Source organism: Microtus pennsylvanicus, chromosome 3 (assembly GCF_037038515.1).
Source record: "Microtus pennsylvanicus isolate mMicPen1 chromosome 3, mMicPen1.hap1, whole genome shotgun sequence".
In the NCBI taxonomy this organism is placed as follows: domain Eukaryota; kingdom Metazoa; phylum Chordata; class Mammalia; order Rodentia; family Cricetidae; genus Microtus; species Microtus pennsylvanicus.
In genome coordinates this window covers 35,998,403-36,142,581 of record NC_134581.1, presented here as the reverse complement: position 1 = coordinate 36,142,581, position 144,179 = coordinate 35,998,403, and the positions used below count along the sequence as shown (strand labels likewise).

Sequence of the window (144,179 nt, the reverse complement as noted above, 5' to 3'; positions counted from 1 at the left end):
CACACAGATGTACAGAAATGGGTTAATTTAACAGTTAGAGCTAGCCAATAAGAACCCTAAGATATTGGCCAAACAATTGTAACTAATAATAAGCCTCAAAGTGGTTATTTCATAAGTGGCTTCAGGAATAGGTGGGCAGAGAAAAACCGGTCCAGGGGGACCAGCAGAACAGAGAAAGCCTCTAGCTACAATCACCAACAGCAGCTAGGTGGAGGGGTTGAGAAAGATATTGGAAAAATGTATCAGCATTATAACTAAACAGCAATAAGCTTAGGGTCTATCTTATAACACCGCGACTATAGTTGGTAGCAATGTGTCATATTACAGAGTTTTATGTTCTCACCATAAAATAAGTAGATGTAATAAAACACATGATAGTTAGCTTGATTTAGCTCTTGAACAATGTACAGACTTTACCAAATATCACCTTGTATCCCAAAGAATATATAAATTTGTCAATTATAAAGTTAATCGTTTGCTCAATACACCCTACTGGCTCTGCCAGCACATATATTACATGTCTTTTCGCCCACAAGTCTCTGATCACAAGGCCAAGGTCAGAACCCAGGTTTCAGAAGCAACAGTTCAATACTAAGATGACACATTGGCTCCGTGCCCTTGTTTAGAAATCTTCCTGGAAGCTGTTTGGTAAACTCTATGGCGTGTCCTTTCTAAGGTGAACCCATTTCCTCAAACTGAGAGCTAGGGTCACTTGTCTCAGCCTCTTTCAGAGACACAGTATGGAGTCAGAAGCTCCTGCACAAAGTACAGTGAGAGCTTTCAGAGTGACTTTTCTAAATAAAAACAAGGCAAGCTCCTTGGGAGGAGCTGTGTCAGTCGAACCCAAATATTTGCCTGAGTAAACTTGAAAAGGAACCTGAGACTATTTTGGAGGAACAGCTACCCTAGGATAAAGAACATTCTCTGTGAAGTCCTTTTAGAAGGAGAAACAAAGACAGAGAGGTGTTCTGACCTGAGACAGCATTGTGGCAGTACATAAGTGGGTAATAGAAAACAGAGAAGGTAAATAATAATATTAATATGATAATAATAAAAGAAAACAGAGAAAGTAGGTATAAAACTATCCTATCAAAGAGTTTGCTGCATTCTGCCCATTATTGTAGAATGTTGGCAATTCTCTGGGAATTAGGCTTTTCCAACTACTTTTGCAAATGTGTATGTTCACCCTTGCAGTTAAATGGGGAGCACTAAGAGACTAAGAGACTGTACTTATTCTACAGGGTGCAGTTGACATTATCACTGGGCTGGGACCCGGGAGGGGAGAGAACAGAGAGGGGAACTGGCCACAGAACTGAAATGGACAGCTGCTGCTTCACAGGGCTTGGACAGACCCAGCCCTGCCAGCCTCCAGAGGTTCTGAATTTGATCAGTACTGAAAACAGGAACATGGACAACCTAATGACATACTTGACAAGGCATAAAGTCAACAAACCTGGAGTACATTAGAGTTGGTGACATCGCTTTCAGGACCCCATCACAAAACTGAGAATTGTATTTAAGGGAACAATTTTCCCTCTGAGCTTTTCCCTCTCAAACTGTCAAGTAGTTTGTTTCATCGTACTTTGTTATATAACATCATAGTTCCTTGGACCCTAGAATGCTAACTGAGCAAGTGTAAAGGCTTTCCTAGGTTTGGATCATCCAAACCACACTCAGCCTCAATGCATCTTTCCTACGGTGCCCAGGCTGTGTCCAGGTGGGGACTACAATTCTCTAGCCATAGAGACCAGAGAGTAGGTAACTGAACTTGTGAAGGGAGGCAGCCATAGGGCAAGAGTGACCGCTTTTCAAGAAGCACCTTCCAAGCCCTGGGTGTATATGACATGGGCTGAGGGACTTCATTGACAAAATTCAAATCCAATAATAAAATGATTGAGAGGAAGGGTTCACAGCAACAGCATTGCCTAATCCAAGCCTAGTGCCCTTGAGGCACAGAACCCACTACAACAGCACTGGTCAGACCCATGCAGCAAGTACCTGGCTGGACCTGGAACGTAAGTTTAAACAGCACCATATAGAGTCCTGCGTTTTCTCAAACAGATTCCCATGTCATCCTTGTTGCGTTAGAAATCTCAATGATACCAAACAACCAAACAGCAAAGCTCTAAACCTAGGCATCGGGGTAAGTGTTTCCAATTAGGTACATACCTGATTGTCAAAAACCCTTCTTTGTCCTCATGGTGCAGGCAGGAAAGTACTTAGACTGGGTCACTTGTTCTGAGTTCCACATGTGCTCCGCACTTCCTCCTATGTATAGCAGACCTGCTCTGTCACCACAAGGACAGAAACAGGGTGTGTTGAGTCGTCTGTCCTGATTTTTGATTTGGAAATTTTAACCACTGCACTGAAGAGACCCAAGCAATGCAGCCAATGAGAAGCAGTAAAACATACAAAGGATCTTTATGCCCTCTTCCCTTTTCTTGCTCCCTTCTGGTGGTACCCATCCCTCCTTTCCTTTCTAAGACACTGTGCCCTACAGCAAGAATGAAGCTTCCTCCTCCAGCTGCTGTGAGAGTTAAAATGATAGATAGACAATTATCAGGAACTTCAATGACATTTGCTATTATCAATATCCTATTGGCCCTGAATTCTATTTTTGCACAGGAAAGAACATTGCATGTATTCAGACAAGTATTGTTGGTTTCTTCGTCCACGCGTGAAAACCAAAGCCAAACATAAAGAAGAGTCAGGAAAAATTAGCAATTAAAGGCTTAATGATAATTAAAAGACTGTGTTGTGTTGTAAATACCAAAAAACATATTCTCTTTCTCCTAATTCATGTTTTCTGGGCTCCTCCTGTCTGATTGATTAGTCACATGGGAAGAAATCTAACCAAAGAACTAAATCTCAACACATGAACATCAATAGCTGCCAACTTTTTACTGCTGAATTTTATTCACAAAAATTTTCACATTAATTCATATCACTTAATTGAATTATTCCTTTTCTATTTTATTGCTTCACTATATATGTTTAGAGATTGGATTTGTAGATATATTTTGCTTGTCATCTTATATAGAGTAAAAGTCCCATATTTTCTAATTCCAAACAGTGATACAAAAAGCAGATGCATGACAAAAACTTAATTAATTTAAGGCTCACTAAGACTTCCTAGAGTTCCATTAGATAAATTATTCTTTCATCACACACATACACACACACACATTTCCAAAAATGTCATCCAAAATTTTGGATCCTAAAGGGGGACAGGGTCTACCCAGAGGACCTAGAAAGAATCTCTCCAAATGCCATGATGTACCTGCCTCTAACTCTGGGTAAGTGAGTGTAGCCAGTTGACGTTCCTGGGCTTCCCTTATCCCTCCATCACCAACTTAGGACTCTGGTGAAAAGTCCACTCATCTCTAGAAAGCAGAACTAAAAAACTCAGGAATGAGCATCCAGGTCCCTCACTAAGGAAGCCTCGAGATACCAACCAAGGAAGGGGGGGTTGGTGGTTTGGTAGAGCAGAACAGAAATGAGTATCATTTATCACCCAGGGACTAACTGTAGGAGTGATTGGTCTCTTTTAATACTGTACCTGGAGAGTAGAAGAGGACCAGAATCCTGAAGGACCTGGCTCCAGAAGCAAGTATGTCTAAGCAGCAAGAGGGACAGACCATCATTAACTCAGTGATGCAGACCTCTCTGGGCTGGCTCTGTGTGCAATGGTGACACATAGGTCTTCTAACATGGTAGCTTCGTGCTTCCAAAACCATAAAATAAGAAGTATATGAGTGTTCTGTGAGTTAGGCTGGGAGCTCTGTAGCATTTTCTCCACTGCTTTCTTAATGAACGTCATGCTGGCCCAACTAATTTTACTACCCACAAAGATCAATCTCCAAAGATTATAGAAATTAGATAGAACATGAGAAAGATATAAAATTGGTTATATTTGAAAATGAAGGTTTACACTTGGACTAGATCGAATTTTAAGCAACTCCCAATGACAGAAAATTATGAATTCTAGACAAAATACTATTCTGGAGTGGGGAAATATTGAACATAATTGTATAGAAAAGATCTAACAGCACACACAATGATTTTCTTTATATAGGCTTTATTGGTATATTTTTTATATTATTCTGACAAGATATCTGAAATAATCTATGTTATAAAGAAAAGAGGTTTCTTCGCCTTATAGTTTTGGGGCTTCAAGGGCATGGTGCTAGCTCTGCTAAGGACCTCATTGAAGATGAATCATAAAAGGTGACTCATTTAGGAGAAGGAGGTGTCCTGTGTGCAGGCAGGAACCAATGAGCCATTCTGCATCTGGGCTCAGTGTTATGACAAACGGCTCTTGTGGGAAATACTTTAAAAACTCCCAAGTACTTCCATACTCCCTTTGTAGAGAGCTCCATTGGTGTCCAGGGAGCTCCACTAAGCCTCTGAAATGTGGTCACACCTCCCAATGTGGTCACACTAAGGCCTGGAGCTCCAAGTCCTATATCCTTGGGAGAAAGAGTAAAAACATATCTAAGCCTCCACTTTCTCTTCCTTGGAGAAACTATTGTGTAAACTATATAAAACTGTGTTCTATGAAGACTGGGAATTATTAGAAAAAAAATAATGGTTTTCAGTTAACATGCCAAAACCAAAGTTTTGCAATTATTTCATTCTTATAATAAATCTTAGTTAAAGCTTGGTATGTGACCCCTCCATTTTCCATAAAATTTTATAACCTTCCTAGATATGAAAATCATGGAAAAATAAAGTGTCCTGTGGTATGTACATCCTGTTCAATTTTGAACAGATTAAGGGATAGCAGTTTGGAATTCACAGTATCTGTTAATTATTTCCATAAAGATAAATGGTATATTGGAGTAGGCTTTTCAAAGTATGAAGAATAATATACTATTTTTTAAAAAATCATCTATAGTAATAACCTACCTCCTTAATGGCTTTAGCTTTACTTACCTTAGCTATACTATTTCATTCTATCTTCAAGCTACCTAAAGCATATAGAATTATTCATATAAAAATTAACATATGACTAGGTATTGATAGAGAAAGTTTGGAAATAAGATCACTTGTCCATTAATAGCAGCATTGACGGAAGTCTACAGAGCACCTATTGAGGGTTACAGGCTCTTATGCCCCCAAAACAAAAGAATTCAACCAGAGACTATGAATAATGGTAGAAATTAAAGCAATTTATTAAGAAAGAGAACACTCTTAAATGTCGAAGCAGAACAGAGAGCTGGGAAAGGTTCTGTATTCAAATGTTGTGAGCCAAGGATTTTATGACCCTTATGGGTTATTTATGTCACACCCACTTTCTCCCATATGTGCGTGTTATGCACTATTCTGGCACAAGAGTCATCCCTTACATGTAAGCCTGCTGGGAGGGGTTTCCAGTTGTTATGTGTGTTATAATGGTAAATTTTTATGTGCTGTTAGAGCTCTCTGAGAAGCTGGCTCTGGAAGCACGGTTGTTCCCCTATTCCTATTTGAGACCAATGTTTGTTTCAAAGAGTCTTCCCAGGCCCTTTTGCCTGGAGATGGGCTGGCAACCCTAAGTCTTTGATAGGACAGATAAAACAGCCCAAAAGTCAAAACACCATGTCCCTGAAAACAGCTGGAAGGTGAAAAATTTCCAGCAGATGTTACCATTGTTTACCCCATGTTATAAAAGTGTCTGCAGTGGGGAAGAGGTGTGGGAGTTCAGCCATGAGAGGCTCAGCCATGGAGAAAGCTCGATGAGGAGCTTCAGGCTGCCTCAGCTTCCCCAGTCAGGTTCTGCTGGATGTAAACTCCTGAATTTACAGCATGATCTTTGCTTGCTGCTATCTACTCTTTTACCTGGAAGCTCTACCTGTGGGTACCCTGCTTTGCCCGCGACTCTCCGTGAGGAGCTACACCTGGCTGCCTTAATAGGGTTGCTTCGGATGATTTGTGCTGAATGTTTGTTGCTCCCAATTTGAAGATGTTATTTTTCTGCAGTTCGTTTGTTTGCTTGCTTTGGCTTGGAACCCTCACCTGGAAGGAGGCTCTGTCTTGTCTTAGACTCTCTCCAGCTACTGTCATGAAGACGCTTCTCCAGTCAATTTTTGCTAGATGTTTTGAGAACACAATTTGATGGTATTTTCCTACCTGTCTGTCTACCATTCATCCATCTGTTGCTTGGTATTTATTTTTTTTATTTTTACTCTGTATACTTAATAAACTCATTCATTCAAAACAAAAAAAAAATGCCTATTGTAGGTTATTGTAGCACACCAGTTTTTCTACCAACAGGCTTCTTTTGTGTACTAATCTTTTGTGACAATTACACGCATTTAAAGTGTATTGTGTCCATCCTCATGCCCCATTGCCCTCTTGCATTGTTCCCTACTCTTGCTGAATCCTTTCTTCTTCCAAACAAGGCCAGTTCTACCCTATGTCCAGTGTTTGTGTGTGCGTGTGTGTGTGTGTGTGTGTGTGTGTGTGTGTGTGTGTGTGTGGTCTAACGAAGGCAATCACTGTTTCTGTATCCTCTAGCCTTTACATTCCTTTGGCCACCTCTTTGATGATATTCTTTGAATTTGGGAGAGGGTGGTCTAGATATCTTGTTTAGAGCTGAGATCTCAATGGTCACTACTTACTCTCAGCACTCTGACTGGTTGGAGTCTCTGCATTTTCCATCACTCTCTACAAAAGAAGCTTCTCTGGCCCAGGCTGAGATAAGCACTAGCCTAGGGGGGTAGACATAAATGTGTAGATGAACTTTGGCTATGTGTCTGTTCTGCAACATGAGCAGTGTATACAGTCTCCTAGGACTCATGACTGCTCCAGTCAAAAGCTTCTGAGCAAGTTCACAGTACCAAACAAATATTCTTTCCCAATGAGCAGGCATCAAATGCAAGTGGAGAGCAGTTGATTAACCCCAAAATGTTCTAGACAGTATTGTAACAGTGGGAACATCTTGCCTGGCATGTCAGTAGTATAGTCTTCAGGGTACATAGGTGAGAAAGACCATTGGTAACTTTTCTCCCCCATGACCTAGTATAGCCTCTTCCAGTACTATGAGAACCAGCCATCAGGGCAGAAGCTTCCTGACCAGGCCCATTAGTTTCTCTGTGTCCTGTATCCTAAGTGAATGATACCCTCAGCAAGATTCTTACCATCTAGTTCTGGTGGATGACTAAGGGCAGTGGCAATAGCCTGTTTTTTAACTGATGTCACCCCCTCCCTGCTCTATTCCCTTGTCATATCTCTCTTCCTATAGTTTGAGGCGAATCATCCAGTTATCCAGCACAAATTTCTTATGTCAGTACAATATTCACTGGTTGCTTTGGAAACACCAAGCCACCTTGAGTTTCTTTTCTCTTTGTCTTTGTAAATGTATGCCCACAAGCTCTAAGTGTCTACAAAGCAAAGGAAATCAGTCAGGCTTAACACAAAAACAGTTTTGGTTAGAGGTGGGACTTGTGCCTACTTCCCCAGGTCTAACCAAAGAGCTATTTGCAATTGGCACCTACTAGGAAAGGAAAAATTAGTTTTCTCCAATAGAGTGAGACTGGGCATATAAACGTTCTCCAGTAGACTGTCAACAAAGAAACATACTCATTTGTGTGTGTGTGTGTGTGTGCTTTTTGTTAACTTTTTAATCCTGTTTTGTTTGTTTGTGAAAAAGAGAAATAACATGAAGTTGGGTGAGTCAGGAGAAGGGGAAAGCCACGGCTACATAGATAGACCCTCTGCTAACGGCGCTTGCTGAGACCAATCTTCAATCTTGGCTTCTCCAAATACGATGTAAGTGTCTCAAGCTGGGCTCTTGTAAATATCTGGCTTGGTGATAAAGAGGACATTTTTAGATTTCTGGATAGTGACTCCAGTAACCCCTGTAACCTGTTGAAGACCCAGTTGGGACATAGCCTTTTTTGCCTTCTTTTCAGCCTAACTCTGTTTTGCTTTACTGACTGGTTCCTCCTCAATTTCAGCTGCTGTTGCCCACTGGGCTTATTGTGTGGTTGTCTTTGAGGAGTCTTGTTCCTTGAGCTCTGGGACTGATTCATCACTGTCAGATTCTGTTCCTGACCCTGCCTCAGCTTGCGGCAGTGGCAACTTCTGCTCTGTAGCAGGGATGGTTTCTGCGGCTTCACCAGTCATTTTGCATGGAGAACACAGTAACCAAGAGGGTGGCAGAAGGAACAAGCGAGAGCATGACCACACTGCGGCAGAAGGAAGCCGAGAGAGAGATAGCCTTTTTTCAAAAACAAACAAAGGTATTTTTTTTCTTAGAATAGAATACCTGAACAATCACTTTCTAAATGAGATCTAAAGTTTCCCAGAAGAGAGGGTTTAGGGCCAGAATATAATCCATGCTTTCCTTTCTCCTCTTCTCTCATGGAAATGTGACCAGGTGGAGGAGTTTACAGTTAGTCCTGCTGTGGCACCTGTAGGGAAGGCAGTGATGATTTGTTAGGACCATAAACACTGTCAGAAACCCTCACCACCAAGATTGCAGTCAAACAAGAAGGAAACTGGTGCACTTTGAAAGGGGTGGATGGTTGTGATAAAGACAGGCTTGTTTTTCATGGTTTATTATTTGTACTGTCTTTACCGTAGGTCACTAAAGAGTCAACACCACATTTCTGCTGTCCTCTCCAACTTCTCCAAGTTTGCAAGGTTGTCAAAAAAAAAAACTGAAAAGTAATCAATCAATCATGTAATCTGTAGACCCAGAAAACTGTCCTATTCCTTAGATCCCATTTCCTGAAACACACTTGTCTCTGGGGTGTTTGATTTGAGACTAAGGCTTCCTTGAGCTAAGAGGTAAGTATAGGGAAGGGAAGAACATTCTTAGGAGGCCTGGGTGGAAATAGAGTTGAGTATCATCGTATTGCCTGGTTATTCTTTTTATGGACAACATATAAAAGAAGAAGCAATGAAGAAGAAGCAGAAACTGAGTTACAGAATGTGGTGATTTGAATAGGAATGACCCCCACAGGCTCATATATTTGAATGCTTGGTCATTAGGGTACTACTTAAGAGGGATTAGCAGGTGTGGCCTTGTTGGAGTAAGAAGTGTGTCACTAGGGGTAAGATTTCGGGTTTCAAAAGCTCAAACCAGATCTGTCTCTTTTTTCCTGCTGCCTATAGACTGGATATAGAACTCTCAGCTACTTCTCCAACACCATGTCTGATGGTGTGCCGCCATGATTGTTGCCATGATGTTAATGGACTACACCTCAAAGTGCAACTCACCCCTAGTGACACGCTTTATAAATGTGTGCTTTCCTTTATAAGAGTTGCATGGTCATGTATCTCTTCACAGCAATAGAACACTGACTAACACAGAAAACAATTCAGAAAGTTGAGAAAAGACTCTAACTCTAGAAGTCCAGATGACACAGTTGTAATCAGTAAGTGACTGTGGACAAGTGGATTGCTAAGAAACTGTATAAGGGAAATGAATTCAGTGGGCTTCTCCTGAAAACTTAGAGGAGTCTCTTCAGGTATTGAATATGGAATATTCCTTTACACTGTGTGAATATATACATGTCACTGTGATTGATTTAATTAAAAAAAAACTGACTGGCCAATAGATGGACATGATAAGGTTAGATGGGAGAACCAGACTAAAAACACTGGAGAAGAGGATGTAGTCAGAGGAGTCACCAGCCAGACAGGTAGAGGAAGCAGGAGTTGCAAGATGAAAGAGGGGTAATGCCACAAGGCGGGATGAATATTAATATAGAGGGGTTAATTTAAGTTGTAAGAGTTAGTTAGTAACAAGACTAAGCTATTGGCTGAGCATTTATAATTAATAATAAATCTCTGTTTTTATTTTGGAGCCAGCAGTACTGAGAAAAACTTCACCTACACTTAGATGTCTGCTAGAAGAACTGACCTCTAAGAAGGTGTGATAGAATGTGGGTACTGAGGCAGAGACGATTAGGGGGATGACAACAGTGTGGTTCAAAGGAAGACATGACATTGGACTAAGGTCACAAAGTAGAAGCAATGGTGAGGAAAAGGGAAAAATAGATCTATTGTGGGACTAGGCAGAAGACAGGATCCCAGAGCTAAGGAGTTCTTCAGAATTTACAGAACTCCTCATAACTGTTCCGATTATGATAAATTTTTAAAATTATCTATTAATTTAAAATTGGCTATTTGAGAAAATATAGCTGTACTACACTATCTTTAAGCAGAAGTTATAGATAAGCTAAATGACAATGTCAAGGAAATGGGTAAGTAGCCTATGCTGAAACTTAAGAGTAATGTTTAGTCAAATTTTTAAACCCACCTGGTGTTAAAACTGTGTGACAAAGCCCAAGGGCCACTCCCTTCCTGCTCTGCCTGGCTGTCTGTGTCTCTCTGTTGTAGTGAAGCCATGGTTGCTAGCCTGGGCACCCAGGAATCAGGAAGCATGTGAGGTAAGGTCTGCAAAAGGCTGGAATTTCAGGAGTTGAGCCAAAGACTAGTTCAGGGTATTCAACCCAAAGTGTGTCTCCAGTGGAGACAGACAAGGCCTAACCACCAGATCAGCAGAGCTCAGAGATGGTGGATGAAAAATACGCCAGTGATACCCTGGGAGGTTTTCGCATTATCTAAGGTTTTATCCACAGGTGTAGTGGAGGTGATTAAGTGTTAGTAACAGTAAGCAATCTTAGCTTCTTACATCAGCATCACCATCATCGTCATTGTGTGTGTGTGTGTGTGTGTGTGTGTGTGTGTGTGTGTGTGTGTGTAGGAACATGGTGAGTATCATAACCACATGGGAAATCAAAAGTCAACTTCCTGTAATTGGCTATTTCCCTTCTCTGTGTGGGTTTTAGAGATTAAACCTAGGTCTCCAGGCTCGCCAGCAAGTGCCTTTATCCCCTGAGCCCATTACCAGCCCAATCACAGCTTCTTGACCTAAGAAAAGGAATAGGGCAGTCTTCCCATGTCTCACAGCCCATTTCCAGGGCCTCCAGTCATTGTTGAGGAGCCGAAGGAGGGACAGCGTTCTGTGTTTGCCATGGCACTAAGAGAAAGTCGGGGCCCAGAGAACTGCAATCCTTTATGGAAGCATGCACTTTTTGCAGCATATTCCAAATAATAAGCATGCATGAAGAGTGCACTTTGTAACAAAATGAGGACTTGCTCTTCCACACACGGCAAGCTCACTGCACTGTCGTCTTCATGCGGGTTCTGTTACCTTCAAGCTTGAAAACTCTTAAGGGGTCCATATTTGCCAGCTCCAGGAAGAAGGATGTGGTTAGTTATGCAATGGAATACTGTAATGTAAGAGGTCCCATCGTGACAGGAGCCCCAGAAGGCCAGAATAACTTTAGTAGCTAGTAACTTCAGAGAAGCCATTGAGCTGACATCATCTGCTCTCAAAGAGATTAGTGCTAGTTTTACCATTTTCTTGAATTGTAGCCATAATGAAATATTAAAAATAAAAATATGGACATGTAAAAATCTATGTCTTTAAAACACCATATAAGATAATGTTAAAAATAATATACTGGGGGTTGGTGAGAATGTTCAGAGGATAAAGACATCTGCTACCAACATGACAACCTAAGTGTAATCCCCAGGATCCACATGATAAAAGAAAGAATCTCCCACCATGCCATTGCAGGTGTGTGTGTATATATATATATATATATATATATATATATATATATATATATATATGTTGTTCCTGAACACTAGACTCCTAAACACCCAGGTAGTCCCCAGACTTAGTGTTTCAATAATGTAACATCTCTTATTGAAACGACTATGATTTTCAAACCCATTGACTCGGCTAGCCTTAATTCTAAGTTCGAAGACTCATTTCAATACTTCACATGTGTTAAGCTCAGCTGCTAAAGTTGTAACTCAAGTCAATTCATCTTTGTGTTCTTTGTGAACAAAATCATCATCCATCAGTGTCACAAATGAGGAACTTGGGAATGAGTTGGGTTGCCTCGCCTGTTTACTCCCGAATCCTGTTGCTATAAACAGATTGTGTATCTGCCCCAGGCATTTCTGCCTTTGTTTCTCAATTCTTCTAACTAGTCTTCCAGTCTTTGTTTATCCCTCTCTGGTGTTTTATTGTTGCTACTGTAAATACTATTTTTCTGAAATTTTAATACAATTAGGATGTTCTTAAGTTCTTCACAGAGTTCAGTACAAAACCAATGTTCCACAAGCACAGCTCACAAGCCCTTCAAGATCTTTCCCACTCTCCTCCCCAAAGCCCTGGCCACTTATTTATCCTCTTGTTCCAAAATCCAGATGCACTGATTTGCATTTTCCCAAATGTGCAACCACCTCCCTGATTCCACGTGTTGCCAGTGCTGTTCTCCGTAGTATTGCTGTTTAGCTAACTACTACAGATCTTTTCATCTCCAGTGGTTTGATTTGGTTTTGTGGTCCTGAGGCTGGAACCCAGGGCCTTGCAAATGCTTGGCCAAGTGTTCTACCACTACATTACATACCTAGCCTTAGACGTCTTCCAGCAAATGGCCTCAAACCACTCCCAACACAATTCCATCTGCACGGCGGGGCTTTGCTAAGACTCAACCTGAAACCATTTTTCCACAGTCTGTTTTCTTAACCAGATGTGATCCCTGAGGGCAAGTACTGGGACTTTCATTTTTTTTTCTCTCTCTCCAACAGCCGCTTCTTCCCCTGGAACAGAAAAGGATTATTTCTGACCCTGATCAGGTAGTAAAAACTGGGAGACCCATCCATGGAAGGAATTTTCTTTTGAATCCCTGCCCAGACAGGAAAAGGATCTCTTTAATTAGGCATGACCTTGAGGTTGGCCAGCAGATGGATAAAAGCAGGTCAATGGTTTAATAATAGGTCTTCTCTAGACCATTGACATTTTAAAAGAATGTATACAACTAACTGGCTATCTTTTGGTTTAAAGACTAAAGAGGAACCACAGCAAGCAGGAGAGTCCCTCTCCTTCAACTAAATGCCACAAATCAACGAGCGTTTGTTCCCAAGGTCTCAAGTATATCTGGCCCTTTGAATATAAGTCAGAAGAGAGAGAGAGAGAGACTAAATCCTTTTGCAATTCTATTTTTGACTCTTCTACTGTATGGACAGTTCTCATGGGCCTGAAAACAACCAAAAAGCCTTTGCTCCCATGGTAACAGCATCTCCTTGCACTGACTCTGGACAAGAAAGAACCAGGAAAAAAGAAGTCTTGAGCATTTTATTTGAAAACTCTTCCTTACTTAATGAATTTTAGAAAGCTACTTGACTATCATCTTCCCCCAAAATAGTATTATAATTGTTAAAGTAGCATTGGTACCCTGATATCTTCAAGTATTACCTAGAAACCCCAGGCTGTGTTCCTTCCTTCCTATCTGACTAGTCATCCCAATCGCAATAACTAACTCTCTGTCTCTCTGTCTCTGTCTCTCTCTCCCATGACATAGCCAAAGCCCTCTGCCAACACAGAATTCTCCATTCATACAAGTATCCTGGTATCAAGAAGAACACAGGAAGTCCTTTGGAAAATGAATGGCAGTGCTCCCATTTGGTCTTAGCAGAGATAACTCACTCAGATTATTAGAAGCATGCACAGGTAAGAATATCAGCTCCACAATTTGGGTGTAGTATGTGTCCCCCAAACCCCTGTCAATGAATTGCCATCAGACAGAATAGACACGCCCACCTATGCATGGCCTCACAGCAAATACAGCCCCAGCATCGTGCCAGCTGCCAAGATGGAAGGTAATAAGTTGTCTGTAGCCTGGATCGCCTCATCAATATTTTAGCAAATTCTACAACCTGAAAATTTGTGGCTCAGGTAATGCTTCTGGCTTACCCTGCTCAGGCTTAGCCTGTCCTGGCCTTAGACCTGTTCATTCCTCTTAACAAAATGCTTCCAGAAAGGCAGGAAGACCCAAAGGAGCCAAAGATGCTACTACTTTTGAAATATTTTCATTCATGTTTGTTAGAAAAACACCCAAGTTAGTTTCAATTATTCATCCACAGGCTTAGCGAATGAACCAAGACAGTGGGCACAAGCTCCTATTTCTTTTTGTTTTGTTTTGTATTTTTAAAAATATTGCTATGATAAGCATCTATTTAGACTTGCCCAGGTCTAACAAAGGAAAATAGGGGACTCCAATTCAGTTCAATTTAGATTTCAGATAAACAATGAAAACTTTTCTGTTATAAATGTAACATAATCTTTGGGATGTATAAACACTAAAAGGGCATTTGCTGTTTATCTGAAGTTCACATTTATCTGGGCACCTTTATTTTTCATAATAATTTATGTATTTCTCATGGTCATAACTGGTTGAGGCAGGAAAAGGAGAGAAAAGCACACAGAATGTGCAATGTGACTGCAGGAGTTTTCTCCAGGATGGGATTTCCTCTGACCTTTATGGTCATTACATTTGTATGAAATTTCCAATTTTTTATCTTAGCTTTTATATTCAGAAATCTAAGGCGAGTCATGTTTTAAGTGATCTGTATAGCTGGCTTATAATTATGCAAATTTTATCCGAACAAAACGCCATTATTTTGAAATGGAATCCACTCCTCCATAACAGACTGAAGCCGTAACTGGCTGTGACGATCACCTGCCATTGTCCTAAATTGCATGCACAGGAACTTCTACCCTATAAGAAGAAAATCAGCATTTTACTTGTGGAACGTGCTGCCAAGTGAAAGTGCGGGTGTGAGCTACAGAGAGAACCAAGGATGCTGGCTGCAGGAAGCGGAGAGGGTGGGCTGCAGGCAGGGGAGAGGTGGGCTGCAGGCAGGGGAGAGGTGGGCTGCAGGCAGGGGAGAGGTGGGCTGCAGTCAGGGAGAGGGTGGGCTGCAGGCAGGGGAGAGGTGGGCTGCAGGAAGTGGAGAGGGTGGGCTGCAGGCAGGGGAGAGGTGGGCTGCAGGAAGCGGAGAGGTGGGCTGCAGGCAGGGGAGAGGTGGGCTGCAGTCAGGGAGAGGGTGGGCTGCAGAAAGGGAACAGAAGCTGCCTTTCAAAGTGATTGTTTTCCAAGCCCCAAACACGCAAATTAGAAAAAGTATGAATTAAAATTCTTTGACACATGATGCATTGATTCTTGTGGCAAATATCTTTACTATAAATTTGGTCACTGGTGAGTAAGTACCGAGACAAAGCAGAACAAATTTCACAGCCCTGGGCATTGCTCTTCTCCCTTGAGTCTTACAGACCATAAACACTCCCTCTGTGATTTGGTAAGCCTTTCAGAATCGTGAATATTTGAGTGAATTTTCTGTATTATTAATAATAAAAACATAAGCTATTTTTCCATGACATAACAAGCAGCCTCTGAGAATTCGTTATTAGCGGTTCACTAGGGTCACACTAAGACACTGCTTTTGTTTATACACATTCATTTGAAGTTATTTTCTCTTCATGGAATAATTTGCTAAAATTTTTGTAAAGGTCTCTGTGGTTTTATAAATCACCATAAGAAATGGTTCCTCATGGATATGTTGGCATTCTTGGCGAATTTACATGATAAATGATGATTAGAGGTTATTAAAAACTTAACTGATAAATATTAACTATCCATTGTGCTAATTGTTGGCTCTTATTCCGAGTCATCTTTGTAATGGCAGATGCTGTGATGGGTCTGAAATAAAACACCAGTGTTCACAAAAGACCTTGAAGGAAGCCTTCCTGACCTCTCCTCTATGTTCCCAGCTGTAGAAGAGAGGTTAACAGACAGACAGCGGTCAGCATTAGGGGACAGGGCACTATTTTGTCTCGGCTTTGTTGGTGTGGTTCATTTTCCTTTTTATTTTTCCTGTGCTTTAGGGTCACTATTCCGAAACTAAACCTAAGTGGGAACATTGGTATAAAATCAAAGGGAAGGAACCTGCTGCTGAGAATTTTCTCAGAGAATCTAAAGCTACCTCAGTAGCAACACCATGCTATGGCATTAGAGTGATGTCTTTGTTCTTTTGGGAAAAAAGGTGCCTCCTAGAGTTCACAGTGCAACCAGGGGCTGGGGCTATTTTCTTTCAGCATGCTGAAGGCTTCCTACTCCTGCCAGGTTGCAGTCAGATAGCTAAGGCAGGCCAGAGTCAGGAAAACCAGGATGGGAAAGGGGGGTGACAAAGGGAGAGAGATGCAGGGGGAAAGGGAGAACAAAGGGAAGGAGAAAGAAAGATCGAAGGAAAGGAAAAGAGAAGCGGAGCAGAGACGGAAGGGAAGGGAGAATGTGGTAGTTTGAATGTAATTGGCCCCTATAAGCTCCTAGGGAGTGGCGCTATTAGGAGGTGTGGCTGTGTTGGAGTGGGTGTGGCCTTGTTGGAGGAAGTGCGTCACTGTGGGGTGGACTTTGAGGGTTCCTATGCTCAGAATACCACCTAGTGTCTCAGTTCATTTCCTGTTGCCTGTAAAATGTAGGACTCTGAGCACCATATACACCTACACGTAGCCATGCTCCTCACCATGATGATAATGGACTGAACCTCTGAAACTGTAAGGGAGTCACCTCAATTAAATGTTTTCCCTAAAAGAGTTGCCATGGTCACGGTGGCTCTTCACAGAAATGAAAATTCTAACTAATACAGAAAGGAGAGAAAAGAGCACCACCTGGCACTCGGATAGGGATAACGTGATGCAGAAGGATGGGAGTCAGGTAGCGAAAGAGAGGTTTCCAGTGCAGTCGCTTCCTGGGGAATGGTTTCAATGGGCGGGAGGTGGGGCACTTTTGGAAACCAAAGGAGATGGGGACAATCAAACTGTTCTGTGGAGGCTGGGAAGATGACTAGGTGAGAAAAGTGCTGTGCAAGCTGAGCACCTGTGCTCAGGGCCTGGGCATCTCAAAGGCTGACCGACAAACTCCAAACTCCACAAGAAACTTCATCCCAAAAAATTAGGCGGAGGAGCCAAAAAGATGGCTCAGCAGTTAAGAGATCTAGTTACTCTTGAAGAGGGCCTGGGTTTAGACCCCAGCACTTACGTGGCAGCTGATAATCATCCACGACTCTAGTTCCAAGGGATCCAATGCCCTCTTGTAGCCTGAGTGGACGCTATACACACCACGTGGTGCACAGACATACATGAGGGGGAAAAATATGAAGGGAAGAGCAATAAAAAATGACAACGGAAGTCCACCTCTGGCATCCAGGGGTTCATTTATAATACACATGTACACCATACACACACACACACACACTACTTCTACTAACTGAGACTTGTTGGAATATGTTTTACTCATATGCAGTTCAGACCTACAACTCACCCACACTTGGGTTAACTTACTCCTCAGACCTGTTCTGATGACCACACCCTCAATCTTTATCTTGACTAAGACTGGACCTGAGACAGGGCATCAACATTTGGTAAGAATGAGAACGACAGATCTGAGCTGCTTCTAATTTGGAAGTTGAATAAGTACTGGCCCTTTGTAAGTATATTCTCTGTGCTTCCTTACAGCTTAGCAACCTTTTCATTGTCTGTAACTTAATTAAATTATAATTAGATCACTCACACCCAGCGTTGCCTGCATGCATATGCTTCTGAACAACAGGGTTCATCCCTGGAGGAGACTAATTCTCCCTCTCTCCACCGTCATTAACTGCCCACAGCTCCTCATCTAGGAGTGGGGCCAGTGAGAATCCCCCCCCATTTAGGTTGGGATGTTCTTCTGGTTAATTTCAGGTCAACTTGACACAAGCTAGAGTTATCTGAAAGAAGGGAACCTCTATTGAGAAAATGATTGCATGAAATCCACAAAGCATTTTATAAATTAGTGATTGACGGGGCAATGTAACTATGTCTATAACAATTCCGTGCGTGTGTTTCAAGCATCTTTGGTGTTACTTATCCCTCCCTCCTTCCTTCCTCTTTTTCTGTATTTCCTCCCCTCCTCCCCAGTTAAGACTCCCATAGATGTTCTAAGAAAGAGAAAATGCCAGTAACTTTTTTTTTTTTTAAGAAAACATCTGTTTTAACTCTAGAGCCAAGACCAGCCATACTGGTTATAATCTGGTCAATTTCTGGTGCCTCAGTTTTACCACTGGGTGAGGTCATGGTTTCCTGAAAACTCTTTGTGTGCAAAATTCTCTCAGAATTGAAAATTAGATGTTTATTCCCTCATCGTGTTCGGGCTTTGGTGGTGTCGCTCTTTGCAGGAAGTCTGCTCTAGTTGCCTACTTTCTCTAGAAGTCAGAGCTCATATTTCAGGCCTAGATGACACCCTAAGTCCAGGTTCGCAGCAAATGCATTAGTAATGAGTATTGTCGCCATTTCAGCACTAGAAAACAAGGCCTAATCTGCAACTTGTTCAGCATGAACTAGAATACCTCAACAGGGTAGTGCACCCTTGGGCTGAACAGTTTTTGTCAATCTAGGACAAACTAGAGTCACCTGGGAGGAAGAAACCTCAATTAAGGTACTGTATCCATCAGATTGCCTTGTGGTCATGTCTGGAGAGTGTTTCCTTAAGTGAAGTTTTATATGGGAGTATAAGTAGATAGTCTCACCACTGGGAAGGCAGTCCTGTGCAGGCTGAGCAAGTCATGGCAAAGCAATCCAGGAAGCAATGTTCTTCCATGGCCTCTGCTTCAGTTCCTGCTTCCAGATTCCTGCCTTAGCTCCCCTCAGTAATGGACTATTACCTGTAAGTATAAAATAAAAAAAAAAAATTCTTGTCCTAAGTTGCTGTTGACCATGGCATTTACCGCAACAATATGAAGTAAATTAAAATGTCCCCAAGGCTCTGCCTACAGATGTGATACCCCTGAATCCTCATCCTCAGCCACTGACCTGCATGGTCTAGGCTCTAGAAGTAGTCACTCCCACAAGGCCAGTCCCAGGTTCTATGCTATAACTACGGGCACCTGCACTCCAAAACCCACCAACAGCAGCACAGAATAAAACCAGCTAGACAGAACCAACACTATGGGCTGCCTTCTGCGGAGACAGAGGCACAGCTCAACACTGCTATGAGCAGCCACAAGTCATCTGGACACAAATAAAATTCAGATGGAGGAGACCCACATGTGTCTACCAAGCAGCAGGGCTGTGCCAGTGGCTCTTTCCACAGCAGGCCTGAAGATAGGGTCCTAAGGTTATATCCCATGTGAGGTTTCACCAGCCCATCACTAAGTCTGAAAACAGTCCTTGGCTGTCCTGTCCTCTTCAACCCACAACGAAAAGTCATTCTCCATACCGTGCTACTTCAAGTTGGAAGAATGCTAGCCAAGTAGTGTGTTGGCCACTGAGGTCAATCCTAAACTGGGCCATAGCTGAGTCTCTTCGCCACAAGGACCTGCATACTCTCAAGGGAGCACCCAGCCCCTTGCACCAACTGATAGTAACACAGGCCAAACTATGAGTCAGTCCCACTAGGTGGGGGTCTCCATCTTATGCTGGAAGCCTGTCTAGAAGCTCCACCCATAAGTATTGTTTTGTAGATTGCTGTTCTGCATACGGATAGGGAATGCGTGGTGGAGTATACATTTGGCCATGAAGGCTGGTGCTAAGCTGACTCACACCTGAGGCTGCTGATGTTCTAGGCTCACTTCAAGGATGGCAATGATTCAGGCTAAAACCTAAGTGTCTCCCACCAGTGTGCAGGTCATCATCCTCTGCCAGGCAGGTCTGGAAGTCCCATGCGTGAACTTTGTCCGAGGTGTAGAGACTTTCCATTTCTCTCTGGCCCACCTTCTCACCATCAAGGACCTATCTGAGCCCCTCATCACAGTCCTAGGCTCTCTTCCATTTCCTGCTCCTCGTCAGTTAGTTTTGTCCCTCGATAGTTTTGTCTCTGCTGTAGAATCAGAATGAGCTGGAGTAGGAGTAGAGGAATCAGTCCCACACTGGTTGGTAAATTCTGGTGACTTCTGTGGCTACTTACCTGGTGTTAGGAACTGTTGGGCTCTTTGCTGGCACAGAGACTCACTCTGGAGACCTGGTATCTGGATTCAAGAAAAGGCCTGAACTGAATTCCTTTTCTTTCCCCAGCCAGTAGTGTCTTTATCATCTCTTCAGAGTTGAGGAAGGGCTGACAGGAAGTCTCCCTTCCTGTGCTCTTTAATGCATCTTTGCCTGTTATTGTGCTAAGATCAGACACGGGCTCTCCCTTGGTTTCTTCAGCTTTTGTGAAAGCAATTTGAAGAGCTGCTCAAGCTGGTGGCTTTGCGAGAAGAATATTATTAAAGGATATTACTCATCGGCTATTTTTCTCTTCTTTGGTTGGATGACTCAGGAGAGACGTGTATACCCTGGGAAGAAAGGTTGGAGACCATCATAGGATTCTGATTCTGCCTACTACAGCCCTAAAGCAAGAAACCAAGCTTGGCTTCTTGGAAACATTGTCAGGGTCACCGAGGAAATGTCCAGGTGACGTGCCCCAAAATACGAAACTGCAGAAATCAGCACCATTTATCAATCCATTCCCGTTGCTATAGTGAACTGCCTCTGTCCGGAGATTTTACAAAAAAATAATTTACAGATCGTGCTGTTCTGTAGAGTGGTAGTCTAATCTTGGGTGGTTTCATCTTGTTCAGCTTCTGATAAACACCACCCGAGCTGAGCCACGCATGACACACGGAGAGCATCATGGTAGGGGTTTGCGTGTGAGGAAGACATTAATGTGGTGAAGCATGAAGCTCAGCTCCTCAGGGGTCAGGATTGCTGCTGGAAGTAGGGCCTAGTGTTTCCTATGCCATTTGGCTGGCTAAAACAAGTCGCATGGCCAAGCTGACGTGAATGGTGTACATGTCTGCAACCCTCTCCCAGGACAGAGCCAGCCAAGCTGATTCTCAGACCACACTTTTAAAGAGTCTTTATTACAGGTACAGACAATGAAAATCTCCCTGGGGTAGGCACCCCTTGTATTCCTGTGGAAGGCCTACTCAATAGGAGGGGGCTCATGTCTGCTACTGTAAACCTAGCCAGCCCATGGCTGCAGAGGTCAGAGACCCCTGAAGACAACCTACCATTGCCATGTTCCTAAATCAATATGGTTTCCAACTGTGTTTTAAATACTTACCCTTATCCCCACAGATGAGTGTAGCAGTCAGTCTTCACCAAAGAAACTTCTTTGAACAGCAAAGACCATTACAAAGATCCACAACCAGTTAAGAGGCTGATAGGAAGTGACAATGTGGGGGCCAGCCACAGTCTTTACAGTACAACCCAAACAGCTAAGGCTCATGGGACATGCGTGGGAGAGGGGGCAGAACGACTGAAGAGATAGAACCAAGATGTCTGCCGCCAAGACATTGTCTCCATACATGACAAGGTGCTGTACCCACGAAGTCTCAACAGCATGTTTGCCTAAACAAGACCTGCATAACGGCCACGTGTGGATGGTGGAAACTGCACCAAGACCCCACCTCTAGATGAAGAGCTAGAGGTAAACCATTGACTGATGGGAAAGGGAGGATGGGTTTTCTCAGGGACATGTGCTCAAGGGGGCAGTCCTAAACACATGTGCATACAAACAACACTAAATGGACTCAATTGACTCTGTGTGCGTGTGTCTGTGCATTCATGTTTATGTGTGTGTGCATTCACGTTCATGAGGGGGGGTTAATAATAATTATAGAAGAGTTCATGAATTCAAGTGGGGAAGAAACACAGTAGGAACTGAAAGGGAAGAGAAGGGAGGTGGAAATTATGTAAATCTAGTACTCGTAGATGAGATTTGCAAAAAAATAAAAATTTAAGTAAAAATTAATAATTTTTTTTAAGCTTCCACCTAAAACTTCTTATTACCAGATAAGGGGACACACACACACCACACTTTTCTCTCAGAAGGAAACAGTATACATCTGGATGTCTTCTCTATGCTATCCTGGCTGAGTTTCATACATTCTGAATCCCCAGCGGCCACAGGCCTTGCTTGCTCAAGTGTCAGCTATCTGGCAGGGTGTGCGCTTCTCCTTGTGTCCCTGCCAATGTGTCACAGCAGATAGGGTGAGATGATTTGATGGGAATAACAACTTGACTCTCAGCTATCTCTGATCTAACTACAAAGCTGTGAGAGGCTTTGGAATCTCAGTAATGGAGTATGGCCTTCTCTTATTGAGAAAGAAGAGGCTGGTGATGTGGTTCAGTGGGTGAAGAGCTAGCTAGTATAAACCTGAGTCTGATCCCCAGACCTCAAAGGGTGAAAATAAAGTTCAAACTTTCCAGTATGGTGTCTTCTGACCACTGCATGGGAGTCATGGAATGTACACACACACACACACACACACACACACACACACACACACACAAAATAAACAAATGTCAAAGGGAGGATGAAAAGAAAAGGCACAAATGAACGGCTGGGGATTTTTTTTTCTCTCCTCATCTCTTGCACTTACTTCCTTTATTTTGGAACAGAGATCATTTGCTCTAACTAAAAAAATTAAAATTAAAGTAATAGACTTAGTTTACTATAATTACCAGCTAGTTACTTATAAACATCAGTCTCCTAGCTAAAACCCAGAAGCATGACAAATATTTTTAAGAGTATTCCCTAGAACAACTTCACATTTAAAAATCCATACTAAATATTTTGAGAGTGAAGCTCGCTACTCAAGTGAGTTCCATGTCTTCAAGAAATGCCTTTTACACCTATGATGTGAAGTTGTCATAAGAGATCTACCTTCAAAGTCAGAAATCCAGACCACAGCTGCCTGGACTCTACCTACCACTGTCCCTATCATTATATGCATATAATTTATTATAACTAATAAAATTTTAGATATCTCCAAAAGGAAGTAAAGATAAAGACACACTCACAGACACATGCAAGCATGCATGCACACATAAAAAGTATGCGTAAGCACGTAAACATTTATATTACAATATGATATACATACTATTTCATACTCACAATAAAATACACACAATTGTGTACATAAGTTAAAGCTGTATTTGGATTTAAAATTATAATTTTAAATAATATGCAACATAAACTATTATTTAAATTATAAATATATATTTCTTACTCAATTTATTGCAAATTATACATGGAAATCACATTCATTTCTGCAACTCCAAAAAACTCTGCATTAGTAGGCAGTTACCAAAACCTTCTGCTTGAATTAAGCATCCTCAAAGTAATTTGGTATCACAAATGTCTAGTTTCATTCCTTTTTGAAGCAAAATCTTGACAATTTAACTTAGAAATTATATACTCTCAGTTCTGTCAAAGCTTCCTTGGCTCATGGACAATGCAAACGACCTAGGTTTAATAGTCACCCAAATAAAATGGATCTTTTGTTCTCACCAGAATTGGATGGCAGTTCTGCAGGTAGGCCTGTGTACCAGCTGGCGCATCAATGAAGCCGGCTACACACCAAAAAAGCTGCGCTTTGAGTCCCCACGTGGCTTCATACAAAGCAAGTTATTTTTACATTACCTAAAATGAGCACAAACACAATAGTGCGTTCACAAAACAGCAACCCACGCTTTCCTCCTCCACATGGTTTCATAATACTTTAATTAACTTGAATTATTTTATGAGATAAAGTGTGTAATTGAACTAATAAGAGCCTCCCACTACGTTATAACTAGAAGTCACAACTCATCATCTTGAAATATAATCTAGTTTCTTAACTTGATGCTCATTATAAACCCAGGCAAAGAATTAGAACAGGCATTTTGTTTTATTGTCTATTCTTAGAGGATGTGTATTTTAGTTAGAGCATTGGATAAGTGTTATAATTATTTTTCCAACTTTTGACAAAGGTTTTCTAATCAAAGAACTGGAGGAAATATCAGAAAAGAAGAAAAGGAGAGGATGGAGTCAATGAAGAGTCCAGATGTGGACCCGGCCACAGTGAATAGGGGCTCTGAGTCAGAGGAAAACTAATGCATGCCTCCTTGGCTTTTCTGTGTTTAGGTAGAAATTTTCAAATTTTCTTTTGGCTAAAACTATCTTTAAGGGAATCTGAATCCAGCTTTGTAATCCTTAAACTTATAGCTCATAAATACAGCTACCATCCTTTGCTTCTCAAACCCCATCCACACATAGCAAAGTGTTCAAACTACCTCACAGTAAATCTTTAAAATTTGGTAACAATTTTACTTTAAAGAGTTTTGTAAAATCATGAAGATAAAAAGATAGTAAAGACAATTTCGGTTCTATAGAAAGGCAGTGATTTGAAGGTTTACTTTAATTTGTATATTCATTAAATAAACAATGGCTTGACTGTGACATTTTCACACATGTAGGTAATGTACTTTGACAATATTCACCTCCCGTTCTCTCCTGACTCCTCCTACCTTTTTCTGGCCTCCCTCTTCTCAAATAATCTCTCTCTACTTTAATGTCTTATTTTCTTATCATCTAGATTACACATCTGAGAAAACAACAGGTGGCATTGGACTGAGTCTGGCTTATTTCATTTAACATGATGACCTTTAGCTTCATTATTGCTTCTAAAAATGACATAATTTTATTATCATGTTTGTACACACTCCACTGTGATCATTTAATACACTTTCTCTATCTAGTCCTCTGCTGATGGTCGACATCAAGGGCAGTTTCATAACTTTTTCTGCATCTTAGCAAAGCTGGCTCTTTAGCTCATAACTCAGAAAATAAAACAGCCATTTCCACCTCCTTTTTAACTATGGGGAAAATGTCTCTGTCGCCATGAAAATTATTCTTGGAGAACTCATTACAAGGATGGCACTTGTGCAATTAGTTCTTATTTCCTCTAGTTATTTTTCCTCTGAATTATTCCAACATTTTCAAAGACATGCTCATGTTGCTCATGTTCCCCGTTCCCCTCCAATGAAGTTCCATGGTATCATCAGGAGGTTAATTTTCTTGCATCTCTGTATCCATTCACACTGTTAGATTCATCCTCAAGGCACTACCCCTTACGCTGACAAAGTCACTGTAACAGGTCTAACTCCATATCTATAAACCATGGAATATGAAATTATTCGGAAGAGTGATTTTGGCAGCTTTCTTGGTGCTCTCAGAAGGACATGAAATGTTTCTTTCCTTAGAAGCTTACAGAAAATGAGACTATGAATATTATATTTGCCAAATATTTTACAGGTCTACTTTTACTCTAATTCTCTTGAACAAATCGTCATATGAAGAGTGATTTAAGTCTATACCATATGAGTCAATGACTATGATATGGGAGAGGAAAGATTACCCAATTGAGACACAACCATAAAATTTATATTAGTCTCCAAGTAAAAAGCCAGAGCCTTCCAAATACGACAGGTGCCAGAGATGGAAATGAGAAAACAAACGATGGTGGGAGAAGGGGCCACTACTCCACCCCACACATCATTTCCAGAAATAGATGTTTCATTCTCCAATGTGAGATGTCCAGGCTAGACCTCTTTCATTGGTCCTCTGCCATCACTGGATCCAGCATCTTCTCCTATATTCCAATAAATGCTAACACTTGTCATTTTATTGATGACCATAATTCAGAGATTATTTTAACTTGACTTGGTTTCCATCATCCCACCATCTAGTCCATCAGTAGGGTCTATGTGTCCCATATCCCACATCTATGCTAAAACTATTGCGTGTCTGATTCCAAGACCACTGTCTAGGTGTTCCTACCCTGTCAATTTTACTCTGTTTTCTTGGGTTCTAAAAAAATTTTAGAAAAGGTATTCTAAACTATAATCAGAATCATTCATGCATACAAACATTAACAGTGCCAAAAAGATAATTGCTAATACAGAGCTTTTAATACATTTTTTCAAAATGTCAGAATAATTGAACAAATAAAAAGCATGTTCAGGTTATTTTGTATTCAGGAAAAGTGGAAGCATGCATACTGAATAAGGAACAAGTTCAGCTCTAGAAATGGCTGTGGAAGCTAGGCTAATGCTATAAAATCCTGTCGGTCTATTTCTTTTACTTGTCACATTTTTAACATTTTTTAAGACATATCTTGGAATTATTTAAATACATTAAGTTCTTCAGGTATGGAACAATTTTACTGTCCTGCTACTTAAAATTTCTTAATGCTCTTTTACTTTATGAAAATTAGTTGACATTGGCTTACTTTGCCTGGAGTTGGGTCCTCTTAAGAAGAAGTCTTCATGCTGGGTTGGGTGGTCATTGTGAGGCAGAAGCAGGTGAATCCCTGTAACCCTGAGGGCAGTGTGGCTTACACAATGAGTGACAGGACAGCCAAGGCTCTATAATAAGACCCTGTGTCAAACAAACAAAAAACAAAATACCCCAATTCTATTAGAGTTGAAATTAAATAAATGAGATGTGCCCTGAATTCTTTATAGAGGGTTTTTAACTGTAGGCAGTTTAAATAAATGAAATCCTTTTAGATAGGTCTTCAAATTAGTTCATATTCACTGTACATATTCGTGAGTTCCATAAACATTTTCAGTCAAGTATACTATATACTTTAACCATATTTAATTCAATAGGTTTTTTCCCACTTCTCTCCCCACTAGTCTCTGTCCTTTTCACACACACACACACACACACACACACACACACACACACACACACACACAGGAGAGAAAGATAAAGAGACAGACAGTGACAGAGAAACAGAAAACTAGACAGAGACAAAGAATATATTGACATATATCTAAAATCAACATATGAGAAAAGAAATTTGATATTTGTCTTTCTGAATTTTGCATAAAATTATAATCTATAGTTCCATCTACTTTCCTTCTAATAAAATGACCGAGTTTTGATCATAGCTGATTAAAATACCACGTGTGTCTATGATACATCTTCCTTAACAGCTGGATGAACATCTAGGCTGATTCATAACTTGAAGAGTGCCATGGAAACCACAGACAAGCTGGTACCTCTGTAGTATGTCTAGACTCCTCAGGGTATGTCCCCAAAAGTGGTATAGCAGAATCATATGGTAGTTTTAGTTTAGTTTTAAATTTTTGGAGGGAGCCTTCATATTGATCACCACAATGGCTAGACTAATTTACATCTCCAACAATAGTGTAACACTTTTCCTTTTTCCCCAAAACCTTGACCAGAATTTGACTTTTGTTTTCTTAATAATAGCCATTCTATCATTAAGTGCGGTAATAGCAAAAATAAATTTAAATAAATAAATTTAAATATAAAAAATTAATAAATAGAATTGCATAAAATTAAAAAGTTTCTATGCAGCAAAAGAAACAATGAACTGAGTGAAGAGATGCTTTACAGTATGGAAGAGAAATCTTTGTCAGCTCCATATCTGGAAAGTGACTAAAATTTATACTGTATGAAGAATAAGAGAAAAAAACTCCCCCACCAGAGAATCCAATCAATAAGTGCACTAATAAAATTGTGCTGTGCTGGCTATTGTTACTGCATCTTGACACAGCTAGAGTCATCTAAAAAGAGAGAATATCAGCTAAGAAAATGTCTCCGTAAGATCAGCCCAAAGGCAAGTCTGTAGTGTATTTTCTGATTAATAATTGATATGGATGGTATCAGCTCATCTGGGGTTGTGGTCTGGGATCTATAAGAAAACAGACTTAGCAAGCTATGAGAAGCAAGCTAGTAAGTAACATTGCTTCATGTCAGCCGCTTCAGTTCCTGCCTCCAAGTTCCTGCCTTGAGTCCTCAGTGGTGGAGTGAGACCTGAGAGCTGTAGGCTGAAATACACCCTTTTCTCCTCAAGTGACTCGTGGTCATGGTGTTACATTACAGTAGTAGAAATTCTAAGACAGAGATGACGGATGATTCTCAAAGGATGAAATACAAAAGGAAAAAGATGAAAACTGTTTATCGTCCTCAGCCATCAAGTAACTGAAAGTCAGAACTGCATATGGATGTACAAAAGACCCAAATAGCCAAAGTAATACTAAGCAAGAACAGCAATGCAGGTGATATCATAATACCCTGATTTTAAATTACCCTACAAAGTCATAGGGGGAAAAACAGTATGGTGCTGGCTTAAGCTCAGACACGTAGACTGATGGAGTAGAATCAAAAACCCAGAAATCAATCCATGCAGCTACACCCATTTGACCCTCAACAATGGAGCCAAAAACTCACATGGAGAAAAAAGCCTCTTCAATAGTAAATGAACTCTCATCAAAAATTTATTATAGTCCAATCTACAAAAAGGAGTAAAAAAAAAAAAATAGCTCCGATCTTTCACCATGTCTAAACGGATTTCCCCCGAGACTGAGAAGTGTTATCTTGGTATTCTTCCCTCCACAAGTGTTCTCAACTGGAAGTCCCAGTCTGGGAAATGACAGAATCATAGGAATTGTGTCCTGAGGTTTCCTGGATGAAGATGGTGTCATGTGGAGTGGGGAATTCGGGCAGGGAAAAAATGGAAAAGGAGAAAGGAACACACTTCCAGAGACTCATAAACATGCAATCTAACTCATAAGCCTTGCCATCACCACAGAAGGGGGAAAGCCCACCATGCCCAAAGCCACCAAGCATCTTATTTTCCTCTCTCTTCCCTGGCAAGAAGATATCTCTCATTTTTTGATGCCTTTCAAAGGTCTAGGGAGGGAAAACAAGAGGCAATAAGACATTGTTAGGTGCACAGAGCCTCGAAGCCGCACAGCCTTACATTATGATGGCCATTTCCTATTTTTGTTTTCAAACGAGAGGAGAGAATTAGGATTATGTCATTAAAACAGTCATTGACTTAACCTTCCATTTGAGGTAGGATAGTGGTAGCAATGGAGACAAAAAGAGACGTCTCTGGGATATATTTTGGAAGTAGATTGACATATATTGTGGTTGGAGGAATAGCAAATAAAAAAAGAACTAAGAATTACTCTGAGGTTTTTTTTTTTCTTTGAGTGCATGTGTCCTTTTATTTCCACCCTCTCAAACTTTATATCGCTCTAAGCCAGAACGCAGTTTGGAGCAGTCTGGTGTTCATAGAGCATCGATCTGGATCTCCTGTGAACAACACAGGTGGACCATACACATACCCCATGTGCTTACAAGGTGAAAAGAGCTGGGGTGTGGATGAATAATTACGTACGTCTTAAACCTCTTCAGAAAAGGTTCCTGGGAGCAGAGCATTTCCACTGATATTATAAGGAAAATGGAGACACCAAACATGAGAGCAGGAAGACAGGAATGATGCTAGTTTAAAAAAAAAAAACTTGGATTGATACAAAGCCAGTCAGATTGGCAGCTCACAAGGACGCTCCCATGAGGTCCTTGTGTGTGCTCCACAGAAGTCATTAGAATCAACCTGCAGGAATTTGAGTTTCACACCAGAGGAATCCCCAGAACAAGTGTTGCGGTTACTGTTCTGCTGCTGTGAGGAGCAGCACCACCGAAAGCTCCCTGGAGACAAAAGGCTTTCTTACATCTCACGGCTTAAAGTCTGTTGTGAATGCAGTCAGGGCAGAAACCCAAGCAGAAGCCATGGAGAGAAGCTGCTTACTGGCTTGCTCCCTGCAGATTGCTCAGTCTGCATTTTTATACAACTTAGGACCACTTTTCCAAGAGTGGCAATGCCCACAGTGAGCTGGGCCCTCCCACACCCATCATTAAATAGACGTCCTAGACTTCCCTATAAGCCAGTCCAATGGAAGAATTTTCTCAATTGAGGTTCCGTCTTCCCAGATGACTGTAGATTGTGTCAAGTTGACAAAAAACTAAGCTGCACACCGCTAACGGCTGTTATGAGCAACCCGAATCTGGTTAGCCAGAGTCGGAAACCCCTCCATGACGCTCCCCAGTGCTCACCTCCATAAGAAATTAATTTGGGTTGCACAACTCAGTCTTCTGCTGTAGACAAAAGTATTTCATTTTTTAGAAATTACTAAAAATATTTATAGCTTGACGAAGCTAATTTAAAACACACAGCAAAAGCATGCCATTTTCTTAGGTTCTCTGGACTGCAGCTGCGGGAATGGCAGCTTATCCCTCAGCAGTGATGGCTCGGGCAGGAGCTCTCTGTGAAAGTAATTCTCTCTTCAAGAGAACCCTCTAGCAGACAACAAGGCCTTTCTACTCACTGGGCAACTGTCAAGCAAGGAGATGAAATTGTCTCCTGTCCCATTTTCCCTAAACTTTCCAAGCATTTGGGCCTCAACACCATCCTGACTTCATCCTAGGGAGAAGTGATATTTTTTTCTCTGACCCAGGAAAATATTTTATAATCTATTTCCTAATCTAGGAAAAGCTGAATCTTACCCCTGTTTTAAAACAAAACAAAATAATAAAAAAAATCTAACTAAAATTTGTCCTGAAAAACAAGTGTGATTAAATAAGGCAACCGGAAAAATATTTTCTTTGTTCTGCTGAGAAAATTCGACAGAGCCTGAGGACCCCAGCCAGCCTGGCCATTAGGAATTCAGGCCAAGGCAGGAAAGCAGCCATGCTTACCCTGTCTAGCAGAAACAGCCATAAGACATTTCTGGCCTTTTTCTGCTCCTTGGATAGAAACAACTGCTATTAGCTTCTTTAATAGTTCTGGAGAAGATGAACTCCATCATCTTTGCACATACTAGAGGAATCAATTTTTCTCTGATGGAGCTAGCAATGCTTCTTGTGGAAAAACTATTTTGTCATAAATTTCAAAGAGCACACAAGGAGAAACAATTTGCTAGCTCCAGAATGTACAAAGAAAAAAGAGGGGAAAAATCGGAAGGGAGCATAAGGGAGGCCATCAGGAAATGGGAAGAGCCACTAACCACATTCATTCTGAGGACAGTGCTAAGCGGGTGCCGACTTCACGCTCAGCATTTGAAGCACACATGTCTCTTGATAAAAGCAAAGGGAATGAAATTATAAAGCCTGACAATGTCATCACATAAAGAGCTCTGAAAGTTACTGTCTTAAAATAAGCGCCTCAGAGGCCTGGATAGTCTCACCCACACAAAAGCATTTTTTTTTCTTTTTGTCATCTTCTTATTTAACTACGCTAATCCCCAGCGAAGCAAGCATGGGGTTCCGATGAAGTGCAATGTTGTGAACCATGACATTTAACAGACGAGCAAGCTGTTCCCCCAAATGATCCATGGTTCTAAGACTGGGCAAAAAATAGCCTGAAATGAATCACACAGCGTACAATGGCACAAGAGATGATTCACCAGGTCCCCAGGAAAGTACGTAGGAGTGAATGGCTAGTGTACTCAGGGTAACACAGTCCCAACGGGCAGAGATGATTGGTCTGTACCACACTGAGCTTGGAGCTGAGGGGATAGCACAGGAAGTGCTGTGATGGACAGGGCCTGAGGGAACGACTCCTCCTGGGATGATAAGCACTGCAAGGGCCGCTTGTCTTCTGAGGCAGACAGGGCCCACTGCACTACACCCTCTGAGGTGTATGCAGAGGGCTGCACAGCTGGAATCAGATCAAGCATTCGGGATCATTTTACTTGTATGTTACCTAGAGGCAGCACTCCCTCCCCAATGTTAAATCTAAACCATCCCTGTCATTTCAGGCTCTTGAATGAAATCTGTTTCTCACAGGATGTCTCTCTCAGTCTTGGAAATAGTATGCTATTCCCCTACCAAATGGAATCGCCTATTTGCATAACTCCTTCTCTTTCTACACACACACACACCGAGAGAGAGACAGAGACTTCTTTAAAGAAAAAATATCTCAAGATGCAAGTGATAAAGATATGTTTCCCAGGATTGTAGGGGGCGGGCACACCAGCACCTGCAAAGAGCTCACGCTAGCGGTGACTGCTCACTGACTCATGAAAAAGCCCCAAAGAGACTGGTTCCCACAGTCGTCCCTCAGGGAAAGAGGGACAGAAAATGTGGTATGAAACATTCCCAGGGAATTACAGCTTCAGTGGATTTAGAGGAAGTTGGAACTGCCTTTCTAGACGGTCACCGTGCAAGAGCATAAACAAGGCGATAGCCCTGCCTTACTAACTCTAACAGAAGACATTCAAAATGTACCTCACACATACACAGGCCAAATCCAGTGAAAATGTGTTGATAGGCTGTGAGTCTACCCTTCTTAGCTTGAACGTCAGTCAACTTTACTTCTTGATGCAACTTAAAAGCAAAATCAATATTGTGATTATTACTATCCACATCTCAACTATAGGTTCCAAAACTATTTTAAGAAAGTCGAAAGCAAGTATAAGCAAGTCCCAGGAAGAGTTCCAGTTTGAAGCCCAAACATTAGCACTCTTTGTAACTGGTAAATGAGCATCTTGCTCACATCCATTATAACCCACAGGCGCACCACATCTTTAACTCTTCCCATATGTCCTGGGCTTGCATGGTGACAGTACTGCTGCTCAGCACACTTTTTCACTTCATCTCGAAATAGTCAGAGAATCAGATGCTATTTCTGGCATTCCAGGAAGGACGCCTAGAGTCTGTGCAATTAGCTAACCGTGCTCGCAAGCGTCTACAAGTGCAAGGAGAGCTTAGCAAGCCTCGTTTGCTCTGAGGGATCTCCTCTTGCTTCACAATGAGGCTCAGAAAAAGAAGATGACCAAGCACAAGTTCTCACAACCCTCTTGTAAGGCCAGCAGTGGGCAGGCCACCAGGAGCCCTTATTAGTGCCCCCTCAGAGCTGGCAAGTCTTTGAGACTTCTGGTCCAAAGCATTGAGACTCTAAATGACCAGGCCACTTGGGCTCTTCAGTTTGAGTGGACTTTGAAGTCATGGCATGAGCAGGTGCTATTGGTAAAAGCTTCCACTAGATAGTTTACAGACAAAGTAGCATAAAGTCACAGAGGAGAAAGCTGGTTCTTGGAAGTCCTGAAGTCCTACATCAGAGATTACTTTAGTTGTCAAAATGTAATCTTCTTTTAAAGCACATAGTCAGTGCTGTGGCATAACTAATACAGAAAAAAATAAAACTTTGGTCTTCCTGGGATTCTGCTGTGCTTTCATCCATGGTGAGTATTGCTGAAACACCTCAGCCCCTCACACCCTTTTTGATTTAGGCCTTTCCATCTAATGGATGCTTTCTAGGAAGGCAAGCGTTTGTTGAAACCTAGTTTGTCAGCAAGTTCTGGGGTAGGTACATACTATATGGTTATATTATCCCTGCAATGAAAGGCATTTACGGCAGGAGATCGATTGCACAAATTCATCTAGAGAATGCAATCATGTCCATGACAATAAAGATGTTGTGATATTATCCAACCAAACCATCCCACAGTTGCACGGCAGTGCAGATTATAAACATCTGTTGGTGGGTTTAGTCAAGTAAAGGTTATCTCAGTGAAGACAGGTTAACGAAGCAGTTCATCACCTGCCTGATTGTTGGTCTGTTTTGTTTTTAAGATTTACTTTATTATTACTCATATGTATGTGGTGTGCCTGTGTGTAGCCACGTGTGTGTGGATGTCTTTGGAAGCAAGAAGGGGGCATCCGATCTCCTGCGGCTGAAGTAAGCAGGCAGTTAGCTGTGAGTTACTTCATGTGGGTGCTGGGAATCAAACCCACAGCTCAAAAAAAAAAAAAACAGCAAGCACTCTTAACTAATGAGATTTTTAACTAATTTCCACGGACCCTTAAAGTCTTCATTCAATGTTCAGAACAGATTGGTTGGGATTCCTGGTGAATTGCGAGAGTGCAAGCAGAATTCATATTTTCTGCTTAGTTAAAACATACACCGGTTAGCAAAGCCTGACAATGCATTCCCAGTTACTGAGAGAGTATAGATGATTTGTAGGCAGGTCATAGAATGTGCCTATCTGTGCCAGGTAGAAAAGGAGGCACCATTCTTAAATATATTCTCTTCCTAATTAAAAAAAAATTCTGATCTCTTCAATCAATGTCGAAATTTCAGTTCTTCTGACAGCAACTTCTAATACCGGCTCACAAATTACAAACTAAACTTGTTTCCTTGTGCAGTGACCATGAAGGACACTGACATTCAGTAACGTATCACACACACATCAAAACACAGTGACTGTACTCAACAGATGTGGTTTGATTCCACCTAAATATAAACTTACATTAGTAGCTTTGCTATATAAAGAAGTATGAGAACTCTGCAGTCACTTCTTAACTGAGAGCATGTGGAAGGGACGCCAGCGTAGAGTTCCTGGGGAAGGCCAAAGGGTTGGTTTGCTTTGTGCTCTGACCTCTGCGTGACTTGCCTCATCTTCCATCACCACCAAGTCAGAGACCATCTAAGAATCTACTCACTTTATCTTCTTCTGAAAGCCACCTGTAGGATTTGAGTCTCACTGACCTGCACAGGCCCCATTGGCTCAGATTCTCCCTGGAGACCTTGCTGGGGTCTGCTTGTGCACCTCCCAGCACCCCGTCATCTTGATACAAGCTAGAGGCTTCTGGGAAGAGGGAACCACAACTGAGACTAGCTAGTCTCTAGACTAGCCTGTAGGCAGGTCTGGGGCATCTACATGATTAACGGTATGAGAAAGCCCAGCCACGGTGGGTGGTGCCATCTCTGGACAAGCAGTCCTGGAGGTATGAGAAAGGCATCTGTCCATAAGCATGGGGAGCAAGCCGGTAAGCTGCACTCTGACATGGCTCCTCCTAAATTCCTACCTCTAGGTTTCTATCTTGAATTCCTGCCTTAACTTCCCTCAGTGAAACTGTAAGATGAAATAAACCCTTTCCTCCCCAAATTGCTTTTTATCACATCAATAGATACCTAAGACGCTGCCTAACCCAAAGTTCATTCATGTGTTCCTTCAAAGTGGCCTTGTTTTCAATACCGGGTCTCTGCTAAGGTTGCCCTTTGGTATTTTCTTTGATAGTTTCATGTGCATTAAATCTTCTGTTCTCAAAGACTGGCATTAATGGAGTTAATGGAGATGGGGTCCGTCTTGCCAACCAATATCAAGAACTGAGCCCTGTCCCCAATGCTCTCAACAAAATATAGGTACATCATTTGGGACCAAGGCACGACAGAGAAACCATTCCACCTTTCTTTGGCAGTTACTTTGGATCTTGGTTCCTGCCATAACTGGCACCTGCTCCCTGGCCATCACTCAGGTTATCCCTATCATTTTATTTTGATGTTATTGTTTAAATACAATATGAAATCTGCCGATCTCTTCAGCAGCCATACAGTCCTTGAGGTCCATCCAGGTTGAGTCGTGTACCAACAGCTCATTTCTTTCCATTGCTTATGCATCAAAGTTTGCAGAGTGTAGGAATGCAGGGACCATTTCCATCTCAGAAGTCACAGTCTCCTGCCAGCAAGGGCTGAAAACAATCCACCCACGATGTAAGGGACGTAGGTTGAGATCTGGTTAGCTTCCAGTATTTTCCTATCACAACTAATCTAAGAACATCCATGAACAAGTTTTGTGTTAGTATAAACTTTTATAGTTAAGTGCAATCATTGGTTACAAACTCCGTTTTCCCGAAGAGCTGTACCATTTTTTTCATTCCCACCAGAAAATAAGAAACCCAGTCCTTCCAGGTCCGCATCAACCCTCGGTGTTTTTCACTATTTCTCCTTTTAGCCATGGAGGTAGGTGTACAATGATATGGCACTGTGGTTTTAATTGCTATTTTTCTGCCTGCTAATGAACATGTTTTCATAAGCTTACCTGTCGACTCTACCCCCTCATATGGTGAAATAGCAGTTGTTTTCCCCTATTTTGCAATCAAATTGTTTTCATAGTGGAGGGTGTGTGTGTGTGTGTTTAGGCCTGGAGCTTGTTGTTCATATTTAGAATGGAGCCTTTCACTGCCAAACATTTTCTACTGGTTGAGGTAAGTCTTTGGTGGCCAGTCTCCCTTAGAAGAAACTATGGATGCATTTCCATGTGCTTGAATAAGAAAACTGGGAGAACATTACCGAGGGACAGGTGGACATGAGGGACATACGAACTCAGCAGTTTTTAAGAAAATTAATGATAAATGCATATGAAAACACCCAACTTAACAGTGAATTATAAATCATGAGTATTTTATAGATCTTTTGTATTTTAATACAAAAAATCTTTTGCATTTTAATACAAAAGAGATGGAATTATTTTCTCGTACAAAGCAGTTGCCCTCCAATATACCACAGTTCAAGTCTTTCTCCGCTGAGGAACCGGACTGGCTGCAACTGTGATCTCTGGTTCACCAACTGCCATGTTCTTTATCTGAATCAGCAGTATTTCATACTCCGGTCAAGTAGGAATTGCGCATCCAAGTTCGCCAAGTGTAGGAATGCAAGGACTATTTCCCCACCTCAAAGGTCACACTCTCCTCCTCTGGCTGCAAAAATAAACAGAAGACTGAGAATGCCCCCCCATCACACTAAGGATTGCGGTTGAGTTGCTGGCTGGTGAGATGAAGACGAAAGACTGCAGAGGATTGTGCCTTGTTCAGGTAGAGGCTCTGGGGAACCGTTTAGTGTGCAGAAGAGTTTCTAGTTCAGGACATCAGAGAAAAAACATCTTCAGACTTCAGTAGACAATCACCTCAGAACAAGGAAAAGAGGATGGGGGTGGGTTTAGCTTTGATACCCAGCATTGGCATAGCTACTCCGAACTATCCAGGGCTCTGATGCCCTCTTCTGGCCTTTGTGGGCAATATAAACATAGTGTACAGACAGAGATGCAGGCAAAATGCTCACATATACAAATCAATAAATCCTTTTAAAATGAGAGTAGAAGGATTTTGAGATCAAAAGTTTGAGTTTATTTTAAAGACTGTAAAATACAATAAAGACAGTATAAAGACAGCATAGGACAAATTAGAGCGGAGATAAGGAAACAGAGTGATAGAAGCTGAGACCAGCAAGTGTACAGAATGGAGAAACAGAGAAGCAAGGAATGTCCACAGGCTCCGCCTCAGTGATTTGGGTAGATGACTCAGGTACAAGGAAAGAATAGGAATAGTAGAAATCTCACTTCAACACAAATCAAAGGCTGGTGAGGAAACGAGAAACAGCTAGAAAAATGAACCACCGATGCCTAGGAGCTGGGTGGGTAATGCATAGAAGACCAATATAGCTTTGATATCTGTCACAGCTTGGCATTATCTTCAGAAAGGACACCTAAACTTGAGCACACCTCAGATCATATAGCTATACTTTTTTCTGAAAACATCTCTGCATTGACAAATCTGGAAGTCTCTGAACTATATAATTGCTTTATTAAGTGGTGTTTTATAATTCTTTTTCTTGGGTATAGATAAATGACAGTTTCAAAGAGACAGCCTGTTGTAGTTAGAGAATCATATTACAAAGATAGAAGACATATTTCAAATTGACCATTTTTTGTGGTGTGGGATGGGATGTCCTTCTGTATATGTGTTGCTTTTATTGGCTAATGAATAAAGCTGTTTCAGCCAGTAGCTTAGCAGAATAGAGCTAGGCAGGAAAACTAAACAATGCTGGAAAAAGGAGGCGGAGTCAATGAGAAGCCTTATAGCCACCACAGAAGACAGACGTCTCCACCAGAGCCCACCGTAACTTTGCTGCTTGCCACCACCTCATAGTGATGCACAGATTAATGGAAATAGGTTAGTTTAGGATATAAGAGCTAGCTAGAAATACGCTTAAGCTATTGGCCAAACAGCATTGGAAATAATAGTTTCTGAGTGATTCTTTCTGCTCTGAGTGGCTGGGAAACAAATGAGCATGCCTTCATCAACATTTCTGGACTTCGCTTTCTTCGTTACATAAACAAACTGCCTGTGGTATATGAGCAGAGCTTCTTTAGACCTAATATTGTAAGAAATGGACCTCAATCCATCTTTGAAAAAAAAAAAAACATGCACCATGCCAAGACAGTCACAGATAAACTGCCCACCCAGGGCTGGGCTTCAGACTGCAGTTGTCTCCAGGGAAAAAGCATGTCTAAAAGACATGTCTAGAATCTAAGAGATACAAGTCCTAGCATTCTGTCAACAAACTGACTTGATTTGACTTGTAGTGTCTTGATTTCACAAACTTTAAGCACATCTATTGCTGGTAATCATTCCCTCACCCCAATACTTCGTACACCATCATCTTTCTAGACTCAAACACAGGGCTTGTGAGTCTTAAAAGGCCTCTCCATCCCAGTGATCACTTCAATCGATGCCTCAGACTTTCTTCAGTTCTACTGGATTTTCTTGAATCTATACAACTAGAGATGGATGGGTTACTACAGGAAGAAAGTACTGTTGGGAAAAACTACCATCATCCTCCTGGGCTTTCAAGGCAATATAATAACTGCCATCTTCATGGACTCATGAAAACTACAGCTCACAGCAGGGTTTATCTTTCACTTGTCTTGCAGGACTATTTCTTCCCATATGGAATTTTATACAGTAGCTCACTATATAAAACAGACCATAAACTACAAGCAATCTGGTCATGGCTTAGAAAGAAAGGACAAGAGTCCAAGCTCTGTCAGCCCCAGCTCCAACTTCACACTTTCCGACTACAACAACTCCTGAGGATGCATCCCAGGCCGAGAGGAAGACACGAAGAAAAACACCATTTACATTTGTTCAGTGTATCAAAGCTTCCCATAAGCCAATGACGTCATAAAGCTTCTTTACTGATATCAAAAAGACATCGTAAAATTCATTTTTTCTCAAGTTACTCAAACATACAGAATAGAAAACAGGATTTTTAGCAGAGTAAAAGTATGTGCTGCCTATCAGTGTGGCGCATAAGGGAAATAACTAGAAATAGCCAGAAATTCTTCCCTTGAGCTGTCAATCCAGGGCTACACAGGACAACAAACACACATTCGCAGTGAAGTAGATCAGGATTACTTTTTATTGCATGTTTGCTTGCACATCTGCTGCTGTGTGGTTGAACTGAACTGAAACACTGAGTTAGTTTCAGCCAACTTCCCATCAACTGAAATCAAGCCGTGAACTGCCTACATATTCCCAGGGATTCTTTCCCAGAACTCAGGCACTAACATTCTCATTTTATCTATAGACTAAAGCACACATTTTAACATTGTTTTCCTTTTAATTTTAAACACTCAAGAACAAACCAAACAGCATACTATAAAGAAGATAATCAAAATTTACATGTACACATATAATCCAGGCTCACAGAACTTTTGATTACACAGTACTAAAAAGCAATTATAAACAAGCACTCTGGCAAACTATTCGGTAATCCTATGTCTGTTTTAGAGAATCTTAACACTTTAAGAAGTTGATTCTTTCACAATCAGGCATTTATATGGCCTCTGTGCTACCTTCCCACCCCAACAAAACTTCATGAATCCAAGTCTCCCAGAGAAGCTTTGATTGTTGACTAAACTGTCCAGAATAATTAGGAAGAACAGCACTTCACCAGGCCCAATTTTAAAGAGGCCTAAAAAATTAACGGCCCAATGAAAAAGCAACAATAGACACACCTACTGTGCAAACGGAACAGTCTGGCTATCAATGGATCAGAAGTAATGACTGAGGCTCCTGCCTTAATCCCATCAATGTCTTATTTAAAAAACATAAGTGGTAAACTCTTCTAAATTACTTCATACTCTCAAATGAAAAAAATATTTTAATGAATCATACCTACACTTTATACTTCACCCATATTTTCCTTTGTAAGATAATGTAGAAGAAACAATCCAAGCAACCTTAGCTTAACGTTTTTCCTGACACATCTTCACATAAAAGTTACTAAAATCACAATTTCAAAAAGTTTCTCATTAGTCATACAAACATTATAAACTACAGGAAGAAATCATATCCACTTTTGCTTTGACGAAAACAATGTGCTACCAAATATGCAAGAATGCTTGTGCATGGGTTTTCTTCATGTCAGTGTAGTGACCACGACCCCGGGGGCAGCGTCCTCTCTCGAGTAAGCTAGCACCCATGCTTGTTCCACATAGGCACGGCCAGAGGCCCCTGTGGTGTCCTTTCAACGACGACAAACTCTTCAGGGTTGCCAAACGCCTCATAGAAAACCAGCAAGTCTTGTATCGCATGCTCCTCAACCTGGGAGAAAGAAGGAAAGAAGATTGGCTTCTTTCTTTTGGAATAGAACAGATTAGTGGGGTTAGTAGTAGTCCGACTTCCTGGAGAGCTGAGGCTTCACAAAGATACCGCACGGCAGAACAGAATCAGAAACTTTCCTAGTCCCTCAGCCTTGCTAGAATAATCAGCAATTATTATTCGACCTCTTAAAAATGTTATGTGTGAGTGTCCGAGTGCATGTTTGTGCACCACCTGTGTGCATGTGCACTGGCACTGTCCTTGAGGCCAGAAGAGAACTTCTGAACTCCTCGAACTGGAGTGAAATGGTTGTGAGCTTACCGATACTAGCGTTAAGAACCAAATCGAGGTCCTGTAGGAAAGGACTACATGCTGCTGAGCCATCTGCCAGTCCCTCAATTTGAATCTTAAAGTTAAGAGAAAAAAACTGGATTTCTTTCTGGGATCCATTCAAGCTGGCAGCTCTGCCCTGTGAGGTATTTTTCTGCTCCTGCACAATGCTCTACAACTTGCTGTTGCGCTCTCCAGTGTCGTGAGGCTTATCTTTTCCCAGTCTGCCTCTCTCATCTTTCACATATGTCTGTAAAATCTTTCATCTCTCAAATAAATTCTCTTTTCCATAAATTAAGCCAAAGATAATCTATTGTCTATATAATCTTCAAGCTGAGGTAGAAACTGAGAAGAGCAGCAAACACCATCTAAACAGCCCAAAGCACTGTCAATACTAAAAACAGAAACCTGATCACAATGTGCTAGTTCAAATCAGCCTGCATAACTACAGACCTAGGACTGGAATGTGGGACAGTCCTCAGCAAAGCTGAAGCTGAGAGGGTGTGCACTCACCTGAATGAGAGCCAAGGGTTTCTCCCGACTTCTGATGAGCGCAGCTTCTTGTTGCCGCTCTTCTTCTACAATCGATGCGAATGTGACAGGAGCAATGGCGGCAGGAGCAGCCGGCGAGGAGGACAGCCAGGGGCTGGGAGAATGACAACAATGACTTTGAGTCATGTCCTCAGAGTTTTCACACAAAATTTCCTATGAAATATTATTTAGCTGTCCCCCCCCCCCCCCAGGGATTTATTACACATAATGCAACCTGGAAGCTTTTGCAGAAATTACAGAATGGTAAGGTGAAAATACAGAAAAGGAAAATTATTATTTTCCTTAATAAGAGCTACAGGTTAAATTTTAGAAAATTCTAAAAAGAAAAGGTGTTACAGAAACGATAAAATTAACTCTTATTTTAGAAAAGAGAATATTCAAACAATACATTCTAGTAACTTCAACTACCCAATTATTCATTTCTTAAATATATATTTGTGTCAACGTGAAACACTGGCCTAGCTTTTGAGGCACACAGGTAATCAATTCAGCTTACTTGGGACTCTCTAGAACTGGAAAATCAGAAACATGATTGCTTTCTAGTCCTGGAGTTCCATGAGTTGGACATCTGTAAAATAAATTCCAAAAACTGGGATTAAGGATTTCAGTAATATCTTAGCAAAACTCCTTACTAATAAATACAGCAGAGCAGTAAGCTCCTGGTGCAGAGACAAATCACCATCTGCAGTCAGGCCTAGCTTAAGGACAAGTAAGGAAACAATCTACAAAGAACTGGACCACAGGAAAAGCATCGTAAGAAGCAGTCTTTTTCTAATGATGGACATATATCATTAAGTATGGTAACCAGGCATACATGAGAAATACAAAGGCCTGTGTGAATACTTATCACCGAGTACTAAGACTCTGTGACATGCTCTAGATGACAGACGGAATGGGAAACAGTACACGATCTGGAGCAGTGAGCACAAATAAACCTCACCCTCTGTAAACTGCCTTGGTTGTGGAGCTTTATCACAATGGAAAAGTAACTGATACTTGAAGGTATTGCTTGCATTTGCCCTTTCATTGTGTTTTAGCACCCCAGCAAGCCAGTTCTCTAGCCCTGGTCTGACTTGTGAGACCTTCCCTGGGACTTAGCCAAGGAAAGTTGCATTTGATCTCCATCCAAGTTACTTCCATCAGAATACAGACTATTTCCCATTTATGTTACCCTCTTGTCTAGATTTGAAGATTTAAGAGTCTGTGATGAGCTGGATGGTGGTGGCACACACCTTTAATCCCAGCACTCAGGAGGCAGAGGCAGGAGGATCTCTGTGAGTTCAAGGCCAGCCTGGTCTACAAGAGCTATTTCCAGAACAGGCTCCAAAGCTACAGAGAAACCCTGTCTCAAAAAACAAAAACAAAAACAAAAACAAACAAACAAACAAACAAACAAAAGAGTCTGTGATGGCAGAGCAGAGATGGTGACCACTATTTTCTACAATTAATATTTGCAAATAAAGGATTAAAAAAATCCTTTGTTAGCTTTGCTGGCTAACAAAATCAATCAATCAATCAATCAATCAATCAATCAATCTAAGAAGGTTTCAAACCCAGGACCTACTAAATCAATGTAAACTAAAGCTTTAAGAGTAATAACTGCACATAACATTTCATATTTTACGACACGCTTCAGTGGTTTACGACAGGGCTGTATGGCCCTTACTTCATTCGTGATTATATTCAAAAAGGGCCATAATGCTATGCTGAAGCATCAATCTGGGAACTGTAGATATAGTGCAATGGAGAGCACTTAGCTAGAAAGTCCCCAGAAAAATTTAAAAAGGCAAACATCTGTTTCATAAGATTATAATCCCATAACTCTTCCTATTAATAATCTTTAATGGCTAATTAAATTAAACATTTCTTCAGTCAAGCAACTTGGGAGTCCATCAAAATTCATTATAAAATATAAAAAAGCTATCAAATAAAACAGCTAGAATTTTTAGAAGTTCTAAACTTTCAAATAATATAAAATTATTAAGCTTCAGATATTAAAAACAAACCAGACACTCCAATATATAATCTGTACATAATTAGCCTTCTTAAAAAGAAAAAAAAACACTAGAAGGTTACCTAAAATATTCTTTAAAGATTTTTGTTCAGGCAGCCTACAGAATGGGAAAAGATCTTTACCAATCCCACATCAGACAGAGGGTTGATCTCTAAAATATACAAAGAACTCAAGAAATTGGTCATCAAAAGAACAAATAATCCAATTAAAAAATGGGGTACAGACCTAAACAGAGCACTCTCAACAGAGGAATCTAAAATGGCTGAAAGACACTTAAGGAAATGTTCAACATCCTTAACCATCAGAGAAATGCAAGTCAAAACAAGTCTGCGATTTCATTTTACACCTGTAAGAATGGCCAAGATCAAAAACACTGATGACAACTTATGCTGGAGAGGTTGTGGGGTAAACGGAACACTTCTGCATAGCTGGTGGGAGTGCAAACTGGTACAGCCCCTTTGGATATCAGTATGGCGATTTCTCAGAAAATTAGGAAACAACCTTCCTCAAGACCAAGCAATACCCCTTTTGGGTGTATACCCAAAGGATGCTCAATCATACCACAAGGACATGTCCTCAACTATGTTCATAGCAGCATTGTCTGTCATAGCCAGAACCTGAAAACAACCTACATGCCCGTCGACCTAAGAATGGATAAGGAAAATGTGGTACATTTACATTATGGAGTACTGCACAGCAGAAAGAAATAACATCTTGAAATTTGTGGGCAAATGCATGGATCAAGAAAGCATCATATTGAGTGAGGTAACACAGACCCAGAAAAACAAATATTATATGTACTCACTCATAAATGGCTTTTAGACATAAAGCAAAGAAAAACCAGTGTACAATTCAAATTCCCAGAGAACCTAGACAACCAAGAAGACCCTAAGAGAGACATATATGGATCTAATCTACATGGAAAGTAGAAAAAGACAAGATCTCCTGAGTAAATTGGGAGCATGGGGACCGTGGGAGAGGATAGAAGGGGAGGAGATTGGAAGGGAGGAGAGCAGAGAAAAATATATAGCTCAATAAAAAAATAAAACACTAAAAAAGGTTTTTGTTTAAACTAAAAAGTACTGTCAATTTTAGATGTTAAAATAACTAAGCTATTTTTGCTTAGATAAAATCTTTTTATTTATAAGATTTTATATTTCTTTTGTTTTAAAAATTTACCTAATATTAGAACTAATATAATTACAATTGTAATTTTGTTCTATAGACAGTTTCTATAATGATGAGAAACACAGCACACATTCCCTGTACTGAGATAGAGGGCTAATTAGGTGAAAGGAAAATGAAAAACAAACGAACACAGCAAACAAAAATAAAAAATAATACAAAATCCTTCCCTTCTGCATTTTAATATCCCCAGATGATGCTGCCTTTTTTTGTTTGCCATTGCCTTGGGGACAAATAATTTTTTCAGTCACATTTTTGTACAGTTAAGACTTAATGTGTTGTGTGCAGACCTTCCTCAGCTGAGTCCCAGTCCTGACATTCTAACCCCTGGGACCACCAGCATTCCTGTCTTCCTGTTTTTCTGCCACTATTTCCTGTTTGTGCTGTCTTTTCTCCTACTTTTCAATTTCTTCTTTAAAAATCTCAGCCCACATTCCAAAGCCTGTGACAGTAAAAAGGATACATAATAACATGGCCTGTTTCTCGGCTGCTCCCCTGGTCACACATGAGAAGAGGACAGTTAAGGCAGCAGCAGCTGGAGCGTTTGCTCTTCCTAGACTTCCGGTGTGGGTGAGCTCCCTTCTCCGTGTCCTCTTCCATTCTGCTGCACCACATCGCCACTGCACTCTGCCTTGGCACCTAACTCCATTCCTATTTGTTAACCAGACTTCAAATCCAGTAAGGGCCAGGCCTGCATATTATATTTTTATATATGCCCAACAGAAGCCAGTACAATGTATGCCCCTACAAGGTATCTCATAATTTGGTGAGTATTTTGTTTGCCTGCAGTGTTTTATATGTCCTTTTTGAAAAAAACTTACTTGTGAATTTCATGTTTTCTATGACTAAATAAAACACAAAACACAACCTATGTTTCTTTTTCCATAGCCTTATCAATGAGAGTCATCTATATAAATATTAGTTCCCACATCAACCATCAGGCTATTGACATATGATCTTTCAAGTCAAACTTCCAAAATCATAGGACAGCACATACTTCTCACAGTTAAGTCCCAATGTGACAGCACACTCTAGTGACCAACTAGCAAACCACAGATCCTTAAAGATTTCTGAGTTCCATGACTAATGGCAACTTAGTCAATGAAGAATTACAATCTAATGTACTGTTAGTATTCAAAATGTAAAATACTATAAAAAATAAACTTAATTTTTATACTTTCAAATTTGTGCATCAGAGATACCCAATAAAATTCACTATATTCAAAAGAAATATTACCTGAAAAGAAGTTACAGTTTTCTTTCATTTATTTATTTATTCAATCCAAAATACCCATTAAATACCCACTCTAAACATGTGTGAGCAATGACTAGCAAAAACAGACACCCTTGCTTTAATAATACTGACACGCAAACAAATACAGCACACGTACATTAAAAATAAACTGGCTCACACCTTTAATCCTAGCCCCTGGGGAGGCAGAGGAAGGGGCAGGTAGTTCTCTGTGAATCTGAGATTGGTCTGAGCTATATATCAAATTCCAGGCCTCTATAGCAAGATCTTGTTTCCAAACAAACAAAAGAATCACTAGCAACAACCGTAATTCATGTAACAGAAGTATGGCAGAAATATGTAACAGAAATTGACTCACCAAAGCAAGGAAGACCCTCTACAATACCCAACTGAATAGACTATGAGGTGGTGTAGAAGTTTCTTCTATCATGTGTTGCTTTCATTGGTTGAATAAAGAAACTGTCTTGGCCTTTTGATAGGGCAGCACTTAGATAGGTAGAGTAGACCAAACTGGATGCTCGGAAGAAGGGCAGAGTGGCAGACGCCATGAATCTCCTGCCTGAGACTGACACTGGTTAGAATCTGTCCCCGATAAGCCACGACCTCGTGGCGTTACACAGATTGGTAGAAATGTATTAGATCAGGATATGAGAGTTGGCCAATAAGAGGCTAGAGATAATGGGCCAGGCAGTAATTTAATTACTACAGTTTCTATGTGATTATTTCAGGTGTAAGCTAGCCAGGCGGCGGGACACAGCCTGCCGCTCCTTCCACAGCAATGAGGAGTTGAAATCACAAGTTAAGGTGATATAAAGGATAGCTGTGAACAAGAAAAAGTCAACGATACTATAATACAGAGATTATTTCCTAAGACAAAGTAAAAGAAGTTGACAGAAGCCAGGCTCTGTAGATCCATATTAAGAATTTTAGCTTTTGCTGGGTGGTGGTGGCACACACCTATAGTCCCTGCACTCAGGAGGAAAGGCAGGTGAGTGTCTGTGAGTTTGAGGTCAGCCTGGTCTACAGAGCAAGTTAGTTCCAGGACAGCCAAAGCAACACAGAGAAACCCTGTCTCAAAATAAAAAGAATTTTAGTTTTTATCCTAAAAGCAGTAAGTTTTGTCTGCTTCGAAGAGAACACATTGGCTCAATGTAGCGATGGGAAGAAGAAAGAAGACACAGCATGGAGCCATACTCACAACTAGGGTTGAAGTTATGAAGTTTAGTGTGTGTATTAAACATTCAAGAGCTAAAATGAACCATATCCTGATGACAGGCCATTCCTGAGAAAAACTAACAAGAGACCAGCAAGCATAACTTACTAAGGAATAAAGATCAGGAAGAAAGGGCTGTTTACCATATATCTACAGTTTGTCTGACTTTGGGTTTCTGAGAGCATTACTAAAAAAAGCAAGAAGTTTGGCTTCAGGCATAAGGAAGGTCTGATGCGCTTCTGAAGACCTAAATAGGATGGAAAGGCCAGGAGAACACGTAAGACTGATGCTCAGATCATATATGAAGGTGGCCTGCAATACGTTAACTAATAACAGGACATATGCTCATGATAGGCATAGTGCAGAAAGTAAAGAGACACGACCTGCACTTCCAGTTCTGGTGTGAGCAGTTCCACAGCAGGGCACTATTAAGGTTAGCTGGACTGCTTTAGTTGAGGAGTGGAACAGAACCCAAATTAATTAAAATGGGAACTGACAGACGCACAGGTGTGAGGCTCACAATGGTGAGGCAATCACTAGAATAAATTTATGGGTGGATGGAAGATTAGCTATTCCTCTCTGTATATTAAAATGCTGCAGCAAATGAACACAGATGGCAAGAATACAGGGCAAAGGAGAAAACCGAATCTTTACAAGAACAGAAAGGGTTAATTAATAACTGAAGACTTCAGAAGCAGAAAGAGGCAATTTATGAACATTAAAACTTTAACTTGTCATTTATACGTGAAAAGGCTTGATTTTTTATTTCATAAATTCAATTTAAAAAAACATTACCTTTCTAAAATTATTTGAAGAGCTAGGGAAATAGGAACCTGATTCTTTCTACCTAATTTTCCTTACTATAACAAAATTACTCAAAAACAGTGCTTCTATATGTACACACCTACAGTAAGAAAATCAATAATATCAACAAAAATATATTTAAAAATTTTGCATACACAAGAAGTGTAGTAAAAGGAGCAGTGGGCTGCGTTCCTGCCGCCTGGCTCCCCAGCTAGTTTTATATCCGAAATAATTACATGGAAACTGTATTCATTTAAACACTGCCTGGCCCATTATATCTAGCCTCTTCTTCACTAACTCTCACATCTTAAATAGCCTATTTCTATTAAATCTGTGTATCACCACGTGACTGTGGCTTACCGGGATGAGTCTAACCTACGTCCGCCTAGGAGAGGAGAGCTATGGAGACTGCCTGACTCTGCTTTCTTTTTCCCAGCATTCTGTTCTGTCTACTTCACCCACCTAAGAGCTGGCCTATCAAAAGGCCAAGGCAGTTTCTTTATTTGACCAATGAAAGTAACATATACACAGAAGACCCTCCCACATCAAAGAAGTTCTCAGAAACAAGTGTTGTTCAAAGTCTCTGGTAAGACCCTAGGTGCTATCTTCATGGCAGAGTAAGTAAGCTGAGGTCAAACACTTCTAAGACTCTACTTGTTTTAACCAGAGTTTATATAATGTTTGATATATTGAAATTGAACAGAAAATTGCTGCCGCTGCTGCTGTCATATTTGTTTGAGACCTTATCTGTAGTCCAAGCCACCTTACTTAGAATCATGATGAAGCCCAGGCTTCATGGATTTCATGGCAATCCTACCTCAGTCCATTTAATAATAGGATGCCAGGCCTGCTGCAACTTCTTAAAAATGATTTATGGGAGGAAAAGAAATGGTTTGACAACCCAAACCACAAGTGTTCATCATTGTATAACACATTAATCTGACCACAAATGACACTACTTTTTTTTCTATTAACAATCTAGACTTAACAGTCTAAGGAGATGTGCATGCGATTCCTACCAGCCTGACACTTTTTCTATTTCTACAAGAATTTCATTTCTAAGTACAACTAGAAGTGTGCAGGGTGGTGTTGGCGCACACCTTATGTCCCATTACTTGGGAGGCAGAGGTAGGCAGATCTCAGTGAGTTCGAGGCCAGCCTGGTCTGCAAAGCGAGTCCCAGGACAGCCAGACCATCCCACAGTGAGACCCTGTCTCGAGAAACCAAACAAACAAAAAGAAGCCAGGTGTGATGCCTTGGGCCTGTAAGCCCTGTATTTGGGAGGCAAAGGCAGGAACATAAGGAATTCAAGGTCACCTTCAGCTACATAGTAAGTTCAAGACCAGCAAGCCTAGACTATAGAAGACTATGTCTCAAAAACAAATATATATATATACACATCATATTAAGAGAAGGAATTTTAATTAAAATACTGCTATTAAATTATGGATAGATTTTCATGTATCAGGTAGGCATTTAAAATATGAAGCATCTTCAAAACTCAATATAAAAAAAATACCGAGACTAGCTGAATTAGGTAGTACATACCTGTAATCCAGCACACAGGAAGCTAAGGCTAGAGTATCCCAAGTTTAAGACAACAAAAAAAGTTTCAGGCTAGACTGGGCTATGAGATCTTAACTCAAAAAAAGTAAGAATTAAATAAATAATAACTTGAAGTAAAACCAGAAACACCCAAAGTTTGATATTTGATACATGGAGGTGGGCTGTGGTAGATACACAAAGAGACAAGCTTCAGCCACAGTGGTGAGATCTAAAATAATTATAACAAGCAAAGGTCGGATTTTATGAAGGACGCATCCTCCATGGTCTCCACTGCTGTGATGGTTCAGAGAGTATACAAGCTCTGAGTTGTCAGTGGGTAACTGTTAGGGCAAAGGGGCATGCGGCAGATTCTGGAATCAGTGACTGTATTCACTCTTGTGTGTGTATGTGACCATGTCTTGTGTGTGGACATACATCAAAGCTCCAAACTGTAACTTCAACATGATATTTACTATAAGCAAATATTTCCAAAACCACTACCAAAAGTAAAAATGAAAACAGAGAAAGAGGAAATGAACTTGTTAACTTTAATCCTGAATGTACAAGAAGCTATAGTGCCTGCCTTATACACATTTAACATCATTTCAGAACATGAAGCCATCACAGACTATTTTAAGGTAGAAAATATATTAGTTTTAAAAGTATTACCTCACAACATTTAGGGCCTGAGAGTTTTCAATTCCTTTAAAAACAACTTTTTTGACATGATCTCCTAAACCATGGCCAGTAACAAGTTTTTTTTCTCCTGGTAAGAAATCCCAGAATGACTTGGATGAAGGTGAGGGTAGAGGAGCCCTGCAGAGAAAGCAAAGATCATGTTAAAAAACACTTTGCAGAGGGGCATTACAACCAGACAGTATATACTACAAAAAAAAAAACAGTCAAAGAATGTAAAAACTGATTTCATACTTTTCAGCAAAAACATGTAAAAACAGATCAGTTTCCCAGATTTTTTTCTCCTACAGCTATTTATTCAAACAGAGCTTCAATGTACATGGTTGAAAAGGACATGATATACTTAATCTTTTTGTTTGTTGTTTTGTTTGTCAATTCAATATAAGTTAAGATCATTTTGAAAGAGGGAACTTCAACTGACAAAATGTCTCTACCAGGTTAGCCTGTAGGAAAATCTATGAGGGTTTTCTTAACTATTAATGCAGACTGGCCCAGCATACTGTTGGACTACCCTAGGCAAGTGCTCCTAAACCAGGGGGCCAAGTCAGTAAGCAGCTTTCCTCCATGACCTCTGCTCCAGTTCCTGCCTCTAAGTTCCTGTCCTGACTTCCTTCAGTAATGGACTATGATCTGGCACACATAAGTCAAACAAATCCTTCCCTCCCCAAGTTGGTTCTGATCACTGCTTCAACACAGCAAAAGAAAAGCAAACTAAGATACAGAAAAACACTTTCATTAAATGACTATTCGAAGAGTATGCCATAAAATAAGAGGGGAGGATATACTCAAAATTTTTACAATTATTTAATTACAAGTTTCAATGTGGCATTGGAATTTTGTTGATTTTGCACCAATGAAAATTATGCCATAAGAGAAAGGAATTACTAGGTACCAAAGCTGGAGATAAACTCTAGATGTTAAAAATTAGTCATGATACTAAAATAGCTACTATAGTTATGCAATAAATTTATGTTTGGGGTATGTACTGGCTAGCTTTTTGTCACACTGACACAAGCTAGAGTCATTTGAAAGAGAGACTTTTAACTGACCTATAAGAGACTCTATAAGACTGACCTATAGGCAAGTCAGACACTTTATTGATTCATGGCTGATGTGGGAGGGCACAGCCCACTGTGGGTGGTGCCAACCATGAGCAGGTGGTCCTGGTTTGCATTTAAAAAAAAATCAGGATGAGCAAGCCAGTGAACAGCATTCCTCCCTGGCTTCAGCTTCTGCCTTGTGGTCTTGCGCAGACATCCCTCAATGACAGACTGCAATGTGGAACTGAAAGGAGAAATAAACCCTTTCTTTCCCAAAGAGCTTTCGGTCATGGTGTTTATCATAACAACAGAAACCCTAACTCTGACAAATGAATTAAATGACATAAAAATAACTCAGCAGAGAAAAAGAAATGAAAAAATAACAATGGCATTTCAAAAGTGAAACACAATGTCCAAAACTGGTTTATTTGAATGGACACGCACTAAAAGTCAATAAAGGATAGAAATCCCTGGAATTGATGACTGTGAAGAACAGACAGATGACTGACATTAATTTAAGTCAGTTTTGGTGAGGTATGAGACATTAAGTGGCTAACCTACATAATTAGAGAACCAGACCAGCAAAGAGATACAAAAGGCAAAAATGTAAATCAGACAATAGCCAAACATTTCCACAACTGGTAGGAAACATAAATTTAAAGATTAAAAAATGTTAGCAAACCCCAACGACAAATGCAAAAAAACAAAAAAAATCACCCTTAGGCAAACTAAAAATTGCTTTAAATTAAAGATAAAAGGAAAAGTTGGGGCCCAGCACACTTAACCTAGCAGGCAAGAGCTCCTGAGTTTGACACCTAAACTGGGAAAGGGGTGTGTGGATGTGTTTGGTGGTGGTGGCCATGGGAGTGCCCTGAATGCAGACACAGAAATACATCACAATATGAACATGGCTAGCTTGTGTCAAAAACAATGGGAGTCCAAAGTAGAAAGAAATCGTTAACACACCAAGAATAACAAAAATGTCAATCTAGCCTATATCTCCAAAAAAATTTTGAAGCCATGAACAGGCCTTAACTGTGTTAGATAGAGGAGCAATAGATGATACGATGCACCACAGGAATTACAAAGGTAACAAGAAACTACTGCAAACAACCCGAAGGAGAAAAGTATGATTTTTTACAGGATATGGTCAAATATAGTAAAAAAAAAAAAAAAAACATTACCAAAGATTAAAGGCTCATATGTTCAACAGAGATAAATCTGAAGAACAGGCTAAGTGGAAGAAACCATAAAATGCACCTGTTTCAATTCTACTGAAATTACAGATTATATACCAAATACACATATTCTAATTACATTATGTTATAGATTAATAAAACTAAACTACCAGCAACAAAGAAAATTACCAGTCATTGACTCTGAGAGGAGAAGGGAACAACGATTATAAAGAGGAGTCTAGTGAGAATATTCTAAGATAACAGTAATGTCCAGTAACTTACAAAAACAATAATATATAATTAAGAAGAGGGCTTTATTTCAGAAACAATAAAAACACCCACCAAAAGTCAACCAATGTATATAATTCATCATACTAAGATGACAGGATGAGGAAATCCCACGAAAAAATCCTATGATCCAGTCAAGAGAAGCTTCACAAACAAAATCCTTAGGTGTGTGTATATATGTATGTGTGTACATGTATGTATGTATATACATGTATATATATATATATATGTATATGATTTGTACATTATAAAAACTGCTGGGAAAAAAACTAAGATTGCTATGCTCACAATTCGGAGCATACTAAATTGTCAATCCTCAAATTGATCTACAGATTTAAGATAATGAGTAAAAAAAAGGTCATAAGTCTTTTCTTTATCTGTTTATATTTATTTTTGACAAAATTCATATAAACATGTAAAAGACAAAGTAAATAATTTTGGAAAAAGTTTGAGAACTTAATGGTCCCCCATTTCAATGCTGACAGACACTTCTCATGTTGGTGGAGTAGAAGAGGAAGAAACAGACCTAAGAGAACTCAGTAACGAGTCTAGATTAGATGTAGTGGTATTTCATTTGTATTTTAATAAAACCTGACAAAAGAGCAGAAAATAAAACAGCCCCACTGATTACTTGTACAAACAGGCGGTGGTGACACACACCTTTAATCCCAATAGTCACACTAGTTTGACACAGAAACCAGGTGGTAGTGGTGCACGCCTTTAACTCCAGCCCTAGAGAGGAATATAAAACGGGAAAAACAGCTCTCACGCACAGTCTCATTCTGAGATTCCTGGAGGCAGGATCGCCATTTCAGACTAAGGCAGAGGTAAGAGCCAGTGGCTGGCTGTTTTGCTTTTCTGGCCTTCAGGTTGAACCCCAACATCTGTTCTTTGGGTTCTTATTAATCATGCTACAGTTAGACCCACACTCACTTCCAGCAACATACCCTTTCACCAGCAAATGCTGTGTCCATAGTTAAAGTCACTTACTTTAAGTAAAATCTCAAGCAGTAGGAGACAAAAAAAAACTTCTTTACAAATCTGTATTGGAACCATGAACTAATAAAGTATTTGGGTTAAAAAAAAAACTTTTTCAAAAAAAATTAATCTGGATTTGGCTTTATCATAAATAATTTGTCCACAACACACACACACATACATACACAATACAAAAATCCAAAGTCCATTTAGAAAAACCACCTTCATTTCCTTTGCAGCCTTGGCCCTAATCCATACACATCTGAAGGTAGGGATGGCACAAAGGTCAGAGACATGAGGGACTGGGAACACTATTGAAGATCCTGACAACCAGCTCGCTTGTAAATATAGGAGCTGGTAACTCCTGCTAGCACAGCACAAGCTGTCAGATTCACTCACGAGTCTAGGAATTCCCACATGTAGTAAACAGCACACACCCTGCCAAGTTCTTTCCAGACAAAAACAGTTCCCTGCTTAGGGTAATAAAACTACTAAATAAGAGCAGTTACAGAATATCTCAAACTCGCGCTCTCATTAGCCATGCACAGTAACCACCTATAAAGCAGCTAAGCGGCGGTCTAAGCAAGCCCGGCCCTTTCCACTGGTTATGCCCAGATTTAAAACAGTGTCTTGTTTCCCACAATTTTACTTTCCGAACTCGGGCGTTGGTTATTATCCATTCTAAAAGCCACAGAAAATTTATGGAGAAATATTTGCAGAAATTTATATCCATAAAAAAAAATTAGTCAGGATTTTGTTCCTTAGGCCCAGCAACATTAATGAATAATAATTTTCAGGTCAGAAAGGCTAAATAACTGCAATTATTTTATATAAGCTAGCTCAAAAGAATTTACATTTAGACATCACGCCAGGCCACACAGACTATATATTTTCCACAAGATGATAGTGAAAAACATATTCCTCCAAGTAAAACATTTGAAAACGAGAAGTGCCCAGATCCCACACGCACTCAAAGTTTCACAGCAGTTTTACAATTCAACTGGCTAGAACCTCGTTCAAAGGCAAAACCCCATTCTAGCTAGCGTTCTCCATGGCCACACCTAACTGTAGGTAGCAAGGGCACAACTATATCCTGGGAACATGGAGAATGACTTCATGCATTGTGAACACTGCCCCAACCACAGTGTTAAGATTTAGCAGGCTCATTTGTGCTTTAGTTAACTGAACATTTTACATTAATCTAAAAGACAAATATAAAAATACCTACAAAAGTCAAACCTTATTAGGTGAATCTACGGAAATGCAAGTAGCTAAAAAATATACTACCATCCTACATTCATTCTATAAAGCTCACCTACAAGGCAGATTAAAATGCTAAGTTTAGATTTATTTTCTACTTTTCTAAACAAGAATAAAATTTAAACTCTGTCAATTATTTTTCAGCTAGCATGTACAAGGGATGCTGTCTCAGCAGTAGTCACCAGACATCACATATGTGTTCTCACAGCTCACGTGTCTCACTCAAAAATGAAATTATGTATTATATTGGATAATGTGATTAACTGTACTTTATGTATTTTGTACATAATTAACAATTAAAATATATATCAAAAGCAAAAAGTTTATTTTTGTCTTAAGCTCAATTTAAGCTTTACAGACATATACTAATTCAAGAAAGAAAAATCACAATATTTATTTCAATTTATACTAAACATGCCTCAATGTTCCTAAACACTAATCATTAACTAATTATTTTATATAAATGTATTCTTTAAATTTCTAACAAATACTTTCTGATCTATGCCAATAACTTAAGATAAAATGCATATAATGTCAAGGCTGTTAATAATATATTATGTATATTATTCTAAATAGATATCTACACATACATACTTGCATATACATTTTAAAAGTTGTTTCAGTTTAGTGTTTAATGAGTAGAAATAAAAGCAGTGTATAATATATCCTAAGAACTTCCCATAAACACAGCCTTTGAAAGTTCCTAGGCAGTGCTGCAGTACAGCTCAGCGGCAGAGCACTTGCCTTGCACACCTAAGGCCTAGGTTCAATCTCTAGCACCACGGAGGGAAAAAAGTCTTAAGAAGAAATATAGTCGAGTCTAAAGTTATAAAAGAATATTAAACATAAATCATTTATTTTCAATCATGAATAAATTTAGATACTACTTCTGCTTAGAAGTCAAAATAATCTGTATGTTGTCAGTTATATAAATTGTCTTGATATCTTAAGATATATAAAATTAATCACTCATTTGTTTGTACTTAAGTTTTTCAGTTGTGTTCTCATAAAGACTTTGTAATAAGTATCAGTTATATTTAATCATGACACAGTTATTTTTCAATAAAATATCCATATATTTCTGCCAAATTTAATGGCATTTTTTCCTCATATTCCTTGAACTCTCCTTAATAAGCAATATTCCATTTCCTTTGCATTAAAAAGATAGTGCCATGCGCATGGCATTCAGCTCATGCTGCCAATGATCACGGGGGAAGAGTTGACTAAATTTAAACATCAAAATCTGAGGTTTCAAATACCTCATCGCTTTCCCTAAGCATAATTATCAGAACAAGACATAAATACACAGCAGCCTGAGGTCGGCATGACTGCAGCAGTCGACAGCTACAGGGACAACTGGTCTGTGTGGAGGAAAACAGAAACTGAGTTGGTCGGACAGAAAGAGCCTCACAAACTCCTATCTTCCGGAGACACCCATCGGACGAGACCTTCTGGTGTGGCTGGGGTGCCAGATGTCACCTACCGTAGTACAAGGAAAAGTTGACTTGAAATCACAAGGAAAATGGAAAACAGGAGTAATAAGCTGTGTGCTGTGCGTAAAGTTTAAACTTAAAATGGTAAAGCATGTGAAAACCTATACCAAATGTTGAGAACTGAGCACCAGTGGTCACCGCCTTCAGCTTCGAGAATTCTAGCACCTAAATATGCAGAACCTTGTCAGTAGAAGCAGAAGTTGGCCATTACAAAACTAAGACTTTGGAAATAAGGGAAAGACACCAAAGATCATCAACATATGTGGGATCCCAAAGGGGAGACTGTAAGGAATCATACAACTATACACGTAGGCACAAAGTATATCCAACTGGAGCAGAAAAGCAAAAGAATCAACATACTAATACAAGACATAAAATTGAACCATAACAGAGACCTCTGAAGCAAACAGCAGTGCTAATCAAACACTATTTTTAACTTTTTATGAATGAATCATACAGTATGGCTTTTTGCCTTCCCCTATCAATATATTGCTACATGTCTATATTTAGTCACACTCCCTCCCTTTCATTACTCTGCAGCACTGTACTTTTTAAAAATGTCTAGCCAAGCATCAATGAGAGATGACAAAGCTGTATCAGGTTTTAGTTACTGCACTACTGACAATTTGGACATTCTTGCAGTGTATATACAGTGTATACGTGGATATCTGCTTCACACACAGCAAACGGGAAAATCATTTACACACTGAAAGGACTGATCGCAGGATCTGAATCGGGAGTACTATATAAAGGCCAAAAACTACCACAGCAAATGAGACAGACCACAGAACATTAGGTGCCAAGAAAGCTGTTGCCAGGAAAGATTCTAAAACTCCCTGTCCTTGTTTGCTGCTGGCTTTTAAAATAAGCTAACTGATGTCACTGCGAAATCCATATTATGAGGCTCAAAGTATCCTCAAGTATTTATCAACCTCTCTCAGATACAGTAACATCTAGAATCCTGACAGCAGTTTTAAAACCCGGTTTTGTCTGTGTTTGGAGAAACCCCAAGTGCTGCAACAGGACCACATCAAATCTCCAACAGCTCTTAGCTGGTTTTCATAGTTCCTGTGCCTTTGCTTCCCTCCTCACTGGCCCTGATTCACACCTACTGCTCCTCTGGAAGGCAGACTCAGAGCAAAATCAATTTTTTGCTATTCTCTTCAAAATAATTTCTATTTTCAGTGGTAGAAAACAACAACAAAACTTCAGGAATAGAGTGACAGTCATGAACACTGACAGAATTCTCCTGTCCCTATCCTACCCTGCCCTCTACCCATGTACCTTTCTCTCTTAAACTGGGTCCCAAGCATTATGATACGAGCTTCCAAAAAGGGAAACTAGAAAAGAGGCAAAGATAACATTTTATACAACTCATCTTTGGAAATGGTTGCTAGCAATGTGACCACCATGGGAAGATTGTGATAGTGCAAACTCCCAAGATGCAACACAAAGTCAACAGCACTGCTCGAACAACTGATGTACCATGGGAAACAACCAGGAATGTACACAGAAGGACCAAAGGACCATATTATTAAAACTCAAGTTTGCTGTTGTGAAGTTTTAGTGTATTTGTTCCTTAAATTGAAACACTAAATCTCTCTTCAACAGAAACTACAGAATGGCAAGAATGACATCCAAAAGTAAAACATAAATCCACAGTTTTGAAACCATGATGTCTGTCAATACATCTAAAATTATAGTAAAACATCTTTTAGAAGTCTGTACTGTACAAGTTCCAACACTTAAGTTAAAAAACAACAAGGGAAGCCGGGCGGTGGTGGCGCACGCCTTTAATCCCAGCACTCGGGAGGCAGAGGCAGGCGGATCTCTGTGAGTTCGAGACCAGCCTGGTCTACAAGAGCTAGTTCCAGGACAGGCTCCAAAACCACAGAGAAACCCTATCTCGAAAAACCAAAAAAAAAAAAAAAAAAAAAAAACCAACAAGGGAAATGAAATATTTAGGACTTTAGAAACACATGCAGGGGAACTCAAAAGCCAAGGGAAGATGTCTGAACTTTAACAATAAGAGCATACCATGCATTGGCAGGCTTGGGGGACTTTGAAGGAGCTGTCAGAACTGGTTCCATGCTGTTTGTTCCTGAACTATTTTCTTTGGTGGTCAATGCAATCATTTTCCGTTGCCTCTGAGAAAGTTTGACTCCATGAGAAATAATTTTTCTAAAAATTAAATTAGAGTAAACCAATTATTTCTACTGGCTTCACTGCTCCTAAGAAATCTCAGTTTCCTAAGAAATCATTGTACTTGAAACAAAAATCAAACCCCTTAGCATTAACGTCTGCTTAATGGAGATCATCGTAACATGTTTTCTATTAATTTTCAATTGCTTCAGTTTATACTGCTGATGATCACATAATGGTTAAACATGAGCCCCCAGAACACCATATTTTTCACAAGACCCCGCACCGGACTTGTGCATTTCTGCAGAAATGAGACTTTGTGATCACTTCAGCAACAACTGCCTACGAGCCTTCTAGCACACAACTCCCCACTCCACTGTATTAGTGCATCAGGCCAACTCAGCTGGCAAATAGCACTGAGATAGGTACCTTTATAATCATTATATCAATTGTATAAAAATAAGAGTAAAGACCCAGTGTCATCCCAATTCTGTAGGACAGAATACAACACAGACTTTTGTCTTAATATTTTTTTTGTGTGTGTCTTAATATTTTTTAACCAACCCTAAGTTTGACTTTGGTGCTGCGCCATATTTTTGTCTACTTTCTTCTGTTTCCATGATGGTTCTGAAATCCACAACAGGAGGACTCACAGGGCTAAAAAACAAAAATAAATAAACAGACAGACAAACAGATAGATAAAAAAGCATTCATTACTTATAATGCCCAACACCAAATTTAACCGTACCTGTAAATTATATGTAAGACTGATGATAATTAATTTGTAGTCTAAGTAATAATTTTGTTAGCTTCAACCAACCTCAAAAAAGGTATTCTGAATGGCAGCTACTCTCATAGATGTGTATATGATTACTCTAAAGTCTTCAAGTTGAGCAATAACCTAAAATTATTCTAATAAAACAAAAGCCAAACAAAAGGAGTCCTACGTCATCTAAATTAGGCAAAAGAACTCACTAAATTCTAATTAAAATCTTATCCTTAAAGATAAATGAAGCTGAAAAATCATTTCATTTTCAAAAACAAATGAAATACTACCATCTATTATTAACAAAAACAGGCACTTTTCAGAAAATATGGCAGTGATCAACAATACTAAAGAACTCCCTCCCACTGGAGGGCGGGCAGCTGCACTGTAAGGAAAAAAAAGAGGTCCTGGGGCTAGAGGAGTTGCACTGTTAGGGGAAAAAAATTCTACAATCTCCAAAAGTAGTTTTTGATACAAGTGAAATCTATGATATAGCTAAGAATAATCCATATTATATATTCAAGACTCATGTATCATTTATTTATTTTCACTAAGAAATTCTGCTGCTAGATGTTTTAAGTCATGGCAGGAAAGCTGTACCCATAGCATCTTAGCAATAAGGTTGTCTATGCAAGGCCTACATAATGACACTACCAGGACACAAGCCAACACGGGCAGAGGAACTTTCAGAAGGCTCCTCCTACATATGAAAAGCTACAGGCAATCGATGGCTGCTGAGAGCAAGGGAATCAGTTTCCTCTAGGGACAAGCTCCCTGATAGGCTATCCAATCCCAAGCTCTAATTACATGTACATATGAGGAAAACTAAATGAACTCAGTAGTTAGTGTGTAAATGTACGTACATAAATACATACATACATATGAAGCAATAATAATTACAAAGCTAGAGATCATGAGCTTGAACATGAAAGGCAGGAGGAGTTGTTGAAGAGCAGTGAAAATACGCTAATCCAGTACTGGTGTCTGAAATTCTCAAAATAATAACAATATAAATTAAATTATAAAATATCAGTAGTAAAAATGTTTTAAAACAAAGTCTACTATAATTCTCACTAGGCAATACTTCACACTGATGTAAAATGCTGGTGTACACAAATATTGAGAATACTACAACTGCTAAGGACTTTGTGAATGTGCATGGTGCTGAAACAGAGTCAGTCTCACTGTTGACTTTATACCAGCTAGTTTTTAAATGTTTATCAAAATAATTAAAAGATGGTTCTAGGTATCACTGAAGATATTATAATAAATTATACCTGGAAGAGGGAAGGCTGGTAAGCAACTTTTAAGTTGTAGATGATTTTCTCTGTATAAATGAATACTCTTCATTGAATACATTCCCTTGGCTGAAAATATACAGCAATCTTTTAGAGGAGCAGGATGAAAACACCAGGCTGCGACTCGGGTAGGCGATCTTCCCCTCTCCTGTCCTCCACAACTATCTGACTGCACTCCAGACCCTCTCCATGAGATGGAACATACGTGACACTGCTTAGGTAGCTAAAAACATAAGACTTGATAGGCCACAGGCCTAGGGAAGAGCCAAGCTACTGTCCTGCTAAATGAACGATAAAATGACTCCTTACGGCATTCTGCTATACTTACACATGAGTGTCAGCCATCAACAGAGAAGCTTCCTCCTGCAGCAGATGGAAACAGACAGAGACCTACGACTGGACCGTGTGCAGAGAGGAGACTTGGAAACACCTACTCTTAAATGGCATGCCCTAAACAAGCTTCCCCCTGCCCTGCAGGTCTACAGGAACCATGTGAAAGAGGAGGTAGAGATCTTTTATGAGTCAGGGGGGATGGAGAAGACCAAGGAAACAGCATCTTCCAGACATAACAGAATTGCTGCACAGATGAACTCACAGGGACTATGGCATTACGCACAGGACCTCCACAGGTCTAAGCCCGAGAGCGTCCCAGCAGTGAGAGAGGAACATAGGCATGATCTCCTGTGCTTAACTCAGAAAGTATCTCCAACTGACAACTGCTTGCTAAGCAAAAACTAGTTTTCTCCAATGGAGTCTCACTAGGGAAACAAATCACTCTTAAGCACAGACCCCAAAACCAGCAGTACATGACCAACACAAATGAACCCAATAGCACTTTGTAGATGTTTTGTCTCATATTGCTTTGTTTGGGCATCTTTTTTTAATATTTCTGAACTTTTACTTGTATTATTATAGTTTATGATTTTGTGTTTTTATGGCTTTTGGATTTTGTATGTATCTGTTATGTGCATTTCCTGTGGTTTTTCTTTTTTGTTTAATTTTGTTGAATTTTTGTTTGTTGCCTATTTGTTTTCTAAAGAAAGAAAGAACATACGCATGGAGTTGGATGGGTAGTGATGTGGGTGAGAATCTGGGAGGAGAAACAATGAGCAGAATATATCATATGAAAAAAAAATTAAAATAAATAAATAAGAAAAAAGAAAATCCTACCTGCAAGAGCCAGCAACCCAACTGGAAGAGCCTGCAGTGTCGACTTTGTTACTGGGAATGAACTGGGGAGCAGATTTAGATGTTGGTGATTTTTCCCATGGTTTGAAATCTTCCCTAGCACATGTAGGAGGTGTACCATTCATGTACGGTTTAGCTTTCCCCTATGAAAAAAAGGAGAGCCTAAGTTGTAATGGCAAGCGTCTAACTTAGTAGCTTAGCGTGTCTAGTCAGTGACACCCAATCAGCTAACATTTGCCAGTTGTGTTTCCAGGCCCAGCACTTAGCCAGTTCACCCTCATCACTTACTACAAACTGCACGGCACACAGGAAAGTAAGTCCACACCTTAAACGTCTACTCAAATAGCAAACAAACAAAAATACAAGCAGTATATATATATGATATGAAGCAGTAATATTAAAATTTCTATTTTAGAAATAAAATCCACTTTAGACATGAAAATTTGGTACAAATGTTTTATAATCCACTCTAGGATGTAGTATTTTAAGTAATAAATACTACAATAAAATAATATTGACACTTCAAAGGAGTCTTGAAGTCACAGCTAGTGCAGAAGGTTCAACTTCCTTACACTCACTGTCCTGCGGATTAACCTTATGAGAACAATTTCCTTCAAAGTTCTACGTTAAACCTGAACACTTTGTAAGAAGAACAAATTCATAGTCTCAGAAACTCCTAGATGTTCCAATATGTTTTATGGATATGGCAAAGGTTGCACAAAAATGATTCTATTTCTAAAAATGTAACTGTTTTCCTTCCTGGAAAGAAAACTGTGGCACATAAAGGTGTCCTGAGAAAGCCTCCTCAGAGCTAAGAAGGACTGCTGCAGTTGAGAAATCATTCAGCCAGCAGCCCAGAGGAACAGGAGAAAATGACAAAATTTGAAACCAAGCTTACTATCAAAATTATTTTTCTCTTATAAATTTTATTTTAACAGCCACTTCCTAAAATGTTTCTGGGATTTAGCTACAAATATACCTTTCAGAATTATATTCAACATTCAACGTTATATCAATATGTACAGCATCATTATATTTTATATGCAAAAAGATTAGAATCATAAAGGATTCAAAACTGTACTAAAATTTCTACAATTAGAATAATCATATAACTTATAAAAAAACATACATTATACATATTAGTTTTAGTTTTTTGTTAACACCAGGGAAGTATGAGAAAATTTGAGAGAATATAATGAAAACGAAGGTAAAATGTAGGCACATCCAACATGGTGTTAAGGAAACAATGCTTTATCATACCAACCTCGACCTTATCCGAATGGAACCCTGCTGTAAAATCAGGTGACTGTAAATCTCTGGGACTACCCACTCCTGCATAGCTTCCTTCAGAGTCTGAGGTCAACAGTTCTGGAAGAGACTCCACAGAATTGGTCTTCCCAGACTTTAATAATCCTAAAATATAAAATAAAATAAAGTAAATAAATGTTAAGCAGACATATTAAGCATATATGCATTTCACTCGGTGAGCCAAACTGAAAGCAAGAAGCTTATAGCCCCAGACCACAGTAACACTGAAATGACAGTCACTACACCAGCAGCACCTGCTCATGTTAAGGAGATACAGACATTAAGTGGAAGATCAACATGGAGGAGACAGCGACACAACTGTGGCTCATCCTGTCTCTAAGAACTCATCAATAAATCTCAACAACATAGAACTCCACAGGATCTGCTTTGAAGAGACTTAACCTCCTTCCTCAAGAAAGGTAAGAAGGGAGAAGAGATGACTGACTCCACGGCAACCTGACCCCTGCTGTCCCTTTTCAGCTATCAAAGCCACTGTGCCAACAGTCAGCCCAGGAACACAGGCTCCTACTGATCCCACTGGCAGCCTGACGAAAGGTTCCTCAGTTTGTTTTCTATACAAAACAAAAATCTGTCGTTTGAAATTTTTAATTAGCTTACCCCCTGAAAGAACTTAAATTGCCTCTGTTATCCCTATGTTCAGGTTCACCACGGACATAATACAAAGTAAACTTCTGCTTGATTTCAGGTGATAATTCACACATTTCAAACTAATTAGAATCTATATAGCATGCTAAAAGAAACTTGAAGATGCAGGCATTATCTGAGCTGTAAAAGCTATAACAACTGATTAAAAATAAAGTGTGCTGTCTCTTACACATTCAGAAAAGTGCTGTCCCATTAAGGAGCTCACCAGACACATGGTAGTTCTCTTCTGTTGTTCATTACTACAAAGTTTGGCAATGACATTCAACCTTGCTCCTACTATCATAGGTATTTTAACTAAATTTTTATTTCAGACACTACACTTAAAATTGTATGCTTTACAAACCCATAAAATCAAGAAAATCAAATAACTGATAGACATGGCAAGCAAATATTTTTGGTCAAAGCAAAAAGCTTTAACAGGACCACTTGTCTAATTTTAAGGATCCGCACCCATGTTAGGTCTCCACAGTCATTTCTGATGACATGTGCCTTGTGCTCAAATCTTCCTTTTGGTCCCCAATTCACTTTCACCCTTTCACCATTATCTGCTTGGGCCGCAGAAATCATGCAACATCAGAATGTATATGGAACTTGGCTCAAGCGAGCAAATACTATCTGTTCCTTCTGTCATCATCGCAGATCTTCACAGGCTTTCCAGATTATTTCCTGAACACATCATAGCAGATGTGTTAAGATCAGAGTATGATGATACTGTTGGTGTCTGTCCTTACCTTGTATATTATTTGAAGAAGGATTTCTTTGCTGTTTTCCTGCCATGTCTACCAGGCTGAGCTAGCTAGCCTGTGTGATTCAATGATTTCTGTCTGTCTCCCATCTCCTAGAAGGGATTACTTATGTTCCTGCTCTGCATCCAGCTTTGACTTGGGTTCTGAGGATTATAACTCAGGTCCTCACGTTCACAGCTAATGCTTTTACCCACAGAACAACTCCCTAGCCCATGAGAATAAGACTCTAACACACACGTAAACACACACACACACACACACACATACTCAATCGAATCATACTATTTAAATCCAATCAAGTATCTACTTCTTCCTTAAGTCATGAGGTAACTGAAAGATTCCCAGTTTCCTAACTGTCCAACCACCTATCCAGAGGTAAAGCCTGCAACAAAGAATACAAAAATCACAGAACAGTATGCCTGGAAAGACCCTTAAATGTATCTTTCTCATTTCTAGATCTCCTGATTCTGACCTTTAATGCTTCATAAATCAGTCTAGGCAGATAATCTCTCCTATTAAGTAATGGGGGAGTCTACTCTGTGTGTTGCTTGTATTGGTTAACGAGTAAAGAAACTGCCTTGGCCTGATAGGAAAGAATTTAGGTAGGCAGAGAAGACAGAACTGAATTCTGGGAGGAAGAAAGCAGAGTCAGAGAGACGCCTTAGATCCACGGCTGGAGGTAGACGTGCTGAAACTTTTCTGGTAGGCCACGACCTCGTGGTGATATACAGATTGATAGAAATGGGTTAAATAAAGATGTAGGAGTTAGCCAATAAGAAAGCTAGAGCTAACGGGCCAAGCAGTATTGTAATTAATACAGTTTTTATGTAGTCATTTCAGGGCTAAACTAGCTGGGCGGCTGGGACAAAGAAGCAGCCAGGCTCCTTGCAACAATTAACTATCTTCTGTGTTACTTAAACACATCATTCTTAACATTATTTCCTTCAATTGTAACAAACATATCAAATACTTCATTTGTAAAATTTAAGCCAAAAGGAACACAAGTCAATACACAGGGCAGAGTGCCTGTGAATGCTGTGACAGAAAACACGCCAGGTCATGTCTGGCTGCCATATGTGGGCACACTACCTCCTGAAAGGCCATACTGGAGTCTTCTTACTTGTGGTCATACTAACATTTTGCATAGTTTAAATATAGATAAGATAAATCTAGAATATGGGACAACATATAAAACAACTAGCCTCAATGTCTGAGAAAACAATACAAAACAAATAGCATGGAAGATACTGTTCTAGCTAAGAGAGACTAACAAGCAAAGGCAGTGTTAACCTTGATAGAACAAGAAACAGTGGCTGAAACAACACTCTAAAAACAGTTTGTTGAGTAACTATGGAACTCTGGATGCAGAAGCTAGCACTGGCTAAAGCTATAGTACTATGTTAACCATCTGATGCTGGTATTGGGGTTTTAGAGGAGAGTGTTTTTAAGAGTTTTACTGTAATATTTATGAGAAACAGTATATCTACAGAGTATTCCAGGCGGATAGGCTAAAAACAGCTCTGTCAGCATATGCATTGTGTGTGGAATGTTTAGAGGACAACGGTGGGCAACAGGCAACTGTGCTTCTTACAGAAGATGCAATCTACACAGAGCTGCAATGCAGGAACACTGCCTAGCATGTATGAGGCCCAAGGTCAGTCCTCAGAACCACAGAAAGGAAAGGGTGAGGGGAGAGAAGGAAGAAAATGTGGCAATAAATTAACAGCGAGTCTAACTAGAGTGTAAAGGTGTTCATATGTTGCATGTGTGTGCCTGCATATATCTTTTATATTTTCAGCAACTAATAAAAAATTTTAAATTAAGGCTGCAGATGGACCAGCAAGTAAAGGTTCTTGTGATTGGTGAATCATGACGACCTGCATTTGATCCCTGGAGCCCACATAATGGTGAAGGACAGAAATCATTCCTAACAGTTGTCTCTGACCTCCACACACTGACCAGAAATATACTCAAACATACTAACCTGCTGATGGTGGACTCTGAATAATGTCTGAAAGGTTATAGCCTCCAGAACTGTCAGAACGCTTCCGCGGCTTCTTTTTAGCTCTTGTTTTTGCCTTCTTGAACATTGTTTCCCTAAGAAAATGCAAACATAGAATCAAAGGCAAAAAGAGTTTGGTCAAACACAAACTCAAAAGGCAAAGGAACCCTCAGCTTCACCAAGGCAAGACTGAGGACATACATCTGTACCAAGACGAAGTGAGAACTGAACAGCATCCTGGCTACAAGAAGGAAATCTCAGGTAGAGGAGATTTCTATTCATAATAAATAAATAAATAAATAAATAAATAAATAAATAAATAAATAAATAAATAAATAAATAAATAAATAAATAAATAAATAAATAAATAAATGGAACAGCACTGTACACAGTTACATGAACTGATGGAGGAAGGTCATTGGCTAATAAAGAAACTGCCTTGGCCCATTTGATAGGCCAGCCTTTAGGTGGGTGGAGTAAACAGAACAGAATGCTGGGAGGAAGAGGAAGTGAGGCAGACGCCTCAGACAGATGCCAGGCCGCTGCTCTCTAGGGCAGATGCGATGAAGCAAGCCACCAGGTCAGACATGCTGAATCTTTCCCAGTAAGACTGGTGTTACACAGATTATTAGAGATGGGTTAAAGAAAGATATGAGAGTTAGCCAGAAGAGGCTAGATATAATGGGCCAGGCAGTGTTTAAAGGAATACAATTTGTGTGTTGTTATTTCAGGGCATAAGTTAGCTGGCGGCCAGGAGCTGGGCGGCAGGAACGCAGTCCACAGCTCCTTCAACAATGAACTATAATTTTCAAATTAAAAACATTCTGTGCTGGTGTGTGTGTGTGTGTGTGTGTGTATGTGTTTGTGAGATGCATGCTTGTTTGTACAATGTGAAGGCATCAGGGGTCCTACTCCATCACCGTCTACCATATTCCCTGAAGACAAGATCTCTCACTAAATCTGGAGCTCTCGATGTTTGCTTGTATTTATTACTTCACACTAACACCTAGGCCCCCTGCCTTGAGTCTACATCCTGTCTGGCCAGCAAGCCCCAGAGAACCTCCTGTGTCTCACCTCTCAGGGCTGTTGGACTATGAGGACTATGGCCAGCCCTGGGTTTTAAGGGTGGGCTGAGGTCCCAGCTCAGATCCTCAGGCTTGTGCAGCAGTGTTCCTTCCCATGGAAACACCTCCGCAGCCTTTGTGGTAGTTTCTCTACAGTATTGAGTGAATGTTTAATTGTTTGAATTAAATACTATAAATCAGGAAAGGGAAAGTAGGTATGTATGAGTGCAACAACTGTCTTATTTTAATGAAATATTTGATATCTCATTATATACTACGGTTCTGCAAGTCAGCTGTGAATATATCATTTTGTGGCAGTTAATGAGTTATTTAACTCAATGTTAATGAACTTTATAATTTAATATTGTGTTATACATTTTAGGACAATATGTGTAACTTCTACTGTACAAAATAATACCACATCAGGAAAAAAGTTTAGAAAGTAGAAGAATACTTCTAGAACTCAAGAATTTTTCCATGAAGTACAGAGCTGTTTGTCTAGCGTAGATGACTTCAACACCCAAAGACTTCGCCTACCAAGTTATTTGTCCCACAGAAATAAGTAATTCTATGATGTGAGCCGAAAATACTAATAAGGTATTAGCCTAAAATACTAATTAGGCATTTATTCTATGCAGAGGTTGTCAAAATTGTTAGAACCACATCTTGTTGATGGACTTCCAAATCTCAATCTCTGTGGATCACTGTTGGGGTCTGATTATGAAATATCCTCCTATAGACACAGTGGCCCCAGATGGAGTAAGGCTCAAAAGTAGGATCACAGGAAAGACTTTCATAATAAGGAGTCCAATTTCATCAAAGGATTAATAAATTTATGAGTTTACATCTATTCAGAAGTAAGGTTCTAACTGGATAAATAAGATCACTTGAGCATTTCTTGGAAGAGTGTATTATGTCCTGTCCCTTCTCTCTCTCCTTGGCCTTACGAGGTAAGCAGCCTTGCTCTGCCATCCCAGCTGGCACTGTTGTGATACTCTCAAAGGTGCCAGCTGGACATGAACAAATCCTCAGAAGCTGGAGGACAGAGCAAACCCTTTAACCTTTCACTGATTTTTCTCGGGGATTTTTTCACAATGCCAAAAAGCTAGAGTAGTGACCATCTACTGAAGCAGTCAGGGTCTACAGAGGACTCCTGAGAAAATGTCACCCATCTCTGGCTGCTGCATTCCTCTCAGGATGCCCTCTAGTTCAGTCTGAGTACAAACATGTAGTCTCCTACCAAGATGGAGGAGAGACAATAACTTGGCTGAACGGGGTTCAGAAAGGGATGGGACCCATTTGTCCTCATCTTCATGAGCCCAGCTGCCATGAACATCAAGCGTTTCTACAACAATTTCAAGCATTGTGCCGCCATTACTCACCTGCTGACCACTGCTGGCACCTCTGCTGCTCTTCCACTCTAGTGCAGCAGCATGCCTTTTCCATAACTCCAGGAGGTTTGGAAGAGAGCATTAAGACAAAATCACTTCACCAACCTGTATGCCTATCTGAAGGCTACAGTATTTTTATACTTACATACTAAACAGTTTAGATTTAAAATAACAACCATGTATAATGTATTATCTCAAAATAAAACTGCATATTCTTACTTCCTATATCAGAAGTTCTCAATTTATAATTCCAATATTAATATAAAATGTCAAATTCAAACAGGGTAAGGAAGAAGAGAAAGAGGGAAAGAAAAAAGAGAACAATGCTTACGAGTGATTTGGTTCCATATTTATTTCTTCTTTGAAAAAGACATCTCCATCCTCTACTTGCATGTAGCTAATATCTGGTCCATCTTGGTATGGTGTAATGACTCTTCTCTCCATTGCTGGAATCTACAGAATGAAACATAACACTTTTTAAATACAAAATTTGTTAAGATTTATAAAAATTGATAAAATGTACCACTTATAATGTCAGGTGGTAACATTAACTAGAAAAAGTCTAGGATGCCTAACAACTCAAATACAATGGGGAAAATTTTTTAATAGATTCAATAAAAAGCATATGACATAAAATTGTTGGTGGTGGGGGCTGAAAGGCAGCTCTGCTTTCTTTCAGTGTAGGCTGATCCATCTCTCAGGAGTCATGTGACTCCATGCTCTGTCCTGTTCTGGCCTTTCGAACTAAAACTTTGAAACAGCGATGTTTATTATAAAGAAATTATAAGAGATGGATTAATTTTATTATGCCTCAATTTTGATTTTCACACTTATCTGAGACTTGAAAGAAATGCTAGGTTCTAGTTTCTAAAAGTTAATGTATTTGCATTTACTATGAAACTATTCCATTGTCATGTCTGGTCTAATACCCTGTTTTTAAAGGTAATTCCATAGCTTACAAAATCTGTACTGAGAAAACAAAAATATTACCATTTTTCGGTAAAATATGGAAAGATCCTTCAAAACATCCTCACTTAACACATCAAGAGACCTGAAAAACAGAAAGTAAAATTCTAGCTTAAGAATTTCCAAGTATGTTTATTTCAAATTGTCAAATAAATAACAAAGTTCTTTTTCAAGTTTACATACACTAGCTATAAGAATTCCTTTTGAAATAGGTATAGTTATACGCTATAAATTTTAGGTAACTAGCAAACATATTATATAAATATCTTGATAAAACTAAAGCAAGTCTTTGGAATGGGAACAAATATAATCTTTTCAACTGCAGTATGATACCAGATACTCATTTCTCAACCTTCTTCCCTAACTGTAAAGACCAACTGTGTAAAGAGTGCCTTAAGCACCAGGGCATCCAGGTATCCGGGGTATCCTCGCATTATCACTTTGCTTCTGAGTCTTAACATCTTCCAGAATAAAATGAAGTTTGGATTACTTCAATTATATTCAACATGAATTCAAGTCTCACAGGTTCCAGAAGGTATTTTAGGCATCAGTGAAAATTTAAAACAAGGTTTACATCCATTTGTGTGTGTGTGTGTGTGTGCGTAGTTGTTTTATATATACAAAGTAATAAGCATACATACACATGCATTATGTTGTTTTTAAAGCTATTTCTACAACTAGTACAAAGCAACTTTCATATGCAAATTTGTACCATAAGTTTCAGCACCTGTAGGATAATTACTTACATTAGGTTGCAATGCTAAGTAAATTTTGTTACAGTCCTCCTTTTCTTAGTATTTCTGTACGTTTTGTTTTTACTTTTAGCAAACACATACCTGATTAAGAACAGTTAACTTGACCTACACAGTTATGCTTGTGTACTCATGCACAATCACTCAGAGACATCACCACAGCAGGTGCTATCCCAAAGTGACTCAGAGGAAACTTCTGTCTCAGGATAACAGAAAACCATGTGATATAGCATTTTCCATGATATTAGTTTTGAAAATATTGGTATTTGTTTTGTTTTTTGGTAGCCTCTTATCTGACAAACTGAATGAGATTAATTTGACAATATAGAAAAATAAACCTACTCAAGAGAATCACTAATGTCAGAAATGAAACTAAATCCAGAAACCTAATCAGCTTCTGATATATTTTTTAATTTAATTTGAATTTTAAAAATTTAATCACAAAAAAATGCTTAAATGGCAACAGAATTGTCTTTAAATCAGTCCTAGCTGGCGATTATTAAGACCATTCATGATTCATCTCAAGAGAAAAACAGCACTTTATTTCAGTGTTTAAAAAAAAAAAAAAAAGTTAATTAAAAATCATGTTGAATTTGCAAAGTGGGTGGGTAAGTTGTTATCATTAGCTTTGCTTTGTTTATTCATTTCACCATTGTTGCTTTGATACACATCTCACTATACAGCCCTGTCTGGCCTACAGTTTGCTATGTAGACCAAGCTGACCTTGAACTCACAGAGATCCACTTGCCTCTGCCTTCAGAGTGCTAAGATTAAGGGCATGCACCATATCATTTGCTACCATTTGTAATGACCAAGATTTTCTCAGCTCTTGCCACCCAAATTAAAAAAGATAAAAGTTCTCCAAGTCTTCTCATTTGAAAACAAGATATTAAGAAAAACTATTTCACAAGTATGTGAAAATTAATCAGTCTATGTGCCATTTTTAGAAAAATGTCCAGTATATATAAAACACTAAATATTAATTATTGTAACTTATCATACAAAATAAAAAACTACATATATATGTGATATATATAAAATTATTATAATAAGTAGTATTAGCTACTACTATTATTATTATTATTGAGAGAAAACAAAGAGAAGATAAATTATCTTAAATATCTTAAAATGCAAACTGACACCAAAGATTCCAATTCCAAAAATCTTCACTCACAAATGTAGCCTCATTTTTCTGACCACTGGCTTAGCAGTGAGAAGTAATATTTTATCTTCCTTAGGTGCAAAATTTTTCATTAAAAAAAAAAAACAAAAAAATTCAAGTGTAAATAGGCCTGATACACATACAGAATCCTAATGAGTAGAGAGCATAAAACTGTCCCGGGCCACATAGCCAAAACCTGCCTCAATAAAAAAATAATTTTTAAATTATTGTTAGAAACACTGGAAGTTTCCATGGTACCTCTAATCCTGAAAGTGATGGTTCCTTAGCATTTGTCAAATTTTTCCCACCTTGGTAAATATATATTCAATTTTAAAGTCCAGGTACATCTTTTATTTATATACAAACATCTGTGGGTGCAAAAATCATACAGCATAGAAACCCAACCAACCTTGCTTCAAGTAAGGCTGCCATATTCAGCCCTATGAACTGTAAACAAGACAGTTTCAACTGCTCAGCATTGTACATTGCTGCGAACTCCAGCAGCATAGCAGCATTCTTAAGGGTAACTACAGAGAAAAGAGATTTGCAAAATTAGATGAAAAGGATTTATTTTAACAAGTGAAATACTTGCATTTTAAAGTTACACAATTCAAACATTTAAAACAAGAAAACGATCTCTAAACAAAGAAATGAATGCTGAGATGAATACAGAAATGAGTTTTATTACGGTATGCTAAAGTTTAACCGACTGGTTTCAAAGGGAAAAAAGCTTGGACACACAAAAATTTTAGAGAAAACAAAATACGGAAGGGGGATTAGTGTTAGCTGAAAGCAAATACATAAGAACTACTATTCTTCCCCACAAAAGCCTTGAATATTTTTCACTTTCACCAGCGAACACTCCTTTCCATTCATGTAGCACAAACATCTATAACACTAAAAAGACAGGTGGGCAGGGCAGTGCACACCCTGTAATCCAGCACTCAGGCCGAGGAGGGCTTCTATGCATTCACCAGTCTGGGCTACATACATAGATCTTGTCTCAGAACTGACAACTAGAAACTAAACAGGCATTATGACTAGAAGAAACTGGCAGACATTCTAAAACTTAACTGATCTATACTATTGTCCATGCCAGTGCATAAGACTACACAAGAGCCCAGGATTCCTAACGCTTCGTGATGTTCTATGGCACACAATACTCTGCTAGAAAGCCTCTAAGAATATTCTATCTGCTTGTAACTACAGCTACCTAAAACTCTCATCTTCTTCTTATACTAAGGTCCAGTCAAGAGAAGAATAAGCTGCTTTCTACAGTCGGTCTTCAGTCTTCTCCCATTTCGTTTTAGTTCCTCCCCCAAACTGTCAAAAGTTAAAATCATAGTCAATAATAGTCGCAGTCTCCCTCTGCCTAAGCTAAAACTGCAACCAATGATGAAATCATCTCAGAAAATGAAAGCAGATCACACAAAAGCTCCCTGTGAACTGCTCATGTGGAAATGATGTGCGCAATGACTGAACACACTTCCATGGAGCCCTTCTGCTAGGAATTCATCCACCAGTTAAAGCAACTGTGCAGCAAAGACTAGGAAAAAATATCCGAGGAGGTCAGCAGGGACCACTGAGCTAACGGAAACATCTAGATATATACTGCACAACTATGCCACAGTAAGTCCTTTACAGTAGCGTCTTTTCTTGATTATGGATAGAAAATCAGGGCTATTTTCCTATTGCTAATCAAGGGAAAGACAGTCCACAACACTTAAAAAGACAAGAAAGTCAGGCAAGCTCCTATCAAAAAAAAAAAAAAATAACAGAACTTCTTCCATATTTCCCAAAGCAGCCATGAACAGAAACACAAAACTTGCACGTAAGGTTATGAAAACTACGCCTTTCATATCAGAATAAACAAAATTATCTAAATAAAGACAGGAGAGGAGAAAGGGCATTTAAAGACCACTGTGGCACTGAAAGGATCAGTAACACCGAGCTCAACACAGTGAGAACCAAACGGTGGAAAAATGAAAAACACATGGCCTGCATAGCTAAGTCACTTCTACAGTTTGAAGAAGTGGAGCACAAATGGCAAACCACACATAAAAATTAATATTTACTTTCTAAGTTGAGTATTTGTTTTTTGTTTGTTTTTGAGGCGGAATCTCACTATATAGCTCTGGAACTCTCTATGTAGACCAAGAGCTCTGGCCTGGATCTCTCTATATAGACCAGGATGACTTCAAACTCACAAAGACACACCTGCCTCTGCCTCCCAAGTGCTGGAAATTAAGGGGTGTGCCACCATGCCCAACAATCTTGAGTTTTTTGAAAAGCAGACACACATAACAATGATGTTTCACCATAATGGAAAACAAAGCTAACACAATAAAGCAGACTGCATTATTCTGAAGACACGGCAGTTCTAATTCTGATACTCACGTTTTTCAGTCAATGCTCCTTCACAGGCTTCCTTTAATCTAGTTATGAGAAGCTGATCAGCCACTACAAGAACACTACAAATAAAATCCACATTTTGAGACTCTAACAAGAAGAAAAAAAGAAAAAAAAATACTCTGTTATTCTGTAACCATTTTAACTAGTAAAAAGCAAAAAGTTATGATTCTCTTCTACATGTCAGACAACTACAACAAATTGTGAACTCATCAAATAATCTACACCATTCAAGTGGACAACAAGAAAAAAAATTCCCTAAAATGCCTTGAAATTTAAAGTTCTCTTCCTATTACTATGACTAAAACTCCAACTAAAGCAGCTCAGAACAAAAGGTTCACTCTGGCTTGTAGTTCAACACACAGTCTATCACAGCAGGGGGAGTCAGGGCAACATGATGGAGGAAAGTCATTGGTTAATTAATAAAGAAACTGCTTGGCCCTGATAGGTTAGAACATAGGTGGGTGGAGTAAACAGAACAGAATGCTGGGAGGAAGAGGAAGTGAGCTCAGATGCCATGCTCCCCTCTCCTGGACAGATGCGATGAAGCTCCGACCCAGGATGGATGTAGGCTAGAATCTTCCCGGTAAGCGCACCTCGGTGCTACACACATTAATAGAAATGGGCCAGGCAGTGTTTAAATGAATACAGTTTGTGTGTTGTTATTTCAGGGCATAAGCTAGCCAGGCAGCTGGGAGAAGAGCGGCAGGAATGCAACCCACAGCTCCTTCAACAGCAACAGGAGACTGAAGAAGTTGGCAACATTGCTGCCAGTGAGAAGAAAGTAATGGATGCATACTTCTGCTCAGCCCCCCTTTTCTATTCAGACAATCCAGGACCCCAATCCAGGGAATACAGCCCCGCAGTGGATGGTTCTTCCTATCTTCATTAGCATAATTAGGATAATCCCTAGCAGGCACACATGTCCAGAGGTGGGTCCATCTCCCTCCAGTTAACTCTACATTTTGTTACGTTGACAGTAACATTAACCACAGCCATACTGGGCTTATACATTCCCACAATGGGACCATAAAATCATCAACCTGAAGAGATTATTTCAGTGCAAAAGACTACTAGAATGTCTGACTTGTTTATGATTTCCCACTCCAGTAAGAAATATTCCTAAAACTAGCAAATAGAGAGTCAAGTCTCCCGTGCTTCTGTGGAGCACAACAGAGTCATGTACAGAGTCAAGCACTAACTATACTTAGTAGTCTGGCATAAATAAATAAATAAATAAATAAATAAATAAATAAATAAATAAGAAAAGGAAGTTGGGAGGGAAAAATGTTGGGAGATACACAGAAGGAGTTGGAGGGGAAAAGTAGGGTTGAAGATGATCATATTTCATTATACATATACATGAAATTCTCAAGAATAAAAACTTCAATTAAATTAAAAAAGCAAAATACCATAAACATAGCCACACACCAAACAACAATCGTAGAAATGTATTTTTTCCCTGATGACACATTTTACATCAGCAACAGACCTATAATGATGGTATGCAATACTATAAAAAGATATGATGACAACAGAACAAAATAGGCTATAAAAAAGGCTATAAAAATCTATTTTTGAGTAATAATGACACTGAGTTAAAATGAAACAGGATTGTCCTGACAGTAAAATTTGTCCCTAAAACTAGAAAATTAGAAAATCACTTTTTCTGAACATAGCAAGGGCTGGCTGGACGGCTGAGTTAGTTAAACTGCTTATCACCAAGTGTGACAACCTCAGTTCAGTTCCCAAGATCCACAGGGTGGAGAGAGAAAACCAACTCCAAAAATTGATTCTGACCTCCAGCACCATCTAGTCTCTAGGGGAGCCTACATACACACACACACACACACACACACGAAGTAAAGAAAGAGAATATTTCCATTTAAAACAGTGGCAAAAAGAATTCTGAGAATAATTACTATGATAAAAGTAGTAACTGCAAATCCTAGACATAAAAAACTATGGCCGCACCCCCATGCCCTACACTCAGAACACTGCTAAAATGGCAGCTTTCTCATATTAATCTACAGGTAAAAATACTGTACAATATGAAAATGGTGGCAAGGGCACAATTTTAAATTTTAACAAACAACAGATATGTACTTTAGAAATGAGTAATTTATTGGATGTGAATACCTCAATTTTCAAAAAGAAATATATATATATATATCTTTTTAAAATATATTATTCATTTCAAATATATAAATAATAAGTATATATTTTAAAGTCTTAGTTACACATCAAGTACACAAATCCAGAATCTCCCTCTCAGTCAAACACATCTGAACAGACCACCCAGATTTCCTCATGCAGACTGGGGTACTTCCTATAAGATGCGTCTATTGTCAGAAAACTACCCTGCTATGGACACTTGCCTTCGAACCAATTTGGTTCTCCCCAGCTAGACTGTGATTTCTTGCAAAGAGGGACTTTTCACTTTAAAATATCCTTAGTGTATATCTGTGCCTAAAAACTAATGGCATAATGAACCCCATGAATGTTCGCTCAGAACCACAGCGAATTAGACTCACAAAGCATGAGTTCTTCTCAACAATGGGAACAAATTAGTTTCTTCACGAACTTCCTTCTAGTCCACCTGTTTCACTGCTGACATGTTATTAGAAGAAGGAAAGTTCATAGAAAATTTGTCAAAAATTACACTCCTTGTATTCACAATCCTAACATAGAGGAAGTTAGAGAGACGAAACTTCTAACACTAATTTTAACTATAACACATGATTCTAAAAAGAATGATTTAGGACAATGAAAATGTAATTTTTCTGCTTGATTATTATTTGTAATAATCTGTTACTTATTTTAAATTAAGCTTCTAAAGACAATATAAGAGGGGGCTATGGTTCATTCTCCTATTATAGCAGAACCAGCTAAATTTCCTTGTGCTCGTACCTTTTATGACCACAGCTTCATCAGTATAGAGGTAGTCCACAATAACTCTCAGAATCTCAGACTGTATTGGCATTTCTAGAGCTGCACATCTGGAGGCCTATGAGCGCATAAGACAAAATCAACTCATTAATCTGAAACAACAAACTACTACCATATTGTTAGATGATTTACTAGCATGAAAACTTTGGATAGGAAGTCACATCAAAGACCCTTGGAAGAATTTATAAAATACAAATCTAAAATAAGACACTTAATTTTAAAACATAACATTAAAAAAGAAACACAGAAAATTCAGAAAACAAGACACACAAGGACAGTCCTAATGTGTGTCTCAAAAATGGTAGTGAGATTGTGATTTTTTTTAACAGCTTTATGACAATAATTTTATCTTTCAAATGCTGGTATTTTCTAGAAAACTTGAACACACATAATGTAACATAAACGAAATATAGAACTAATCCAAAGTACCAAGTTCCAATTCTGGATGTTTTATATAGAACACTCCCAACCTAACCCCCAGGATATGCAGGAATGCCTACACTCTACACCTCACCTCAATCCAGGAGCTGCTCAGCATGCTGCGGAAATATTCTGGAAGAGAAACAGCACAGTGAGAAGAGGGGGGCAGAACAAACACAGGATGCAGTCGCTAACAAGACTCCACCTACCAAGTCTGGCACAGAGCACACATTTATGACAGGGGAATTCCTTTCCATCCACAGACTTCATGGTAACATCATGGAGAAATGAACTGAAAAAAAAAAGTTTAATCAAACAAAGATCAATTTTCTGCATATTTACAGAGGGATGAAAAAAGTCTATGGATTTGGCTTAACTTTAATCTTAGAGAAATGTTGGCAAGAGTATACACACTACAAATAAGCATGTACCTCACCTCTCAATATCTCAAAAAAGACAATAATAGCCAAATCATTTTTAATTTTTTTAAAAGAGAACTGAATACTAAAACTTCCCCGTTGATTATCTTTTTAATTGTAGGCAAGGAATTAGTGGCAATCAGTGGCACGCTCAAAGCCCTTTATTCTCTTATTAAACAGCCTACTGCATGCCAAGTATCATTAGAAATTTTCATTTTCTCTTTCTTCGAGACATCACCTATAAAGTACCTAACACAAAACTTTATAACATGTAGTATATATATTCTGGGAAAAAACATACTAAACAAAACAACCATAACGAAAATACCTAAACAGCTGAATAAAACCCTACTTATAAGATCCACAATTAAAGAAAAAGCAACAAGTAAAATCTTTCTTAATCCGAATAAAGAAGAAAGAATGATCTCCTCCAGCAGGCAGTGTCTGTCTAGAATGATGGCTTCCTAAGCCTCCCGAAGGGGCAGAGACAACCGGCATCTCCCTTCTCCTTATGGCTGCAAGGAGCTCTACTTCTGTCTTATAAACCAAAACTCTAAATACGCAGGGCTGACCCTCATCTACTAACTTACCATTTTTTCTGACTTAGCTTCAGTTTATCACCTGTTTTCTTCTCAATAACATTAATTTTTTCATTTTCAAATCTGACTCCATCTAACCTATCAAGGAAAAATATAAATTAACAACAGGTGGAGATTGTCTTCTACTAAAAGCAACACCCAACAAAAATCTAACCGTCAGGCTTGCAGTTAAACAGTTACAACATGCTCCTAGAAAGTCTCAAAACCTCATTTCAAGCTCTAACAAATCAGTCTTCATTAGAATTTAAAATATGCTTAATATCATGGCTGACAAGTCACAAACCAAAGCCATCACATGGTCTTTCTGTATTTCCCAATAGAATCACAGTACACAGTCCTCCCTGTCCCAAATACATGACAATGGTTATTCCAGCACAAGCAGCTTCATATGAAAGCCTTGTTAGAGGAACAGCATATCAGTGCAGGTTCATAATGTGACAGGTGCCATGAGATACTTTAGTAACTCAACGGCAAGTCTTTATCAACAACACAAGGACTTTACATACTGATGAACTGAAGTCGGTAAAACTTGCCCTGTCTAGGGTGAGCAGAAAGGCTGTAGGTCTTTCTGACACCCAAGATCTTTCCAGCACACAACAGGTTCTAAGGAACTAAGTCGCTTTCCCTGTTACACACTCACAGCACAGCACCTGAAACCCACCAGCAAACTTTCTGTTCTTCAATTTCAAATGAGGAAATAAGTCCCTAAGTAGTAACTGTCCAGAAAACAGCAGTGAGAGAAAGGTACACATCCATGTACGTCTCCCACAAAGACAAAAGTGAAAGGAAAGAGAGAAAAGGCAGCAACCACTTCAAAGCAGGACTGGACAAGGCAAGCAGACCAAGAACTGTACCTGCTACTCAAATCACTGAGGCCAAATTTCTTTGCAACATTTTGCAACATCCTTACAGGATCATCTTCCCCAACACCTTTTCCCTTTTTGGAAGATTTGTGTTTGTTTTTCTGCCTTTCATTAATTGTGTGAGTTTGGTTGTTTTTGTAAACCTCAAATGCTGCCTTCTGGTTATCATCCGCATGGCAATTCATTTTATTCATATGAGAATCTGAGGAGCCCTTACAGTCTTCTGCCTTTTTGTTCATGAGTATTCTTGGTTTGAAGCCATGAGTTAAGAAGTCACAGGTATCTGTATACATGAACTGTAAGAGGTATTCGAACAAGTCGGGATGAACTTTCTCCACCACAAAGAGATGGCAGCCTGCAGCATCTTCATCTTTCTGGTACACATCTGTCAGTTCTGAAGAAGTACCATCTGAAAGAAACAACTTCTGGAAGAAGTCAGAGCGCACTGCTAACACGTATTTATGAGCAGGGAAGAGTCTGTTGCCAACTTGAAATGTCACATCATGGATGTTATCCATTTCATCTGTTTCCCTCAGGAGCTTGCCAAATTCTTCAAAAAAGGATGATGAAGACACGACTGGAATTTCATAAAGGCTAGAAATGAAAAAGAAATAATTACTACTTTGAAGAAAACAGATCCCAAGCTGATTCCCTTGAGAAGAAATGGCTTACTTAAACTTAGAAATGTCTAATTCTGGCATTTTCTAAATACAAGAATATCACCCCAAAAATGTTAAATATTTAATAGAATATTAAACAACATAACTGAAAACAATAAAAATAAGAAAAGTTTCCAAGTTTTTCCTTTTTTACATAACTTATTTTACAAGTGAAAAAAAAAGGAACTAAGCAAATAAAGTCACAGATCAAGAAGTTACTCAAGCAAGTGAAAATATATACAATCATTCTACCACCCTGAGTGCTATATGTCTATAATCATACCCTGTTCTCTACACTTCATCTACCAAGGAAAGTGACTGATGTTCTTGCTTTGCCTTGAACTGGGGGATTTCCCAGCTTATGACACTTTCAGTGCTAAACTGGAAACCTAAGTAAACCAGAATGGATGGTCACCTGACTCCCGGCCTTCCTCCCTCCCAACAATGCCACTGATGTTCATTTCTCCCTGTACTAATGCAGTCAGAACATGTTTACCCAACATGTGACCACAACACCTCTTTTTTGTCAATTATCACATTTAAGAAGCAGAAACTTTCATACTGAAAAAATATTTATAATCCATTCTTCAGAATCTGAGAGCCCCAAGTCTAATATGTACTAAAGACAGACCCTTTGTAGGCATGTGCATTTTTGTTTTCAAAATCAGGTTATAATCTAGGGGAACACACACTCTCCCCAGTGTAGCCAACATTCCCTCCTGATCACCCTTGGAACACACTCATCTGTTGAAGGTCTCTAGAGCTTGGTAACAGCTCCTCAATTTAATTTGCATCAGGAGCTACTGAAAACAGAAAAAGGCCTAATGATTATTCCTTCTAAAAATAAAATGGATTAAAGACAATTATACCTTGTTTTAGGGTCTGACTGTAGGATTGCAAAGTTGCACCCACTTGCATCTGTGCTGACACTAACAGCTCTATGGGCAAAAGGAAGTTTCTCAAGTCGAATTCTTTCATACACACTATTTGTATCAGAGACACAAGACACATCTGGTGAGGAATGATGTAGGTTTGGTAAAATGTCTGCTAAAAAGAAAATAAATGAACTATCATTAGTCAAGGCTGCAATGAAATTATTAAAAAGATTTAGGAGTAACTGGAATAAAAATGATTTGAAAACTGTAAAAGTACACATGAAGTCCTTCTGAAGAACTTAGAACCTCTCCATCTTCAACACAGATTTGGTGCTGCGTACTCACTACACATACAGACAATTTTCAGTATTGGTCACAATTTCTTCTCCCAGAAAACACCTTCCACACTGCAGCCAAAGTCAACTTTCACACTGGTAACTCTATCTATACTAGCTTTGCTGGACCTAAGTGTCACCATGAGCTCCCTCCTTTCTCCTGCAGGCACTAGGCAAATACAGGAATGATCACTGTGCAACTGTGATTTAGTGATCACCAATCAAGAGTCAGCAGGACAGAAACGCCCCTACCCTCAATAAGCCAATCTATCAAGTATGATCATACTTTAGAGAAATGACTAACTAGTCAAATTCAGTCTATAAAAACAAAATATCAAAATGTTTCCAGGTAGACATGGCACTTACAAAGAAATTACTCTGGCTACAGCAGAAAAAATGCTTAGAGAATATACAAAAAGACTTTCTTACTTTAATTCCACACACGGATATAATAAAAGATGATAGGGACTGTAACAATCAATCAGAAGAGGGGAAATAACAATTAAAAAAAAACATTTAAGATAGGAGTAGCACAACTTGGTAACTGCTATATGTTCAGGAAGGGGCAGGGGGGCAGGGGTGAGGGCAAGGGGATGACACTGAAGAGCAGCTGAGGGAGCAAGTGGCCATGAATTCTATCTGACTGACCAGTAAGAGTGATATAAAAGTAAAGACTCACAAATCTTACAAGACAGACCTGTGCTCTGCCCACATTTTCAAATGTAGTCTATTTCAGTCTCCTAGACTTTACTATGTTTCCTCTAACACTGTTATTCACATCCCTATGCTCTTAAGAAACTCACATTACATTAGTTATCTGTCTCAAGAAAATTGGAATAGAAGATGTCTCTAAGCTCTATCAGCTATCAGTGCCTGGGACCAGGGGGCTCATCGCCCACATTTTCATATCATTAAAACCCTTCCCTGTACCTAGTACATAGCCTATGAACCTTGCATATTCAGACCTCAGTCTCTTTCTATAAAGATATAAAGAAATAAAGCACAACAAATCAATATTGTGTAAAATTCCTTTTATGTTCTATAATTTTGAGGAGTATGTAACTCTCAGAGTAATCATAAATGTCTGTAAGATATACTGTAAGCATGAAACAACTAATTCATTGGTTCAAGACAATATAATGAAGGACCACGATGTGCCAGAGAATGCATCAAATACTAACAACAGAGCGGGGTAGCCATGCCCTGGGTCACGAGTGATCTGATAACTATGGGAAACAGACACACCTAACCACAAAGGCAAATCCACAAACATTGCAGGGTAAGCCTAGCGGTTCCATCACATCATAAACTGACTAGAGTATGTAAGTAGTCATATAAACTGACCTTTCTTTTCAGAATTCTTTCTTTTATCTTCAACCCACTTCCCTTTAAATCCTTCCCCGTCCTGTGTGACAAGCAGAATTTCATTTCTATTTAAAGCAATATCAGAGACTGACACCTGGCGTGGATAGGCCCATCGGCACTGCTTCAGAGAACTGCTAAGTGATCTCCAGCAAAACACCTAAAATGAAACCAAACCACAGCACAATATAAAGCAATACGGCATCAGAACAAGCAAAATTTGAATTGAAAACCAGTGCAGTGCAGTCAAAATAAAAGCTTTCACACATATTTTTCAAGAATTATTCTTCCACAGAAAAGAGAGATACTTGCAAGCAAAACACCAATGCACATAAAATAAATTTTAAAAAAAGAGAGAGATACTACAAAAATCAAGATGATGTTGGAGAACTACACCTTTCAAGAAAGTAGATTAAGCAATATGAAATACTAAACGTGTCCATGGCACTCCCCGAAACGAGAAGCTGTTTTCCACATGACTTGCTTGGGGCAAACAGTCCTGCTGGAATATTATAGCACACTAAGATCAACACTTTAATGTCAGGTAATTACCAAAATCAATCCAACTCACTCTCAAGGATAAAAAGATATACTTAACCGTAAACTAAAACAAGGCCTTAGGTAAAGAAGTCTCCCAGTTTAGGGACTCCTAGCAGCCCTGGGAATATCACAAGGAGTAGCGCTAAGGTACAGAAGGATGTAAGAGAGGGTGCTGTGCTGTCCTGAAAACTTCATCTCCAGAGGCCGTGCCTCTGTCTGCTCACAGGCCATGTTCTAAGCTGGAAACTGCTGGCAGAGAAGGGAAGGGCTGTTGACTCCTCATAACCAATTTTTGAAAATAATGGCTACACCTTGTGTTATAAACACACCAGCAGGTGGAGCTTTGCAATTGCATCTTGTGGTGTCTGTTTATCTTTGAGGGGCGCAGTTGAAACAGGGTTTTCTGAGCAGCCACGCTGCACTCCATCTTCCCATGCAGCCAGCAGGGGCTCAGCCTCCAGTGCACTACGATAGCAGGAAAGCACCACTATGCCTGCTGTGGTGTTTCCTGAGGGGAGGGGCACTCTGCGTACTGACAAACATGTCCAGATGTGACTGTTCAACTTTTAAAATGTGAAGCTTCATATCACTATTTACACAATTTAGACCTCACAAAATATCTTATCATGTCATTATTTTATGACAAGAAAACTGGTTTCTTACCCTGTGTATAATTTTATCAGTATTACTAATACATAAAAGTTAAGTATGTAAAATTTAAATATTTAAACTTTATAATACTACTTAAAGCTTAAAATACGTACAGTTTATAATTATGAGCCTGTATTAAGTATGTCTTCAAATATATAATTAAAAAATATATTTTAGGTAGGGCTGGTGACATGGGTTACCAGTTAAAAGTGCTTGCTGCCACGCCTGATGACCTGAGTTCAATACCCGGAGCTTACATGGTATAAAGAAAGAAAGAGTTCCCCCAACTTTTTCTTAGGCCTCCAGAGAAGTGCACCACAGCATGGGCGCACATAAATAATTAAAAAATTAAAAACTAGTGATTCCATTATGAGATATGTATTGAAACATTTCTACTAGGAAAGAAAACTACAGCTAAGAAATAAGACCTAGAAGCATATTATTTATATATTTAATATAATAAAGAGCATCAAAATCTGTATGTACATTTACAAAAGTTTTAATCAGGAACAATATTTTTTTGATTATGGCCCAAATGTATAATATATTGCCTGTTTACTGTTATAAAATAATTAAATAGTATTATTTCTATCTACACCTTTCAATTTTGTTTATAGACAGTTTACACACCAAATAATTCAAACTATTTGTTTTTATTTTAATAGCAGTAAATGAAGCTTTAGCATGCCTTTAGCAACAGTCCTATGTCACAGAAGGGAAAGGGCATCGGCAGTCTCCACCAAAGCCAGGCAGTTCACACTATCACTTCTCCACAAATCACAGGACTGGCTTTAACATAAATACACACTCACCCTTCCAGCTCCATCCAGAGCAAGGACACATATTTTCTGATCCCCATTTTCTATTAAATGTTCAGGATCAACCTTGTATTCCATATAACCTCCAGATACAAGAACCTTTTTCAAGTTTAGTTGTCTGAGTGAAAAAAATCGTAAATTAGGATTTTCTGAAGCACACATGCTTAATTTTATAGAAATAATTATTCAAACAATAACTGATAAGGAAAGTAGAAAGATTCTACCTCTGCTCACTGCAGTTCCTCCCAGCAGCTCTTTCTTCCTACGGCACATCTCTCCTCTCAAAGCCACTACCTACACCGTGAACCCCCCCTTGATAAGGAACACATTCACTGGAAGGCTCATTCACTGGAAGGCTATTAGCTCCTAAGTATACCCATATCTTAACATTAAAAAAATTAAAAATAAAATAGAAATGCTTAAATATGCCAATCCTAACCAGTCACACATATCATAAAGGTCATCATCACTACTCCCCTCATCCACGGCCACACGTATTTTTCTGTCTGTCTGATGTGCAGAGCACGGTGCAGAGCCTGCCCAGTGCTACTCTACAGATATCTGACCTCTCAGAAGGATACTTGCTTTGAAAAACTAGTATTTTCAAAGTTACCATGTAGTAATTTAATTTCTTAGTGAAAATTTGGAACACAATTTAATGTATTCAGCGGAAACTTTAAAATGCTTTATAAAGGTTAATTAAAACTACAACTTAACATTCCACAAGCCAACTCATACCTATTCAATTGGTTCTATGGAACACATGTGATACATTTTCATCAATGTCAGATAGGGAAGACAGGCTTCAGTAACCTGATGTCTGACTTCAGCTCAGAGCTGGCTTCACGTAAACAACCTGAAGAAGTCACCATCTTATCTTCACTTCATGCATAAGCAATAGCATGTTCACCGTGCTCAAATTTAAATCTGTTTCCAAGAGCTGTTATACTTTTCCAGGAAACAGTTATAGTTGTGCAAAGAATTATTTCCACACTTGCTAGCCCCTACTCTAATGAAATATAATAGAATAAAATATTGCTCAAATATTGCTCTTAAATATCAGTCTGAAAAAAAAGGTTTTCTACAAAAGGGGAATACTTTGGAAGGACCTACAATAACACACTACTGTCAAATCAGCAGATATGGATTAATCAACTACTACAGACTGAAATGTATCAGAAACACAAGATTACTTCAATTATTTTTAAACACTGCTCTCTGTATCAGTCTAAACAAACTCACAGGTGACACACTGAGTATGTGTATGAGTGAAAGGCAGAGAGCTACAGCTGGCATGTGGACCCTTGTCTAAATTTGATTCTATATTCTTTGATATCGCAAGTAACAGCTAGTTTACTGCATGTTACTGTGGCATGCTAAACACAACAGGCTACACTGTACAAGGAGATGCAGCACACCAGTAAGATGTGAAGAGTGAGCCTGGGCAGAGTATTTAAGGTAAACAATTGTTTTTTTTAATTAACAGTTTATAAAATATTAAAGTCTGTAGATGACACTGTATTATAAACCAAGAATGAGGATTCGTCTAGTTCTGTGCACCAGATACATTAAAAGGGAAACTAACTGGTGTAGGAGTTCCTTCTGTTTGTGTGTTGCTTTCATTGGTTAATGAATAAAAAAACTGCCTTGACCTAATTGATAGGGTGGAACTTAGGTAGGCGGAGAAAAGAGAACTGAATGCTGGGAGCAAGAAGGGCAGAGGCAGAGAAGCCATGGACCCTCCGCCTCAGAAGGACTATAGTTAGAATCTTGAAGGTAAGCCACAGCCACGTGGTGATACATAGTTTAATAGAAATGGGTTAAATCAATATGTAAGAGTTAGCCAATAAGTTAGAGCTAATGGGCAAGGCAGTGTTTAAATTAATACAGTTTCTGTGTGGTTATTTCGGGGCTAAGCAAGCCAGGTGGCTGGGACAAACAAGCGGCCCCTCCTTTCAACAACTAACCTGGTAGGACATATCTTATATTAAATATGACTCAAAAATATTATTTTATAATTTGCAAACAAAACTTTTCTATGTCCACTGATCCTTGTCAAAAAACAAGAAATCAAAGAAAACGACACTTAGTTATCCCTCCCTTCTGTCATCTCACGAGGCACATTGTGCACCTAGCAGCTGGAAAGCCCTGGAGAGTCTTAGAGCTTAGAACCACAGGCTTCTTTTCCAGAATATACATACTTCGTCGCCACCTTCTTGCACTGATAGTCTGAAAGTAAGTAAATATCTCCTCTTGTGGTAACACAGACGGTGGCGCCATCACTTGCAGCTACCAAAGACATGGCAATATCCTTTTGGTGAAGGGCAGAGACTTGACGAGGGGTAGTGACACACTTTTCTCCATTGGGATCCAGTAAGTGACCTAAAAATTTACACAAATAAGTAAACCATAAAATACGTATCCTAAGATCACACTGCAGTTTTCAGATATGGCCATGAAAGACTTCTTACCCAGTTGTCCACCATTCAGTCCCAACGTGTAAACAGCTTCTCGAGTCCACAGCACCGTATGAAACCTGCCTGCTGCTACTCCAATGACAGTCTTTCCTTTCAGGTGTTTTGCCTGTATCTGTTCAGAATGACAAGTAAGACTACAGCACACTAGATATCTAAGGTCTCGTGCAATCTTGTCTAAGACACAGTACACCAGGTAGTAAACAGCGCTGTCTTCTCAACTGCTGGCCACCTCCCGACTCACACTGAGACCAGCTCTTCAGAACACACTGATACAGCCACTTTCAGCCACCAGCTTTCAAACTAGTATTGTATAAAACCAAAATCATTACAATTTTAGCAATGTTTTAAAAAGTGGTGATTTCTTTTTTCTTTTTTTTTTTTTTTTTGGATTTTCGAGACAGGGTTTCTCCATTGCTTTTTTGGTTCCTGTCCTGGAACTAGCTCTTGTAGACCAGGCTGGCCTCGAACTCACAGAGATCCGCCTGCCTCTGCCTCCCGAGTGCTGGGATTAAAGGCATGCGCCACCACCGCCCGGCTAAAAAATGATGATTTCTAAATCTGCTATAAGCAGGCTTTCACAATAGCAGCGCGCTTGACATTTTGGCAGGGATGATTTCTTCCCATGAAAGACCGCCTTATGCATACCTGGACTCTACCCACTAGCTAGCTATCATTAGCACCACTATCCCACTCCTTCTGAAACTGTCTTCAAATACTGCCATGTGACCCCTGGGAAACTGAAGCTTCCCTATCAACCTAGGATTCCAAGATGGCCATACTATGACAATAAAATGGAACGCAATCTATTTGTTGTTCCTAAAGAACAACACAAAACTAAATACCCACAAATTGACAGTAAGTTGGAAAATACAGAAAGTATCCAACTAGAGACTATACCCAACTATCCTGGAATAATACTGCTGATCCAGAAGAGAAAAGAGGAAGATTGAAGTGCTTAACTAAAACTGTCAATTTATTAATAATTTTAGATACAGAGTATCAAACTAAAAAGGAATTTAATATATAAGACATATAAGTTATAAACTGTGATGCAATAAAAATACCTGTTGTGGGTGATGAGTCTAATAAAGCAGTAATTTAGAGTACTCCTCCTAGTACATGTAAGGTTTCTAAATTTGGGGAACGGGCACCTTTTGATGGTGGCCATGTGCTGACTGGAGTGGAAAAATAGCGAACTTTGACCCACAGACCCTCTTGTCAGCAGGTGCGACATGAGTGGGGACAAAAGAGCAAAGGCTTTTTTCTTAGTGTCTCATTTGTGCAGGTATGGTATGTTGATAAACCAAGCTTCAAACTAAAAAATCTGGGACTGGGAGTAAATTAAGTAGTAAAAATCTTATCTAGCTTGCAAGAATCTTGGCTTCAATCCCTAGCATCAAAAAAGGAAAAAACAAAAAGGAAAAAAAACTCAAGTCACATTCATCTCTGCTTCTAAACACTTTAACGTCCAATCTGTGGGCTGCTGAGATGCTCAGGGGTTAAGAACTCACATTGCTCTCGCAGAGAACCTGAGTTCAGTTCCTAGGACCACATTAGACAGTTCACAACCACCTGTAACTCCAGCTCCAGCGGACTTTTCTGACACCCAAAAGGCACCTGCCCTCAGGTGCACAGACTCTCTCTCTCTCTCTCTCTAAGATAATTTAGTAAATAATCTCCCAAGTGCATAACCTCCCCTGTGCTTTTATTTTTAACTTCAAATGAATGCCAGTTTGTACTGTCATTTTTTTACGGAAAATAAAAACACAGGTAGCATAGGAAGCCCTGAGTTCACGAGGTCCTGCGCTAATGTGCATTGCTGACACGGGCAGTCCTGTAGCAGCTCTAATTCCTCAACTGCAAGGAAGCAGCAAGCCTCACCTGGGGGAAGTTCAAGAGCAACAGCAAAGCCTCCCTCAGGAGCTTGAATAGAAGTGTTTCTGAACAACTGGACAGTGTGTGCAAAGGCCAGCAAATGCAGCTCCCTCCTCCTCTGGATGTTTACAACCTGAGACTGTATACAGAGACCTCTTCAAGGACCAGCAATCCTTGTTTCTGTGCTGCACCTAATATACATGCTGCAGTTGCAGGGTGCTGGTGGTAGTGGGTAAGCGCACCACCACTTGATCCCCGCTTTCTTATACATACGTCTATCTGTCCTTTCTTCATTCTCACTACTGCTAGTCAGGATCCCAGGACTCAAGCCGCATAGGTCACATCAGAAACGTATGTATCATAGCACTGAAGATGAAGTTAACTAAGAAAATATAGTTTCTCCATTAATAAGTTACATCTTTTATCCATATAAATTTTATAGCAAATAAATACCTTACTGGTTAAAAAGATAAGTTTACCTGTCTGGGTACATTACAGCTGGATGGTGGAGGAATAATTCCTAGTTGGTGAAAAATGTTGAGACCAAATGTATAGACACATCCATCTTCAGTTAGTACAACAGTGTGATCCTCGGCAGCTGCCACTTGGGAACAAGTGTGACCAATCAGTCCTTCCACAAGCCGGGGAACCTAGGAAACAGAGTGGACTTTATTTTAATACTCTAATCAACAGAGACTATTTATATAAAAATGCACACAGACTCTGTGACACTGCGTCCAAAATGGTATGACGAGAAGACTGCCCCTTCCAAAGGCAAAGTCTACATCTCATCAAAGGGCAGGTAATGACATTAAGCAGAATAGATATAAGACCAGTAGGGCACTTCAGTGAAATAATTCAAGTGAGTTTTAAAACATTTTTTAAAAACTGTTTATTTTTTCTGTTTGTGTGTGAGTGTGTGTGTGTATGCACAGGCACGTGTGTGCAAGCATGGCACATGTGTGGAGGTCAGAGGAAAACTCGTGGGATCACCTTCTGTGAATTCAAGAATCGCTCTCATAATGTCAGGTATAGCAGTACCTGTTCAGCCAAACTTTTGGTTCTCAAGTGACTTTTAAGCCCTACTGTATCCAAATGCAAAGTTAGTAACATGAACAAAAGAAAAAGGAACCTGTGGTGGTTTGAAAGAAAATGGTCCCCAAAGGGAGTGGCATTATTAGGAGGAGTGGCTTTGTTGGAGGAAGTGTGTCACTGTAGAGGCAGGCTTTGAGGTCTCATATATGCTCAAGCCAGACCCAGTGAGACAGTCTACTTCCTGTGGCCTGCATATCAACATGTAGCAGCTCCTTCTTCAGCAGCATGTCTGCTTGCACACTGTCATGCTCCCCACCATAATGGACCGTAAGCAGCTACCTCAATTAAATGTGTTTCATTTTAAGAGTTGGCTTGCATGGTGTCTCTTCACAGCAGTGGAAACCCTAACTAAGAGCCCTTTGCTCTTCAGTATTTTAGGAAGAAAGGGAAAGAATACAACTTCCCTTCAAGAACTAACCAAACATAAACTATTCAATTTTTTGCAGTTACGCATCCTGAACTCAAAGCTCACATCAGCCATTTCCTATCTACTTGATCTCAATCAAATGTTTAACTTTTCCTCATTTTCCTTATCTGAGAACTAGCAATCTATAAACGACTGCTTTCTTAGTGTTAGTGTAATGCACACAGCGTAGACAGAAGCGCTTGCAGCTGACAAGACCGCTGGGAGGCTCACTGGGAGTACTAACCCTAACCCTAATTTCAAGTACACCAAATCCTCAAGAAGTGAAAGCTATTAATGTTGTTGCTTTCTTTCCTTTAATAGATGATTTTTAAAAAATCAGCCTTTTCCTGGCATATAATAAACCAGGTTTCTTTCAATTACCTTAAGTTTCAGTAACATAAATACTAACATTTGAATAATATTGTTCACTTTTTTAGAACATGCATATTTTAAGGAAATAAGAACCTGTAAAAGAAAGGGTTTTATAATTAATCTGACCTTTAAACTTTTTATATACACATATACATATATTATAAATCCATATATTTCCTGACCCAGTATTTGTTATATGTCAAATATTTTTGGATACTTTCACTTTTAAGTCTTTAATTTTTATGCGACATACTAAGAAGCAAATTTCTTAAAACTATTACTAATTTTGAAAGTTATTTTGCTTTACAGCTAGGATATAAAAATTAACTGATATTTCCAATTTATCATGGCTTTACTGATGTCTACTATATAGTGACTCCATTACCAAGCATGTCTGTTCATCTCCATGGCCTAAGCGTCCACCACGACCATGCCCACAGGTGTAAACCTGCCCTTTCTGGGACAGGAAGACTGAATGAAATTTGCAAAGCACCACCTAAGGAGAAAACAAAACTACGTTATTAAAAGTCTCTTTAAAAAAAAAAATACTCTCTGAAAAGGGGCTGGAGAGATGGCTCAGGAGCTCAGAGTACTGGCTGCTCTTACAAAGAACCCAGATTCAATTTGCAGCACCCACATGGCCGCTTACTACTGGCTGTAACTCCGTTTCCTGAGAATCTAATACCCTCATGCCAATGCATATAAAATAAAATTAAAAAATTAAAAAAAAATTCTCTGAAAAAAATCCTCTTTATTTCAATTCTTTAAGCGGAATATTTGTTAATTAATTGTATAGCTAGACAATATGTTTGGGGTGTTCACTATACTATTATCTTTATAAGTGTTCTAAAATAAAAATTAAATTATAATCATTTTAAATTATACCCAAAAACACTCCCAGGGGAGGGGAACAAAGAGAGCAGTGAAGTGGGAGATTAACACTGGAATGTAAGCTTTCGGTCTTCAATGGCAAAAATAACTGTTCTTTGTTTTCTAGTGTAATGAGGTGTCGAACAGCAAGAACTGAGCAGAGTGTAAAATGGAGAAAAAGATTATCAAACAGAATCTGTGTTATTAATAAAAATAGTAGAAACATCAAAAAAGTATTTTTAGAAAGATTTGATAACACACATTGGAGAAGCATTGTGTCCTTTCTTGAATTGTTTTTATCAAATATAGCTTTAATAGCATTTTAAACCTTAAAGAATTTTGTATTTGTTTTCAAGTCTTTCTCTTTCCCATTTCCAACCCTCCACCCACTACTGACACACAGTTGGCACTCACATATTCCATAGTAAGCAAACTGAAGCAGGCAGACTGCATCAGCAGGGGGTAGAAACAGCAAATTCACAGCAGCTCTAAACACGCCCATGCTTCCAGCTAGCACAGAGGCCACGTTTGCTGCTTTCACTGCAGCATTACGTCACTCTCTACACCTTACTACGCTACCACTCCTTCCTTCTTAAGATACACAAAGATGAGAGAGAAAGAAAGAAATCACAGAATCATTCTCCAGAAAAGCATGGTCCCTTGGAAAATAAGAAAATTATAGGCTGAGCTACAGAAATCTATGGACTACTGAGAGTTCTATAAACACGTGCCGGTCCAAAGTAAAAAAGCAAAATAAAATACTCACTTATTTGTACCACAAATACAATAAAAGAAAGTCTAAAAACCAATCCCAAGTTTATAAAGTTAGAATTTTTGAAAGAAAAAAAAATATTATTTGAGTCAAAACAAATATATTTGTTTCAATTAGATATTCATTTTTATCCCACCACTAAAGAACCCATGATAGCAGAACTTAACGCTTGGAATTTTTGAACAATTGGAAAGGTTCTTCACTTCAGCTCTCTAGGATCTGCAATGGGTGAGCGTCAGTTCATCTGGTGCTGCACTACAGAGCCAGCACCTTTCAGTGAGTAAACGTCGGCTCTGCATCTAACTGTGCTCAGTAAACATTCTCAGCCAGCTTCCGCTTCCTGAACTGAATTTACAATCCTCTTCTCTCACACCTCTCCACAGAGCTTCCCTTATTCATGTTCTAGAGTAAATAAAATCTCCTTGATCCTCAACTTCTACTTCCTTTCATTAGCGAATTTTTTTTGTTTTTTTAATGTATTGTTCTAAACTTTATACCACCAAGTAGAACAGAATTTTTTATACTGCATATATAATAGGACCAGATAACACAGTCATACTCTACGTGCCTCAAGAGCACCATTATCCTGTCACCGGTGGCAAAAGTTCCCCACTCAAGACCACACAATCTAGTACTAACTAAAAACTCAGAAAAGGAAAACATCTTTCGAATACCATAAATGTGTTCAGTCATTAATACCTGTGAATAGATTACTGTTTTATGCGCCTAGACAAACAAACAAAGGAATGCCATACCATCGTAAAAACCCCTGGAGGACCTGCTCAGACTGACACATGCTGAGTAGCACTGCCCAAGGGACTACATGGCCGTCATATACTCCACTCCTGCTGACAGCTCATCCCTCATGTTCACTACCGACTGACAGCAGGCAGCAGGTTCATCAGTCTCGGTCACGCTAAGTCCTCTCTCTATGGACTAGGTCTAGAGACAGCTTTAATGACACCATCATGCATTCTCTACATCCTCTAGTCTCTTCCCCTTCCTAAACAAGCTCCTATGCCTAAGCTTTCAAAATTGAGCCTTCTCTATAATTAACTTTTTTATTAAAAAACAAATCAGAGCATGGCTTTCAATATAAAGAATGTAGCCTTTGCGGTGTTATACCGAGGCCTAATATGGTGTCATATCATTCAGCATCCATATAGTTTTTAGTTAATGACACTAACAATTCTACCAGAAAATCATCAAAACCAGAACTGTCAGAGGAAAGCCACGCATGCACAGTAATTTTATAAACTGAGTATTCCATTTCAAATATGAGCTAAGGGTGTATCTCCAGGCTACTACTCTGGGTCAGGCAGAAACAGACACGCAGATACAAGTACACGGTGGGGGGGGATGATGAAAATTGCAGACTAGAAAAGGCCTGACATTCTAAGTCATGCACTCTGGATTTACTCAAAGGTGAATCGGCTAAACTAATTACTTCAAAACAAAATAGCACCAACAAGGAATAAACGTGAATAACAGAAAGGAAAAGAGCAGAGCTTAGGAATCAAGTTAGGACACGACCATCACTAACCAAGAAACTGCTGGGAAGAAGCTTGGAAGACAGCTTCACACTTAGTTTAAATCTGGAGTGTCCTCCAAAGACTCTGTGTAAACGGTTTGGTCCGCAGGCTGGTGTTACTGAAAGGCGGTAGAAACTCAACAAGTGTGGCTAGCAGGAGGCTAAAGATCATTAGGGGAATCCCTCAAAGGGGACTATGAAATAGCAGTCTCCTTTACACTCGGTGTTTCTGGCTGCTCTTAGGAGAGCAGTGCCTTCCACCATTCTCTCCGGCAGGCTGTGCTATCTCACCAGACCCAAAGACAGTCAAAGAAATGTGGACTCCACAACTTGATCCAAAACAAATCTTCCCTCCTTTCAGTAAGTCCCAGGCACTTCTTTACAGTAACAGAAAAAATAACACAGCTCATAAGACAAAGGTGAACTCAAAGAATGGGATCTGAGGTATAAAATGTAGAAGTCTCAGCATTAAAGTGAGTACAGTGTGAGCGGCAAAAATAAGACCTCAGGCTTGTTAAATTAAATGCTTTACAAGACTGCCCAGAGCAAAACAAAAAAGAAGCCTAAAAGGAGAGTGACATTAAAGACAGTCTGCGCACACACAGGACGACAGTGGGGAGGAGTTCACTGAGGGTGCACAGTCTGCAGAAGTAAAACACAGCACAGCAGGACAGACAACCATGCAGAAGAGTTTCACATGTTATCAGTGGAAAGGGCACACTCATTCACACTTAAGAATTCAGGATCATGTACCAGAATTAACACCGACCTCTGACACATGACTTGAGAAGTAAATGGCTTAGCACAGCTTACATATACGTCTTACACATGACTGAAGCTAATGCAGTAAAAACTGTAAGTGGCAAATTCCTAATGAATTTCATTAAGGTGTTATTAGACCTTCAAAAGAATAAAAATGTGCAAAATCCAAACTATCAAATACTTTATCTTATCTCTCAAAGTACATGGATGATCTTTCAGAATACCTGCTTGACATAAACTCCGCTCCTGGAGAACAGGTCCACCAGCTCTGGGTGATGCTTGCTTTTCTGGCTTCCGTGACCCAGAGTAAAGTTTGTGTTATCACCCCAAGTATAGACTTCTGTGGGATCTGAAAGAAAAGTTAGGATTTTATTCTGTTAGAATTTAAGTGAATGACAATTTAGCCTAACTATAGGAACACAATAATCATCAGTTTACCTGAAACGTGACTCAATAGAAACTAAATTAGCTTGTATATTTATAAATATGAATCTATTAATACAGTGTATAATTCTAGAAAATTCTAAAACTCAGAAAATCCAAAGCAGAGTGAAAGGCTGAACCTGATGTGAATAATCACAGTATTTGGCCCTCACTGAGAGCTAATAAGGTAACATGTAACTTCCAGCTGAGTGAACCATCACCTGCAATGTCTACTTTATTCCCAAGAAATTCTAAGTATAAGCTTTATAAATACGTGTGTTTATAAAAGTGAGCATAGTATCACTGTTACTACATGTTACTATACAAACACTAACTTTTTTCTTTTTTAGGGCAATTGAGGAATTGAGATGGACTTCCAGGGCGCAAGATGGCCTCTGAATTCATTATGTAACAGAGCATGGCCTTGACCTCCTCACCCTGCCACCACAAGTGCTGGGACTACACATGTAAATTAACATACCCAAGACTAATATTCATTTTTACAATTCACTCTTGATACACAAAATCACAATGACTAAAGAAAGAGCCTTTAAACTGATATAAAACTTAATCAGAGGAAAGTTTGTGATAAGTCTTCAGTTTTATTCTGGAAGACTAAAAATATTCTAGAATGAAATTTTGATTGTCACATACAATGCAGTCGGGGAAGGGCAATGATTGTGTTCTCACTTGGCTTAGATAGAAACTATACAATACTTCCATTAATTCTCTTCTCTTTTACTGTAAATTCACATTTCCAAAACCAAAAGGGCAAAAAAAAAAGTATAAGAAGTGACATTAGTATGTGCAAGTAGGACTTGGGAGGAGGTTCAGTTGCCAAAAGTGCTTGCCACAAAGTGGAGGGCCTAAATTCAAATCCCCAGGATCCATGTAGAAGCCAGACATGGAGAGAACATCTGTAATCCCGGCACTTCAACAAGCTGATGAGCAAAACCAAGAGAATTCCAGAAGCCTGGAGAACAGCTAATGTGGGTGATGCCGTGCATCTCAAACAAGGTGAAAGGCAAGAACCAATACTTTTTTTTAAGTCTTAAAATGTGTGGGTAGCCATGTGGTGGTGGCACACAACTTTAATCCCAGCACTCGGGAGGCAGAGGCAGGCGGATCTATGTGAGTTCAAGGCCAGCCTGGTCTACAAGAGCTAGTTCCAGGACAAGCTCCAAAGTTACAGAGAAACCCTTTCTCAAAGAACAAAATAAAATAAAATAAAATAAGATAAAATAAAATAAAATAAAAAAATAATCAACAGATGTGAAAGTAAAAGTCCAAAAGTCCTTTACAGATATTCAAACAAATAAATCCTCAATATTTTAATCAGAATAAATACTACTAGGAGTTATTAAAACTGTACCTTGCTGAACTGTGTGAAACTATACTCACCAGTGTTCTTAAACACAACGTGAGTTGGCCTGTCCTTCATTAGAAGATCCAAAGGTGACAATCCTTCTTTATCTTGTAAATACAAGCTAACACCATGCTACAAAATAAAAATACATATTATGGATTCACTCCAAACCAGTAACTTCTGCATAAAAACCAAATGATCAACACATTAAAAAGAGAAAAATAACCATGTAATAATTATCTGTCATAGCTACATACATTTGCGCTGATATGTAAAAGAACTAAAAATTGTAAAATGTTCAATTATTGGTAGTACAAGAAAAGAAATAACATTTTAAAGTTTTGGTTTGGTTGTGCGTATGTACACATGTGTGTGTTCGCGTGTGCGTGTGTGCATGTGTATGCTGGTGCCCACTGATGTCAAAGTGGACATCAGATCCCCTAGAGCTGGAATTGCAGTGAACCACCCTATGTGGGTGCTAAGAAATGAACTCCAGTCCCCTCTTAACTGCTAAGTCATTTCTTCAGGCCCGAAGTAACATTTTAAATCAAAGAGAAGTACATAAGATGGTTTTTCAAGTGAAATACTTCTCCACTGTGGAACACCTCGTGGCACTACTGAGAGGCAGAAGAACATTTGACAGGTAGGGCCAAGTAGATACTCCTCCCTCTCTGGTCCTGTACTACTGGTACAGAATGCTGGTTTCCTCCTCTTTGTTGCTCTGTAAATACCCAAGGTGAGTAGAGTGCTCACCGCAGACTCCTGCTACTGCACTAGCACAGACCCAAAGCAATGGGACAAGGAGTCTGAAATCTCCAAAATCACAAACCAAATAAAATTTCTTCATCATAAGGTAATGTACCTCAATCATTTGTTATAATGACTTAGAACCAAACAGATAATGTAGATCTGATTGCATAGAAGGACCTACATCTTTAGGCATGTCTACAAACACACTCACTTTTTACAGTCAGATTTCAAGTCTAAAAACATACAGTAGCAAAGACTGCACAGCAATGGCTCTGTGTGTGTGTGTGTGTGTGTGTGTGTGTGTGTGTAGTCAGGGTTTGTCTCCTACAATGTGATCATCAGTGCCCATCTCTTCATCTCACCTACCCTGGTCTTAAAAGAAGGGTATTCTGAGAAGTACAATATTCCAAACTATAAACACGACAAATGAGAACTCAGTAACTCATATCATAGTTTATCTTGTAGGTGTTACTGCTAGACCTTACTTACCGCAACTATCTGAATCATCAGAAACAGCGAGACTTTGGACTCTTGTTCTCTGGAGCCCCATGGACTACCATAATTCATAACGTATTTATCTTGAATGCTAATGGTACATGTTGAGCAAAGTATATACCACTTATTTAAGATCAATTTCTTTCTGTATATATCCCCCAAATGAGTAATTTACAAACTAGCATTGAAGTTTATAGCAGGCTTAAGAGCCTGAGTATTTTATGACTGTCTTCTACAGGGAACAAATGGGCTTTATACAGGATTTCATCACAGAGCACTGATGCTCCTGGAAACACTAACATCTGTTTTTGTTTTGACTATGTAGTCCTAAAACAGTGTAAGGTAAAAATTATTATTCCTGGGGTTTAGAGGAAGATAAGATTTCAGATCGATTATTCTAATTAGTTTATAGTTATTCTAGTTTGATTTTGTTTACAGGTCTACAGTCACATGGATGTTCTGGCTGTCTCCTCTGTGGAGATCTTTTCACTTATGTTACCACTGTTGGTCTCTATTATGTGCAAAACCCTAGCACTACAATATTTTTAAAGCACTTTCCATTTATATTTAATTATTTCATTTTTGCCTATCTCTCCATACTACTATAAAAACTCAATCAAAAAAAGAGCTCAGTCATGTTCACTCAATGTCTGCAATGCACAGCTCACTCTATAGCATATATCATAAACTCAAAAGACATTTGTTCAAAATACTTTGCAGTTAGTGTGTCATTCAAACCATGCAATTTTGAAATTCTATTAGGTTTTCTTAACAATAGAAAAAAATCAAAGCAAGTTCTTCCAGACCAGTGAGTAAACAGCACTATAAAAATACAACGGCACCAGACGTAGTGTTGACTTCCGACTGCAATCCCAGCTAGGCAGTAGCTTGGGAAACTAAACAGGATCTGGTCTCAAGATTAAAAAAAAAAAGACTAAGTATAATCCAGCCAGGGAGTACTTCCCTACCATGTGTGAGGCCCTAGGCTCACCCCAGAACTACAAATGAAACAATTTAAAGTACACTGCAACAGATGCAGAAGAATCCTATAAACACAAAGCTTTTGGCATTCAATCCCATTATGGAATAAAGGTGTCAAAGCAAAGTCACCTAAAATTGCTACCTTTATTGTAGCTTTATGTAGGCAAAGAGTTTCTGCTAAGGTCTCCTGTATTTGGCAATCAGGGGCTGATAGTATGGACAGTATGGGTGTGTATTTATCGGGAAATTTATTTTGGCATTTGACATAAAATTTCTGTGGTTCTGAAGTTTTACCAGATGCAAATTGACTGAACCAGCACTTGTGGTTGTAGTGTTTCACTGTCAATGAGTAACACTTAAGGTACGATGGTGGCCATCAGAGAACAGGCGTGACGCCCTCAATGAAGCCCTGCACCCCTTGTCACTGAAAGGAGAACTGCAAAGGAAAGGACAGGCTGAGCAGGTATCTCACAGTATGAGAATACCGAACAGTTCTGGAAGAACATTTTGGTAGAATTGTTTTATCAGTGAAAATTCACTATCAGTGGTCAATAAGGCTCTGATAATAAGACAGACAAGCTAAGCAAGGCTTCCAAAGCACAATTTCCTAGCTTCTCATGAACAATACACACCACACTACCATGAATATTTAAAGCAAATCTAAGTCCAAAATTCAGGCCAAATCACAACTGTTTCAAATGGAAGCCCTAAATATAGACATGCCTAGCAACCTTACAGACAGAAGAAAACCAAAGAGCCCTCAAAAGTTCAGCAGAATTAGCAGCAATGAATATTCCTGTCAAGGATTCAGAGGTAAGACTGGAGCCAACTGATGTTTCAATTCTTTAGCTTTCCCTACAGGGTGAGAAAAGGAGTTAGTGATGCACCTTACAGAAGTGGGGCAGACATGAGGAAAGACTACAACTCCCCTTTTGTAGACACGACTGACGCTCCATGCTTGGAAACATATCCAAGATGACTCGGTAAATAGACCACTTACACAATTTACTTCCAGAAAAAGGATATTACACTACCAGCATACATTAGAAATTATTTTGATAAGAATATGTTACAAAAAAATCCTACGTAATTATTTTTTAAAAATTCGAACAGATGGAAATACTAATAGTAAGACTCCTAATTTAACTACCAATTGCTTAAAGATAGAAAGACTTATTTAGCATCTTCTGGGCCTGCATAAACTTGACAAAATGCATATATAAAGCAAAGTTACATATTTAGAATGCATGACTCAGTATTTACTAGTGCCATAACACTGAGTACTTCTCAAAACACTTCATAATTTGGCTACTCACAAAACAAACCTAGATGGAATCCACTGTATAAGGAAATTTCATATAAATTAAGCTGATTTTAATTATCAAATTTTTAAACTAAAAGCATTTTATTCTAGTTAAACAAGTAGATATATTATTCAAAACCTTTATTCCTATCCCTTATACTCAACAATCAGAACCCTGGTAAAGTAGTCACTGATAATTTAAGTCATTTTTTAAACACCTGAAGATATTATTTTAAATGTTTCAGTGGAATTACATTAGACTGAAGTAACTTTAACAGCGGGTTTCGCTGTAAGCAAGCAGAACCTAACATGAAAAGAAACAAGTGAAGACCTGACCAGTCACGGGCACCAGTCACCCTCCACTGAGGACTCCACTCTGCCTACCTGCAGCAGTTCTCTAAGCCTCTTCGGGTGGGAGCAGGGACCGGACATGGAAACCTGAGCCTTGAGAACGCTAGCTGCTAGGCAAGTGTTCCACCCCTAAGCGACATCTCCACATTGAACTTCTCTGGTTTTAAGTGCTGCCCAATTCATAAATCATAATTTCATAAATCATAAATTCATAAATTCAAATAAACTGTGTTCAAGGTTTTTCCTGACAGTTACCATACAGTACACATAACATAAAATTGCACAATAGCTTATTATATATTGTGAGCTTTAATGTCTATTTGAAATTTTACATAAAATGTACAAATAAATAAGACATATGGGATTTTAAATCTAAAGATAATAGAACAGTAAAAGCATCAAACACATATAAATGTCTCCAAAACAAATACAACATGAAATAGATTAAGAAAATCACATGCCTGGAAGAAGGACTTGGTCCTGCCTCAACTTGATATGCCGGGCTTAGTTGACTCCACATGGAAGGCCTTACCCTCTCTGAGGAGTGGATGGGGGTAGGAGGAGAAGGGAGCAGGAGGAGGTGGGAGGGAAACTGTGCGTGGTATGGAAAATAAATTAAAAAAGAAAAAATAAAAATAGATAACAATTTAAAATTTAAAAAAAAATCACATGCCTAAACTCCAGCCAGAGAAACAGATCAGTGCCCTGCTCTGCCAGCATCAGAGACGCTTCCTCCTGCAGCAGATAGAAACAAATACAGAAGAGACTCACAGCCAGACAATATGCAGAGAGTGAGAGATCTTGGAACACTCAACCCTAAATGGGAAGTCTCCATCAAACCCCTCCACTCAGGGCAAGGGAACCCTGTGGAAGAGGAGATGGAAAGAGTCTAAGAGCCAGAGAAGATAGAGGACACCGCGGAACCATGACCTTCTAGACAGAACACAGATCAGGCATGCACATGAACTCACAGACACTGAGAAGATAGAGGACACCGCGGAACCATGACCTTCTAGACAGAACACAGATCAGGCACACACATGAACTCACAGACACTGAGAAGATAGAGGACACCGCGGAACCATGACCTTCTAGACAGAACACAGATCAGGCACACACATGAACTCACAGACACTGAGAAGATAGAGGACACCGCGGAACCATGACCTTCTAGACAGAACACAGATCAGGCACACACATGAACTCACAGACACTGAGAAGATAGAGGACACCGCGGAACCATGACCTTCTAGACAGAACACAGATCAGGCACGCACATGAACTCACAGACACTGAGAAGATAGAGGACACCGCGGAACCATGACCTTCTAGACAGAACACAGATCAGGCACGCACATGAACTCACAGACATTGAGAAGATAGAGGACACCGCGGAACCATGACCTTCTAGACAGAACAGATCAGGCACGCACATGAACTCACAGACATTGAGGCAGCATGCACTGGGCCTACAACATACCAAATGGGATCCTGGTAGATACATCCCCATCCCTAGCCCAGAATCTAACCCCAACTGACAGTCACCTGCAAATTTGATTTGCTTTAAGGGAGTCTCACTGGGGAATGAAATTCCCCTTCAGGGCAGGCTATAGGTTCAATAGCAGATGGCCAAAAGAAAATGAACTCAATAGCAACATTGGAGATTCTTTGTCTCATAATGGCATATCCATCATGTCTGGACTTTTTAAATTTTACCTTTATTTTTTAATTTTGTTTTATTTATATTTTTCTATCATTTTACTCTTCAGGTCCTTTGTGCATATATTATAGACTCTAGTTTGGTGGTTTTTTATGGGATTCCTGAGTGTGTGAACAAGGGGGTCTCGGTTTCTTTGTGCCTTTTCTTGGACACTTTTTCTTCTGCTTATTTCGTCTAATCGTACTGTGTTAGTTTTTGTTTTATCTTATTATCCTTTTTTTTCCTCCTTTATACCAGAGGGGATGGCATGAGGGTTTCCCCACTTAGTCTTCTTGTTTTGTGCTCTTTTTTTAATTATTTTTTATTTAAATAGTTTTTTTCATCTTACATACCAACCACAGTTCCCCCTCCCTCCCTCCCTCCGACTGTTCCCAACCTCCCTCGCACCCAACCCTCCACCCACTCCTCTTATTATACTTTATTTTATTATTATCCCAGAGAAGCCTGTTTGTTTTCTTTCTTTCTTTTCTCGGTTGTTTTTTTTTTTTTCAAGACAGGGCCTCACAGTATAGCTCTGGCTAGAACTGTCCAGGTTGGCCTTGAACTCACAGAGATCTGCCTGCCTTTGTCTCCCAAGTGCTGGGAATAAATGCATAAACCTGGGATTCAAGGCATGGCTTATTTATTTTAAATAAAAGACAGAAGGGAACTGGATCTAGACAGGAATGGAGATGGGGAGGAGACAGGAGGAAGGGGGGGGAACCATAATCAGGATAATAAAGAGAGAAAAATGCTATTTTCAATAAAAGAAAAAAGAAAAATACATGACTAAATAAGATTTTGAAATAAACTGATACTTACCTTTAACAGAGACCAAACGCAGTCAATATGTCCATAGAAAGTGCTCCTGTGCAGTGCCGTCCAGCCTGACTCCTTGTCTTTCACCAGCAGGTCCACGCCTTTCTCAATAAGCCAATCTAACACTCCTTTCTTCCCGCAGGAGGAGACCAGGTGCAGGGCATTCCGGCCAAAGGCATCCTTGACAGCTACAGCGTTGTAACAGTGAGTGGAGAGGAAGGCCTTGATCTGGTTCTCACTCCCCTTTGTTACCACAGAAAGGACATCCAACGCATGCTTCAGGGATCGACATTTTGGCGTGCAGTCAGGGGTGGCAGAATCCATCCTAAATGCTTTTATATTGCTTACTCCTTCAGAACAGTCACTCAAGTAAATTTTAAAAATGAAAAAGCGAGGACCCAAATATTATTCAGGAAGAATTATCGAGAAGATATGACCCTTTGAGGTTATAATTTAAATATTCACAACAATTATATAAAACTATATATCTTTGTATAATCTTTTGGCACTTAAATCAAAAAATTTATAAATAGTTCTATAAAGTTCATATCAAATACAAGTTCCTTTTTTTAAAAAAAAATCCCAGTTTATAAATTATTTCTGAAGTCAAGCACCAAGGGGGAGTGAGGAGGGGAACTCCCCCTCCACACCGTCTGAGCCTTTCAAATATCCATAATTGCGAGGGTGACCTGCAGGAAAACAAAACAAAAACAAAATCACAAATATAACTCTCTTGAAATATTTTAAAATGTAAGCAACTCCACTCTCATTCATTTAAAAAAAAAAGGCTACAACTTTCATTATTCCAAGTATTTTTAACTCTATAAACTATGTCCCAGAAGCTATAAACACATTTATATGTATGATCTTCAACAGAATATCTTCCAAAAGGTCATCACCTAAAACTACATCATAACTGTTAACTAAAACAACCAATACTTCACCCGTTACTCCATTAGGCAGGAGCCTAAGCAAATGAACAAATAAATTATCAAATCTTTGTTTTATATACAACATTTGAAATGCTGAAATGAAACAATTGGCAAAGTATAGTTAGCTAGGTTAGCTATTGGCAATGGTTCAACCCCAACAACTGTCCTGCCACAAAGATTTTAGTCAGTCAACATTGAGTCTTGAACGATGGTTCCCAGGCTTTATATTCATCAATAATTAAGAATATAATTATATTTTAAAACAAATCTAATCACCTACTACCGTAATATATTCCAAACAAAAGAAAGCATAAAAACAAACAAAAGCCACTGTCTCACATGTTACAGTTTTATCTAGCAGTAATCAACAGTCTCATCCAACTGCGAACCCTGGGAACTACAGCAATCAGCCTGACAAGATATGTTCACTGCTGTAACCATGGCACAAATGTTATGGAGTAAACACTTTCTGACTGGACTTATGGCTTGCTTCATAAGACAGAACTCACATCTGGTACCATTAATGGGGCCAATTAATGGTTGGCTGAGTCATAGGTTCTAGCAAAGAATCCACTACTACTATTCTGCTAAATGAGACCACCATTAAACCAACTTCTAAGGACTTCTCATTATATTCATAGATCAGCGCATCTCTCAACCCTTATCAGAGAAGCTTCTTTTAGCAAAAGACAATGATTAACACAGAGACCCACAACCCATCAGCATGAAGAATAAGAGACTGTGGAATGCTCAGATATTTGATCCTATCCTCCCAAGGCTCAGGATCACTGTGGATAAGGATGTGAAATAATTTTAAGAGCCAGAGGTAATATATAACAAAACAATGTTTTTCTGGACACAACACAATCGTTGCACATATGAATTCCCAGCTGCTCTGACTGCATGCACAGGATCTGAACCTGATAAAGCCAGACAAAATCCTAGCATGGGGCAGGGAGGTAATCATGAAGTCACTTCTCTAGCTAAGGACAATTGATGGTTGATAGGAGAAAGTCGGTTTCATCGGGGGGGTGGCTCCTGAGAGGCCACCCATGCTCCAGTAGGTGGCCATGTACATACAGGCAGCATTAAGTTGTCTAAAGTGGGTTAAAGAAGAAAAAAAAAAAAAGACGACTTTAAAGGGGAAGAGAGAAGGGTGACAGGAAGGACAGGGAAGGGATTAGGGATAAAAGGGGAAGAAATGGGGGATAATCAAAAGACACTGTATGTATGGAAAAAATTCTCAAGCAAGAAAAAATATCCTTGGAAGCCTAGGTAGAGAGTTTCAGATGAGCAGTAAGAATTTGCGGTGGTATGAATGATCTCTGTGAGCCACCACCACCTGGATTGGTTTCTGCATTGATCTTGTGTAGCCCAGGGTAGCCTTGAACTCAGAGATCCAACTGACTCTGTCTCCCAAATCCTGGAATTGAAGGTGTGTGTCACCATTACCTGACCTCTGGTGGCTTTAGCTTTAACTTGTCTTCAGGCAATATTTTTTATCAAAAGACAAATAATATATCAGTACACTGCATCTTTACTAATTTAAATGTTACAAGCTACAGATTATGAGTCATAATCAAAGAGAAGTTTTTATAAGCCCAAACATATTTTTTAAACATAAGCATTTACAATGGTTAGGACATTTAGGTCTATTAATATTGTAATCTAATGTTGTTCTCATATATTCTCTGTGTATAGAAACTTGGTCTAATTCAATAGCTCGTTTTAATAAAAGAATATTTGCCCAAAATTTAAGGAAAAAGTAAGTGATCTGGGTGTGACAAAGAATTACTCCCGTGTAATAAGAAACTAGTTTTTCATTGAAAGCAACAAGTCATACCGACATCCTTTAATAGGTATATTCATTCAGTCTAGAATTTTATAATCCAGAAACATCTTGAAAGTTAAAAATGAAGTGAAATCATTACACAAAAATTAGCATATTGAAAGTCCGTCAAACGAGCTTTATTAAAAATGAAAACCAACCTATCCAATTAATTTTTGTCTTGAAGCTGCGATGTGATTTAAGTTTTGCAAAAAAGAAGTCTGTCCACATATACCATGAAGTAGGTCTCTAAAACACTAAAAACTAATGAAAGTAATTCAACCAAGAAGGGCGAAACTGACCAAAAACGCCTGCGCTTGTGCATTAGGAAGGTAGTTTACATTATCTATTAAAAAAAAATTAAAGCACGGCCCTTATCAGTATTTCTGACAAACTTCTTGAAAAGTCCTACTTCAAGGTAGTTGGGAACAGGTGCCACTCAACTTTCGCTCCTTGAAAAACATCCCCTCTGGCTAACACAACTCCAGTTTTCTGACTACGTTAGCAAGTTAGATAACGGAGTCAAGATACACGGCCAATGGTCTGGATTAACCATTTCCTCTCTGAACTAAATCCCCTTGCAATCTGACAAGCTCCCAACCAAAAGGGTCATTATCCTATCTCTGCAGAACGGACCCCGTCCCTTTCCACCCAGCAGCAAATCTTCCTGCGAGCCCCGCGTGAACTCAAACTCTGGAAACTCCACTCAGGCTTTAAGGGACAAGGGAGCGTCTAGGAAGGGCTCCAAGGGAAGTGACGCCAGACAGCTCTCGGAACTAGACGGGCCGCGTCGCCGGAGGGCGTGTCGGGCGGCAGGGCGACGTTGCACTTCGTGGGACCAGGCCATTCATTAGCTGGAGGGGGCGGCGGGGCTGCGCTCCCAGGCCACCCGGCCGTGCCACGCGGCGCGAAGCTCGAAGCCACCCCTCCGCGAGTCCCCTCCCCGGGCCCTGCTCCCCCTCGCCGGGCTGGCAGGACGCCGTCGCCTCCGCCCTCACCAGTCGCTAGATGAAGGTGCGCCGGGGGTCTCCGCTGGGAAGGCGCGCGGCCGCGCAGGGACTCATCTTCAGTGAAGGCAACCGGGGACAACGAAGGGAGCCAGGAACCGGGCTGCCTGAGTCGACTCCGGAGGCGGCTGCAGCGACAGCCGCGAATGCCGGCGCCGGGACGGGGTTCGGGGGACCTGGGCTAGAGCGGGCGGGACTCGGGAATAAGACGGGCGCTGATTGGCTAGAGTTCGTGTATGCCCCACAGTGATTGGTCGGGGCTTGCCCACAAGGCCTAGCGTGGCAGCTCCTCAGCTGTGGCCTTCCCCTAGCGTCCCAGAGGAACTTGACCCTACCGGCCTTGGGGCTGTAGCTTGGTCTCAGAGCGAATAGTGACCCTCTCGGTGCCAGACGTCATCCTGGTAGATCTGTCTCCGCGCAGGTCGAGACCCGGAAAGGAGGATAAAGCTGAGATGGAGGAAACAAGGACCAGGCTGGATGCCCAAGCACCCGTCACCACTCAGTAGAAGCATAGGCATCTTAGCAAAGTTGCCTCCTGTACCGCTACCACTGGGGTGACTGGAAAACCAGAGGTGTCCTCTCCCCAGGAGTCGGCCCTGCTCCTCTGTGGGCCCCTGTTGGACCCGGGTTGTCTGAGTGTCACTTCCTTTGTCAAAAGGCAGCATAGCTTTTTCAGATCGCCACTGTGTGACCAGCTGCTAATTTGAATCACATCGCTCGGTACCTGAGGCCAGGCTTGCAGTAGGTTTTCTCCCTTTAACTCTTAACTCTAAGGCCATTTTAAAAGTTGGAAACTCGTAAGGAGGAAAACAAACCAATAATAAGTTCAGAATGGGAAACATACTGCTGCTGAAGACTGATAGACGCGCCTTAGTAAACGTGTTCAGGGAGGAGTAGCATGACTCAGAAAAAAACACCACTAGGAGTTGGTTGAACCTCTGCCATGTTTGAGTTGCTGTATGAGCCACCAGCGCTACTAAACCAAGATAAATTCGGTATCTTCTTACACTGGCTCAGCCTGATTACCTGTTTTGTAGACTTTCTAGGGCGTTAAATTGCTAGATTAAAGTGAAGGCGAAATGAAAACTGAGACCGAGCTCCCCAGATCTCCCAGTACAAGGACTTTTTTTCTTTTCCTACTTCCTACTTTGACGTGTAACAAAACCCAGTCTGTGTTGTATAAACAATGACTTGAAGCTCTGTATGGTAATCACACACCGACGAACAAAGAAGCCCAGTGATCCAAAACTAATAATGTAAATAAATGTGCTGAGCTGGGTTCACATCTTTTATCTGTCTCTTCCTTAGATCTGAGTAAGTCATTTAGGCTTTCTGGAGCCTTATTTCCTCATCCGCAAAGTGCATTTGACTTGGTGAGACTGTATTGATAGCATTGAATAGAGTGCCAAACACAGTAATACCGCACACACATACATATGCACGTGTGCATGAGCTCACTGCTAATTTTTATACATAAAGTGTGTCCTTAGCTGAATTAGTCTTAAATATTCGTTCATCTAGAAGTTGCCATATCCTGTAAACATTGGGGGTACAAAATGTTCACATAGCCATAATCCTATAGGTAAGAATTAAGGGCAACTTTTACAAATATGTGGAAAGATATGCTACAGTACTACAGAGTTCATCTGACTTCCCAAAGAAATCACAAACTAGGTCAGAAGTAGAAGGTAACTAGATGAAGGAGAAAAAGAAAGAACATAGTCATGCCAAGGAATGTATCTGAAGTTGGGGATGGGGCACAGAACTGGTCCTGCTTCAGCAAGTAGAGGAGAAAATATTAGAGCACTGCTTACAAAGTAAAACTTAACCTGCCACAGTGGTCATGGTGCTGACCAAACTGAGAGATACTCTGACGTAGTGTTATTGTTCCTGGCACAAACAGCATAAGTTTCATATTTTTATACGCTGTTAGTCCCGAAACCAGTGCTAGTTCGTGTCATAAATGTAGTGGTTACAGGTGGCCCTGTCAGTTTAGAAACTCTGTGCTAATGAAAACGTAACCTTTTACTCTAGACTGAAAGCAAACTACCCAACTTTAACCCGAAGGTGAAAATTAACCACACTATACCAGAAAGTAAATAAATATCTGGCTTACCTTTGGATGAGACAAAAAGACACTGCTCCAACTCTTCTATTTTTTGTTGTTTTTTACCCATCTCTTTTGCTCTCCCCTTTTTTTATTTTTCTGCGGGTTCAGCAATATAAGTATTTTTCCCTTTTATGCCTTTGTCTAAACATTTATGGTTGGTTGGTTTTGTTTTGTTTTAACCAGTAGGCAATCTTTTTCCTTTTGGGGCCTACTTTTCCCTACTGGATTTCTGTTGCTCTCTTTTTATCTTTATAGTATACTTTTAGTAATATTTTTGTTTTTATCCTATTAGTTGTAATAGCTTATATTTTCTGATTTTATTTCCATTCTTTATCTAATACAGTATTAACTGTAAGTAACTTTATCTCATACCAGATTCTACATTCATTTTGCCATTTTCTGTTTCATGTCATTGGTGATATACTACTGAGATTTAATTGATTTTTGGTATATTTTTATATTTCACAGTTTGGTGTTACTGTTCCAATAGTTTGTCTTTTCTTCTCTAAGTAGTACTTGGGCACTCAGGAGAAGGAGTCTCTATAAGAAAATTCTCAAATACAGCTAAAATACATTGAGAGATAGCCCAACGAAGGGGTGTAAAAACCATAACATAAAAAGACAAAAGAAACATGAAAAACACAGCAACATAACTCCCTTAGAGTCCCCTTAGCAACTATAATTCCTCGATTTTTGAATCCAAAGATACTGGAGTTGGTACAATGTCAGCTAAAGGTTTTAAAAGGTTTAAATATTTTAAAAGTAAAAATATCAGGGAACTTAAAGAGGATACAAACAAGCAGATGCATTGGATTTTTACCTAGAGAAGAAAGTAAGGGACACAGAGGGGGGAAAACTCAGCAAAATGGATGAGCAGCAAATATAGATTTAAAAGTAGTGCTGAAGAATAATTCTCACCAATCAACTTAACCAAGCTGGAGAAAGAGATCAGAGATGGAGGACTAGGTAAAGGATTACTGCATCTAAATATCAATAAAACAAAAATAAATAAGCATAACCACAGCATTCAAGGGCTCTGGAATATAGTCAAGAGACCAATCTGAGGAATCTATGGATAGAAGGAACTGGTAGAAAAATTAAAAATCTAGAAAATCTACTCACTGAGATTTTCTCAATTCTAGAGAAAGAAATGGACTCTCAGACACAAGTAAATTAGAACCATGAGTAAACTTTACCAGAAAACAACTTTTTCATGACATTTTATACTCATTCATGTTGAAAACAAAACAAAAGCTATTAAAAAGTGGTAAGAGATAAACTCTAAATCATCTGCAAAAGCAAGCACATCAGAATTGCGTCACTATCAGATGAGCAGCCCTAAAATCCAGAAGAATTATACTTTTCAGGACCTGAAAGGGAAAACTCTCAACCAAAATTTTTACATTTAGGAAAATTGTCTTAAAATTGATGGAGATGTAAGGATGTACTAAGCCAAACACAAAATACTATGGTTCTTTTGTTTGTTTGTTTTGGCTTTCAAGACAGGGTTTCTCTGTAGCTTTGGAGCCTGTTCTGGAACTAGCTCTTGTAGACCAGGCTGGTAATACTATGGTTCTTGATCACCAATCTGCAAATGATACTTTATGAAAATACTATACATAGAGGAGGAAGATAGACTTAAGCACAAGACCAAACATGAGAGGAATTACTTAATGAAGGGTAAGAAGGAATCTATCATGTCCAACATAGTAACCAGCACACTCCTAATACAGATAGGATTGAAAGATATCAGGGGAGAGGCAGAAAAACCTCTGCCATGGAATTAACTAGACAACCCAATAAGAAAGTCATAGGATTTAATAAACATCACTATAATAATTTTAAATATAAATGATCTCAACTCACTAATAAAAAATGCTGCAGACTAGCTGGCTAGTTTTTTTAAAAAAAAAACTAGATTTGATTTTTTAAAAAAACTATATCTGATTATCCACTGTCTCTAAGAAACACACCTCACTGGTAAACACCCAGGAAATCTGAGTCAAAGGATAGAAATCAGTTATCAAATGAGTGGAAGATGAAAATAGCCTGGTATAACAGTACTGACATATGGTGGAATACATTTTCTTTTAAAAAAGATATTTTTAAAGTTTGCTATATATCAATACAGGATACAATTCATCAAGGTCTAAGTACCATCTATCTACACACAGGGAAGTGTAGGTCTCACCCTTCATCAAGGAAGTTTTGTTTGGCAACAGATGAAGACCATAAGCTGGTCAAAATGCAGAGAATAACTGACTATGGAGTGCCCATACGCAACTGATATATCGAAAACACAAGGAATAAACCTTTTCCTGAGGCTTAGAGAACATAATGGAACAGGGGGTGGAAAGAAGGTTAAGAGCCAGAAGACCAGAGCATCTGCTATGTATGACAAGGTGTTGTACGCATGAAAACTTGAAAACATACTCAAAGAAGAACAGCACAATGATATTTCCAGTTGACACATGAACATGGTCAGAAAAATCTTTCAAGGTCCTACCACTAGATAATTGCTACAGCAATTAAAGACTACTAGGTGAAGAATAATCGGGCTTATCCATAGATGAGGCACTGATTGATTTTCTAATCCCAAGTGATGAGACCTAACAGATCACACGCACACACACACACACACACACACACACACACACACACACGCATGCCAATAATAACTAAAGAAGAGTAATGAGTTTGAGAGGGAGTAAGAGGAGACATGGAACAAGTTGGAGAGAGTGTTGGGCAGAAATTATGTAAACATAGTACTCATGTATGAAATTCTGAAAGAACATTTAAAAATAAGATAATATAAGATAAAATAATTGGAATAGATATGCACCAAACACTGGGATTCCAAATGACATAAAAACAAATTCTAATGGATCTAAGAGGCCTGCCAGGTCCCAGTACAACAACAATGGATGATTTCTGTTCTGGCGGAAGCTTCATTCCAGTCCCTGACATCCATAGACCCAAAGAGTCTGGAATGTTCTAGCGGAAGTTTCACCCCTATTCCCATCCACCATCTCTCTCCAGATCCTGCCACACCTCAGAAAGTCCACCAAATGATGATCTGATCCCTTCCCCCAGAAATGCTCAAGACCACTCCCACAGGAAGTAGGCAAGTTTTTCTGGTCTTCCTTTCCCATCTCCTTTCTGGGGGGCTCGAAAATCATCCAGGAGCATTTTATCCATCAAACCTGGGCTTTTTCTAATTGGGTTTGATTTGGTCTGATTTGGATTGCTGTGTTGGCAGAGAAGCTTACCAGGGTCCAGAAACTTTTCATCTGGAGGTCCCATCAAGGGGCTGGTTTTCCCCTACTGACCTGGCACCACGTGGTGAGAAACCACCCTTCTCCCCTACACCTGCTTTCCACCAGGCTAAGATGAGCTTTCAGCTGGGTTAGTTGTCCTTTCCAACCCATTGCCTCAAAGGCCCAAGGCTCCTGCCTTTTTTGGGGTGCCCTGCCAGGCCCCTGACCTGTTACTGGGACAAAGACATGTCTTGTCCTGTGAGAACCCTTCTTCAGAAGATATTCTGTTTAACAGAATATTCCACACCACCCTTTTTTGACCCAAAGCCTACCACAGTGGATGCATTGGGTCCCAACATGAACTTGTGAAATGAGCACCTACAATTTGAAGCCAGATCCCCCAAATGCCCTTGGTCTGCCTTTTACAAATTTTTTGTAAATTAGGGCTGACACCGTATGTCCCGAAAGCCTGATTTCTCTGTACACTAAGGCTTGGCCTCAGTATGTTCTTGACAATGGGACACAGTGGCCACCAGAGGCAACTTTTGAATTTTCCATCCTCTGTGACCTTGAATTTTTTGCCAGCATGGGGCCAAGTGTACAGAATTCCCATATGTCCATGATTTCTGGGTACTGGGCTCGGCTCCCCCCCCCCCCCCCGCTCCTTTCCTTAGTAGTCAGTGTCTCACAGCACTGGTCTTGTTGCCTAGGGTCATGATGCCTCCAGATTCCCACCTATCTGGGAAATGGGACCCTGAAAATTCCACCCTGACCATGCTGCAGGAGACACTGGCCCCTCCCTCACTCTTCCCCCCTCCCCACAATCCTCCCTACCCAACCGCCTCCTTCAAAGCCACTTGCTCCATTCAGTGGTCAACATTCCTCTCATTCCTCCCCCATCCACCCTTTCACCCTCTCAGGGACAAAAGTCAAGTGCCAACATCCTCTTTCCTACCGACCTTTTTCTCCTCCCTTCGTACAGCCCTTCCCTACCCTCCCATGCCACGACCCACCTCCTGGCTCCCTCCTACACATTGACCTAGTTCCCTTGAAACCTCCCAGGTCTTTTCTCATACCCCATCTTGCCAACCCCTTGCCCTCCTCTATCCTCTCCTAGAGGTAGCTGGAGCGGATGGAATTGATGGAAGATCATACTCCCTTCCCTTTCAGGACCGCTCACAAGTAGAAATGTGGTTGGGTTCCTTCTCTGCTAAGCCTAATGTTTATATCAGGAAGTTTCATTATCTGTCCCAGGCCTGTGATCTGATCTGGCATGACCTCTGTGCCATCTGGGTCTCCACTCTCACACCCTAGGAGCAAAATCGAGTTCTGGTAACAGCAAGACAGTATGCAGACCAGACTATATCTCAGTTTACTCTACTTGATCTAGCCTACCCAATGGGAGCCACAGTCCTGGCCACTCATTTCTCAGTCAGCACTAAATATTAGAAAGACATTTTAAAAACTGAGGAAGGTCCTCAAAGTCCCATACAGCAGTTGGGGAAAATGGCTTTTAAAGTTTTCAATGCCCAAAAAGAGGCAATCCTCCCAACAGGCCCAGCAGCAACAGAAGGCTACCCTCTACACCCAAGCCATAGAGCCACCCACAGGCCCCCATAACAAAGACAAGGGAAGCTGACCACAAAGCTCATTGCACCAGAGCTCAGATCAAGTCAACTCCACCAAGAACCTGTGTCAAATGCAGCCTGAAGCCACTGACCTAGCAAGGGTATGCCCTATCTGCAGACTGCCTAGACAATGAAAATCAGAATGTCCCCATGAGGGCTCATCCTTTATGCCACACCACCAAGGTCCAGCCTCACCAACATTGGCACCTGAAACCCTTCCAGCCTTTGAACTACTCAGCCTGGTGGAGGATGCAGCCTAGACTTGGGGACTCCTCTTGCACTCTCTGAGCCTTGGGTAACAATGCAGGCAGCAGGTAAGTCCATTACTTTTCTATTGGACTTGGGAGCTACCAAGTCTGTTTTGACATTACACTCAGGGCCTACAGTACCCTCTCCAATTTCTGTCACGGGGGTGAATGGTGATATTGCCATGTGTGAGAACAGACCACAAGATATACAATGAAACCCACCTTAAGAGTTTTATTAATAAAGAGAAGGGAGAGGAGGAGAAAAAAGGGGAGGTGCACAGGCCTGTCTGAAAGCAACACGGTGAGAGAGAGTGAAGTGGGCATATCCACTTTTTAAAGGTTGTTTAGCGCATGCGTATAGGGGCTTACATAATCACATCATGCATAGATTGAGTGATTACGCTGCACATAGGTTACATAGGGCGTGAGGCCCTAGGCTGACGAGGCAGTTTGCCTGAATGCTGATGGCACATACGAGACCATGGGAACCAGAAATGCTAATGCCTAGGGTGACTAAGCATTCTGCCTGAATGCTGGTGACCATGGGACCCCAGAATGTGATAGAAATAACAACTCACCCTTTTGTTTATTAACAAATGGGGAGGAATTAAGGGTTGCAGGTGAGCAGGAATGGGGGCATCGGGGCTCTCAAAACTGTTCAAGCTGACTTGGTGGGCATGAGTCATCTCTGGGAAGCTTCTCCTGAAATGGTTGGGTCTTCCCCATTGTTTGAGCTCTGTAGAATCATCTGACTGACAGCTTGGACCTGAGAAGATGTTGGCGAGACAGAAGATGAAGTATAAAAACTTTTCCTTAGATCCTGGTAATTGAGGTAGGAGGGTCCCAAGATGAAGGGGGAGGGGCAGTCCCCAAGAGTCCCAAGGTGAGGGAAGGGGGTCTGAGATCAAGGAAAAGTTGAATGATACTTACCTTGAGTGAATCTGACCTGCTCAGGTGGGTCCAATTCGACTCCCTGGAGAGTATAAGAATTTTTAAGTTTATAAACGAGATAAGTTTATAGGCACCTTAAGAAGTGACCAAAGGGAATTTAAAGTCCTGAGCTTGTGGCTATGATGATATAGAGGTGGAATGTAGAGTTTAGTACTCTGCTAGAGTTGGATTAATAGCTTATCAGAATTTTATTGGGTAGTGTTAAAGTTATGGACAGTCAAGATGTGGCAGAGAGGAATTGCCAATTACACTTTCTAATCTCCACCTGAAACAAACTGTAAGGCACCTGTTTCTTTCCCATCATCATGGTCCAGGAGACACAGGTGACTGTTTGCTGAAGGCAGTCAATAATAAACTTGTTATAATCTGTTTTGTGAGTCTCTCTTTTTGGGTCTGGGGGTATGAATGTCTCTGGAGTGTTGCTGTAACTTACTACCTGGGCATCTCTGATAGTATTTGCACCTCCAGCTCTGTGGCTAATGGTAGTCCCTGTAACAACACCTGAGTAGTTAATTAGAAATTTGAATATGTCATTAGAAACACAGAGAAATTGATAATGAAGCAAGGTGTGTTTGGTAGAGGCAGGAGGGGGGATCAGGAAGAAGAACATATAGGGTTTCTGATGCAGTAGAGTTCAGTGCAGTTGTGGGTGATGTTAGGGTAAAACGCTGCATGTCCCAGAGTGGTGGCCATGAGCAGAGGGCCATTAGACTATGCCACAGGTCCCCAAGGGGTGGCAGGCAGCAGACAGTAGGTCCTGAGACCATGGCAGGCCATAAAGGCAGCTTGGTCACAGGCAGGAAGCCTTGTGGTGGGTAAGAGACCGAGATGAATAGGTACACCATGAAGAGTGAAGTTGGATATTTATTTAGTGGGTTATATAAGTGAAAGGGAGAAGGGGGAAGAGGAGAGAGAGAGGCAAAGAGAGAGAGAAACAGAGAGGCAGAAGGGGAAAAGTGGAGAGAGGGAAGAGACAGAAGCTGCCTCTGAGAGAGAGAGAGAGAGAGAGAGAGAGAGAGAGAGAGAGAGAGAGAGAGAGGAAGGAAAGAAGAAAGGAAGGAAGGAAGGAAGGAAGGAAGGAAGGAAGGAAGGAAGGAAGGGAGGGACTCAGGCCGGAAGCTGGGCAGATGGGGAGGGAGAGGGTGTGGCTTGTCTCTTAAAGGGACAAGACAGACCATTATACTCCCATCTATTTTTTATAATAAAAAAGGCAGGAGGTTAGGCACCACAGGTTAAAGGAATTGGGGTGGCAGATTTTCAAGACTGCTTCCTGCTTATTTGTGAGCATCGTCTTGTGGGGGGATATGAGAAGACTGAGTGCTGATCATATTCTGGGGTAGCTGGTCTCTTTGTTCCTGTCCTGTGTTTGTGGTATGGAAATATCTGGTGTCTCTTATACATGTTTAAGGTACTGGCAGAACAGGCAACAAAGTTAAGTTTAGGGGAAAAATTAGGACAAGGGAATTGACAGGGTGTATCTGAACTCTTTAAGGTGGATTCTTCAATTTAGCTCCCTGGAACTCACAAGAATTCTTTGGATTTGTGAAAACAGAAGTTTTAGACAGCAGCAGAATTTTGTGACAGATGTTTTTGTACAATGAAAAGTATTTTTAAGACTATGAAAGACTGTATGAGAGAGAAATTTCATAGTATGTATTTGTCCTCACTTCTTTATAACTTGTAGGTATACACCTTAATAACTTGTATTTGTATTTTGTTGAAATTTGTTTGGTGAGGTTGTCCTTTTAAATGACAAAACCTATCAGCTGTCAAACTGCATCAGAGATCTTTGAGAAGGATAAAATTTTACTTGAGTTATTGATTAAAAAACAACAGAGAACTTACTTGGTTGGCACCTAGAGCTACTCCTCAGGGTCCTCCATGGTTGCTGAAGGTTGTATTTGCCTTTTGCTGTTTAGTGCAGGGCCTGCCAGGCTCCAGAAAAGTCCTGTGGGCTAAGAAATTTGTAGGAAGACAAGTCTACCTCGACCTGAGCAGCTATGCTGTCGATTCCAGTGATTCTGCCCATGTCTGGAGATCTTCAGTTTAGATGAAAGGCAGTTTTTCCCAGTGGTCAGTGCCTGGCAGTTGAAGCGAATTACAGATGGATGTTGTTCTGTGCCCATTTGTCTTCTGTCTTCTTTGGAGGAAGTAGAGTGTTGCTGCCAGGAGCCAACCTGTCTCTTTTTGTTATGAAAAGTCTTTTAATTAAATTTTAAATATTTAAATGCCATATTCCCTAGATCTCTGAGCAGTTGAAAACTGTTTATCAGGTATAACTACAGTATAGAATCTGCCTGGAGAGCTGAGTCCAAGCTTGACTGTACTGGCTCTCAATTTAACAAGTAAAATTTACACTTGTAAAAAGACAGAAAGTAGAAAAAACTGCTTTCAATAGAAGATTAACGGCAGAACTTAACAATAGCAGAGAACAGCTTAATATATTTTAAATCAAGGTTGGATTATATATATAGTATTTTTTGTAAGAGACTTAAAAGAACATACCCATGTAAAACATGAGACTTGCTGTTTTGTAGTCTGGAATGAGATACAATGAACAGACAATTATCACATTTAACAGTAAACATAGGTGTATTTAAGTTACATGTGCGCACACACACAGGGCCCTACCAGAGGCAGGCCACTGCATAAAACACACATGTAACAGAGTCAGCAAGAGGAATTTAGAGACAAAAACATAAGTAAACCGGGACCAGGCAGGGAATACCTCAGTAAAGATGGTGGAACTTGGTCACCTGACCTCAATCAAAGTGGCAGTGGTCACATGTTGCATGGAAGAGATATCTAGAGGCATGATCCACCCTGTTGCTGAGCCTCCATGTCACAAGCCGTGGAAGGGAGCAAAAGGCTGGAATTGAAAACAGTTGCCTTGTGGACTGGCCAATCTCATTGACAACAGTAGCGGTGTCAGGTACAGATTGAGGAAAAGTGGAGCCAGTGGAGTAGGCAGGACAGCAGGAGAGTGAGGGTTTATACCATAGCTGAAAATGTGAAAACCCATGAAAACAGCAACACCACAAAGCTTATAGGGGGACGTCTCTCAGCATCCTTTATCTATAGGCCAGGTGGTAAAGCCTGACTGGCTCCAGTCTGGGTGATTTGGAAGTTAGAGAGGCTAGAGGCCACTCCAAGTGGTCTCTCATGGTGGAAAACACTGATTATTAATTCATCAAGAACAAGAAAAATAAAGAAAAAAAAGGAGAAAAAAATCCAAGGGACTCTGGGGCCCCAGTCAAATGCACCATGCAGCATGTGCAGTATTAGTGTGGGAGGACTGACCCCAGGTCATCTGGTCATGTTTTTAGCTATGGAAATCAGTGAAGGGCTTAACCATAGTAATGAAGGCTGTGGTTGGGGGCTGGAAAGGGAAAACTCACCACCGAAGTTGCAGGTGTGCATAGACGTCAGTGCTCAGGCAGATGGAACACGTGTTTGTTGTGGAAAAATACCTGGTTCTGGATCTCAACCTTGGGAGAGGGATGGGAGGGCCTACTGGGTCCGACGGCACCAATGTAATGGTTTAAGTAAAATGCTGTGAATTCCCTGAGGGGTGTAGAGGCAGCTGGGTCCCAGGCAGGAAGCTATGTGGCAGATGAGAGACCAAGATGGATAGGTACACCATGCAGAGTGGTGTTGGATATTTATTTAGTGGTTTATGGAAAGAAAGGGGAGAAAGAGGAAGAGGAGAGAGAGAGAGAGAGAGAGAGAGAGAGAGAGAGAGAGAGAGAGAAGAGAGAGAGAGAGAAACAGGGGGAGGAAAGAGGAGAAGTGGGGAGAGAAGAAGAAAAGAGATAAAGAAGCTACCTCTTCAAGAGAGAGATGGAAAGAAGGGACTCAGGCTAGAAATTGAAGATCAGCTTGCCTCAGTGGACAGGGGAGGGAGTGGGCATGGATTGTCTCTTAAAGTGACAGGACAGACCATTACAATGGGTAACATGCTGAGTCTAAAATCTATTCTCCAAAGATCACATTATTCCTTATGTGACCTTGAAAACAGAGTGAAATGAAGATTGATGGATGACTGCTAGTGGCGAGGGAGAAGACAGGTATGATTATAAAGGAGAGGTGTGGAGGAGATCATTATGGCAATGGAGCAGTGTGGTATCCTGATTGTGTTATGGCTTTATTTACCTATGCAGTTATACAGAACTGTATTCATACACACACAACAATACAAATTTCCTTCTTTTAAATCTGTTCCATTTATGTAAGAAGTAACCACTGAATGACACTAGTGGATGGGTTGGAAGGGCCTTTCTGAGCTAATTTTGCAACTTCCTGAGAATCTTTGCTCTTTTCAAAGTACAAAGTAAAGAAGTGCATGCAATTTTTAAAGGTCTCTGGATTTAACTGAACCTGAATCCAGTGTTGAAAGTGTGAGGGTAAAATCTTCCCTCCCCCTCTCTAGAAGCAGGAGTGGAGAGTTTCACTTGAACCCCTGTAGCCTAATCATTACAGTTCCCCTACCCTCTGTGAGGCTTTCTTGGAGATTTGATAAGCTTCCTACATCTTAATTAGTTACTTTTCTGCTTATAACAGACAATGTGGGTTCTTGTTTGCTGATTTGAATGCTGATTAATTTTTATTCTGATAGTTTCAATTAGCTGTCATTATCTGCTAAGAGATTTAGGACAGTGATAAGTAAAGTTAATTTATCTTCATACACTGAAGCCGCTGATGAAGTTGATACAAGCCAGGAATTCATTAATGGATAGTTAATATGCCTCAGGAACATCATTTCTGTGAGTCTGATGACAGCAGCTTTGTTAACCCTAGCAGCAAAATGGACAGGAGCCCACATTGCTTTGTGGCTATTGGTGGCCCTCATTCTGTTGTCAGCCTCTTGTGTTATTCTGAAATCCTCAGGAAACTGGAATGTTTATGTGTACATTTGTACCGAGGTTGTTAATTTTTCTTCCTTTTTTTTCCCACTAATGTAGTGATATACAACATTGTCCTAACCTCATTTTGGAGAAGTCAAAGCAGAAACAAAGCATCTAGTCAAGCCATACGCACAGTCAACAGCAGAGTGAGAATGAACACATACTTGCTTACTTCCTGTCAGGGTCCAGCCTCGATGGGTTTGTACATTCCAGGGTAGGGGCAAGCAGATTAGAAATGTTAAGTAAGTGGAATAGATACGAAAAAAACACAAAGACATAGGATAAAATCAGTGTATTCTGAATACTGAATATACCCACATTTATTTTCCATATGCTTATATACCCCAATCAAAAAGTGGGGTAAGAAGGCAAAAGACTGCTTTAAGGTGACACACAGGACAAACAGAACAATCACCTGATTTAATGCTTGAGACATCAAGCCACTATTTCCTGAGATAAGAATTCTGATGTTTTAGGCGGCCGGGATATTCAGTGAATATACCTTAGACCAAGTATCCTGTAGGCAGCCACTCCCTGGGTCAAACCTCCTGTTTTAAAGTGAAGGAGCAGGAATAGACTTGAATTCTCTGACCTTTGGTCAAGGTAGAGCAGATCTACCTCTATGGGCCATCTTAACACTCAAAACACTAAGTAACCACAGCCAAGGTCAGGATATCTTGTTTGTAGCCACACCTTAAGTCAGACCTATTGTCTGTTGTCTATAACTTTTAAAGAGCAAGAGTAGCCTCAAACTCTCTGACCTTTTAGTTAAGGTGTAGGGGACCCACATCTGTGGGCCTCCACACTTCACCTCAGTTGGTTTTCTCCTCTCATATTCAAGATACCCTGTCTAGTGAATAGTGACAACCACTATAGGCTGAGTCTCTTCCTTTGTTAATTAACAATCATGATGGTTCCTCCACAGACTTGCACACAGATAATTCTTCACTATAAATCTCTTTCCAAGTGTTTCTAGAGGGTATCAAGTTGAAAATTAAAACTGCCCAGCATAGAATCTGTGTTGGTGTTGGGACTTTATACCCCATGCTCTTAGATTACAATTAAATTATGAAAAAATTGATAAACTTTATAACAAATAGAAATACAGACACACATAACTTGAATAGAACTTAACAATGACCCATATATAGAGAGGTGGTTGGCTTTATTTTCCCTTCCTCTCGGCTCTAGTTTATTATTTGTTAGTAAAACACGTCTAGATATGCACTTCTTAAAATCATACATAATTGCTTTGAAGGAGATGCCACAAAATGGAGTTGGGAGAAGGGATGTCAGGGGTGGGCACTGCTTTGCTTTTGTTTCTTCTCTTCTCTTTTCAAAGTCTCTGCCATGGGATGTTTAAAATTTTTTTTTAAAGATGAAAGAAAAGCTGAGGCAGCTCCATGACCACTAAAGGCCACCATTTTTTTTATAGGTGTCTCTTTAGTATTTTCCACTTATGAGCTGCTTGAAACCCTGTTTCCTATTTATGACTCTGTTTTTCTCCAATTATGGGCTTATAAATAAATATAACCAAAACATAAATGTGTAGATTCTGTGTGTTTTGATTGTATTCATTTACATTCTCTGTTTAGTATTTTTCCTTAGTTTATTAATTTGATCAAATGTTTTAATAATAAAAATAAAGAAACAATCCTCACACTGAATCCTTGTCTTTTGACTGTTGTCTCATTTTCTCATGGCTAAACGTTAGTTGTCTTTACACAATGTATACCATGACAAAACAAGTTCAAAAAAGGTCACTACACACCCACAAAAATGAACCCAGTCCCTCTTCAGCTAATAGATGTAGTGTTATGATCTGTCCTGCCCCTTTAAGGAACAAGCCATGCCCACTCCCTCCCCCACATCCACCGAGGAAAGATGATCTTCAGCTTCCAGCCTGAGTCTCTTCCTTTTCTGTCTCCCTCCTGAAGAGGCAGCTTCCATCTCTCCCTTCTCTCTCTCTCTCTTTCTCTCTTTCCCCTTTGACTCTTCCCCCTTCTTCCCTTCCCCTCCATAACCCACTAAATAAATATCCAACCTCACTCTGCATGGCATGCCTATCCATCTGTCTCTCACCCACATGGCTCCCTGCCTAGGACCAGCCACCTTCAGAGACCTGCAGCATGATCTCATGTGCCATCCCTGCCTGGGACTGGCTGCTCTTGGGAAGCCCTGCCCGCTGCCTGCCCCCACTATGGGATCTGCAGCATGGTCTCATGGCCCCTGCCTGCCGCAGCCACTAAGGATCCTGCAGCATTTTACTTAATCCATTACATTGGTGCCGTAACTTGGATTCAAACCAAGGTGGCTGCGGGATATATTGAAATTTCCAAACATAGAATTGCCCCATTGTCTAAGTCCATATCCTTAAACTATGCCCCAAATTACTCAAAACAAATACTACCACCTTGAAACTTCTTGGTTCTTCAAGATGAGAAACCTGGATGTTGCAATGAGCAATGAAGGCAGTTTGTTTAATTAAAGATATTTTCTTGGTTGGTTCTTGCCAGAAGTGTTACTTTTGTCTTTACTATATCTAGGTACTTTCTAAAATCCATACCTGTGCCTTTCACATTAATTTTTATTAATTACTTAAATATTCAGAAAATGGTTTTCCTTGTATCCAGACTTCTTTCTTCCAAGGCACATCCTAGAGTCCCTTCTAGAACTGTATTTCTGAGATTTGGATCTGGTAGTATCATCTTATGCCCTAATTGCTTCAAAATACATTCTTGCCTGTGATAGCTTCTGGTTTGTTCTCCAACTGTCTATCAGGCATCATCTCCCCAACTCCAGTGTCACTGACCAGTTTGATCAGTTTGCTTGTGACTCTCCTAAACCATTTGTCTGATCTTTGATTCATCTTTTTGCCTTTTCTGAGTCTGGAAATCTTTGTCTAAATAACCTTTATTTTTCTTCAAGACTTTGGTCAGTCTCTTGCTCAAATTTTTCTTCTTCCAAGAAGCCACTTTGAAATTCTTTGGCAGTCAGTGTTTTGTGCTGTGGATTGCCTAAATCACCCTGCAGTGTGTTTACTTATGTGTTTTCCCTGTGAGATTCCTGAAGCTCAGAATCTTACTTTACTCATCCTGATACCCTCCAGCAGTGGGCTTTACCCAGTGTTCCTCAGCAGTGTTTGGAAATGCAAACTGTGAAGTGAATTGTTTTGCAATTTCTGGAGGTGAAAGCAAGGCAAAGAGGGCAGGTTGTTCAGGAATTTAAGGCTTTTTTGAGGAGGAGCCCATGGATAATCCATGTCTGTGCCCTGGTAGTGGGGCACAGGGTCTTCTTTCACGTTTTTGTCTCCTTGGTAAAAGAATTAAAGCAAAGGCACAAAAGGAAACTCAAGGACAGTTTACTGGAATTGAAAAACAAACAGCAAGGCATACAAGCTGGTGGTATTGGCAAGTTCCAGGTAGAAGGAGATGGAAAACTGATAAAGATAGTGCAAGATAAAAGATATACCTTGATAGACCAGATGGGCATACCCAGAAAAAAAGGAACCAGTGCCCAGGGACATTGTTTCTTTTATTCCTTATTGAAGGAGCACAGTTGGTCTCCTCTTCTGGCACTTGAGTCTTAGGTGAAAAGGCAACAGCCCATTCTCCTGGATGAATCAAGGTAAAAATGATTTACCATAGTATTATTTAGCCTGGCTGTTAGCTAGAAGTTGCTTCCTATAATTCAAGGATAATAACAAACTAGTTTTGTTTATTGTTGCCAGCTTCCCTTCTAGTCATGTTATCTTTGGGTCAGCTTTAGGCTTTAATGACTTTTAATGCAGCTATTATACTTGGCTTTCAGTTTTTATCACTCACTAAACAGCCAGGGCTGCTCAACTTCTCATCAATAAAAGCCACAGCTTAAAAATGAGTTGCCAACACTTTGGAGATTTTCCTGTATGTTACTTGAACCCTGTCTGCTTTGTAAACTTTTTAATTTCTTATCTGTAGGGTATTGCTAACCAGCAACCTATCTTTTGTCTCAGAAAAGCTGACACTTTGAACTTCATGTCTCTCAAGGTGGCGCCAGGAAAGGAGATAGCTAAAGATAGCACCTTGACTCACTTTCTTCCTGATTCATACTCACATACCATCTTGAAATATCACAGACCACCTATTACCAAGGATTCTCTTTTGAAAAATACTGGTGTTACATCCACTGAGAAACCAATAGATTCTCAATAGGTGCTTGTTTAAAAAAATGAATAAAAATCTAAAATTATTGAGCATAATAAAGAAAAAAACATTAAATATTGCAAATAAATAAATGGGAGAAATCAGCCCAAACACTATACTTGTAGATCAAAGTGTAACTTAAAAGGGGGAGCATTGAAGAGAAATCATTATTTTGAAAGGACAAAAATGTATTGGTTCTGTTCTATCCCCCAGAGGCTGTGAGCAATGAAACTTAGTTGTAAAAACTAAGTGGAAGCACAAATGATGCCATCTGGGGTGAGGACTGAAAATATCAGCTACCTGATGGGAGAAGAACTTCTTTGAGGCGTCTCAGACCATGTGGCCTATGACATTTCCCTCACCTTTTGTCAAGGCACCTTTTATTCCAGTTCTGGCTTGAACTTCATGTTCAACCATTTAACCTAAGGCCCATTACTTGCAGTTTATTGTTGCTGCAAATTAAAATCTGCAGGGAGCAGCTATGCACTGTGGTTTTATTGGCTAATGTAAGTACAGAGTGACTCACATCTTCCCTTTAGGGAAATCTTAGGTAGGAAAAACTTTTCCAGTGCTCAACTTTTCCTGGAATAACTTTGTCATTAAAGATATAGGCATTGAATCAAAAGCTAATTGACTCAAACTGTGAATAATTTAATCTGGAATTCTAGATCCATTTAGTGCACAAATAATTGACATCAAGCATCTTTTATGCAGGGATGCCCACCATTTCTGAGTTCCAATGCACTTATTTCTAGTGTTGACAGAAATATTTTAAACTCCCCCTGTCTATTCACATTGCTAATGATATCATGAAAGCTTCAGTGTAGGGGTCGGGAGATGGCTCAGTGTTAAGAGCACTTGCTTCGCAAGCCTAAGGATCTGAATTCAATGCCTAGCACCTATGCAGAAAACAGGACACGTGCACATGCCTGGCCAGTAAGGCAGCACTGTTGGCAGTCTAGACAGGAAGGTTTGCTGGTCAAGCCAAACGGGCAAGCTTTGGGTACAGTTTGTCTCAAGAAAAAATGTATAAAGTGATAGAGCAGGACAGGACACTCAACATCTTCTTCACAACACTTAGTAGTTAGCATTCTTTTTTGGCCTCAGAGAACACATAGGTGCATGCATGCATGTGCACGTGAGTGCATGCACACACACACACACACACACACACACACACACACACACAGAGAGAGAGAGAGAGAGAGGGGGGGGGGAGTGAGAGAGAGGGAGAGGGAGCAGAACAGGGAGAGGGAGAGATTTCAGTATAATATCAAGCCACACATGATCTAAGCTGTGTTTCAAAATATAAGAGGCTTAAAAATTTTAAATGCAGGGGCTAGTAGTTAATAGCACTGGTCGTCCAAAGGTTCAGTAGTTAAAAGTGCTTGTAGTTCTTCCAGAAGGCCTGCCAATATTCACATTAGGCAGCTTATAACCTTCTGAAACTCCAGCTCCAAAGGATCTGATGCCCTCTTTTAACCTCTGTGGGTACCTGCACACTTGTGGAATACACACATATACATAAATTTTTGAAAGATAAATTTACTTTTAGTAGTTTTATGTTTTTATTTTTATGAAATTAGTTAATATATAATTACATAATTTCCTCCCTTTTCTACCTCTCAAGTCCCCTCCATCTTCCATGTTCTCCATCTCTCTCAAATTGTTATTGTAATCAGAGGCTACTCATTTGTTTCCTGGCTGCACAGACCTGAAATAATTGCACAGAAACTGTATTAATTATAACACTGCTTGGCCAATAGCTTAGGCATCTTTCTATCTAGCTATCTTAAATTAACCCATTTCTATTATTTTATATTTTATCACGAGGCTTGTGGTTTACCGGTACCAGCACAAAGGCATCTTTCTCCTCGGGCTACGTAGCATCTCTCTGATATTGCCTACTTTCTCCCAGCATTCAGGTTAGTTTTTCTGCCTAGCTCTATTCTGCCCTGCTATGGGATCAAAGCAGCTTTATTCATTAACAAAACACATTCACAACATACAGAGGGGAATCCCACATCAACTCCCCTTTTCTTTCTAAATAATAAGGAAGGTTTTTAATTTAACATAGCAAATTTACATATAGCAAAACAGATATCAAGCAAGAATTACAGTTACAATATTTATATCTACTTATCTTTTATCATAACTAAGAAAAACTGTAACTATATATTCATCAACACCATCAAAGACTCCAGAGGACATATTATTACCTAAGTAAACAGGAAGTACATTGTAAGCAACTTCCAACTAGAATTAACAGAGACATCTCGCTACCTGGACAGTCATCCAAAGTTCTTCTGTAACATTTCTGCATCAATCCTCAGTCTATAGGCCATAGTATCTGGCAGACTTTTCCATGAAACAGTAAATTTCAAAGACAGTGCCACCTATATGGACAGTTTGTCATTCACTTTCTTCTGTGTCCTACAGAATGTCTGGCAGACTCTTTCATGAAGCAGGAACCCTTAAGGACTGCCTCATCTTCTTTAGATAATTTCAGCAGTCATTTCAATGTGGGTCCTTAATGTCCAGGACATACAGCATAACATCAAGCAGTCCAGGCAAGAGCAGTTTCTTGCCCCAATGGCTAGCAAACTCCATAAGGAGTCTCTTTGATGCACGTCATCCTCTTGAAGTAGATTGATGCTGCCAGGAGCAGATGTGTCTCACAATCATGAAAAATCCTAAGTTTTTAAAACATTTTAAATGCCATACTCTTTTGGTCTTTGAAAGATTTGAAGAATATATCTGAAATATATCTTTGTACATCTAGAAAATCTAACATGACTACAAGCTTGTCTATTATAGATGACTATTAATTTCTTAATTATACATTACATTTTTTTATTGAAAAAAGGAAAAAAAAGTATCTGCTTCCTCCCAGCCTCCCATTTCCCTCCCCCTCCTCCCATCGTTCTCCCCCTCCCCCAAACTCCTCTCCTCCTCCCTCTCCAGTCCATAGAGCAGTCAGGGTTCCCTGCCCTGTGGAAAGTCCAAGGTCCGCCCCCCTCCGTCCATGTCTAGGAAGGTGAACAACCAAACTGGCTAGGCTCCCACAAAGCCAGAACATGAAGTAGGGTCAAAACCCCATGCCAATGTCCTTGGCTTCTCATCAGCCCTCATTGTTCGCCATGTTCAGAGAGTCCGGTTTTATCCCATGCTTTTTCAGTCACAGTCCAGCTGGCCTTGGTGAGCTCCCAATAGATCAGCCCCCTTGTCTCAGTGGGTGGGTGCACCCCTCGTGGTCCTGACTTCCTTGCTCATCTTCTCCTTCCTTCCGCTCCTCATTGGGACCTTGAAAGCTCAGACCAGTGTTCCAGTGTGGGTCTCTTTCTCTATCTACATCTATCACCAGATGAAGGTTCTATGGTGGTATGCAAGATATTCGTCAGTATTGCTATAGGATAGGGTCATTTCAGGTTGCCTATCCTCAGCTGCCCAAGGGACTAACTGGGGACATCACCATGGGCTCCTGGGAGCCACTCTAGGGTCAAGTCTCTTGCCAACCCTAAAGTGGCTCCCTTAACTAAGAATTGTGGTTCCGTGCTCCCCTGTCCAACCTTCCTTTATCCCAATCCTCCTGTTTCCCCAAGTCCCCCCTCCTTCCCTTCTAACTTTTCTCTCCCTATCTCCCCTTACCCCCATCCTACCCCACCCCCAAGATCCCAATTTTGTCCCCGGCAATTTTGTCTACTTCCCATAGCCAAGAGGATAACTATATGTTTTTCCTTGGGTTCACCATCTTATTTAGTTTCTTTAGGTTCACCAATTGTAGTCTCCGAGACCCTTATTTATGGCTAGAAACCAATTATGAGTGAGTACATCCCATGCTCATCTTTTTGGGTCTGGGATACCTCACTCAGGATAGTGTTTTCTATTTCCATCCATTTGCATGCAAAATTCGAGAAGTCATTGTTTTTTACCGCAGCGTAGTACTCTAGTGTGTATATATTCCATACTTTCTTCATCCATTCTTCCATTGAAGGGCATCTAGGTTGTTTCCAGGTTCTGGCTATTACAAATAACATTACATTTTTTAATGAGCGGCACAAAGACAGTACTTACTTGTCTTACTCTGTCTCTTTAAAGACTTTATTTTTTTTAATTAGTTACTTTTTTTTAATTGACCATATTCTTTTTCTCTCTCTCTCCCAACCCTACATACATTTTTTGAACACACTGTGTCTTGTCTAGATATCTTTTATGTCTGAATCTGTCCTATTGGGTATCTATAATCCTTTTCTGTCCAGGAGGACTTCTTTAAATCCTAGACTGCATGGTTAGGACTAAGGCTGCTTTGCCTTTAGGCTCTGCCCAGTCCAACATGGTGGAGGTCCACTCAGTGAAATCTCTGTGAGCCATGCTCACCATCCCATTTTCAGGCACACAGTGACTCTATCTTGCCATTAAGCAAATTGTAGCACTCTGCTCACAAACCCAATTTAAATACAAGACATCCCAAAAGAGCCAGAGTTCATGCTGCCAGCACAAACCAGAAACCCTTCCCTTAAAGAAGCTGTGCAGGTTTTGCCACTAAAACTGAGTCAGGAAACCTCTTAAAGGAGCCCTGACTCTGACTTCTCCCAGCAAACAGAGACTATCTAAAAATATGTGGCTACCAACAAGCTCCAATTGACTCCTATTTCTGTGGGTATAGAAGCCCTCTTTTTTTTTCTTAAGCTTTTTTTTTTTTAGGTCTTATGTGGATCTATGCTCCAGATGGTGGGTACCATTCTGTAGTCAGAGGCTGCTTGTTCATTTCCTGGCCACCCAGACCTGAAATAATCACATAGAAACTGTATTAATTACAACATTACTTGACCAATAGCTTAAGCATCTTTCTAGCTAGCTCTTATATCTTAACCCATTTCTATTAATAGGTGTATCACCATATGGTTCTGTTAGGCATCCAGTGTTTGGCTCCTGCAGCTGCTACATGGCTTCTCCCTGACTCTACCTACTCTCTCACTATATCTCTTCCAGCCTGACTATATTCTTCCCTGTCATAGGCCCAAGCTTCTTCTTTATTCACCAATGGCAATAAAATATGTTCACAACATACAAAGGGGAATCCTATATCATGGTAATCTCTTTTTCCTCAATTATTATGATTACATATATATTCATCTATATATCTATGTATGTACAATATATATAACCTATGAATCTGATTTTGTTGTTTGTGTGTATGTAGAGCTGACCACTTTGTATTAGATAACCAACCAGAGGACTCATTCCTGGGTAAGGATAATTTTCCCTCTTTCAATAATCATCAGTTGCCTATGGTTCCTTCTCCTGGAGTGTTACCTGTGAGATTATTTACTCCTGCCAAGTCAGCATGTCTAGAAAGATTGCCATTGTTGAGATCTCACTGTTCAGTCATTTCTGTAGGAGACTGTTCCACAGCAGGCTTCCTGGTATTCTGCAATGCCTTCAACATAAGGGTGCTTATCTTCAACTACTGAGTGGCAACCAAGGGCAACAAACATAGTCTACATGTTTTGTGAGTCACTTGAGATATAACAATTAATCATTCTAAAGGAGGTTTTTCATGCCTAGTACTTAAGAAATTTTGGTAGTCTACAGTTCTTGTGGAGAGCCTTGTTAGCCCTAGTAGTCCAAATGCCTTTAATATATGTGTATGCATACATGTGTAAACACACACACACACACACATTCCTAGACTTATATTATTTTGTACGGTTTTTGTTAAGTATAAAGTAGTAAGATTCCTTGAGGCTTTATCAAACAACCTTGGTGTTATTTGTCCCTCCTCCCTCCTTTCCTTAGGTATTTACCTCCCTCCCTACTCCCCAGTTGAGGCCCTCCTCCCCACTCTTTCAGTTCCCACTTCATATCTTTAGTATCCTGTTTTTCCCTCTATAATTTCTTGCTTCTGTTGTCACTTCATGTCATTTATAAAAGGTAAGAATTTATTTCTTGTGGTGAAGTGGTGATGGTGTACTTCTTTAATCCCTACACTTAGAGGGCAGAGGCAGGCTGATCTCTATGAGTTTGAAGCCAGCCTGGTCTACAGAGCTAGTTCCAGGACAGTCAAGACTACACAAAGAAACCCTGTCTTGGACTGGAGAGATGGCTCAGTGGTTAAGAGCTCTGGCTGCTCTTCCAGAGGTCCTGAGTTCAATTCCCAGCAACCACATGGCGGCTCACAACCATCTGTAATGAGATCTGCTGCCCTCTTCTGGCGTGCAGGCCTACATGGAGGCACAATGTTGTATACGAAAGAAAGAAAGAAAGGAAGAAAGAAAGAAAGAAAGAAAGAAAGAAAGAAAGAAGGAAAGGAAGGAAGAAAGAAAGAAAAAAAGAAAGAAAGAAATAAAGACTGTCTTTGGGGGAAAAATTATAATTCTAGAACCTGGAAATCCCTGAATCAAGGGGGTCTTCATGTGGCAAGGGGTTCCTTATTGTGTTGTATTGTGCCATGTGATAGGGAAAGGAGGGAGGAAGAGGGATAGACGGTGAGGGGAGGGGGATGGGAAGGAGAGAGAGAAACTTGCCTTTATCCACTTTCCATAAAATAAAGCATTTAATTGGGAGCTTACAAACAGTTCCAGAGAGCTGGTCCATGATCTCCATGGCAGGAAGCGGACAGGCATGGTACTGGAGAGGCAGCTGAGAGCTTTACATTCTGATCTGCAGTTAACGGGTGGAGAAAAAGAGAGAGTGGGCCTGAATGGGCTTTTGAAACTTCAAAAACTCACCCCTAGTGATACATCTCCTCCAACAAGAACACACCTCCTAAATCTTCTCAAACAGTCCATTAACTGTGAACCAAGCATTCCAACATGTGAGTTTACAGGGCCATTCTCATTCAAATCACCACAGTTTCCATCTCAGATAGTGTGAGGAACACATTTACAATATGTGTATCAATTTAATCCTCCTATGAATCAGTTGTAGGCTCTTAGTACTTCCCTGGTTAGTATAAGCTGTGTAATTATACATTTGTATGAGAGTCATGACTGTTTCTAGTTTAAAATATTTTTCTTTAATGTTAGTACTTTTCATGTGCACATAATTCTCAAATAATAAATAACATATCTCTTCCCTTCTGCCTTTATTTGAACATTTTAATATATACCTCAAACTTCAGAGTTTGGATGAAAGTTCAAAGGTTCAAAGATAGAAAAGCAAAGGACAAGATGAGTAATTTTGCCTTCATGGATACTAAGTGAGAAATCCAAGTCCAGAAAGACAAACACCACACTTCTTCTCTCATTTGTAGAGCCTAGCTTTGAATTTTAGATTTGTATGTTTAACTTGTAGGATCTTTAGGGGTCAGAAATCCAGAAAGCAGGGCTTCTCAGAGAGGGAAGGGAAGAAGCCTTAATCGGGGAGAGGAGAGGAGAGCATATTTGACATGAAAGAAGAGCACAGGTTTAAACATTTGAGCAGAGATGAGGAATGGGAGCGAGGGAATGATGGATGGAGGGCTAATAAAAACTAAGAACTATGGATATACAACCAAGCCTTATAGAAATCCAGTACTTTATAAGTTAACTAAAGATATTAAAAAAGAGAAGTTTAAACAGATGTTCTGAATGAGTAAACAATGGCAGAAGACAGGCGTTAGTTAAATGAAAATCTCAGTGCTAGGATACCTCCTTATCAATTATTGGTGAGAGAGGCCTAGAACCTTCCCTCCACATACACACAAACAACATAAACTATTGCCATTGATCTTGATTGTTCACCGCAACTAGATGGTAAGACACTACTACTGAAGATGCCACATACTTTGGTTGTAGAACATGAATAAACCAGTCTGGAACTGAGCAGCAAACTTTGTCTTTGCTGGTTAGCTTTCACAGTACCAGAAGGTGGTGCTTCCTTGGCATTCTTATTGAGTGTGAAACGCTGCATACAGATCTGACAAGCAAGCCCTGCCCACTGGTACAATAGTGGCATAAAAGATGTTTGTGTTCTTCTGAAGTGGGGAGAAGACGTAAAGTCCCACCTGAGACCTTTATGTGTGTTCAGTCTCCAGGCAGCCAACAGGCACAGAGGCCAGCCATGAGCAGGTGAATTCCTGGAGGGGGAGGGTACTATCAAATAAAGTTATTCTCCTCTCTTACTGAGTCTCATTGTTCAAACAGTACCATAAGCTGCCTTTGTTCATTTTCTTGTGCAGTGATAAACGCCATGACGAGAAACAACTCAGGGAGGAAGGGGTTTATACGGCTTACACATCCTGATAGCAGTGAATCAGTGAGGGAAGTCAGTGCAAGACTCAAGCAGGAATGGTGGAGGAACATCACTTCCTGACTTGCTCTCCATGACTTTGCCCACTTCCCTTTTGTACTCTGGTGTACTCCAGAGGCACCATCCACAGTGGGTTGGGTCCTCCCGCGTCAATCATTAAACAAGAAAATACCCCACAGACTTGCCCACTGGCCAATCTGATGGAGATGTTTTCTCAGTCGAGGGTCCATTGTCCCAAGTGTCGAATTGACAAAAAAAAAACTGACCAACAAAGTATCTTATAGGTTTCTAGAAAGCCCCAAAACTACATAGCCTGAAACAACACTGAAGAAAGTCTCTTCCTCTTAAAAGAAAAGATTCCCTAGGAAAAGTTTGAGTGAATGGCCACTCGAAAAGGAGCAATATCAACAAAGGATTATAGATTATTATTACTTTAAATAAATTTCTGTATATAGTTTAAGTGTATTGCACGCGTGCACATACACACACACGAGAGAGAGAGAAAGAGAGGAGCTTTTTTAGTTTCTGGTTGGGTTTTTTTGCCATTGTTAAGGTTGCAAGATTGTGTATTCATCACATCGGGATCTTGTATCATAACAGAATCTGGTTATGCAATTAAAAAATAATTAAACTGCCTTCATATCTTGATGGGAAAATTAAATGATTACATTCTAGGAATATGCTGCTTAATCCCGTTCCGTTTCTAACATATAATAAACTTGGCACTGGCAGAGAAGGCTGAAAGTGAATGCTGCCTGGCTCTCGTCCACAGAACTTCCTGCTGGGGAAGATTGGCCCCTTCAAATAACACTGGTGTTTAATTTAAAAATATTTAATCAACGAGGATCCCAACAACTGTTTAAACTCCACGGCTTGTCAGTTCTAACCACCAATTATGAAATCACGGCCAATGCCATCTACAGAATAAGAGCCTTTGAGTTAAGAGTCTGGGGGCGGTGTTGGGAGAGATCGAGAGCTCACAATGTCACTTCTGAAAGGAGAATGCTGGAGTAGGTTAGCAGGAATCGCAGGCAAGGTGTCGGAGTCCTTTAAACAGAAATGCCTCTGGACCCATGCACCTCACCCACCTACTGCACACAATGCACGTGCTTGAAAACCTGCCCCTCTGAAAAAGAATACTCCCTTTTGTATCGTACTTTTGAAAAAAAAGAAGACAAAGAAGCCTTTTCCCACGGTCACAGAACCCTGAGAGGAAGATAAAATTGAAGGAGGAAGATTCCACGGATGGGTTCTACTGGGAAGGTTAACAGACATCACGTGAAATCTAAAAGTCATTTCTTTAATTTTCTCCTACTAGTCAAGACATTTAAGGCTTTCCCAGCATGTTTTATGTTTTAATTTGCTTTCATATCTATCAGCTTATCTACAAGACCATGAGACAGTGTAAGAAGGCATAACAGCAGAAAAAGCCCTGCCTTGAAAAAAAAATAACAGGATGAAAGAGATCCTGAGAAAGTCTAGCCCTCCCGAGGCAAAGGGAACACACCAGCAGTGTGTGTGTGCGCGCGCGCTCGCACACGCGCGTGCACATGTGTGGAGGTGGTAATTGACACCGGCAGATTTGGTTGGCTAGTGGCTAGTGAGAACCAATGGAAGAGAGGCCCTAGGAAAGGTGGAAGGGCTTTGGAGACCCTGCAGCCAGGAAGGTGGGAAAAGAAGAGAGAGATCTCATCCTAGAAGCACCTCCTAGTTGAAGCAAAGCCATCTTCAAGGACAAGCTCAAGGTCTCTGAATGGGCAAATGAATTCTTAGAAGCGCAAATCATAAGAAGTTTCTGGTCTGCGTACGATCGTCAATGTTTTCTTTCCATGTGGACAGAGTAAAGGTTGTTACTGATCTCCAATCTTGCTAATAGTGAGCCAGCTTCTAAAACCTGGTTATCATCCTCGTAGATGCATCTCTTTAATAAATATAATTGAGACACCTTTTAAAGACTCCAATGCATGTCAAAGTTAAGGAAGAAGCCGGGCGGTGGTGGTGCACTCCTTTAATCCCAGCACTCGGGAGGCAGAGGCAGGCGGATCTCTGTGAATTCGAGGCCAGCCTGGTCTACAATAGCTAGTTCCAGGACAGGCTCCAAAACCACAGAGAAACCCTGTCTCGAAAAACCAAAAAAAAAAAAAAAAAAAAAAAAGGAAGAGAGATTTAAGTCGGAAGGGTTTAAAACAGACCAGCGTAGCAATAGCTTTTGTTTTGTCAGATTACTAACTCTCCCCTAATATTAGCAAAGCATGTCTTTTATATACTTGTGAAGGGCAGGAGTAAAAGTATAGGAAAGGCCAAAGTTCTAAATATTAAAATAGACTAGTCTTTTCCCTACTCCACAAAACAAAGTAGACTTTCAAACTCCTGATGACAACAAAAAGAGACCCCAGGATGGAGAGAAAAGTGAAAAAACAACCCCAGCCAAAACAAATGGAGAAACCAAGCCAAACCAACCAACTAGCCCAAATCCCCCAAAACCTTGGAGATTTAAACCAGACCCAATGTCATGGGTTTTTAATCTATCTGCCACTAGATGGTGCTATATAAACACAAACCACTAAGGCAATCCCTTTCATCTTTTTGAAATTGGTAGTTTATTAATTTAAATAAATCTTTAGTGATAAACCTAACCACCTTACAAAGCAATACATCAATCCTTTATGTCTCTATCAGTGAATACTGGCTGGCTTTGAGACTGCTTCAAAGGTAGCTTTAGGGTTGTTACTGGGCAGATAGAAAACGGAATAACAAAAAGATAAGAAAGTTGGTAATAGAGGAGAGGGAAACAGGGAAGAGAAATAAGTGCATGAAAGAATGTATAATTTGAATTTTCTTTGGTTCCCATTAAAACTGCTGGAGCCTCAGTAGATTGTGGGCTTAGTGTTCCTTCAGTAATACCATAATTCATTCTTTTGTTACATCATGAGGCCTAGAGATGAAAAGACCCATGCTAGCAGAAGACTCACGAAGAGATTACATATGCAAATAATTCCACAGCACTTGGACCGGGAGAAGGTTTGTCTTGTAATATTTCTTTTAATTCACACACTGAACTCTTTGGTGGGTTAAAGCAAAATTGTAAGATGAAAAAGGACAGAGAAAGAAAGAGAATAATTTGAAAGGGGCACGCAGAGCTGCTGTAAAAAGTCAGACTACGGATAAGTGCCGTCTGTGCCGTTTCTTATTTTAAGTTAAGGGAAGAGTATAGAATTTAGAACAGTTTAGGGAAGAAAGGTTAAGTGTATTTGGAGCCTGGGGAATTGAGGACATCTGGTTATAATCACAGAAAAATAGTATGCGTGTGACCTGGAAGCAGGGACGGGTAACCCAGGTCACCTGCCTTCCTGAAGAAGCAGGCTGTTTCCCCGGGAGCAGTGGGGCTGTATTTCACACAGCTTGGGCGCGATCTACTGCTTCCTCTCTGCACCCCCTGCTCCAGGAAATGGACAGACCGGGCGAGAGTTTTAGGGTGGCAAAGAGCTTGAGAAGACCATCTCCATGCCTGGAGCAGCAATATGGCCAGTCCAGTGATGCCAGAGAGGAACGGAGAAATGAGAAGAAGATTCAGGGCTGCTGGTTTAATGACTTTCCTTCCTGCACACAGCCACCCAGCGAACTCTTTCCTCTTCCTTTGTGTTTTAGCGTACAAACACTGACTCCTTTCTGCAAAGGTCAGCCTGCTGCGCAGACAGAATGTGTGCCTCTCAGCGACTGGAAATACCTTGGTACCGAGAGCACCTCTTAAGAGAGGCAAATAGGAAAGCCAAAACACAGGATAGGTTAACCACCACATTTATTTTTGATGACAAGAACATAAATTCCACTTCCCGTTTGCAATAATTCCGTGATGTTCTGAAGATACATTTACATCAGAAAAGGACTTCCTAATCATCTGAATTACTTTAGAGGGGACATGGCTGCCACGGAAACGATGGAAAAATACAGAGCATGACATTCTTTTCACTCTCGGTAATTAAGGAAGAATCTAATACAGAATGCTGAATTTCAGAGATTGGGGACTTGCGCTTCTGCCCACAATAAAACGTTAGGTTACTACTTTAGAAAAGCTTCGGCTCATTAATTTTGACACAAGTATTTAAAATAATTTAGTTTCCTCGGTAAATGGTCTGTAGACTCTTCAAAGTGTTGTTAGCTAAAATATTATTAATGTGAAAATCCACTCAACATGTCTTATAATTTTGCTGAGAAATGAGACGTGAAGGCTGTGTTTTATGATAGAGAGAGCTAGAGGGGGGAGAGAGCGTGGCTAAGCGGTAACTCAATTTATGGGAATGCCACAAAGAAAGCAGATCACTAGAAAAACACCCGACTTCAACTTTGCTGTCAATTCCCATTCAGCCGCTTATCTTAGTTCTATTGCTGTGAGGAAACACCATGCCCAAAGACAATTTATAAAAGAAAGCGTTTAATTGGGCTTACAGTTTCAGAGCATTAGAGTCCACGATGGTGGAGCAAAGGCATAGCTTCAGGAATGGGCAGGGACTCACATTTGAAGGCAAGCAGTGGCAAAGAGGAACTACTGGGAATGGTGAGAATCTTTCGAAATGTCAACGCCCTCCCTCCTCCAGTGACACATCCTTCAACAAGGCCACACCTCTTAATCCTTCCCAAACAGTCTACCAACTGGGGGGCAATTTTCAAGCATATCGGCTTCTGGGGAGGCATTCTCATTCAAACCACAACATTTATTAGTGAAAAACCAATGTTGTAGGGGAATAAATACCCTGAAGATGGCTGCTGATACACTATGGGCAGCTCAGTTAGTTCTAACACAGTGAAGGCTCAGGGCAAATAAAGAAAGGGCTAGTTAGTCTAGTTGCAAACGAAGAGAAGTATAGCCGCAGTTGAATGAACTCTGACCAAGCAGTAATGTTTTACAGAACTCCAGGGAAATATTTGGGAGGAGTGAAACTGAGGGCGAAAGATTCAGACTGGGAGGATGACTCACTCCTCCTCACAACTTCAGCTCCTCTGGCAGAGTGAGAGGTGCCAGGTGGATTTTCTGCTTTCCACAGGACCCTTGCTCTGCACCCTCCTGCAGCTCCCCTCCTCTTTTTCTCCCTGCTTATTTACTCCATAAAGTCATCCCAAGATCCTCAAGAACACCTTACTCTAGGCCAGTCCCTGATGTGCTCCTCTGAATCTCACCAACTTTTACCTGAACTGCTTCGGGTCATTCTATGGTTTACTTTACAATGATGTGTGTCATATTTCTTACTGAAATAGGAGATCCTTGAGGCAATAATCTGGTCAGCCTTCGCTCTCTCCAGATAACAAATGCCCAGATATATCTGTATCATTTCCTCTTCATACAGCTCTAGGAACCATGTTCCCCCTGCAACATGATGCTCCCCAATCTTTCTTTGTCACCAAGGGCCCACTTAATGAATGTTGCCAATGTCTTCCTTCATCCAGGATCTCAGTAAGTTTATGCTAACCCAGATTGCACTAGTGAGCCTGCTCTGTGTCCCAGAGCTAGAATGATCAATTGCCTTCTTTTTGTAGGACTGAGAAATTTCCAAAGAAGGATCTTCAGGACTACATACCACGTAAACTAAGACCATTGGTCAACCCAACACTTCTCTCCCAGTCTTCATGCTTAAACTGCTGCCAGAGCTCTCCTGGGCACGTCTTCAATGTTCTTGTTTATCTCTCTCAACCCATGAATGGTTCTCAACCATGAGTCATGACCCCTTTGGGGGTTCACATATCAGATATCCTGCATACCAGATGTTCATATTACAATTCATACCAGTAGCAAAATTAGAGTTATGAAGTAGCAATGAGTAATTTTGTGGTTAGGGGTCACCATAACATGAAGAACTGCATTAAAGGGTCACAGCAGCAGCAAGGTTGAGAACCACTGCGCTAGAGAGTCTTGTCTATCTGTGTTCCTGATAGCTACATGGTGACTAGTACTTTTTTCTACAAGTCTTTCTTTCTTTCTTTTCCTTTCTTTCTTTCTTTCTTCTCTATATCTTTCCTTCTTTCTTTCTTAGAAAGCTTCTTTCATTTCTACTATTTTGGAGCAAATGGCTCCTGGGCTTCCACAGTATTTATTTTCTCAGTTATCCTGAGGGCAGTTTCAACACTTTCTATTCCATCCACTTTCAGATAACCAGAAGCTGCAATTCTAGTCTGGTCCACTGTGTGTGACTAATAAGGGAATAAAGGAACATATTGCAAGCCAGGGGATATTGACTGCCCTGTTCATCAGGACAGATGCAGACCTGAGAGGGGTAGGTAAATCTAAGGAGCTGTTACTCATTACACCAACTCCAGGGCACTGGGGTAGCACTCTACAGTCACTGTTTTCTTTAATCCTCCCAGCAAACTTCAAGTTTTGATCACCTTCATTTTATGAAGCAAAAAATTAAAGGTCAGAAAGACGAAATATTGTTCAAGGTCACCTAGTTCACACGTGGTATAGACAAGGACATTTTCTGCTTCCAATGCACATTTTCTTTTGTTTGACTCAGCTGGATTTTCTAACTTGGATGGACGATGTTAGCCTTTCAAGGGGAAACAATAGCAGCCTGGAGAACTATGTCTAAGTGTGGATTGAGGCGGTGAGGCAGCGAGTAAAAGGGACTGCTTATCGCTAAACTGTCATCAGGATCATTTCTCCAAGCTCTCACTTTCTCAGACATGCTAAGTTTGATACACATAGAGAGAACACAGGCTTAATTTCCTGCTTATATTTATTAGTGATATTTGAGTAAATATGATCAGATGGTTTATAGGGACTCAGGAGAGAAATTTCTCATTCCAGATCACATCTGATACCCAAAATAATTCACTTATTTCAATATTTAAAGTGTTCTTTCTAAGGGCTATCTATCTATCTATCTATCTATCTATCTATATACATATATACATATATATCTTGCTCACTGTGTACCTGAGAATTGTATAATTGTATTTAGGAAAGAGGAAATCCTAATGTGGGTTATAATACTATACACACATGCACACACAATTTGATTAGAAATAACATGTGATTTATCTAGTTATGATTTCTTTTTAAAACAGAGAAACAATGGGAGCCTATAGTCTTTGATTTCCTGCCATAGACTGCATGGAATTTATTTTTATAAAAAAAAACTTAGGAAGATGAAAGAGGCATCTTACTTTGTTAGCCTTTTAAATAATTTTAAAAGTTTTGCTTGTTTCAAAAACAATAGTCAATTACATATAGAGTTTTGCCTTTAACACTTTCCACAAAAGCTTCCATGACAATAAAATCACTGCTTCAAGGCTTAAAAATCTAGCCTTGTACATTTGATGATTGCACACTGATATGTACTTAATAAGTGTAGCAAACGATTCCTTAATGTTAATTATCTACTTTTATATTTTGTCTGTTCTGGAATGAATTACTGTGAACTAAAGATAGTTATCAATTTAATTAAACTGTAATATGGCTGATTTTTTTTAAATAGGGAGATTAGTTGGGCATTGATACTTTGGGCATGTATGTTTAATTTTCATTAATATCAGAAGAAAAATTTATAAATATTTATACTTGTGATTGTCCAGAAGGCGTTTAATATGGAAAAGTAAGATAATTCAAAATTCTGTAGAAATCATTAATTGTAAAACTGCTCATTGTACAGAGAAGTGGCTATCCGTGGAGATGCTGAAGCCCAGTGGGTGGGACAGCCTAACTCAGACCTTTCCTTATATGCGCTTTTCTTGGCTGCTTTGATTTATTCTACGGCTGGCATAATTTACACACTGATTTTTTTTATATATCTATAATGCCTTTGTGCTGCCTTTATTCCAGTAGTGGTAGCATCCACAAAAAGACTGGGCAGGCCACCATTCTCAGAACCAGGGGCGGGGGGGGGGGGGGGGGGGGGGGGGGGGGGGGGAGTTGTGATAGCTGCCTGTCAACTTTCAAACTAAATTGTAGCAAGGAGCTGCAGTTTCTCAGAACCCTCTCAAGTCTCCTCCTGATTTCAGTCACTTTACAATAAATCACACACACACACACACACACACGGGGCAGCGTCTCCCATGCTTTCAGTAAGCCTGTCTAGGCCTCTGGGAGTAATACAGAGTAAACACTGACTTTGTGGAAGACCTGAGCACATGCACCTTCCTTCCTCCCTACTTTCTGAGCATTGGTCTTTATTCATCCCCCACATTCAGAAAAGAGCCAAGGTGGATACAGGGCAACAAAGAAGAGGTTCCAGGGATTAGGACAGTGATAGTCTGCCCAATGACAGTGACCATAAGTCCCTGGGAGAATGAAAAGAGGGGTGAGCCCATTGAAAGACCCAGTGGGGAGGGACACGGCTGTGCCCGAGGTGTAAATATTGTCATAGAAACAGAATGGTGATGATGGTGATGATGGCTAAAGTAGTTCTAAAGAAACTAACTTCCCTTCCTTCTAGCAACACGGCAGGAGAGAGAGAGAGAGAGAGAGAGAGAGAGAGAGAGAGAGAGAGAGACTCTGATGTTTGCGTTCCACAGAAAACTGTTCCTCTAGTGCTGAAGCCTTCTGGAAGGTGAGGTAATGCCTGAGAAACAGGGCAAAGGGCTCCAGAGATGAGAAAATGTATTCAGAGCTAAGAGGAAATTCTTGGTCAATTTCGAGATCCGTATATAAAGGAAAGCTCTAGAAAACCCCCAATGCTGAGAGTAAAAGTGATGGCGAACCCAGGTCCAGAGTCTCAGGAAGGGAGAGGATGTATGAGAAACTGATTGCAGCAGAGGCTCTCACGAGGCTTTCTCGGGGATCCAGAGATCGCCACACGGAATCATGGCTGTACTAGACAGATAGACTACGCAGTGTTTCCTACTGAATAAGCCCTTTAGTATATTTCTGTTGGAAAATTTCTTGTGCTAAGATCAAATATTTCTTGGTTTGTGAAAGGCAAAGAACAGGAAGGGAGCAACTCTGACTGGGGCTGCATGAAATTGATTGCCCGCAAATCACTGATCAAAGATTGATAAGGATGATTGTCCCCACCTATGTTACTGATTTTTGTGTGCCTCACTAATTGTGCGTCTAGTTATTGATTCAGTGTGACATTTTAGCCAAGAATCTGATAATCTCTGAAGTTTTTGTTTTTGTATGAAATGAAGATCAATTCCTAGCCTCTCGTGCTGTCTCCTCGCCTAATAAAAAAAATCATGTCATTTAATAACTAACAGATAGTTTTTTTCTGGTAAAATATTTTTCTTTTATTCCTGACAGAATTACAGCGTGGCATATAATACACAGCACTAATAAGACATAGAACTATATGCACAGGTAAGGAAGAGAACTTGGTAGACACAAACCCATGGACTCGCCTCAGCAAACTCACATTTGGCTGAATTGTTTGGAACTGGGAATGATCACGTCCAAAAATATTTTAGAATTGGTTAGGAAAAATCCTAATATGGCACAAAGAAATACAATTAGGTCAGATTAAACCGAAATAAAATGCCCATGTTTTATTAAGCGCAGCGCCCTCAGGTGGCCTAGACCATGGCAGGGGAGACAGGAAAACAGGGAGCACGTGCAAACGCAGAACCCTGCGTTCCTCCTCTGGGAGCCCACTTATATATCCTGTGGCATGCTGGGATTTGAAGTCCAGACCAAAGCAACTCCCAGCCCTGGATGCCAGGAGCTGGGGTTACTCTCCCGACTTAACATTGTTGTTTTATAAATAAACTCCTGCAGAATAAGGGAGGTTTGCAAGGCATTATTAGAGAAAAATACAAGAGAGCAATGTTTTTCTCTAGTAGTCAGGGTGATACAATTCATAGATTCCGTTTTCTTGGTTACAAGGGTTTCCCCCATGTATCTTTTCTCAATAATAGAAGAATATTTGAAAGCTTACCGAGATAAATGCATTCATAATCTCCTTTAATCCTCAAAGGGCCACATTTTATAGATAGAAAAATTCAAAAGAATAATTTTTCCTCTGACTACTCAAACGCTAGGCGGTAGAGCTTGTGTGGTGAATATAAAATATGTTCCTTTCTCTTGAAACTGAGCTGACCTTGGTGACTCACTTATTGCTAACAAAATCTACCGGGAGTGGCTCCTGAAGCTTGGTCAGGAAAGGTCATGCAGCTTTCACCTTGCTCTTTTGTGGTCTTTTTCTAGTAGAAACCAAGGAGTATATAAGAAATCTTATCTTCTTTAGAACTTCATTTGAGGGACCCACATGTAGGTACACTGGCCAACAGTTCAGAATCAGTTATCAGGCATGGGAGGGAGGCAATTAAATGTCCAACACTATGAAGCCATCCATGTCTGGTTACAATGACACAAGAGATTTTTCTTCTGTTTTTTATACTTCTATTTTACTTTTATATTTACATCTCTTTTTGTAAAAAATATTCTCTCATGGTAACACACACACACACACACATACTGTTTTTTAATCAAAGTTCTCATTTCTTCCTCCCTTCCACTAAATCCCTTCTCCTCTCCCATGTAAGACATGGACTGTCTTATGTTTATACCTTTTTTATGTGTGCATGCATGACCCACAGTCTTTAATAAGGATTGCCTGCATGAGCATGTGTGGGGGAATTATTTACATGAAGAAAGGCAATGTATACAAGTGGCGATGAGGAATATGACTTGTCCTCCTCCAGCAATCGTTAGCTGCCTCTAGCTCCTTGAGGAGGGATGGAGCTTTATGAGCCTTCCCCCATCCAACATGAAATGCTGATAGAACCAGCCTTGTGCAGGTAGACACTGCCGCTGTGGGTTCATGGATGTAAATTCCGTGCTATGTTAAAAATGACAGAGTTTTATAGATTTCTTTCACATACCTCATCCAACTCTTAAACTCTTCCTGTTCTCTCTTCTGTGATGTTTCCTGAGCCTTGGAGAGAGCTTTGGTGCCCTGTTTAGGGTCGAGTAATCAACAGTCACTTATTCTCAGCACACTGATCAGTTATAGGGTGTATGTATCAACTATTGCCTACAGGAAACAGATGTTTCTCTGACCAGGGCTGAGACTAGCACTAATCTATATGTATAGACATAAATATCTAGAAGAAGGAAGTTTGACACCATTCAAAAAAACAAAAAACAAAAAGGATAGTAGTATGTTCCCCTTGAGAATTTTTGATATTCAAAGCCATGGTCTTTGACTAGGTTTACATACCAAGTATGCACTGTTTCCGTGTAGTTGGCCTCAAATCTAATCAGAAAGTGCTTCGTTACTTCAACATAAGTAATGTCGTTGTTGTGCTAGTAGGCCGCTCTTGCCTGCTAGGTTGCTATTTTAGGTTGCAAGTGAATTGTCTCCTTCGGCAGTTTCCACAGCACTTTCCAGCACCTTGAAAGAGAACTCTCAGGGAGGAAGCTTCCAGTCCAGCTCCAGCCTGATCTCTCTACGTATGATAAGAGTGTGAAAGATTTCTAAGAACGCTGCCTGGTTGCTGTGCCACGTCACTATGTGTTACAGGTATTCACTGTGTAGTCGTAACAACCAGGATAGCTAGCAGTGGAACCTGGGTGTGTTTGACTCCAAACCTCAAGGAAATGTATGCATTTCTGCCTCTTTAAACATGTGATTCTGTTACTTTCTAACAAAATCTAGTATGGCATGCACCTAAGTATATGATTATATATTGGGATACCAACTTTGGTATGCCCATAATGCTTTGTGTTCTACAAATAGTTTTCTGAGTTCTATTATCTTGTCTTTTCCCAAACCAAAGAATTACCATGTTACAAATAATATGTTTTCATTCACTCGGTAAATATTTATTGATCCACACTGTATGTTAAACAGATAATAGCTCCCATTAACACACCAAAAATTAGTAAATGTAAGATTAAGAACATTGCTACTGATAAAGGGTAGGAAAAAATGAGGAAACTTAAAGACATAGGACTCCACCCACATGAGAAGAGCTCTCCACTAGAAGGTAGTGCAGGGAATTCTAGGGGAGGATTAAAAACTTGGTTTTCTAGGCAATTAGAAAAGAAAAAGGAAGAACAGAAAAGGACAAGGACTCCCAAGGTTGGTTTGTCTATAGCCTTAGCTTCGAGTCCTTAATACAAGACATCCTCTCACGGCTACTCAGAGGGAGAAGGGTGGAGAGAAGAATCTCAACGAGGAAAACAGAGATGATCCTCTTGGTAGGCATGTCAGTAGATAATTTGTCAAGGGAGTTTCCAAGTTAAAGATTGTTTTCAGCCTACCAGATTCAGATAAAAATAGCTCATCTCCATTTTTTCCCTTGTAAGAATGACTCTTAAACTTAAGGCAATATTTCTTTTCAGAGTGAAGCAATGCTTCTGTAGATCCATGATTTCCTCACTAAAAAGAAAAAAAAAGCTTTAAGGAAAGAGATTACTAGTCTAGCAGCATTGATCTACAGTTTACATAAGCTAAATATTTCTTTGTTCTAATAGTATGGTCTATTTTAAAGGTAATTTTAAAAACATATTGTGTTTCTTGGGCTAGTCAACAAGAGAACTGAATTTAGCCTCAATAGTAATTAATCTAAAAATGAACACATGATCCAAGATCAACCAGACTCTCTCTTAAGAATTTGTGTGAATGCTGGAGAAGAAGGTATTTAGTTGAAGTTCTGAACTACAAAGATCATGGAACTCTAGGATGCCAGGAATTACCGCTGTCATCAGGGAGACAGCCAGTCGACATAATAAATCTAATACCAAAGCTGACTGGTTCTCTT

The 144,179-nt window shown here is 40.0% G+C and overlaps 1 protein-coding gene across 2 annotated transcripts; it reads right to left on the bottom strand.

Annotated features, from left to right (window-relative positions):
* Positions 1-38,477: 38,477 nt before the first annotated feature.
* On the bottom strand, positions 38,478-106,171 carry Ibtk (inhibitor of Bruton tyrosine kinase). Of its 2 annotated transcripts, none has more exons than XM_075965093.1 (29): positions 105,964-106,171; positions 102,209-102,894; positions 95,843-95,939; positions 94,243-94,367; positions 90,469-90,579; positions 88,690-88,860; positions 86,330-86,447; positions 86,060-86,240; positions 83,853-83,976; positions 81,832-82,009; positions 80,147-80,324; positions 78,610-79,212; positions 77,747-77,833; positions 76,947-77,029; positions 76,832-76,869; positions 76,279-76,375; positions 73,357-73,458; positions 71,369-71,486; positions 69,070-69,130; positions 68,411-68,532; positions 65,607-65,719; positions 62,167-62,315; positions 60,885-61,045; positions 58,215-58,307; positions 57,546-57,689; positions 49,245-49,391; positions 41,059-41,130; positions 40,524-40,656; positions 38,478-39,683 (listed from the first exon to the last, which is right to left on the bottom strand). In XM_075965093.1, exons 2-29 carry the CDS (start codon positions 102,527-102,529, stop codon positions 39,552-39,554), a joined length of 4,059 nt encoding a protein of 1,352 aa, XP_075821208.1. In that variant the 5' UTR covers positions 102,530-102,894; positions 105,964-106,171; the 3' UTR covers positions 38,478-39,551. The 2 variants fall into 2 exon arrangements, with proteins under 2 accessions (XP_075821208.1, XP_075821209.1); XM_075965094.1 differs by having other exon boundaries at positions 80,147-80,321.
* Between the last annotated feature and the right edge of the window lie 38,008 nt (positions 106,172-144,179).

Bases quoted from the DNA above. Each gene is read 5' to 3' on its own strand.
- Ibtk (XM_075965093.1), bottom strand. From the start codon at position 102,529: ATGGATTCTGCCACCCCTGACTGCACGCCAAAATGTCGATCCCTGAAG. The intron at 95,940-102,208 runs GTAAGTATCAGT...TTTATTTTGTAG, and splicing joins GCGTTTGGTCTCTGTTAAAG to CATGGTGTTAGCTTGTATTT. The intron at 57,690-58,214 runs GTTGGTTAAAAA...TTTAATTTTTAG, and splicing joins GCACCAAAGTCAAACTTAGG to AAAAATTATTTCTCATGGAG.